Source organism: Spea bombifrons, chromosome 1 (assembly GCF_027358695.1).
Source record: "Spea bombifrons isolate aSpeBom1 chromosome 1, aSpeBom1.2.pri, whole genome shotgun sequence".
Classification (NCBI taxonomy): domain Eukaryota; kingdom Metazoa; phylum Chordata; class Amphibia; order Anura; family Pelobatidae; genus Spea; species Spea bombifrons.
The window spans coordinates 39,127,963-39,272,141 of NC_071087.1; the positions used below are offsets into that span (position 1 = coordinate 39,127,963).

A 144,179-nucleotide genomic window follows, 5' to 3' on the forward strand; every position below is an offset into this window, starting at 1 on the left:
TTTACCCCTTGCCCCCCTTACAACTTAAACCACATGTAAACACACAAATTACACACACTTACTCATACTCCCTAACACACACCACATCTCACCGCACTTACACATCCATGCTCACACAAATACACAATTACACATCCATGCTTACACACACAAAAGTACACAGACATGACACACATACAAATAATTACACATCCAAGCTCACAAATACACACAATTACACATCCATACTCACACACACAATTACACATCCATGCTCACACATGCACACAATTACACATCCATGCTCACACACACAAAAGTACACATTCATGCTCTCACACACACACACAAGTACACATCCATGCTCACACATATAAAAGTACACATCCATGTTCACACACACGTACAAAACTAATAAAGGGAATGGAAAGTTTTAGTTATGAAGAAAGAATCGTTAAATTTGTACACATTAGAGAAACTGCATCTTAGAGGGGATAGGATAATGTTTCATAAATATGTACAGGGCCTGTACAAAATGCTATCTAAAGACCTGTTCATTAATTGAACATTACAAAGGACAAGTATGGAATTCACTGCCTGAAGAGATGCTGCTAGCAAATACATTAGATGAATTTAAAAGGGGCCTGGGTAGTTTTTTAATCAAGCAGAACATAGAGCGCTATGTATGATAGTATAGGAATTAATATTTTTTTAGTGGTTGTTGATGCAAGGAGAGATCTGATTTGGAGTCAAGAAGGATTTTTTTCCTTATTGAAAGCACAATTTGAAATTGCTGAAATACGTTTTTTTGCCTTCTTTTGGATAGACAGCAGTAAACAAGAAATCTAAACGACTATAACACTTAGACATCCATGCTCACACACACAAGTACACATCCATTCATATATATATATATATATATATATATATATATATATATATATATATATATATATATATATATATATATATCTATATAAAGCACTTTCAAAAGATGGTCAGCACTCCAGGTCTTTAAATTAACAATTTCTCTTTATTCAAACAAAGTCAACGTTTCAGTCATTGCTGACTTTCCTCAGGACATGTGTATATATATATATATATATATATATATATATATATACACACACATAAATATATACACACACACATATATATATATACACACACACAAACACATATAAATAGACCTGCTCCCCTTACCTCATCGCTCCTGCAACCTGACCCCCGACACGCTCCTGTCTCCCCATGCCGGTTCAAAATAGTTTAGAACGGTTCCTTCTGACCTGGATGTCACCGATCCAGGTCGGAAGGGCCCTTTCTAAACAGTCTTGAAGCGGCACAGGGAGACAGGAAGAAGGGGTCGCACGGGGCTCCCTAGAGGCCCATACGACCCCTGTAACCCCTGTGGTTACACCAGCGGTTCCAGTATGTAGAAACATCGATTTATTTGATTGAAATACTGAGGTACTAATTGGAAACAAATAGAGTGACTAAGGTATTAGCTAGTAGACTTGTGGATTCAGATTTGTGCTAATTGCAAACTTAATAAAATTTGCTGATTTTGTCAATTTGTACAAATCTCTGAAGACAAGACCATCTTCCCCTATGATAACTCTGTGTAAATTTCTGGCAAAAAGGACGACATTCTCGTGATGTACTCTCCCTGACTGGAGAATAAGGGAGAGGACATTACCGGAAGCACCGCTATATTGCACTACAATAACCTTGTGTAAACTTCTGTCAAAATGGCACAGCTTCTAGTGACCTCCTCTTCTCCGATTGGAGGGTCGGAGGGAGAGGATGTCTCCAGAAGCTCCGTCATTTGGAGGGGGTTTTTTTTTTAGATTATGTCCGTGAAAATACAGACAAAGAGAGAGAAGAAAGAGAAAAGAAAAGAGAAGATGCAGATCAAGATGATGCGAGACACGGAAGTGGAGTTGTGAAACATGGAAGAGATTATCAGAGAAGGTAGAGAGACATGAGAGTAAGTGAAAATTAGAGTGTGAGTGAGAGTCTGAGCGAGTGTGAGAAAGTAATTGAGAGTAAATGTGGGCACTGGACAACAAATTTTGCTCGCAATTTATTTTTCGGAATTGTTTTTGGCCTACTTGCACGTGTCTATTAGCTAGATTTTAAAGTTAGTAAATAGATGTAAAATCAATGTTTGTTGCACATTTTTAGACAACAGAGCCCAAAAAGCTAAATATGTAATGCTGAAATACAGTAGTAGTTGGGGGATGCTCTAGGCCTAACCCTGGTTGGTGCCCCAGCCATTACAAGGGCTCGCCACTACATATCACAGTGCCCTTCCCCTTAAGAATTCATGGTGCTGGATACAGTATGCTAATGAGGTTATGTCTCTTAACCCAGGAAATGTAAGAAATATAAGACCAAGAGGCCATAATCTAAAGTAGAGACTAAGGACTGATTATGATATGATTCTTTACATCAGGAAAATGGGCAGACTATATGGGCCAAATGACACTTATCTGCTGTTAAATTCTGTGTGTATGTTAAATGGAAAAATTGAAACAATTGGAAGCAATGTAATGGAGAAGATAACGGAGACCAGGTATTCTGATTTACCAGACAATTATGCTTAGAACAGATTGTTTAATTCAGTTAGCTAATTTATATTGAAGGAAAAATACATTTTAATGAATGTTATTCATAGGCAGATACTAGCAAGAAACAAGAAAAAAAATCATGTTAGGAAAACAATAGGTTCTCAGTGTTTGATGATAAAAAGTTAAAGTAAGTCATGAGACACTAATGACACCAAATTAATGTATCTGTTCAGTGATTAAAGTCAAAAAAGCTTGCTTGTAAGACCTCTTGGGAGGTTAGCAGTATGAAACTTTTTCTTGAGGTTGTGGCTTCCTTTTCTTTAACTTTTCTTGCTCTTATTTGTCAGAAACCTACCTCCGTTCCCCATCCCCTGGACTCCACCGGACACCGGCATACGGTTGCGGACCGCACCAATGAAGATCAGGCCGCATCCCCAGCCTCTGTTGCGGGAAAGCAGTGACGGCGGGAGGGCGTGTCCTGCGGTCCAATGACACAGGAGGGCAGACTCGGGGGTGATGTCATGTCCTCTTACCAATCAGGGAAGAGAGCACCAACTGAGGCCCTGTACTCTCCCCAATACTCCAGTTGGGGGAGAGGATGTCACTGTAAGTGAACTGAAAAATAACATAGAAGACAGTTTTATAACACTAGTACAATGTACAACACCAAGTGGGAAAAAAATCATTACATTATCCTAACCTAAGAACATGTCTCATATCAAGTTTCCTACCTACCAAGGAAGGTGATAGGGATATGTTTCAATTGTAAATGAGATTCTATAAATATAAAATGTGCGCTGCAAGTCAAAATAATATCTTAGACAGAAGAACACCTTGCTTTGTTTCCAGTAGGACCAATAAGGAATATAAGTGCCCCGGAAGTCATAATAATTTGCAGTGTACTCAAAAACTGGAGGGTTGGTGATCAGAAAAAGGAAATCGCAAAAAATAAATAAATGTGGTGGATTTATGAGTTAAAACCTAGAGGTTTAAGTGTCAAATTTGAATTCTGTGATTTGTAAAGAGACATATGCAAAGAGATTTGTACTTGGTCCAAAGAGAGAAAAAGGAAAAAAAATAACGACAAACACACCTTTGTATGCTTGTAGATACATGAGGCAGATGCACTAAACCCAACCACTTACCTGGAAAGTGTTTTTCCTTCTCTAAGAAGAGGAGAACTTAACATTTCTAAAAAAGGTAACAGAAAAAAAGATTATTCTGTACAATAAATCACAATATAATAACATATTAAATAATAAATGTCTAAATGCACATGAGACTAAAAAAAATATCTCCCTACAGTCACTGGGATTTTATTTTAGCAACTCTGCACAGATATATCCTCACTTGTATCCCCTTATCCACCCAAAAGAGGGACAGCATATAATTAGGTAACACATATATATCACTAATATTACATAATTCAATTTAAGGCTCCAAATAAAATAAGTTTTAACATTGTATTTTGCATAACATTTTTGAGTTAGGCTCTCTTAGACATCAAAATACGGGATTTAAGAGTACCCTTGTATAGATAACACATAAGTATAATTCATTTTCCCACTTTCATTTTTGTAGAAAAGATAGAGAAGATTACTCCATTAACTTATCCTTAGCCTGTGAAATCAGGACACAAGTAATATCTTATAGCATGTTCTCTATTGTGTTTATGATGTGTTTATGATGTGTTTGTAGTGTGTACTAATTTACAAATAGCTGTAAAACAGCTGGAAGAGACAGTACTGCTATTTAAAGGTAAAGTTTAAAACAATCTGAAGTATTTATATGCAATTTCTTAATATTTCTTCTGCAGGACCAAATTAACAGGCGAAATGTGTCAGGCATTTTCTACCACCTTAACCAAGATTTGTAAGCTAAAAGCCCATAGGGTATAAAAAATGGACTTCTTTTACAGTATTTAATTGGTTTAACACATTATTCCTGTATTGATTTTATGAATACAGAATTTTTTTGTTTTAAATGTTATTTATTACATTTTGATATATGTGTGGTTATGCAATTCCTGGTACCTCTTTTTGAGTAAGGACCTTACAAGCAATTCCACCATTAATTCTCAGCTTAATCATCAGCATCTTTTTGACATTTATGGTCAAAATTCACAAACTCGCTTAGTAAACCTTTTTCTAAATTTAAGTGTCGAGAACATGTGACCCCTGTTTTTCATATTATGTGCCCTCTGTAAATTAAAGTGGTTTACTTCGTCCCAACTTACAATAAATACAATGTTATAAGATGTGTTTTATTTTATCCTGAACATGAGTATCCAGCTATTGCGCAACGTTTTAAACTGACACATTACCATAACATAATCACAAGAGTTTGTTAAGGAGCCAGAAGCCGGCATTATTCTATTATTCCTTCTCCTATGTCAGAATCCAGCCATGGTTATGTCTGTTTTCAAGAACAAGTGTGGATATGCGATTATCCTCCACAATTGAGACACATAGCCTAGTTGATGCAAGTGCTTCCAGTCAATGTCACATTAGAGAGTGTCTCTAGAATGTAATCGTCAAATTGTCATCTGACAACCTAGCGTAAAAAGACATCTGTAATACCTTTTGCTGGGCCAGCATAGAGAGTCACATAAACTTGAAAGCTTATGTGCTTCTACAATTCTTCCACAATTGTATTCCAAGAATGTCTGTGTCACTAGCAAACATAGAATTCAGTAACAATAACCCAGTGCCCAGTGATAAAGGACACACCATTTGAGCCCTATCACTTGAAAAAAAAATTACTTAATGAATAAAATGTATTACATGATAAAAACAATTGTAATATCTATGGTATATGCTATTATTTTTTATCTTCTTTACAAGCTACAGTATAACAGCAAGTCATTAGCATTGAAACAAATGTTGTTTTTTACAGTTCTTCACTTTCATTAATAACTTCACTTTAGCTTTCATACTGTAGATGAAAATATGAAAAGCAAAATTAATGTTTAGTATTAAACTGAGATTGGATCGCTTTTATTAGCTCCACTAATACATTTAAAATAAATTAAAAAGCCTTCTTTATGGGTCTTGTTCAATGGAAAGCTGAATCAAATGAAGATGCAGGTTACATTTCTAAGAATTTGAATGTGAGCCAACTAGAAAGATTTACTTTGCTTACTAAGCTTGACATTTCAACATAATGAACAAATCCTTCAAAAGAAGAAAATTAGCTAGTGGTTCAATAAAGTGCATTATTTTCACCTCCTTGGAGAAATCATGCCTTTTTGTGTGATGTTACCTTTAAAATAAAATTGTGTTTGATCTTCTTTTACCATATAATTTGTATTGATTTTTTAGATTTTATATTAAGAAGTACAATACTTGGGGAAACTATATATATATATTAATATTTGAAATTTGAAGGTTGATTGTAATATTTTTCATTTTATATAACAGTGATGCATGCTTTGTGAAACAAATAAAACAAGGCAGAATTTTAGCAGGGTTTTATTTGTTTATACCCTGTGCTAATTTCCTTGCTGGTGAGAAGGAGGGATCACACCTATGGGATAGATTACCTTGTCCATAGGCTATTGTGAAACATAGTGGAGCTTACATGCAGGATTCAGATAGTGTGGGGTTATAGGTGCTCTCACACTTGTTGACACCCCAATAAAGAAAAAATAAACCTACATACACATATATACAGACACACTATATAGACAAAAGTATTGTCTGACCATTATACCAACAGGGACTTTGATGACATCATAAACATTAATATGTAGTTGGCCCCTTCTTTGCAGCTAGAACAGCTTCCACTCTTCTGGGAAAGCTTTCCACAAGATTTTGGAGAGTTTCTGTGGGAATTTTTGCTCATTCATCCAGTAGAGCATTTGTGAGATAAGGTACTAATGTTGGATGAGAAGACCTGGCTTGCAATCTCCATTCCAGTTCTTCCCAAAAGTGTTCAATAGGGTTGAGGGCTCTGTGCCGGCCAGGCAAGTTCTTCTACACCAAACTGAGCCAACCACTTTATGGACCTTGCTTTGTGCACCACTACAAGTATTGAAACACATCTCTTAATTATTGAAATCAGGGTTTTGGCTAGGGAAGGGAAAATTTCAGCATGCCAAGACATTTTCGACAATGCTATGCTTCCAACTTTGCGAGAACAGTTTGAGGCCAGTTTCTATTCCAGCATGACTGTGCCCCAGTGCACAAAGCAAGGTCCATAAAGACATGGTTGGCAACAAAAAGGTTAAGGGGGTTGCAACGCAATCTGCTTTTGTTGATTCTACTATTTTTTCTTGTAACATAGTAAGAGAACTTAAATTGCAAATAGCATGCGTGAATCCCAGACATACAGCCATATTTAATTTCACTGCTGGAGTTATGATTCCCTGTCCAGGATTTTAGTGTCTTAGTCATTTTAATTGTATAACTGACTACTTTTTACTGCTCACCATGTTTAGTGCTATTTAAATAAACAGTACAATATAATTAGACAAAGAATAATGGTAAAAAGAAAAAAAGAATGCAAGGTTAGAGTGGCACAGACAAAATCTAGACTAATGCCAGAACATTGCAGGTGCTTAATGAAGGCTGAAAAATTGAAGAAGTATGATAGAGATTAGAAATACGTTTTGGTTGGGAAAATATTCACCTTATCTGCCTCTTATCAAGCAACAGCGTAAATTCATCCACCTGGGAAATTTATACAGACGTAACTAATTAGCAAAACAAATGTCCTGGAGTCAAAATGTTCTATATATTTATTAATTTGGCTGTCTAATAAGAATATGGAAACAACTTCTAAAGAAAGGAAAAAAAATAGCTTGCGTTCCTCGCTATGCACCTTGAAAGGAACCCCTAATTGATTAGTCACTATTGATCAGATTGTTTAAAACAAGCTAAACTGTTACTTCATGTCATTCAACGCTTCTTAGACAGGAAAACTTTGAGACATAATGAAGTGTTCTGTCTGCAGAAATATTTTCCCAAACTTCCTCAGTTATTTTAAGCCATCAAGATTTTAAGGGCATTATACGAGAAAAATCCTACATGAACGTAGTGTATTTCTGATTTGTGGGATAAAAAAGAACACACAGTCTCCCTTCTGAAAAATCTAAAAGGGGAAGACTCCGGGTAAAGGAGAGAGTGACAGAGTAACCAGGGCTTACAAAGAGGTGTCACAGAAAAAAGGTTACAATGAAAACTGTCTGCAGACCCCAGTCAGGGCTGCAGTTGCCAGGAGGGTGAGTGAGCCAGGGACTTCAGTGTGCTTGCCCTAAACGTGGATGATCGCACACACAGAGCGCATATGACCCATACTCGTTTCACTTCAGTATGCTGCTAGGGAAACCATGAATGAATCAACACCCACTGATAACCACCAAGGAGCTGCTTGTTAACAGATCACTGTGATTGAAATAAGGGAGACCTTCACTATTCGAAAAGGACTGAGAGACTTACATGTTACTTTTGTAATGCAATTCATACCAAATGATGAATTTTATCTCCTCTATGTTATACAGAGTCTGTTATCACAGAGCTCCTTGCTGGGGTGGGGGTGATTGTCTTCTACCAGAGTATTAATATATTCTATATTCACTTCTGCTTATAGCTACAGTGGAATTAAAGGGACAGTCTGGGCCAGTGTTGAAGATGCCTGGAGGGGAGGTTATCACATGCAGGCAGAAAAGGGGAACATGTATGTGGAGGGATTTTGCAGAATCCATGCATTTTCAAAAAGGACACTAAACTACCTTAACAAAGCCACTCCGCTTAATGTGTCTTATATGATTCACAGTACAAGAAGCCTTGGCAATATTCACTATAACTGGTGCTTAATATTACTTGGTAGTACACATTTATTTATGTATGGGTAGTCTGTGTTTTGGGGCGCTGGTTTACTGGGTTGTTTTTTGGGACTATAGCCTTGTGCCAGCCTCCTCATATCCCCTGAGATATACTCAAAGGTAGTGAGTGAGTGAGTAAACAATTAAAATGTATGATGCTTGGAATGTGTAGAGGCATTAACATGAGGCCAGGTGAACCAATCATTTATGATGCCAAGTGGATCAATTTTTGTCTGGTTGTTAAATGCTACAACCATTTAGGGATATCACCGACTCCAAGTGGTCCGCCTCCTTGTGGACACAACTTGTACAGAAAACTAATCATTATTTGTATTCAGGGCCGGCCAAAGACTTAACGCCGCCTGGGGCGAAGTTTAAAATGACGCCCGCCCCCCCGCCGTCGCCGGGGGGGGCGGATGTAGGCATTTTAAACTTCGCCGACGCCATAATCTACCCCCCTTGTAATGCTGAGCGCCGGAAATTGACGTCACTTCCGGCGCTCTGCATTACAAGCCGGCACCGAGACCGAACAGGGAGACTCGCCGCAGAGGAGAGAGAGAGAGGGGCGCTGAGCGGGTAAGCGAAAACCACTCGGCGCCCCTCTCTCTCTCTCCTCCGCTTCAAAAAAAAAAAAAAAAGTGCCGCCCCTGCCCCAGTCGGCTCCATTGTAGGGCCGGCCCTGTTTGTATTCTAAAATTCCTGTTTTCAAACATTCAAAATACAATATATTTTGCTTTTTTGATGCTTTAAGAACATAATAATCTGTTCGTGTCTTCATTTTGCCCTCAAAATTGTACATGCAAAGTACTCTCTCTAGGCCAAAGGAAATATGTCATTACTTTTTAGTAATTCTGTACATTCACCATTATATTACCAATGTTTTTTTTTTTAAATTACATATAGTACAACTTAGTTAAGCCTTTTATACCCTCCATTCCATCTGATCTGTGAATTCTAAAATGCTTCATGTATTTCAGCAACTCAGATCAAATCAACCATATCCTACGTGCCACTAACCATTTATGAAGTAAGACTATAGGATGGTCCATTGAGATCCCTTTGAACTACATAAAAAAGAAACAAAGCATTACATACAAGCTGAAAACATGATGGAGTTCACTTTGATAATGGCAAACCACTTAGCTGGAATACTCAATTGGTTGTTATGATGGATTTTATCATGTACTCCAGAAACAAATATGTGTTTTCATGAACCCCTAAGATTATTTTTTATATTTATATATAGTTTAACTGAAGGAGACAAACATTATAGAGATAGAAGTAAAGTGCCAAAATATCTTAATTTTTTTTCTTAACCGACATACTACAATACAACATATAAAGTCAAAGAACAATCAAGAGTTATGCTGTTTTGTTTTGATATATACAACATTTAAAGTATTTTGAATATTTTAAATTATCTGTTGGCAAAGTGTCTGCTCACGAATAGCAGGGAAATCATGTTACAGGATTTTGCATTAAAATGCATTAACCAAAACTCTTAAGTCAAACTCGCAAATCCCACAAGCATACAAATATTACATTTCTATGCAACATTCATACATGTAACAAAGTTCCAATTTCTTCATTGCCCTTGAGAAAGTAAGGATTATTGCAGTTGATGATTGTTATAGAATAATATTTCTTTCTGTATGACTTGTAATAGCTTTTTTTTTTTTAAACAAAAGCTTGATAGAAATGAACATATATATTTTTTTTTGAAGCTATATACCTAATTCATGGTTAATTATTGTGGAGACATTATTACAATTGTCATCCAACTCCAGTTGGTTGTGACAATGTAGCATTCAAATGGATAATTATGCTTTATGTGGAAAGCAATGCATTGTGTGTGTGTGAATATAGGTTCAACTAGCACACGGAAATACACAATATATATCCCTGACACCGTAACAGAGGCTCTTTTATTAACCCCTTAAGGACAATGGGCGGTCCCTAAACCCATTGAAAACAATGCATTTTGACCCCGTACATGTACGGGCTTTGTCATTAAGGGGTTAAATAAGGTGTTTAAAAACACATTACATTTTTCTAAATGGTGGAATATTTAGAAAATCTTTAATAATATTTCTAGGTATATACAGCACTTTTTCCTCAAGATCTATGTAGCCTGGAATTTGGTATCTTGTTACTTTATGGCATAGGTTGCAATGTGTAACTTTATGTATGGTCATCTGTGGGCACTAGCCCTAGAAGTAAGTACACTGCGGCTTGGCCACCATCTCTACCTTTAATATGTTAATCTGTTTAGAAAAAGAGAGGAATACAAGGCATTACTTTTAAATGTTAAGCTTAACTTACTAGGTTTCAGGTACAGAAATCAGAAGGCCATCGTAAATGTGAAGAGGAGAGAAGTTAACCTGTTTTGTGATGTGTAAATCTTGGCCACTTCCAGAAAGATGGGAGTAGGATCTTATGTTTGTAGGAGGCATACACTTTTACTTTGACAACATATTCTATTGTACAACTTTAACGTGCATGTCCCTCATAAATGTCCATTGTTAGTAAGTGCTACACACAGACGTATTAATTTATGTGATGTGATCTCATAAGGTTAGCTGTCAAATCTCCTAAAATCTTATGCGAGCTGACGGTTTGCCAATTAAGTTATATGAGCTATTTTTATGACTCTGCATTTTATTGTTGATAGAGTTTTTAAACCTCCACTCAAGAAACAGGCGTAGCATATATTTTATTGTGTTCATCAATGCCTACAAGGTGCCCAAGAGGATTGCACTTTATAATCGAGAGAGGCACTCCAGATGTGGCTATCATTGCACCTGAGCTTGGACTCTTGGGATAATGGGTTGTTAAAACAGCCGGTTAATTGCAGACACTTTATTAAAGAACCATGGTTTTGTCTTACCCCAACTTTAGTGTCCAATGTGAAAATTAAGGGGCTGAACACTTGTAACAAGTGTCACACATAATGGTTAATGAAAAACTAAAATCAACACTGTAAGACAATAAAACAGGCATGTGTTAGAAATGGTTATTTGAGAATGCACCCTTTAGAAGCCATAGCTAACATTTCAGGCAAGCAGCAAGTGAGTGTTGGGTAAATTAAGGGTTTGTGTGAGTGACAAAAATTTGCAAAGAGTTCAGTTGCATCTATTGTGCATAATCAAGGAATGATAGTTAGATGCACGCATGCCTGTGAAGACACAACAAATACTATATTAATTCCTTCAAGACCTGGACGTACCTGGTCCTTCCTGGTCACGTGTCATCAGCAGACCAGGACGTACCAGGTACGTCATTGATGATACACTATCCAACGTCGTCTGAACGCTGGGATCGCGAGGGGATGGCTGCTACTGACCGCTGGGTGGCCCCAGCGATCCATGGCAGCCAATTCCCCTCAGTTCCGTGCACGTGATCGCTTCTGAAGCGAATCACGTGTACGGAACTAGGAAATTTAAATAGGTACGGGGTCTTCCAGCGAAGACGCAGTACCCAAATGCCGGTCTCAAAGGGGTTAATATCACTATCATATGCATTTTAATACAAGAGAGAAGACTTCAATTGTCAGGTGTAACTAACTAGCATAGAAGGCAGGAGGAAACACTGCTACTCAGGAACCTCAGTGGCACTGTAGTATACCTTAGCATATCAATACAGTGCTTTACTGATATTGACAAGGACAGCACCAAGACTTACACCAATAACAAGACAGAACTCGTATTGAGGTAAAACATGAACTGACTTTATTGGGAACAACACAGATATTTATACACACAAGATAATTGGACCAAGTGTATAATCCCATCAGGAGTGTTATGTTCCAAAAAGTGACTTGATCTGACGTTGGGACCCTGAGCGACGGCGCAGGGAACGTCCCCAGGAATAGTCTGCACGATAGCCCTGCCAAAGTTCCATATCCATGGCTAGGCAAAGCCTGGTTCCAAAATGGGCCCTCTCTCCGTAACCACTTCTGAGTATCGCCCACCTTGAGCATACGGTAACCTGAAAAGATGTAGTGGCATAACGGATGCCGGCGGGCATTGCTTCAGTTCCTAGCCGCTGCACAGTTCCATGGATCTGTGGCTAGGTCCCAGTCAGACACATGGAGCGCTTCCAGCTATGAGTTTTCCGGTCACCCTGTGCCAACTGAGGACCACAGGGTGATTTAGTCATAAGAGGAGACTGGACAGACTGACTGGAGTAAGCTAGCAAGACATGTAAGAAACAGAACTGTTAGACACAACTGAATAGGGCACAGGAACAAAGGCAGATGTTCACACCACGATAGGGCACTGGAACCATGAAAGGGCACACGGCAAGGAGCCCTCATGCAGGGCACACATGGTCAGGCAAGCCGGGCTAAAAACAGAAGATCACAGGAACAAGCAGGTTCAGGAGACTAGGAACTGGGTCAGAGCAAGCCAGGTCAATATCAGGAGATCAAGAACAAGAGCTAAATCAGGAGTCGAGAGCAAGGTCAGGATGAGCTGGGTCAAAACGGGAAGAAACCATCAGAACACTACTAGCAATGCAAAGACCCTGAATCAACAGGTATTCAAGGGGGGAGGGTAGCACCCAGGTAAGAAGATGCAGCTGCTGAGGTCACTAGAATACAAGCACCTTTTTGACAGGTGGCCTCTAGAGGCTGCAACAGACATAATACCCCCAAAAATACAGTCAGAGCTGGTAGGGTGGAATCATGACCCTCTTGTTTGTATAGGTATTGCTTCCAACCCATAAAATGTAGTCATGATACTGAACTATCTCTTCCTCATGGAAGTGAGCGGCAATGGTGTTCATTTTTTCTTATTAGTACCTAGGGTTTTTCTGATGTTTCTTATGACTCACTTATCCTCTCTCCTAGAAGTCTGATTGTACAGCTTAAACAAAACTTAGAAGATGGGCAAATTAACATATATACTGGATGGTTCGTGGCACAAGTAATCGCTTGATGTACATCTTTTTACCACTGCAGGGGTGATTTATAAATACCATTTTTTGGTATGTTGGCATTGCATCAATGTCCTCATTTAAATTTACTTATTTTTTCAACCTCAGAAGGATGATGAGCTCATCATGCATGACCTGCATGTTGGGATTGCTATTCACTTGTGTCAAATTAACTTCTCATTTAATCCAAAATGCTTGTTTCCATCCAGGTAAACTTTTCTTATCGTAAAATATTTACTTTATTTTTTATTTAACCTAAATTGTTCTTGGTTTCTGTGTAAAATTGAAAGTAAAAGGTATCTTCTTTCTCATGCATTTGCATTTGCACAGCTATTCAAAATGTTTCTCTCTTTGCTTCTACTAATAATCTAAGTGCCTTTTATCCTGTGATCTATTTTGTTCCACTTTTCTTCATCTGACTCCACAGAGAAAATAAAGTTCAAGATGAGATTAACGCGCATGTAAGAAATCTCAAGAAGAAAAAAAAAATTGCTTCAGAAATGTACTTTACATATCTGTATGTACCGACGAGTTTTCTGCAGGCTCTTGTGAAAAATGGAACTGAGACTCTTGATGGATCATATAATGCATGAGAGGTTTTAAAGCTCTTGCATTTGTCACCTGAATTAATATTTTGCATTTATCTGTGTCTTCACTTTGAAGGTTGCACTCAGAAATAAAGCGCCTAAAAGATTCTCTGAAATCAAAGAAAGAGTTTTGCTTTTCAAACTTTAGTTAATATATTTAGTATAATCTGATGAGGCAGTAGCTTTTTTATTGTGTGTGTATATGTATATATATTAACAGTGTCCTTTTGCTGTTTGTAGTTTTTAAGTAATACTTTTTTTCATTATTTCTATTATTATTAATATTTTCTATTAATACTGTTCAGTTAATATTTTGCTATGTATGAATATAATTGTCTAAATAGTATTTTAAAGCCAGGGATGCTGTATATATTATAGTGTGGGTGGGTGGGTTGGTGTGTACCGTATATATCGTTATGTATTATTCATGACATACAAAGATGCCAACAAAGCCTGCAAAAAGTCCATTTAAATGGCTAAATTGGAAGCTAATTACCAAGGGGAGTAAAACTAATCCCAAGAAATATTTTAAGTATGTTAATGGGAAAAAGTTAAAGGTAGAGAATGTTGGTCCATTACTATCTGAAACCAGAAACTTGGTTAGTGAGGACAGAGAGAAAGCCGACATCTTAAATACTTTTTTCTTCTGTCTGGCTAATTTTAAGGAACCATTACAGCAAACATGGGATTGGCTAATGCAAGAAAAACTGCTCAAGCAATTAAATACTGTTAAGGTAGACAAGGCCCCTGGACCGGATGGTATACACCCAAGGGTACTGAAGGAGCTAAGCCTAATTCTGGCCCAACCATTATTACATATCTTTAGGGATTCTTTCAGCTCGGGCATAGTTAACATAGTAACATAGTTCATAAGGTTGAAAAAAGACCAAAGTCCATCAAGTTCAACCTATATACATATTGTGTCCCTACTGTGTTGATCCAGAGGAAGGCAAAAAACCCTTATGAAGCAGATGCCAATTGCCCCATACCAGGGGGAAAATTCCTTCCCGACTCCAAATATGGCAATCAGAATAAATCGCTGGGTCAACGTTCTGTCCCTATTAATCAAATATCCATAACTTGCAATATTATTGCTTTCAAGAAACACGTCCAGGCTCCTTTTAAACTCTTTTATTGAGTTTACCATTACCACTTCCTCTGGCAGAGAGTTCCATAGTCTCACCGCTCTTACTGTAAAGAACCCCCGTCTGTGCTGGTGTAGAAACCTTCTTTCCTCCAGCCGTAGAGGATGTCCCCTTGTTATAGATACAGTCCTGGGTATAAATAGGTCCTGGGAGTGATCTCTGTACTGCCCCCTTATATATTTATACATAGTTATTAAGTCCCCCCAAGACGTCTTTTTTCCAAACTAAATAACCCTAATTCTGATAATCTTTCTGGGTACTCTAGTCCTTCCATTCCCCTTATTACTCTGGTTGCCCGTCTTTGAACCCTCTCCAGCTCCACTATATCTTTCTTGTACACTGGTGCCCAGTACTGTACACAGTATTCCTTGTGTGGTCTGACTAGTGACTTGTACAATGGTAGAATGGTAGTTCCATTACTTTGACGCAAAGGCAGATGTTGTGCCCATATTTAAAAAGGGATCAAAATCTCAACTGGGCAATTACAGGCTAGTAAGCTAAACATCAGAAGTGGGGAAATTATTTGTACGGTTGCTAACGGTATACATTCAAGAGCATATCTTGATCCAGAATCCAATTAGTAGTCAACATGGATTTGTGAAAGACAGGTCTTGTTAAACCAACCTACTAGCATTCTATGAAGAAGGTGTGGCCGTAGATGTGATTTATCTGGACTTTGCTAAGGCATTTGATACAGTTCCACATAAAAGGGTACTCTACAAATTAACAGAAATAAGCTTAGGGGCAAATGTTTGTATGTGGATCAGAAATTGGCTAAACGATAGAATGCAGAGGGTTGTTGTGAATGGATGTTTCTCAGACTGTACACAGGTATTAAGTGGAGTGCCTCAGGGGTCTGTCGTCGGTCCTCTTCTTTTTAATTTGTTTATAAATGATCTCCCAAGCTGCATTGAGAGCCATGTCACAGTTTTTGCTGATGACACAAAATTAGGCTGGGTAATTCAGACTAATCTTGATGTTTCTTCTTTGCAGGAGGATTGGGCATGCAAGTGGCAGATGAGGTTTAACATAGATAAATGCATTATGCATTATAGTAAAAATAATAAAAATGAAACCTATACTATGAATGGAATATCCTTGGGGACAACTACCAATGAGAAGGATTTAGGAATAATGGTAGACAACAGACTTGACAACAGTGCACAATACCAGTAAGCAGCTGCAAGGGCCAATAAGGTTTTGGCATGCATAAAACAAGATATTGATTCACGGGAGGAGGATATGGGCAAACTGTTGTCTCTGGTCCATGAAACCACTTAAGCCTTCCATAATGTTTGGGGTCCCTGATTGAACTGATATAAACATATTGCCTTTTGTAGAGAAGAATGCGCAAATGGTTGTCCTGTACTTCTCATATGTAAGTGTAATGATGTGAAATTGGTCTTTTGCTTAACGACATCTGTATTAACATGTTTGCTTACATCAATTACTGCATTTTATAATGTTATATTGTAATCAATAGCAGATTATTATTATCTTTTATTTATATAGCTCCAACAATCTACACAGCGCTTAATACAATCAATATATTCTAGGGGTATGACAAGACGAGAAATGACAGATTAAGACAAACCGATACAGCAGGTGGAGAGAGTCCTGCTCGCAAGCTTACAATCTTGAGGGAATGGGGTGACAAACATAAGGCACAGAGAAAGGGTGAGAGGTAGTGTGGTGGTTGTATCAGTGACAGGGAAGTTCTAGCACCTAAGATGGTGCGGCTTCTCTGAAGAAGTGAGTTTTGAGATGTTTCTTGAATGTTTGGAGGGATGGTGAATGCTGAAGGTTCGATGGAAGTAGATTCCAGAGATATGGGGCAGCCTGAGTGAAATCTTGTAGATGGGAAAAGGAAGAGGTGATAAGTGAGGAGGAGAGCCTTAGCCCATGGGAAGAACGTAGGGATCGAGTAGGAGAGTATTTGCTTATGAGAGCAGAAATGTATGGAGGAGCAGTGTTATGGAGGGTTTTATAATAATGAATAATGCCGATAGATTTGTGTTGAAAATGCGGGATAATCATTTTAATTTGCCCATATGCCCTCGATTGGAGGAATGGGCACACCCTCTCTCCCTGATTGGAGGAACAGGGGATATGGTGTTTCCGGAGGCTCTGCCCTTTTGCGTTGTCTGTTATATTCATTGGTCATATTGTTTATGTTTCTGATAAATTCCAGTGGGACTTTGCATTTACCAAAATAACATAAGTACGTTGCACTGTATATGGGCAGATTAATTAGGACTGGTGATATTCTAGAATGTAGGTAACAAAGGGTCACCGGAGCTGCTTCTAACGTAGGCTCCACTCTGTAAGCAGCAACAGTAATATGCAAAAAAAAAACAGGATACAAATGTATCACCATCAGTCATGATTAAGAAAAAGTAGAAACATCAGTCAGGATAATCTGTCAGCAGTTTTTTCTTTCTTTCTGAAAACAGAGACCGGTTTCGGCGTTAACAAACGACCTTATCAAGGTGAGATATACAAATGGTTTTCACAGGTAACCTTAAACACCCTCCCTATAAGGTCATGTGACCTGAATAGGGCGTTAGCTCAGACAAACACTTAATTGGTTACCGGCAACCTGAACAATGTGAAAATATAAAAAACATCTCAGTGCTTAATATAATGTTATTATTTTTATTATTTATACACCATCAAATGTGTACATATTAATGAAAAAATATATGAAAAATAAAAAAGTTAACTGATACTTATCAAGACTGCTGTTTAATCTCCCTGTTTTTGTTAGAGTCCTTCCCCATTATAGGTGTATGTATGATACAGGTGCAACAAAACCTTTCTTCTCTCAATTTACTGTGTACCAGGAACTACAGGAAACTTCAAGATACCATATTTGCTTGACTATAAGACAAGGCGTTTTTCAGAGCAAATGCTCTGAAAAATATCCATTGTCTTAAATTCGAGGTCGTCTTCTAATAAGATCTCAAATAGAAGTCTGATTACAAAAGGAAGATCCATATCCTCTGCAGCGCTGCAGGGGACCCGGATCCTCCTTTCTGGCAGCCACTGCTGCCGGCACTTCCTCTGGGGGCTTCTATGACGGAGGTTGTCAGTGCGCATCTAGCAGCCGGTGAACGTTTGCGGGATGCGCACAGACAACCTCTGCTGCTGCCGGCACTTCTATGGTGGAGCACCGGAAGGTCATGTGATGCCGGCGGAAGTGCTGGCCACCAGCAACGGAGGTCTGCGTCGCACCGACCTCCACCAACTGCCCCACTAGACACCAGGGATTCTGAACACGGGTCACAAGTAAAGGGATGTACTGGTAAGTCGGGGGGGTTAGAGTGCAAGGGGGGTTTAGAGTGGCATGGGGGTAGGGTTCAATGGTTTTCTGGAGGCGGAGTGGCATATAGGGGTTAAAATGCATGTCAGGGAGGCAGAATGGCATATCTGGGAGGCAGAGTGGCAAATAGGGGATTAAAATGTTTTTAAGGAGGCAGAGTGGCATATAGGGGGTATAGGGCATTTCTGGGGGCAGAGTGGCATATAAGGGCATATAAGGCATATCTGGTGGGCAGATGTGCATAACAAGGGCAGAGTGGCAAATAATAGGAAATAAAAACAAAAAAATGTTTTTTTCAATCATAGTTTTTAATAAAATAGTTTACATGTGAATTAGGTTTTTACTTATAATCAGGGTCGTCTTATAATTGAGCGAATATGGTATATATATATATATATATATATATATATATATATATATATATATAAAAGCAAAATGGACATCTTAGGTATAAACTAATCACTTATATACAATGCAAGGCTTGACCCCTAAAACACATTTGTGCTTTTGGCAAATCTCTAAATGCAGTGAAGTTGAGAACATCATAACCTCCTGCAGAGATAAATGAAATGTTTGTATGCAAGGAGAATGCTGAATTCTTTTTTAAGAGTTCCAAATTTTAGCAAGCAGAAAAAGTGCTAGTTATTCTTGGAGCTCTTTATGCAAATATGAACCACACATTTTATTAATGGAGGCATACCTACTTTTAAGTTCTTTTAAGTTGAGTAAATATTTTCCACTTTGCTGTAAAAATACAAAAAAAATTATATTCTATTAATTCCAGGAGAAAATGTGATGCGGTTTTATAACAAGATTTGACCACATTATTTAACCTTATATAAGTAAGCTGCTATGCATATAATATGCAATATATACAATTTTTCTTAAGTAACTGTATCACTGATATATTAGGTAACGGGGAGTTTTAACATAATGGAATGTTTGATATATATATCAGAATGACATTGACTATGGTAGTTCTGATTTATTACTACTAAAATGTAATAAAAAATACTAGGCTTATCTGTGGAATATAATTTAGGTTTAGGAATAAGATGTGGTTAAGGGACATTTACAGAGAGAAGTGATAGCCAGGGACCTAAGTCTCAATCACCTAAATCTCAATCATCTCCCGGCCAATTGGTTGATGCCAGAGGAGGCTTCTGCAGGCGACCAATAGGCTCACTTGCTCAGCCTTTTTAACTCCTGACTTGACCTGGGGAGACCATGGTCTCCCTGCTCCAACAGTTAAAGGTCCGTACAAGTGTCTTTATCGGTCGTTCATACCAGTGGTCTCTCCCGGCCAAGTTACTGCACCAGGATTTTAAAAGTCTGTACGAGCGACTCTATTGGTCTCCAGCAGGGGGCTCGTCTACCTTCAACCAATGATGTACAGGTGTACTTCATTGGTTGATGGCAGAAGAGGCCCCTGCAGGGAACCAATTAAGTTCCTCGTACGGACATTTAAAATCCTGAAGCCATTCCTCGTACGGACATTTAAAATCCTGAAGCCAAAGCTGCTTAGTACGTACCGTGTTAACCCTGTATTAACCCCTTCTACAAAAAACGGCAAAAAACCTAAGGAAGAACACGAAGAATGTACACGAATATTCGCTCGAACTGAACCTTCCCCGACGAAGACGAACACGAAGACAAACACAAAGAGTTGGCCGGCGCCCAAGTCTACTGTATATACAGCATATATATATATATATATATATGTGTAACTAGAAATATTTACATACATTTACATCTTAATGTGGAAAAAAACATGCACTAAATGTGTATATTTCAAACAACAAGGTCAACAAGGATTAAACAACTATTTATTTCCTTTTGTGAAAAAACAGGTTTATGAAGGATGTTACTATGGAAACCATGAAGCCCAACAACTTAAAGAAAAAAACAACATTAGGTATTGCTAAGTCTATATATGCTAGCCAGTTAAGAGAAACACAAAATGCCATAATATAGAAAAAATGCATATCATAGCTAATAAGCCCCTTTTATTTTTTGGGGTGTCCTTGCTTGGAACAGCATCGGGGGGATCTGCATACTGCATTATTCATCATGTTTCAGGGACACTCTAGTATGCCAGGGAAGGCCGTGAAAAGTACTTAAAACATTTCTTCATGTACATTCATCGTTCAAGGGCCCAGACCGGGACTGGCCATCTGGCATACCTGGCAAATGCTGCTGGCCGTCGGCGCCTCATATCGGGTGCTGTAGTGAGCGTCTGCCACCTGGATATGCCAAGTTGCATACTATGTGAGCATTAAAACAAGCTGGCCTTAAAGGCTAGGGTTTCCCTGGCCTCGCCAGTCCAGCCATGCAGGGCCCTCTCTGGGTCACTAAAGTGTCACTTTAAGATGATAAATAATTGTAACAGTCGCAAAACTTTAAAGACACTTACATTTGCCAAGAACCCTTTATGTAATTTCCTTACTATCAATCCAATAAACTTAAAGCTGTTTACGGATTTACAAATATTGAATTTTATGGAATGTAAATGTGTAAAATGTGATCACAAATATATTTAATTCTTGGATACTCTTTATGGGCTTGTATAGTTTCTTTGTTTTGTACAACAATACCACTATATCTGTAATATTTTGGTGTTATGCTAATGAGACGTATGTACCAATAAAGCTCAGGTGCCAGTTGTGGGTAAACTGTTGTAGGTTTATTACAGGTTGAAAACAGCAGAGATGTGGAAATAACTATTGCTCACATACTGTAGAGACTACCAAATCCCCACTGCCACAACTGAAACTACTGTATTTGCTCGATTATAAGATGACCCCCCAAAATGTAAATAGTAATTTAGAAAAAAAAAAGCAAGAATAACCCTATAGGAAAAAAGTTTTATTAGTAAATATTAATGATCGGATAGCAGCAGAGGTTGTCTATGTGCATCATGCAGACGTTCACGTTCTAGGTCTCCTTCAGTGCTGCGGGAGATCCTCTCTGGCAGCCGGTGAACGTCTGCACTATGCGCATAGACAACCTCTGCCGCTGCTGGCCGGTACTTCCGCCGGGGCTTCTATGGTGGGGCACCGGAAGGTCATGTCATGCTGGCACTCTGTCATAGAAGCCCCGGCTGAAGTGCGCATCGTGCAGACGTCCACTGGCTGCCAGAGAGGAGGATCCAGGTCCACTGCAGCTCTGCAGGAGATCTAAATCTTAGTCTTGCAGTCAGACCTCTATATATGACGAAGGGGTATTTTTCAGAACATTTGAGGAGCAATTACGGTACATATGTTATATACAAATCACATGAATACTGCTATGTGATTGGTTGGAACATACATATGCAATATTACAATATGCAAGTAATTGTTGCTTGTGATTTAAGGTTGAAATAAAAAAAGCTAGTTATAATTCTCATTGTATAATATTTGTTGTTTGTTTAAATTGATAATTATAGGTACGTGGGAAGCAAACTATCCAGTTTCTCATAACTTTGTCCTGTATAGATTTGCCATTTTTCCTCTACCAAATAAAGCATCAACGTCAGCTTCATTTCAAATCGTTGAATGGATCTTGACTATCTGGATTAAAATAGAGTCACAAACTCCAGCAATGTAGCAATGTAATCAGATCATCATAACCAATGAACTATCCAATATCAGGTTAAGAATATAATCATTTCGCTGTTCTGTGTGCTTTAATTCAGTGAAGATTAAAAAATGTGTAAGAATTGTATTATTGGAGCTTTATCAAATAGTAATGGAAAATGGAATATTAAACAGATATCCACGTGAAACTGTTTTATTTGACTTTGATGTCTGGTTTCTTATTGTTAGCGTGTGTGAGATCCATTATGGTTTTTTTTTTTGTTTTTTTTTTTACAATACACCAAATAGTTGCTTTTTTTAAATGTCAGCAGTGCTATGATCGTGGAATGGCAAAGGCTATTTATTGAAAAGGATTGTTTTGTCTTTTTTAAGCTTTTGGAGTAGAGCAATCTTTTATTACAACCAATATTGATTTTCAGTTGAACAACAGCTGCTGAGCACTTTTTGCATTGCCACATTCACAACATGGGGCTATATAGACTTGTATTTTCTGTATTACTTGTATTCTTATTATTTTAGATCTGCCACATTCTGACAGAGCACTGTAATATGTTATTGATTTTTCTTCTGATATGTCATGTACAAGAGCTGTTACAAAGCTTGACCACGATGTACTGTAACATTACTAAAACAGATTATCAAAAAATATATTTTTTTTAAAGATTGATCACACTTTTTCCTCCAGATTGATGCTAATGCTTACGTGGAATTTAGAGAGAGAGAATATGTTGTTGTATATTGTCAGTCAACTGGTAAAATTGGTTTGGACAAGGGAGTTGGTAAAACCTTTTACTGTGTAGAGATCGTGAATGAAAACTAGAATTGACGGACTAATACAAACCTATACGTTAAGTAAAGTAGGCCCTGCTTGCTAGCTATATATTTAGGATAGTTAAGCATTAGAGCTCATAAGTACAAATACTGCGCATTTATACAGGAACTAATCCTTGCAGATCTGTCATTTTCTTGCCACTGAAGGTTACATTTTCCAGAGGCTTTCTTTTAGGTTTATACATCCTATCAGTGTGTGTCCTGTGTCACATAATAATTATATGATCTCAGCAAAAACATTGAACGAGACAAAATATTACTTGATTAAACATGTGCAGATGGGCCAAATACGATTATGAGCAATTTTTCAGTTTGTTTTCCACCCTTTTGTTTTCGAGCGATAGATTTTGTTCCGTGCCCATTCACTTTGGCAGAAAAGGCGGGGGCATTTTGTGCTTGTGAACCAAATTGGGTGCCCAAACTTACTCTCATTCAACTTTCTCATATTTTAACTCTCTTGCACACTCATTCTTGTCCACTCTTTCTCTTCTGCTCTCTAATTGATTCCCAACAATCTTTACCGATCACTTCAGCTTCTACCGATCACTTCCACTTCTGCCGACCACTTCCACCTCTATATCTTCTTCCACATCTTTTTTGCTTTGTTTTTGTGGGGGTCTGGTAGAGGGGATTGAGAGTAAATTCTCATAAATGGTTTTGCTCATCATATGTTATTTATCAAGTCAGTGAGTATATCAATTTATATCGGAGGCAAAAAATATGCATCCATTAGACTTTTATGTTTTCAAATTACCCCTCTTCCCTGACACATTCTAACAACTTTACCAGGGTTTTTTCCCCCCACAATAGGTTTTTTTTTTTATTAGAGGATTTTTCTTCAGTGTGACCCCTCTAAGTTTGTAGCGGTACCACTGCTTTAAAGATCCACTTCAATTACCATTAATGCACTAACATATTCGCTCCACCAGGTGTCGCCACATAATTTATGCTCTTACATTTATTCTACACAAATGTTTTACTAAATATGTTTACACTGAATATATTTTATAAATGTGTAATTTATGTTAACCATGCAATTATCATTTTGTTTAGTTTTTTATATTATATTATCTCATCAATCCAGGCCAAACTGTAATTATTTATTTATCAATACCGTTCTTGTTTTTATGTCTTTGTTTTGCAGTTTATTTTTGCTATTGAGTTAAAATAACATGAAGCCTCTATTCCTTTAATACATTCTTCATTTTGTTATTTTGACCTAACAATGATACTCATATTGTCCATCAGCTGGTGGTCAGAACTTCAAGCTGACCTCAAAGGAAATGTCCTGGGATTTAAAGAGTAGCAAAAAGCAACTTTTGCATCAATGCCGCCAATACTTTTGGAAACTCTCTGCATTCATGTATCCATGGTCTGCTGTCACCCCTGCTCCCTGCTACACAAAGGTTAAAATGTTTCCTTTTCTTGAAGAAATCAAATACTTGTTTACAAACTCTTGAAATAACTTTACTTTGCTGTACTGCTAAAGGCATGGCTAGCTTTCTTGTTATCGATTGTTCTATAATTTGTCTGTAATGGTTTCATAATCTTACCTGTAGCTTTGTTGTCCAAATGTATTATTAATACTATATCTTATGGACCATCCAAGCTCTACATAAAGAGGTTGTGCTGCACAAGAAGAGAATTACCTCTGCGGATTGGGGTGGCAGTTGGGGGACAATGTCCTGGGCAGCACCACTAGTAAATACACCACTGTCTTTGGGACAACTAAGGTTGGGGGAGTAAGTCTTGTAAATGTAAAGTAAAGGTGTGATAAGGGAAGAGAAAACCAGCAGACTAAGATTACAGAACAAAGGCCATATAGGAGAATATTTTATCATGAGTGCTTTGTTGGTTAGAACTGTGATATAAAATGTGATAAGTCAGCGGGGGGCTTTACAAAGTGGACCAACAAATGTGCTAACCCAGCAGCTGCATTTTGCATAGATTGAGATAGTTGAAAAAGGGAAATATCAACCTAGGGTGTCATAGAAGTCAAGAAAACACATCATAAGTAATAAAGGGGTAGATGTAGTCAACCATTTTTAGATGTAACGAGCATGTCATTCTGAATTAATGAATGTGGTTGATGAATGAGATGATAGCATGAAAAATGCCCCTGTGACACACGGCTTGGTATGGGGGATAGTGGTGCTGCTAATGGTTATGAACAATTAATGTAGATACTGTGGCAGATCTGAATAATTTAGCTCATCTAATCTTCCCATTTTTACCTGCTGTAAAAACCTTTCTGCATACAGGGGTGTGTATGAGAAAAAAACATTTGGTCATGGAGGAGAGAAGAGATGGGGAGAGATTATGAGATGGCAATTAGGTATCTTCATATAGATGGTATAAAGAGTGAAAAACAGAGAGCCAAGGACTGAATAGAAACTGTAATATGTAGCGACGTCCCTCCAGAGAAAGCTACAGAGAATTCCTGTTGATATGATGTGATCCAAACGATAATGTACCGATACGTGATATCCCAAAAAGGACAGTGAATCATGATGAACGTGTCAAAGGCAACAGAAGGGTTCAGGAGAATGAGCACCTAGACATGACCTTTGAATCTGGAAGAGAGCAACATCAGACATGTTTGTTGTGTTTCCAGTATGTGCACTTTTACAAAATGATTATGTTGTGTGAAGTATATAAAGCTGAATGTGGTAAAATAGATCATAGAATAAAAAGGCTGTAAATCTGTGTTACACTTATGAAATGTGTATTACCAAATATGACCTGAGGATGTGATCTGAAAATTTTTGCTTGAATATTTGTGTATATTTGGGATGAGGGAATGCATAACCAAAATCTCATTCTTGAGCTTGGTGTTTGGTGGTAACAGAATTGTCTTTATGACTTACACTGACATTCTCATTTGTATACCACAAAACTTATACAGTGCAGAGTCCTTGTTCTTGCTCTTCATGAAAACAATTTTAAACAAATCTATTGAGGTGTGTCTTAAAAATGGAAAGCTTTATTCACCTGAAAAATGTAAGTTACATTGTAAATTATGGCATAATTTACAGTTGCTTGGGAAGGATCGCCTCATAAAATCCAACGAACGTATATTTGTAAGTTGGTTTCATAAAAGCACTGACCCGATCGATTTTTTTAATGAGAATGCTATTTGTAACCCTTTTATATTTTCAGCCTCCCCATATTCATTTATTTTTTGGACAAGAATATTTATATCCAACATTAATAGCTATCAACAATGTACTTCAACCAACACTTTGTATAACTTTCAGTGTGTCTGAAGGACCTTCCTAGGATTTATCAGAGAAAAGAACATCATTCTCCCTTTCCCTTTGTAAGGCTACTCTGTAGTTGTAACAAAAAGGGTTGGCATATGACGTCCTATTCTTGGGTATTACTATTGGTTTCAGGGCCGGCCGAAGACTTAACGCCGCCTGGGGCGAAGTTTAAAATGCCGCCCCCCCCGCCGACGCCGGGGGGGGGGCGGCATTTCAAAACTTCACCGACGCCCCCCCCCGGTGCTTACCTTTAAAGAGTCCTGCGGCGAGTCTCCCCGCTCTGCCACGGTGCCGGCTTGTAATGCTGAGCGCCGGAAATTGACGTCACTTCCGGCGCTCTGCATTACAAGCCGGCACCGGGACCGAACAGGGACACTCGCCGCAGAAGAGAGAGAGAGGGGCGCCGAGCGGGTAAGCGAAAACCACTCGGTGCCCCTCTCTCTCCTCCGCTTCAAAAAAAAAAATAAAAAAGCGCTTGGGGCGGCAAAGTGCCGCCCCTTCTAAAGTGCCGCCTGGGGCAATTGCCCCAGTCTGCCCCATTATAGGGCCGGCCCTGATTGGTTTACACCTGAAGATAGAGTGATTGGGGCCCTGGACAAACCTCTGCTGTTGGGCCCCATATGTAGTCTATATTTTTTGTATTTGAATGGACAATACAAGCACACGTGGTAAAATAAACCCAATTGTTCTATATGACAACTCATCCCAGTTTGATCCTAAGCAGATACAATAGCCATATTGTCATTAAATTATGATATTACAGAGATGCAAGCAACACATACATATGTGTATAAATATATATAAATGTTTTTGTGTATCCATATACCAATTTTTTTGCTTTTTTGTGTTTTTTTCAAGTTCCCCCATGTATGTGATATTAATACTACTGATGCCTTATTTTGTTCAGTACTAAACCCCTTATGTTGCAAGTGAATCATTTGTAGGATAGTATTAGGAGTAATAGAACATATTGTTTCCAGGCTTTTCATTTCATTTGGCTTGAGAGGACTGTTTTTTTTTAAAAAAAAAATCATATTGCAAATGTATCTTAATAGGTGGTTGATATATTTTTGATTTGCTTACATTAAAGATGGCGTTCCACTTATTTGGCTGAAATTACCAGCTGAATATCAAAAACATTCCCAGAAATGAGTTAGTTTTCCAGGCATGGATAGGTTGTTGCCATAACCATTGACACAGCTTCTTAAGGATTTCTGTGTTGCTTTTTTATTTTAAATGACAGTTCTGCTAAGGTTTATTTGTGTAGCATACTAGAGAGTTCAATTGATGATTTGTCTAAATGGAACAGCACCTTTAAAGGGAAACTACAATACATATATTGAGCTGTCTGTTTCTAATGTGAATGTAATCTAATCCTGCATACAACATTACCATGGTGATAAAGATGACTATTGCTAATAAGGAGACAAAATACAACAAACTATAATAGGACATTATCCTTTTTTTTGTATTTGAAGAAGAAGGTAATGGCTTGTCTTAGCCCTCCAGGGCCACCAGTGGTCCACATCCATGGATATTGTCATTTCATCATAGTATGGTAACCATGAAATCCTTAAATGTTACTGATCCATGAGAACTTGTTTGAGTATCGCTGGGAGAAACCATTCACAACAGTGTTAAATGTTACAAAACAGCTCATGCTTGTTTATGCTTGAAAGTTTAATGGCAGCGGTTTATGTTAATAAATGTTTCTTTTCTCTCTTTACTCAAATAACTTTTTTTCAGATCTACTACAAAGTTTTATGACTTGTTAGTTTTTTTTTTATAAAGTAGCATATATGGGCCTGTAGAATAAATAATATTTTTTGCTATGGTTAAAGTCTAAGAAATTTCTAGAAAATAAGACTTTTTTTTTACATTTTATGATGATGGGAAATTAGTGAATCTGTTAAGCAATCAAATTATGACTTAGCTTATGACTGCTTGTCCTGTTTATTGCATTTTATTGGATAGTAAAGGCACAAAAGGGTCGTAAAGATATAAATTTGACAAACTAAAAAATGCATGCACATACTCTTTACAGTTTTGAATACTATATAACCATTCAGACTGATGCAATGTGAAACATTAAAGACAGAAATAAAGTATGAATGACTGTAGGGTTTGTTGTAGAAAATAAGGAGAGACATTTTTATGATGCTGACTTATGTACTTGTTATAACTTGTAGAAAACGGCAGAATTCTACGCAGATGGTAATAACTAGCAGGAACAAGTTTAGAATCATTTTTTTCTATGTCCAAGTTATTCTCAGGTTTTGTCATCTCAGCAAGAATTTTGTAACAAAGAACACCTTCAGTCACCACAAATAATAGGTTTACTGCGTACTTGATAATCACCAAGCTTAATCACAACTTGTGCTTTCTGTAAGGCAAATTACTATAATAAAAAACATGTTTTAATTATCATGCCTGGCTCTGTGTTATTTATTACACCGTCTATTTTTTCCTTAAAAAGTCATAGTGTGAAGCTTCTAAGCTTTGATCAATTAGTTACGGTGATTAACAATTAAAATTAAAGTTTACTGTTGGTAACGAAAAATAGAAAAACAATCTATCTATCTATCATCTATCTATCTATCTATCTATCTATCTATCTATCTATCTATCTATCATGTTTTATTTATAGATTACCAGCTGATTTTGTAGCACAATTACAATGTGGAATAAATACAAAATTAGCCAAAAAAAAATAATCAAGAATATACAAAATTAACAGTAACATGAACATATCAAGACTATTTCCAGCTATATTCAATAATAAAACAGCAAAATTGAAGATGTTTGGTTAGTTTCATTGAAGATATCTGCTTCAGACCGCCCTAAAACTGTGGGCTCTAATTGTTGCTGAGAGCATAAAGAAGAAGAAAGCAAAGGGAGAAAGGTAATAAATGGCGAGAAGGGGGCAGAGGTAGAAAGAAAGAGAGGCGGAGGCAATGGGAGAAAGGTAAGATATATATATATATATATATATATATATATGTGTGTGTGTGTGTGTGTGTGTGTGTGTGTGTGTGTGTGTGTGTGTAAGGGCAGTGTATTTGTGTGTATTTTAATAGTCTATCCATACTATTACTGTTTTGGGAAATGTATGTGTGCACATGGGTAGAGTATATGTGTGTGTATGGGTAGGCATGTGTCTATTCATACTATTATTGTTTTGGGCCTAAAATGAATCAAATGATTCCTTGTAACAAACATTTAACCTGGAGCACTGTTTCATGTGTAAGGACAGTATATATGTGTGTATACGTGCTGTGAATATGTGTGTGTATGGGCAGGCATAAGTGTGTGTGTATGGGTAGTGTATGAGCAGTGTATATGCGCATGTATGGGTAGTGTATATATGTGTGCGTGGGCAGACAAGTGTATATTGTGCAAGGGTAGTGTATATGTGTGTATGTCTATTCATACTATTACAGGTTTGGGCCTAAAAGAATAGAACGATTCCCTGTAACACACATTTAACCTGGAGGCACTGTTTCATGTGTAAGGGCGATATATATGTATGTACCTGGGCATTGTATATGTGTGTTTATGGGCAGGCGTGTGTGTGTATGGGCAGTGTATATGTGTGTATATAGACAATGCATGAGCGGTGTATGTGTGTGTGTGTATAGGTAGTCTACATGCCTGTTTGAGATTGTTTGTTTGTTGGGGTCTTAAAGTTAATGTTGGGTGCAAACAGTAGTGAGACATGCTCAGTTCCCTTAGTCTACAAGCTACAGAATAGTACAGTTCAGTCTAGTATATTTGCTCTGTGCTCATGGTTACTAAACCACTGCTGTACTATCGCAGGAGGTAAAAGCTTAAATAATACATGAAAAGCAAACAGTCCATGTTTACTTATCCACTTGTTGCAGATAGTATTGAGTTTCATTCTTCCTACGTACAATTTGCGTTCTAACTTTCATATCAAGCTGGAAGCAATTAAATTATTTTAGCCATTTTTTCGTGTTATGATATGTATCTTTATTCTCTGAAGTAAACACATTTATTGTAAATACATATATGTTTATGAAATGTTATTCCCAAGTGTGCGTGTTATATATATAGGGAAAAAAAGATGTGTCTGTAGATGAGTGTTTAATAATGCTTCTACTAACATATATATATATATATATATATATATATATATATATATATATACAGTGAAGGAAAAAATCATTTGATCCCCTGCTGATTTTGTATCTTTGTCCACTGACAAAGACATGATATATATAATTTTATATAAATCAATTTATTTTTGATTTTTTTTGTTTTTATTCTGTCTGTCACTGTTCAAATAAACCTACCATTAAAATTATAGACTGATCATGTCTTTGTCAGTGGGCAAACACACAAAATCAGCAAGAGATCAAATAATTTTTTCCTTCACTGTATAATTTACAGAAGAAATAAAAAGCTGAGTTCAGCTGATTTCTTGACAAACCTGTCTATGATTTACGTCTATGATGATATAAGTGCCATCACTTTATACTGAGCCAGACATTGACTATAGTACAGCACAACTGCAATCACTATATTCTAAGACAGACATTATCGTTGGTACAGCAAAACTGCTATCCCTGTATACTGAGCCAGACATTGACAGTAATATATCATAACTGCCATCACTACATACTGTGCCAGACATTGACTGTGGTATAGCATAACTGCCATCACTTAATACTGAGCCATTAAACAGCCTACCTATGCCACTTCTGCCCCGTAAAGTGCCTGCCTGTGCCACTTCTGCTCCTTAAGCAGGCTGCCTGTGCCACCTCTGCTCCTCAAATAGCCTACCTGTGCCACCTCTGTAATCTGAGGTTAGTTAGGATTTTCAGTATAAATCAAGTATTGCAATGGTTAACTATAGCCTTTTTGTCTTTTTGCTGTCGGTAATCTTTTGCACCCTGCCCTTGATTGTTTCCTGTGGAGTTTACATTGGCTAATACTTAATAAGCAGCACCTGAATGCTTAACACATGTACCCACTTTGAACCCTATCCACACTTTCTGGGAATTCTGCCCAAAATGCTAATCATAGCTTGTTTAAGGTTGTATGACCCCAGACAAAGCAACATCTTGTAATTACTGGCAACCGTTCCTCAAAATGTGTTAGAGGGATGAATTATCCATAGCAGGCAAACAAATTAATTAAACAAAATCTTCGAAGTTTTGCAGTTCGTTATCATTAGTTTAGACAGAGATTACCCTCATTTTCAGGGATTCTTACAAATGTACAAAACAGTCAATTTTCTTAAAAAAAACAAATTTGTACAAATCCAATGCACAAGTCTAATAACTTATACATTTTGTGTATCCGACTTTCTTGTAATAGCTGTCATGCAACTGTCTAAACCGGTTAATTTTACTAGATTGCTTGTACTTGCTTTAATAAAGATCTTTTAATTTAATATTTTTTGTTGTGTAAATGATTACATTGTTGTGAGAATTATCATATTGCATACAAAAGGCTTGTAATCCTTAATCTATAAATCTTTAATCCAATTCTGAATGAAAACATTGTTTTCAGTCAAGGGATTTCTTTAGCATTTAGTGTCATTTGATTCAAATCCAGTCAAGTATTTACAATAGTTAAAGGGTATTTTTATTTTGTTAGTGAATGTAAAGATGCTTTATACAAAATAGAGGTCATCCTAAAATTTAAAGATCATGGAGGTGTCAGCATGAACCACAGTTGCTCTGCGCAGTTTTGCAATGAGGCACACAGACAATGGAGCTGCACAATGTGCAAGAATGGAGCCAGATAAAACCATTGTATGAACATAAATGAACCATTTGGCCCATCAAGTACCCAGTGATCTTGTGTTCCATTTCAGATGTGTGCCATTCTTATCCTCTTCATGTTTAAATTTCCTCACTATATTAACCTCTACCAATTCTTTTGAGAGGCTTTTCAAACTTTTAGAAAAGTAAAGCTTCCTTGCCTAATGTATTGTAAGCTTGCAGGAGCAGAGCCCTCTCTTAGTTCCGAGCCAGAATGTATTAGCGTGCAGTAGATTTATTATCAAATTGAATATTCTGAATTGTGAATTTTCACTGTCCACTATTGTAATAGCACTCTGGAATCTGCTGCCCATCTGTCATGTAAAGTCTGACCCTTCAATTGTAGGCTATAACCTATATGTACAGTATGTGGTATACAATTGTAATTGTCATATAACCTTCTTTTCTCCCCCGAGCAAACATTGATATTCTTTAGGCTTTCCTAATAATATTTATCTTGAAAACACTTCTGGAGAATGAGTATCCACGACTAACACTGGGCATATTAAAGAAAAAAGAACGGAAACACATCAACCCACCTCTACAGGATCAAAAGGCTGGCAGCACCCGGTACTTCCAGTACAAATACACCATACCCACATATGTCCGTTTATTTACTGTTATATTGTTTATGATAGGACTGGGGCATCTAATGTCGCCTATAATATTTATGTGGGTCCCAGTGGATCCATATCCTAATATATTGGAGTTTCGCTACTACTAAAATAATTACTTAATGGATAAAAATATAGCTACCTTATGCCAGGGGCAGGCTGGCAGTTTTCAGGCCGGGGGACAAGAATAGCCAAATGAACCTACCAAGAGGCCAAATGAGAACATTTGCTGCACAGCAGTATTATTTTTACTTACAGCATTAACAATGCTGTACAATTCCAGTGAACACTATCTTGTCTTTATGTTTTAAAAGTATCTAAAAATATCTGTAGCCTGGAGCTCTAGATACCAAACAGTTAATTTGAGAACTGGCATTTTTGTAGCCTTTTGCAGTTTGTACAATATATATATAGTGTAGTTTATTTGGCGAAATAAGAATTTAGTTGCTCACATGTAAAAACAAATAATTTTTTATTTATTTATTTTTACTCAATTTATTGCAATATGGTGGAAAAATGTATCATGTGTATGAAATAAGTAAACATGCACCTAGAAGTGTGCTTTAATGTAGGTCTGTTACCCTTGTCCTGGTTACTGGAAAATTGACTATGGTGACAATCTCATGGGGCTTGTGTACAAAACTGGACATTGCTGACGTGTAGTTAAACTGACTGGCAAAATAATTTGGATGTATTTTTCGAAAAGAAAGATGAAGTCAAAAAAGTTCATACCGAACAAATGGAATCAAAATTGCAGCTTTTATAAAAAACTAGTTGTGTATCTTATTTTGAAAAAATGTTTTCCTCTGTGAAAGTTTACAATCATATCTACAGCGACACTGATGAATTTAATTATATGCTGGCTTCTACGTTGAATGAAAGAAAAGTGTTTTCATATAATTATCAGTCCTTGCAACTTTCAGAACACAGCATACCTAGCAAATGATCATTCTCTTTATACAATCAGTGCAGCAGTATTTTAATTTCTACCTGCAGTAATAATCAACATGGCAATTATGACATGGCTCCACCAAATTTACAGAACCAACGAGATATGAGGTATATCGAGTATAAATATATATATATATTTGAATTGCCTTTTTATTTCATCTTTTTGGTCTCCAAAATAGTGGTGATACAATTTGACTGCATTGTATGTAACGATATTAATGGCTTCCAAAAATACAGAATCATTTCTCCAATGTAATAAAGCAAATTTGCCAAGTTTGTCCCACTATCATGAGATGGCTTAAATCAAATTTAAAGTTGTGTTTTCAACTCCCTCAATTCACTATTCATTATGAAGTTTCTCAAGCAAGAAGGACTAAGCTGGTCCTGTTTAATTCATGTTTGGCAAACCTAATTTGGCAAAATATTAATTGCTAATAATAATACGTGTTTTTTTTTTCCTTTAAAAGTGTATTATTGAGCACTGTAATTTTTTAAAGATTTCCCACTAATACCCCTTAAAAGCACAGTAGTTCTCTCTAAGAACTTTAAACAACTTGGCTTAAAGTCCCCCACAACTTTAAAGATCAATTATTATCATTAAGATCAGGATACAATCCGACTAAGTATGTAACAAAGGGAAATACCAGTATAATTATTTTTAATACTTGCAATTTTAATTGATGAACCTGCACTCAAGATACTCATAAGGGCAAGTTGAAGAATGATGTCGGAATCATTAAATGACTTAAAATAACATTGTGAATTGATGTAACAGCCCAAGGACATCAAGAACTTATACAATTGCTTTTATTTAACATATTCAGTTTTCACATCCCACAAGCAACATTTTAAATATAATATAGTGTATATGTTGGAAAAATAATTATGTTTATGACAGTGAATGAAGGATCTATATATATATATATATATATATATATATATATATATATATTGATATTCCATTGTATTCATTTTCAGCATTTGGATGTGCTTTTAGTAGAAACTGGCAGCTTGTTTCCGCAAGCTATGCTGAGCTGAAGGAGATGATTAACCTAAGTTTAAATCAATATTATTTATTGGTACTGCGGCTTTTACTTCCCCTCGCTAGGAGCTTGTACAGTGCTATTGCACTTCAGGGTACAAGGGGTTGATATTTTGAAATAAATCTCAGCTCTATGAATGTTTTCAAGGTAAATGACTCTTCAAAGATCAGGGGCTATTGAGTGACATCATTAAATCTTGTTCACACAGAAAAGTTTGTAGAGTTGGACTGACTCAACCTGTTCCCTGTATTTGAAAGCATCTGGCAACCCTTTATGATCTTAAGGGATTAAACTGGAAAGCACAGCACAGAGTAACATAAAACTACAGTTAAAGAAGTTACGTGTGTGCAGAGAAATAAAAGGTACACATGTAAGGTTTTTTGTGGCTGGCTCACAACTACTGCAAAAATCTAGAAACTAAACAGAATGATGGTGGAGCAATAAATCAAAACCTGATGACCAGGGAGACAATCTAAAGGAGGCCTCAGGTCATTTTGTATATGGTTGAGTTTTTGATGGGGGTGTTACATGTTTTGTGGACACCTAAAAGGTAAGGTTTACCAATAAATTGAGCTTGCATTGCTATGATGAAATTTAATAATGTAGGCAGAGACATATTGTGCTGTACAATTATAATTCCAGCGTTAACTCCATTCCACCAATATACCTAGCAATTAGCCAGGCATCTGTCTGCCTCCACCTACTCCAAAGTCTCGTACTAAAGACGATAGGGAGACCTTTAGGGTAGCGTTGCAGGGAAGTTCCCAGCCTGCTTAATAATATGACTCCTACACATCTCAACATTTCAAAGAAGAGCACTTTTGTATTAAGAGCTATGGTTACAGAGCTGTTTACACAATTTAACTTCTAAATGCTTCTCTAATGTTTAGATATATATAGCGGTAAATTATATGGCATGTTGTAGAGAGGGTAAAAAAAATACAGCAGAAGAGTTTTCAAAAAAAGAAGAAAACTAATAGCGATAGTTTCTTTCTAACTTTGAAATCCTTTCTGCTGCCTATATGTGTTTTTAACTTAACTTAAGTCTGTTAAGGGAAAAGGTTGCTTCTCATGACCATCTACTATCTAGTGCATTCTGTGACATTTTCATATAAATACAGAAATCGGTGATTATAAGCATAAAATAAACAAATAAAAATTTGTATCAAATTTTCAATTTTTAAAAATTTGTAATTCAGTACAGGGGAAATTGGAAACTTAAAACACAGATGAATTTTAGTTTTTCTTTAACAATTTTAGTATGAATACATATTTTTAATTTATAGAAAACAAAAGCGACAATAAGCGAAGCATGCCTGATCACTGATACAGTGGCTGCGTGAAACGAAGGCCTACAGTTTACCAGTGGCAAACTATTAGTCCTATTAGTAGTATATCCTATGATGCTGCCACATGGTGGCCAACCAAGTTAGCTCTCAAATATTTCTCAACTACAGTTCCCATGATTCTTAGGGTGAATGAGACTCATGCCAAGAAACATTAACAGTTGCAGAACCTAGATAGTTTTGTATGAATAGTGGGATGGGACGTGGCCTAAAGCAACCTTAACTTTACATAGTGATTGAAACACCTGTGAAAACACAGAGACACAGTTCAAACATAAAGAAAACTGTTTTGAAATGTAGTCTGAAAACATTGACCAACTCAAATGGAAAGATGTCATCACTTTTAAGCACACGTCAACGTGGTTTTATCAGCAAAAACATTCACTAGGTTTTGATCTAGGTGAATATATGTTTTTCCAAAGGTACATTGTCATTTAAAATGTGTTGAAACATACATAAATGTCATGTGTATCCAAAACAAACTGAAATCTAATACTGCAAATGGCAAAGCAACCATTCACCATTTGCACGCCAGCCACATGACATTGAGGCAAGCAGCCAACTATGTATTTTGTTTTCTTGGTGCGGGATGGTAACTGGAAACCTACAATTATTTCTGCAAGATTCATTTTCAGATTTATCTTGCGCTTTAGAAAAATATGAGGCCTTGCTGGTAGTGTAACTGTACTACTGTAAGGATTTGTAGGCCCAATTCAGGAATTACGCCCCAAGGCTAACGGGAGGTGGTCAATCATAATACAACAAAACGCCGCACGGTAAACAAACCGGTTTAAGCCCTATCCCTGTCACCTGGAACTGGACATTACATTAAAGGACAGGTCTGAGTATTTAAGGGATGGGTGTAGGAAAACATTATTTAAGAAGCCTTTTGAGATTTATCTCTTTCTCTCCTGACTTTGCTTCTTGAGTGTGCTGACATCACATAACATCAAGGGTGGTAACTATACCCTGATATATGGCAACTTTACACTGATAGATGGTCATACCTGGGAACATGTGTGCTCCGGCTACCGGGAGCCTAACCATGCGGGATGTGGCCAGGACTGCCGGCCGACATCAGTAGGTGTTCCTACTAACGTCAGGGGAAATACCCCCATTTAAAGGGGAAATGGGCAGGGAGTGGGACTTGTCAGGACTCTGCTCACGCGACCCATAAGATTTTAGTGTTGACCTGGAGAAGTGGCGCTTCTCCCAGAGTCTCCAGGCAAAACCTGGAGAGTTCCCAGTGTTAAGTTTTCTTTTGAGGGAACCAGGGAATTGTGTTATTAAAATATCAATCAGATGGATTAATGCTTTATCTACAGCATACCATCTAAAAGACTTATGAATGTGTTATGTGTTTAAGATTACAAATGATCCAACAACAGATATATCCAAACACATATCAATGAAATCACAATATGTATTCGGATATATCTCCTGAAGGCTAATGTGTCTTCTAGCTACAATAACTACACTTATCCAGGTGAATGGGTATATGGATACACTTATGAAATATGCACCGATAAACCCACCCACTGGCTTATTAAGTTAAACAATCCCTGTTCTATCTCTTCTAACTTTTAAGGTTTGAACTGAAAACTTTCGCTTCTTCCAGAATGCAACAGAATATTTTGGAAACAACAACAGGATATCAAAGAATCCACAATGCGGCTATGATATAACAATACAAATAACAGTACAATAACAATAATCCCCACATTAATTGACAGACTTACAACAAATACATATATATAAGTTCCTATTTACAATATTCAAACATGCATGTTCATAGTTACGTTCCCTGAGAGCTCCAGGTTAGTGATGTTCCTTTGTCTCTTTACTTTCTCTCCTCCTTCTCTCCTCTCTACTTTCACTACCTGTCCCTTGATATACTAGTGGGTCCCAACTGATTCTAATGGGAGATCCCTGATTGGACCCTGTGGTTGCCGTAGTTACCCTTTGAAGTTATTCCCTTTGGCCAACACCACACTCTGGGGTCTTTACAATCATGGGGCAGTAAAACCCAAAGATATCCTGACCTGATTATTGACATGACAATCTATTTCATGCGAAAACCTGTCTTTCTTCCACACACCCTTCATCACGCATATCAGTGTTATCTAAACTAAGACAAAAGGTTTCCCAAATATTTATCATTCCCGGCCACCTCCCATGCATCTTGATTTAACTAGTATTAACAGAAACCATGATATAGATATATATATACACACATACACATACATACCTACATATGCATATCTACACACATGTACACCCATACACCCGCATACACGTGTCCATATTCATATATATTCACACAACTGCTTATAGTGTAACACCAGGTATGCATTTGGTAGTATTCATTTCTGCTAACTTAATAGAACAATTTCCTGGAGTCTAGAATATAACAGTATTACTGAATAAACTCTGCGTGCTTAATGTTTTAATGAATAAATAAACGGTGTATTTGTTAATGTTTAAAGCATCTCTCCAGAGATTTGTAATTTAATTTTACACTTTGTATAAAATAGGATTTTTGGGGGGTAACTCATATTTCAAACAGCAGCAATTTCTAACAAATACCTTTAGAGTTAATGAAGTAATGCAAAGCAGACGTTAACTCAAAATTAGTGAATAGCCTTTGTTCTCTACATATTTTGCAAGTCACAATGATCTTCTTAAAACAACAGGAGTTCCTGTTACTCCCCCTGATTGTGTATAAGAAGATCATGTTTTGCTTGTGCAACAGGCTGCCTCATCAAAGAGTTTTGCTGAGTAATAGGAATGATTCTTGTGTGGCTGATGCAAACCTGGGGAATTTGCATCATCATTCGGCAGCAGTAACCTGGTGTGACAAAATCTTAAATGCTCTACTAAAGATCAGACCCTTGCGGAAGTTGAGCTGGTCTCTAACGATAGGGCAGCACAGCAACGTGAAAGAACAGGTGTTCAAGAAGAAGCAGGGAACAGCAGGCAGGAGAAATTCATGTGAAAGTTTTAAACGGGAAGAGTTTATCGCTCAGTACACTCCTAAGGACTTTACAGAAAGAAGTCTAGGAACATTTGCACGGCACTTCTTTTTTTTTTACGGAGAAGACCATTTCTATTGCTTTGCTTCTTATCATGTATAAAAAACCCTCTGCTGATGTGTCTTTGGTATCCAAAGGCAGTTACCTTCCAAGGGAATCACAGGGCATGCTGAACTCAAATGACTATAAACCGCCTGACAGAAGAGAAAAAGTGGTTCTAAAAAAAAAAGTAACTTTGTTACGAGGCATTTCAATAATAATTGGGACCATTATCGGAGCTGGAATCTTCATCGCCCCCAAAGGAATTCTGCAGAATACAGGGAGCGTAGGAATGTCTCTAACTGTCTGGACAGCTTGCGGCATCCTTTCACTATTCGGTGAGTATATATGATAAAATAATATGGGAGTATCTGCTTGGATTAAGGGTATTTTTATTTCAGGGAAGGAAAATGTGCATGTTTAAATCGTTTTTGTGTTTTTTGGGCAATAAAGTACACCAGGCTGCTAAAAAGTGAATATGTTTCTGACATATGGTTAATCTGGATAGCTGCACTTAGTGTACCCCCTTTTATTATACTGTAAACTTTAAAGCACTAAGTAAATCTGTTAGCACTTAAATAAATAAAAATATACATCCATCCATACGTATATGCATACATGAATTAATATGCTCTATGTCATATGCTGATCTTACACCCAATGTAAGGTCCTTTACCGCGTACTGTAAGTGTTGTCCGATTCCAATCTTGAGGACCACCGAGTTGCCAGAATATTTGAATTTTTCTAGTTAATATAACGCTGGAAACCACTAAACAATCTGCTAAGATGGAAAATGCAAGCAGGAGTATAGCTTTGAATCTGATACAGTAAAATATCTTATTCTACAATAAAGAAACATGAAACTATAAAGTCAGTAACCATAGTCACATATCGCTTATTGATCCTTTTACCGAGGCGAGGACTTTTCTTATACGCAAACTTGTATGTTGACAGCGCGTCTCTAGGATTGCTCCTTAGTATACATTGTGAGTTGTGAGTGCTGTGACGTAGTGAGGGGTGTGTGCCAATGTAGGAAACTACCTGGGTTTCTTTAACCGTTTCAGAGCCAATCATTCTGTTCACAGTATTAGACACTATATACATTACTGACGATCACATGCTGTACTTCTGATTTTGCAATCGGTTTTTTTCTGTTTAATTTAGGAGGTTAAGATTGTATTGTTAGCTCCTACAGGGGATACTTGCCGAAACTTAGAAAGATACACTGGTATAGCGAAAGTAAAACTTTAAAAAACTAAACCTATGTTTTAAAATACTGTTTACTTTTACATAGCAACTAATATTTATCAAGTAAATATTCAACCAACACCCACAGGGTTAGATGATTCAACATCTATTTGGCACACATGCCCCATACTTACCCCATCTGCGACTACTATAAACATGTGACGTGTGGCTTTGTGTATCCAGCTGTGGGCCCTATCTATTGCATATGGCGACTGCTGGCATTAAAGTGCCAGGGCCACAAAGTCATCCCCAGTCTGGACCTGTGCGACAGCATTTATAAATTAGCACTCTAACTGAATTGTGTTTTTTATTTTGATAGTGTCAAATATTGTTAGTATTACATTGTACAGTGTTCTAAAACAAGTTTGGGCTCAAAGTGAGACTCTGCAGGATAAAGAATATTTAATTACATTTTCATAATTTAGAAATCTCCCCTGAAAAATTTAAAAACTACATTTAAAGTTAACTGCGTAGTTTATTGCAGTGGCTTGTCTTGTGTACTTTCTGCCACATAAAAACAAAGCAGACATCTCCTACTCTTTTTGGCTAATTTACACTACAATTTTACCACGTAATGTTTTCCCATGTCATTCTTCAACTCCCTTTATCTCTGTACGAACTTGACTGACCCGCGCAGAACCCTGATCTCAACCCCATCAAACAACTTTGGGATGAACTGGAATGGAGATTGCGCCAGGCCTTCTCATCCAACATCAGTGCCTGACCTCACAAATGCTCTACTGGATGAATGGGCAAAAATTCCCACAGAAACTCTCCAAAATCTTGTGGAAAGCCTTAGAGTGGAAGCTATTATAGCTGGAAAAGGCAGAACAATTATATATTAATGTCTATGTATATAGAATGCAATGTTATAAAAGTCCCAGTACTTTTGTCCATATAGTGTATTATCCTACTATGGTGATAGAAGATATTGATTACTTATTGTGAGTCAGCATAACTTCATGTTGTATTAATGAAACATGTTTTAATGAAACATACATGGTTGTACACAGATGTTTGACACAATTAAATTATTTCAAATTGCGACAACTTACATGACTCTCATGTAAAGTTAGAAATATGGAAATAGTACATAATCATTGACTTATATGAATGTTTAGATTGGATTAGATTATTTCCAGAAAGCATGTAGTATTAAATTGCTCTATTCTGTACTTAAAAAGATTGAGAGCTGTAGGCAATTTATGTATTTTAGCTTTACAAAAGGCTTTAATTACTCGAGTCTTATTAATAATCTCTAGAGAGAAGGATTTTAATGTGACAAATAATCCACTGCTCTCTATTATTTGTTTTTTATTGCTTTTTACGGCTAAATAATTGTCTTGTATTTGTAACTAAATGAAATAGCTACAATGCAGTTCCCCGTGGAATACATACTCAAATATAACCATGGGAGAGGGAAAAAATAAAGTATAATACATATTTGTTACTTTCTGTTTATGCCTGGAGGAGATGATATGTGGGGCACCAGAGAGTAAATAATCATCTGTCTCAACTTTTGATCCATGGAAAAGTGTTATTTGTTTTTCTTATTACTCATAAAAGGGTAGTTAATCAAAACGCCTAGTGCCCCCATAAAATGTATTTAGGGAAGTAGAAACTGGTTTTGTCCTCTGATGCCATGAATATTCCTCCAATGGCGCCCATAACCTAATAACAAAGCTTGTCCTACATTTTTCTGTAACTCACGCCTTACCCAGGCAAAAATCTTAAATAAAATAGCTACACAAGATCTATAATTGGCTTTTTAAAGGACCGAGGTTTCCATAGAGCATCAACAGCTTTATGTTACTACCTACTGATTATAGAAATACAGGAAAGTCCAGCTGAGTCTGTTCCTCCTACTCTGCTGAAGACAACATCCTTATAACTTAATCAGCATCATTCCTCGTGTGGTTTAATTACTAAATTTGTTTAATCTTATAAAACCGTGCCTCGGTCATAAATACTAAAAGTGCTTCTTAAACATTTCTGTGTTGTTTTTATGTGCTTAAATCTTTAGCTTAAAATTAATATTTTGTCCGTGAGATACCTAGAGCGATCTTTTATACAGTGTTTAAATCCCGAGCTCCTATAACGTTTATTTGAATATTCTGAGATATTGATGACTTAAATGTTAGCATACAGGACTTGAATATGTGTCCATTATAGTAAATGAACACGTTTTCACTGCCATATATCTGTTTGACAATCTAGAAAATGTAAACAAGACAAAAAACAATATCTTGGGGTTTTATTTTATTTTCTTACCTAAAAGACATCCCAAAATCTTTGTTCTTACAAGTTATTTGCAGAAAAGATATTTTCCCTGAGATAAGCCCCATTAAGAGCTTTCTGGTTGAACTGAGGTCAACTAATGAAAGGTCTGAGATGTTCTGTAAAAACAGGGCACACATAATTTTTTTGACTTAGTATTTTTTGTACATAACCTAAGATTTGGTGTTTAGACCATACCACTACCACTGTCTGGACCCATTATCATCATATATAATGCATATAGAATCACTGGTGTCTGCATTCAGTTGTAAACTTAATTTGATACTAACAACTTACTGGATTTAGAATTAGCTTAGTGCTGAATTGATATTAAATGACAGCTTCCTGGCCTGACAGATTATTTTAAGGTTACACTATTTCTCAGAACAAAGGAGAGCTTATTTCTTGAAAAGTGAAATGTCAGAACAAATAGTCATGGTCTAGTGCCAGAGGGTGGAAGATATATGGGGGATATGATGGGGTGCTAATTTATGAATTAGCGTTGACTGCATGAACTGGTCCTCTATCACACATGCCAGAGGCTGCACAGGTAGTGTATATTATATCTGACATGCTTGAATCTACAAGAAGGGGAAGAAGAATGAGAAGGTTAAATACATTGTATACATATGGTTGCTTTATCTATCACTGCTCAAGAGCTGTCCTGTATGGGAGGACTATACATCATAAGAGGACGCCATGCTACATTATTTAGTTAGTCATATGAATATCCTTAATGGTGGGTTCTTGGGCAATTTACCATTGGGAAGTTGCTTGGTGTTCCACTCCAGGCCGGTTGATAAAAGAATATCACACTGACCACATAACCTGGGATAAGATCATACAACTTAGTGTTACATTACTAAGAAGAAATATGTGCATGTGTCTCAACTGCCAGTCAAGCAGTATTACGGTCCTGACTCTTTAGCTGAATGTCCGTTCTAATGAAGGCCGTGTGGTTAGTCAACAAAAAAATCCCTCCACTTACAACCAGAATGGTTCCTGTTCCTCTGTGGAATTTACCCCAATGTAGGTTGCCATGTAAAGTATATGACATGGTGCTGCAGTAGCAAATACTAAAGGCTGAACACTTAAACCAATGTATTTCTCAAATTACTGACAAAATGAGTGTTTGAGTTAAAAAAATTGTAAAGGGCACTCAGTACATATTAAAAATGTATATATATATATATATATATATGTTTTTTTTTTTGTTTTTTTTTTTACTGTGCAGTTCATATTGTTATTTATCATTGAAGGCAACAGCAAAAAAAAGCTGAAAAAAAGAGATGGGGAGTATATTGTGTAACAATATTGCCATTGTCTAAAAGAACATCAGAAAGAATCCAACCTTTCAGTGAATTTTTTTTTTTTTTTTGTAACCCACTCACATCTCTGGCTTATGGTAATAAATAAAAATAGTTTGACTTTATCCATACATGAATGCCAATAAAAGTAGATTTTTGGTTTTGGCAACTAATAAAACCAACAGCAGAAACATATAATAGATAATTTCTGCTAATGGGAAACAAATATCAGGAAAACAAGGGTGATAAGTTGCCCCAACATAATATTTGTTATATCATATGTATGAAATGTATTTACATAAATATTCCCTTTCAAACAGCTAGGGTTAGTAATACAGTTTTGCTGTTTGTTATATTATAAGCTATTATTGCCTATATAGTATTATTAAACATGACATAATAATGTAAGACCTCTCTCTTCCATGCACATGTAACAAACATTTACCGAATTTTCTTATGTGACATTAAATGTAATTTGTTCATGTTGTTCCATTTATAACTCTCATGAGTTGTCTTTTTAGATAAAGAAGTTTGGTTGTTCTAAATACCAGTCTGAATGGGCTATAGAAACAAAAGCAATGTCATTTTAATACTATACACATGACCTCTTTTAACTTCCACTGTGATGTTCAGCTTTCTTAATAAAATAAGTAAACTTAACATGACACGGGGTTTACTGTTTTACGTAGGGCTGCGAATAGTACAAAAATACACCGATTTCAATTTGTGTACAAGTGTTCCCTATGAAGAGTCTAAAGAAGAAAGAGTTACAGACATTCTCCATATAATGGCATATTTAACCTTCTTTATGATGTTATGATATCTGGATCATTTACGCTTCTACTTGTAGCAATGTTTTCACAAATATGGGTTTTGATTACTAAAATACACATGTAGCCTTTCTTAGTATTTCAGATCCTTTGTTTTCAAGCATACCAGTGAAATTTAGCTTTACTATTTACTGATCCACGTAAAGCCTTAATAGGAAAGTGCTACTTATTTATTAAAAAAGGAACTTGTCATGGTGCTGAGATGATCCTGGTACACAGCTTGTAAGGTCGTCTTATAACCATAACAACGAATCAAATATTCCTTCTGACTGGGTCATTCCAACAGGTACTATGGCAGTAAGACCAATTCTTAAACTTGGCATTGCTTTCCAGATGCGCTATCCTATGATTACTTTAACTAAATAGCACTAAGAATTTTCAGTCTCTGTAATTATGCTTTCTAGTAGTTTTTACCCTAGGTCTGCAGTAGATTTAATGGAAAAATAATTTGTATTGTTGGGTTGTTGGTTCCTATTTTTGTTTTAGAAGAAGTACGTCGCAATCCATGTTACTTCTACACAACCTCTGATTTGGTAATAGTGACTGTAATACATCACCCACTCACCCCTCCCACATGTCAGCCGGGCATTATTTGTAGTTTTGTGGTAAACAAGTTGAGAGCAACTGGTACTATTTATAATAATAATAAATTAGATCCTTACATAGTCATTATTTAGGCTTTACCTAATCAATGTAACAAGTCCAATAACCAATCACATTAGATAACCAATGTTATTTTTTTATAAAAAAAATAATGGATTTTATTATACATCTACTTTACTCTAGATTTGAAGTTACCAGACTTTTGAGTAAAATGTCATGATATTAATGTCTACAATGACAGCTTCCACTCATTGTTAGGTACCAGAGATATAATTGCCCTCCGTTTATCATAACCTATATATTACATATTGTTTCAATTCCTCAGTCGTTCCCTTTAGATTGCTATGGAACTTGTTTGTGAAAAAAACCCTGAAATTTGGTGAATGGCACATCTTGTATTGCTTTTTGTTATCTGTCATAATAATGTTTTTGATAATTTTTCATATTTTAAGATAATGTTTGTGTGTTTTTTTTCTTAAGTATCTTAATATCTGAGTTGACATCTTCTATTGAGGCTTTTTTTCACCCCCCCCAAATATTTTGGTTTGACATCAATACAGCAAAGAAGCAAAACTGAACCATATTGTATAAGCTTAATTGTGGACACTAGTGGAATGTCTTCTTTGATTGTTATTAAGTGTTATTTATTAAGGATGTTTTTACTGATATAGGGGACAAAAACACTTTTTAAGTCACAATATAACTACACAACCATATAATGTAGTGTTAGAATAGTTGCACTTTGCATTGTTTTGGGGATTATACATGCGTGGAGCCAAGTGTCTGGGACAAAGGGTCAGACAGAAGTTACAATATGAGTTTGTAATCTATTTGTGAAGCACCTACCAGCCCAAAGGATTTTAATTCAAGATTGGTTTGGTGACCGGCCTATGATTGCAAATTGTACAACAAGAATTCATACTGTGCAAAAAGAAGTAGTTGATCTGGTAGGCGAAATCACAGAACAGACTGTGGTCAAAACCAAGATGACCCAGGTAAATGACTTACTGGTAAGATAAGTTAAAATATATGTTAATAAATAAAACCAGACCAACATATAACAAAATAAAATACAAAGATATTTGGGTTATATTGTAAAACATAACCTAGAATAATATTAATAATTGGGGCCAGCATGTGATGGAAACATACCAGATGACACAAAGGACAACAAGCAAGAGTTAAATGCATGGCAAAGAACCAGATTTCAGTATTTACACTATGGTTGGTTTGCAATAAGCATAAGGGAAGATGGCTTTTATAGTTATAAGAAAGCACTGCAGTCTGACGTCTTGTATGACTAACTAGAATGTCCCAACGTATTTGGCCATACTTTTATTCAGCTGAAACAAACGAAGACCTTGCTGATGGCTTCCTCTTTATTCTCAGGAGAGGAAAACTGAGTAGTTTTTTATTTCAACATTTCATTTTTTAATCACTCACTTTAGTAGAAGCAGAAGCAGAAGCAGTTAGATGTTTCTAGTAACTTCCCAAAACTAATGTGAATTTTACATACCTGCTTTAAAAAATATATACCATATTTGCTCGATTATAAGACGAGGTTTTTTTCAGAGCAAATGCTCTGAAAAATACCCCTCGTCTTATAATCGGGGTCGTCTTCTAATCAGACCTCAAACAGAGGTCTGATTAGGAGACTAAGATCCAGATCCCCCGCACCGCTGCAGGGGACCTGGATCCTCCTGTCGTCGCCCCCCCCCCCCACACACACACTTACCGGTGCTTCCGGAGGTGAAGTTGGCAGCGGGGGTTTGTATGCGTCCGTCGCAAATACCTTCCCCGACTGTCAGAGATCAGAGTTCCAGCGTTCCTGATCTCTGACAGCCGGGGAAGGTATTTGCGACGGACGCATACAAACCCCCGCTGCCAACTCCACCTCCTTCCGGCTGCCGCGGAATGAGACGTCAACCCGCTGCCCCGGCAATACAGCAGGAAATTGGAAGCACCGGTAAGTAAGTAAGTAAGTAAGTAAGTAAGTGTGTGTGTGTGTGTGTGTGTGTGTAGGGCATTTCTGGAATGCCTTACACCCCTATATGCCACTCTGGCACTTAGGGGGTTAAAAGGCATATTATGGGGCAGAGTGGCATATAGGGAGGTATAAGGCATTTCAGGAGGCAGAGTGGCGTTAAGGGGGCATTTAATAGTGCACTCTGCCTCCTGAAATGCCTTATACCTCCCTATATGCCACCCTGCCCCATAATATGCCTTTTAACCCCCTAAATGCCAGAGTGGCATATAGGGGTATAAGGCATTTCTGGAGGCAGAGTGCTCTATATAATGCCTTTTAACTCCCTTAATGCCACTCTGCCTCCTGGAATGCCTTATACCTCCCTATATGCCACTCTGCCCCATAATATGCATTTTAACCCCCTAAATGCCAGAATGGGATATAGGGGTATAAGGCATTTCTGGAGGCAGAGTGGCACATAGGGGGTCAAAAGGCATACCATGGGGCACAGTGGCATATAGAGGGTTAAAAGGCATATCATGGGCCACAGTGCCATATTGGTGTGGCAAGCCTGGGGGCAGATGTGCGTAACTGGGGGACAGGTTGGAAAATACAAGAAATAAAAACAAAAAAAAAATATTTTTCTCAATCATAGCTTTTATTAAAAAAAATAGTTTACATGAATTAACATTTACTGGTAAAACTTTTTTCCTTTAGGGTCGTCTTATATTCAGGCTTTTTCTTTTTTTCCTAAGTTAATATTCAGATTTTGGGGGGTCGTCTTATAATCGAGCAAATACGGTAATTGGTTTACCGTATCTGGTGACTGAAACAATATCATTCATCCAATACTTGGAGTATATCACTTACATTAAAGTACATTACAGATTTTTTGCGTAAAAGAATAATGTAACTTTAAAACAACCTACCATCTGGAAGGCTCTGGTCCTACATGGAAATGTTCTTATAGTTTTGATCTGTGCACTTCAAAACCTAAAATTTCACAAACACAAACAATTATAGGATTTGGGGTACACCAGGAATAAGGATTGATCCCATATAAAATCCCAGAACAACTACATGATAATATAAAAAAAAACATGTGCAGTCCTGAAAATCTGAAAAAAATATTTATTCATGCCGGTGTTACAAGAGGGATCCCTGGGGTCTACAAAAATGTTAAAAACTTGTTCTAGAAATTAACTTAGTGTTTTTTTTAGTAAAAATATATGATTAAAATAACCCCTTTGTTAAGAAAAAAATTAAGAAAAACAGAAACAGATGTATTAGTCCAAGAAAAAATGTATTTTGCTTTGGTTGATACCCTTTTTTGGCATATGAGAGAAAGAGATGTAAAATTGTGTTTGTAGCCTCTGTGGTCTCTTTTTTGGAGAGATACCCAAATGTATTACTCAAATTATTTAAAAACTATCCTATGGACCAAGAAAAAGCTTTGTTTTGGCCTTAGGTTTATGTTGTTTTCCTCATAAATATTGCATTATATGTTCAAAAGATGCAGAATTAAATTTAATTATGAAATGGTCTAAAATTAATTTTATGTAATCATAATTGTGTTACAAACAAGGGTCCATAACAGGATTTCCTAAACATGCACAGTGGCTACTATATACAATCTAAAGAGAACCACAATAAAATATTAAGAACAGCATAAGATATAGTTATACGTGATATGAATGCTAATTTTAGAAATTAAGTTTCGTAACTTTAAATACAGGTATTATTTTGTTTTATGTGTTTAATACAGTATGTACTCAGTCTCATAGTCTCCTATAATACAAGAAAAGGTTTTATATTTTTGCCATAATTTGTTAAATTGTCAATTTGTTAAATCATACTGATCAGGTGAAAGAAGGTGAATATGGATCTGAAATTGCATTAAGGACACATTCAGATACAGTATTTAATCGTCTTTCAGCGTTGTTTACTGTCAATCACCGAGACATAGCATAGGAATCACCCGTAACTACATTGCTTCAGATGCTAACTCATTTACACACGGTTTAGACATATTGATTTTAAATATGGCTACCAGCTGGCACTTCATCACGGATGGAATTATACAGATAGGGTGTGTCATAACATTTCCCAATTGTAACACCTCTGCAATAGTGGTTTGGAAATAACCATGATCACATTATTGGCGTTATTACTCGCTATGCTAATTAACACAATTTCCCTGCTGCTCGCCCCAGAGTAATGCAGCCAAGTCAACTTCTTGCTGTTGGTATAGAAACCAAGTTTGTTGGAACAAACGTCTTTCTTATATTGTGTTACCCTTCTGTACTCTGTGTTCTCAATGCTGTTCTATTTGAAATCATTATAGACTTACCAAATGTTACCATTACAAACACAAATTATTTCTAAGATGTAGGCTGTGGAAGTGAATGGCCACCATTCAACAAATGAATGAACATTCAACAAGTTCAACTAAAGAAAATATATATTTACTGTCCTGATCTAAATAGTAGTAAAAGTGTTATATGTTTGGACAGAGAGAGAATGTTGCACATCCAGATTAATCAACTTTATTATATATTTATGAACCTAGTGTTACTTTAATTCACAGAACAAGGACAGTCACCATCTGTCTCTGTTAAAAACACACCTCATATGTCAAAGTAAGAGATAAGCAAAAACAAATACTTAGATATCAAAAATGACACAAGTTTTTCCTTGACAGGAATTTACTTTAATGACTAATTTGAGTTGAATGACATTATATCTTGAGTGGTACTTAATTTAGTTCTTTCACTTTCATAAATCCAACATTTGACACCTGATTATAAAGGTCAGGTAAGGGAATACCTGGTATCAGAACGGGAAGTTACATTCTCTTGCTTTTAAACCAAATATCCACAAAATAATTAAAAAAAAATAAAAAAAAATCTAAGTTTAAAAGAATGGCAGAATCTAACCAGTATTTCTATTGATGTAGAGCACCTTGGTAGTAATAATATAAAATTAGAAATGTAGTCGATGAAGCGTTAATTTAAGTATAGTTGAGGGATAAAAGTCACCTTCAAGAAGAACAGTGTGTTCTTCTAATGGTTCTGCTAGAGCACCTGGCCTTATAATAGGAGTTAAGTATTGTCATGTTCCACACCAGACCTTCTTTTCTGCTCATTACCATTATTTCTGTAGGTGTAGTGAGTCCACTAACCCACTTCTTTGTGGGTAAGTTAAAACATCTGATCTCTCCACTTCCTCTTCACTATGCATGAGGACCACTAAATTAAAAATGTGAGGAATTCCAGATTCAGCTATGGCTCTTCTTTCAGGAGAAGTCCATTATGATTAACCGATCATAATATAAGGTCAAGAGTTGGCTCTTCACAACCCACCAATAAACATTGGGCTTAGTGAGTTAACCTCTCTCTATAATTGTTCAGTAAGTTTAACTCCGCAACCTATGAGGTTCATGATGCAATGTAATTGGTATGATACTAATGATGTCCCATTTTAACAGGTGCCCTGTGCTACGCAGAACTTGGAACATGTATCAAAAAATCCGGAGGTCACTATACCTATATTTTGGAGGCTTTTGGTCCCTTGCCTGCATTTGTAAGGGTTTGGGTAGAACTATTAGTCATACGGTAAGTAAAGCAATTTCTTTTTGAACTTTTTTATCCTTTTTTTAAAATAAATGTATATTAGGTTAATATTGTAAACATAAAAGTACATTTAGGTTGCTGGTGTTTCAATAGCTCTCTTGAAATTTGAGCATGCATAGTCAAAGAGCTTAGAAATTCAATAATCTTTACAAGCTATAAAAAAATTTTTAAAGTGCGGTGGGATGTTATTTTCCCCAAGTGGGTACCATTTAATTCGGTTGCAATAATGACTCCAATTTCAGCCCCTGAATTCAACATTTTGGATCTCTAGCAGTTTAGTTTGAATCATTTTGAAATCGTTTTAGTTTATTATTGCAGCAATCGATGGGAAAGCATTGAGACCACATGCAAATGCCGCCTGGTAATTCCTCCTGGAAAATAAACAAGCAGCAATTCTAAGTGGGGCTTGAGGAGGTGACATCTATTCACTATGCTAGGAAATGTGTGCAAGTTGCTCAATTTTAGATTGAAACAGTCTGAGATGATAATACACTCACAAGAATTAAACGTAGAAGACCATCTACACTACATTCATTTTCTGCAGAACAATGCACAAAAATTACGGGAATAGTTTTTACTAAAAGATTTAAGATTACAGACGGAAATTACTCTTCGAAGTTCTTTTAAACTTTCAATAGTTTCTTTTTCTATTTTATTTTTTTTGTTCCATAGCCTGTAAAGATCCTAATTGCTACATTTCTTTGACAATTTCATACACAGCATCATAATCTCTTTCTATATTTTCCTAGCAGCAATTTTCACATCAGCTTTGGATGGTCTTGTCTCCTTGTCCTAAAGTTGTTTCAGGGAGCAAGGAACCCTTTCTTTCCGATCTTTAGAATTATTAAAGAGGAGGACAAAAGATGACCTGAAGGAATTGCACCATCATGTTTGTTTAACCTTCTTTTTTTTTACAGTTGTCAAATCTAAAACTGTATCATTTCCAAAACATTTTGTCCAGGTTCCTTTACAATCAGTATACTCGAGGCAACAATTCTTCCCACAGTAGATTTAAGTCATAGCCAATTGTTTTCTATCTCCCAGAAACCATAGAAGAGTGTTGATAAATGTCACTGACCACTATCTGATGGTTACTTTTCAGATTCAATGATACTCTAACTTTGGAAGGTGAAAATTTAAATTAGCAATACCTTCCCTGCAAAAATCAGTGAAACCTCTAAAAAGATATATCCCATTTTCCTCTAAAATCCGTTCTGACTCTCTGACACTTTGATTAATTTGCAAGAGTTTATGTAATTAATGGTAACAATTCTTAAATTCTTATTTCTTTTGAAAGGGTATTATGTGTTGTGTAACTTTTAATGTGGTGGTTCTGGTTAGTTTGAGCTAATGACAGTGTGGTTTGATTTTACATAGAGACTAGAAGCCCATATTATGCTTATCTCTCATTACTACATCCAAAAATAAATTTCAGTGTGTTTATTAGAACAAAAAAATATAACAACACTTATTGAATCAGATTTCAGACCAATTCAAAAAATACTAGAATATACCAATTATAATCTTTTTTTATATACAGTGAAGGAAATATATTATTTGACCCCCTGCTGATTTTGTACATTTGTCCACTGACAAAGACATGATCAGTCTATAATTTTAATGGTAGATTTATTTGAACAGCGAGAGACAGAATAACAACAATAAAAAAGCAGAATCCAAAATCCAGAATCCGCCTTTCAAATATAAATTGAATAGGTCACATCTCTGGCCTAGAACTCTCCAATGGAGTAATTAGGCTGTGGCTGGCAGAGGGCGTGGCCTACTTACCTAGACGTTCCTCATTGGCTGAAATTCAATAAAGGACATACCTGGCCAATCCTGCTCTGAGGATATCAGTTACCTGAAGCTAATGGGAGAGGCCGGCCACCTGTAGCCCTATATAAATGCTGCTAGCCCTTCATTCCTTGCCTGAGTGTTCCCAAACTATCTTGTCTCTCTTTGTATAATTACCACTCCCCTTGTAACCCTCACTTGAACCTACTTGACCTTGTTTGACCTCCCGGCACTGCACCACCAGGGATAAGTAGGTATGAGTGAACCTGGGCACCGCTTGTAGAGGCTTGCCCCAGCCCTTTATGATTAAAAACAGCACTGTACATAGGACACTATAATGCGCATTGTGTGCCCGTGACAGCTAATATGCAATCATTACAAAAAAAAGGAAAATGTTACATATTATTAAATTACAGCATGAAAAATAGGCAGACTAGAGGGAGTGAATGGTTTATATAAAATATCTATCTATCAATCTATCTATCTATCTATCTATCTATCTATCTATCTATCTATTTATCTAGTACGTTTTATACTGAATGTCAAAACAATCAAAGTGCTTCAACTGCTGACCTCAGAAGGACTTAAACCATTTTTTTGGTAAGAGGCACCCCAGAAGACTGAGCCGGCTTACTGAATGAATGCAGACTGTCTACTGAGCTCCCTGCATGGCTGAGCCTGTCCTCACTAATTGCCCTAATACACATCAGTAATTCATACATTTTCCTTTCTCTCTCTCTTTTTTTTTGTGACGGAGGTGAGGATTTTGTCAGTTTTGCCTGTTGTTGAAGCCAAGAGGCAAATTGTCGGCAATGTTTTAGTTCCAGTCCATGTTAAATGCCGTTAAAAACATAGAACTAAAACTCGCATGAAATGGCTTGTCATCTCCGAGTGTTTTTTTTTTCTCCTTTCTGCTGCGACAAAAGCATGTTTTAGTGAATAGTCCTGTAATCTTTACCTAGACAGTCAGAGCTGCATTTCCATGAGAAAGAACAGCCTTTATTATGATATTTGTATGCATCATCCGGCAAAGCTCTGCAGCCATACATATATTTTAGTTTGAGCATCTGCATAATGAGTGAGATGTACTATATAACAAAGCAGACACAAGAAATGTTTAGCGTGACACAGAATGCAATGAATTTGTAATTGTCTCCTTGCATTTCCACCCAAAAAAAATCACCTACCTTATACAGATTTCTTTTGCTTTTGTTTTAGCCCAGCTGCGACAGCAGTGATATCCCTCGCATTTGGACGCTATATCCTGGAGCCCTTTTTCATACAATGTGAAATACCAGAACTTGCTATCAAACTGGTGACAGCTTTGGGCATAAGTAAGTGTTAACTGTATGCGCATTTGTAAATACTTCTATTTAGATGTTGTTTTAATATGTAAACAAAGACATCTTAACAATAATGATCATTAAGTTAATTAAGATTGATGTTTATTAGTCTTGCTAAACTTTAGGTAACGCTCGGTTTTAAAGAACAATTTCAATTTGCAACGCATAGTATACTAAATAAAAAAATGCTATTTAAGTTTATATGATAACAAAGATCAAGTTTCTTGAAATCAGCTTTTGAGTTTTTTTTTTTTTAGATGTCTCTTTTTATATCCCTTGACGACTATTGAAAAGTCTCTTAATGGTATCCCTTACTATAATTACCGGTATATAGTCCACATAATGCTGTGATATAAAATAGCATATGTTATGACAGGACATTTTCATTTCGTTTGTTGAGCCTGCCATTTCTCTTTCCATTTGGTAGGGTAAGACGATTAAACTCCCCAGTGCTTTGCTACTCACTAGGCTGGTTACAAGGGGGGTCTCTGATCTCCCCAACCAGCCCAATTATACTGTGGGAGAAACGTTGTGATATCCTGGCACTCCATGGCATAAAGGCGTCTATGGAGGCTGTGCTGGCTTGTTAAAGTCCTCCATAGTGTAAATGGGACAATTGGGGAAATCACAGATCTCCCTTGTAACCAGCCAATTGAGCAGCAGCACACTGGGTGGATCTGCCTAGCTGCCCCAGCCTCCATAGAAGTGTACCTGGCACTGTGCAACCTTACAAGAGCATTAGGAGGAAGCTGCCACGGGTCCGGCATAGAGCAGTACCCAGCATGAATATGTTGCTGGTTATAAGTAGGTAAATTACAGTAAGGAAACAATATGACTTTAACATATGTGCTTTTGCTGAACTCCTACATCTCATCAGGTGTACTGTACTACATGACATCACAATAATGAGCAAGTGGGGCAGCTACCCAAAATAGGGGTTAGGACTATCCTGTAGAAACCTAGGGTGCTGGGAGATATGCAACGGGCCTGTTCTGAGGACATTCAATGGTATTTTATGCTGCTCGTGCCAGTAAAGTGAGAAAGTAGTATATTATACAGTCTGAATCTTCTGGCTTACCATACTACCCCATTGTGTAATCCATACATTATTATTTCAGAATTATGCCATACAATATCAGAATGTGCCTTTCATACTGATGCCCGTTTGTGCTGGACATACTTTTTATAAACCAACATCAGCTAAATCTTAAAAACATACAACAGCTGAATATTTTTTTGAAGAACACGCTCAAATATATATATTCAACATGCCAGATATACACAGACATATATGTAAATATATATATATATATACCGTATTGGCTCGAATATAGGCCGCACTTTTTTCCCCCACTTTAAGACTTTAAAGTGGGGGTGCGGCCTATATTCGGGTCTAGCGCCCGACGCCTGGGACATGCAGTCCCGGGCGCCGGGCAGGCAGCGGGGTTAGGATACAGATCCCCCGCAGCGGTGCAGGGGACCTGCATCCTACTCCACGATACGCTCAGACAGCCTCCTCTGCCAGCACTTCCCACGGGGGGAGTGCCGGCACGGGAGGTTGTCTAAGCGCATCGTGCGGATGCGTTTTACCTCTGCACCCCCTCCCCGGACTTACCGGAGCAGACTCCCGGGTGTCTTGCGGGGTCGGCGGGGGACATCTACGCAATACAACTTCCGGTGCCGGCACTGGATGTGCCGGCACCGGAAGTTGTATTGCGTAGATGTCCCCCGCCGGCGCCGCAAGACACCCGGGAGTCTGCTCCGGTAAGTTGGGGAGGGGGGGCAGAGGAGGACAGTGGCAGCGTATCTCGGGGAGGGAGGACAGTGGCAGCGTATTTCCGGGAGGGAGGACAGTGGCAGCGTATCTCGGGGAGGGAGGACAGTGGCAGCGTATCTTGGGGAGGGAGGACAGTGGCAGCGTATCTCGGGGAGGGAGGACAGTGGCAGCGTATCTCGGGGAGGGAGGACAGTGGCAGCGTATCTCGGAGAGGGAGGACAGTGGTAGCGTATCTCGGGGGGGACAGCGTGGCAGCATATCTTGGGGGGGGAGGACAGAGTGGCAGCATATCTCGGGGGGGGGACAGAGAGGCAGCATGTTTTTTTTGGTGCTTTTTTAAAGAAAAAAACTTTTTCTTTAAAAAAGCACCAAACTTTTAGGGTGCGGCCTATATACGGGGGCGGCCTATATCCGAGCCAATACAGTATATATATATATATATATATATATATATATATCCATCTCAAACTAATTTTATGTTATTTGATTTTGATATGTTGCGAAATCCTGTTTTGTCATTGCAGAATCACCTGAAATGAATAATGTTATATACTTTAGAACTAGAAACATATGTGTAATCATACACATTATATATATGTAATTCGTTTATAAAAGGTCATTGTCATGGCAGCAACAATAAAGAAGCCTTATACTTAACATACTTAGCAAATACATATTTGCTCATGAAATAAATATTTTGTAAAATACGTCACACAATATTCCACATTGTGTTTATGTTAGAATTAAAGCAAACTGCTAATTAAAACAAGGGATATTATTTTCAAGTGTAAACTTCACTTTATTTCTGCTTTTTTGTGCAGTTCAAGTAAATTGGCAGGGAGACCACCTGTTGCAAGAAAAGACTTATTTGAACACATGGGCATTCGTAATTAAATGGTGGCTAAAATGCCAGATTGAGTTTTAGAGGTTAATTAATTTATTCATACATCTTCGTAAAAAAAAGGAAGACTGGAGCAGAGCAGATGTTCAAAAACATCAAGGTCATCGAGATCACAGGAGCATGAGAAAAAAAAGGCCCCGTTGGTTTAGTTGCACTGCATGAAAATTCAGGATGAACGGGGACCCACTTAAAAAATAATTTAGCTCCAATAATACAGGTTCAGTGATAGTAATGTATTACCCTTTCAGAAGGGTGGAGCTGATAATATATATATATATATATATATATATACACACACACAGACTGTGACCTTCATGCTTTAGCAAGAATACACAGTTTAGACACATTTTACACATGAGATGAGTCATTACTTTCATGAAATTGTGTGAGAGGACATTAAGCAAGATGCTTTCATTTTAAGGTGGCGAAACAGTCACATGTGCAATATGTTAAATTAAAGACAGACGTTGCGACAGGAACAACGATATTTTATGTAGACGCACGTTCAGGTGCCAAGGGTGTGAATGGTAACATTGCTATGATAGCAAACCATTGACCCATATAGTTTGGAATAGATAACCTTTGGCATTATATATGTTGTGAGTTAAATTTCCCATGATGGTAATCCCCGAACTCAAAAGAAGTACCAGAGGTTGACCATCCATCACCAAATGTAGTGACCTCATTCACCTATACTATCCTGTGCTCTTCAGGGAGACTTTATAAACCTCAGGTGATTGCCCTACCATTTCTATTGGGCAGGGTATTCCAGGGTATTTTGAAACTAACAGTAATAATAAAAGACATAAAAACTGAAAAATACTCCTATATTGAACACTATAATAAACCACTGTAATCCTTATATATTACTAAAATGCATCAACCATTTTTATTGATTTATATTTATTCAAAATGTGTCTGGCTGATAAGACTGATTAGAATTGTGGAATCTTTATTTTATTGACATTTGAAACCTAGCATGCAGTCATTGCGTTTTTTATTTTTAATATATTTTCAAAGAGCGGAGGATATTAAATCTTGTATCAAAATGTCCAGGAAAAAAAAAAATATCAGTAGGTCCTTGACCTTATAATATTCTTGATATCCTTTACACTGGAGAAAGTCAGAATTTGATCTAATCTTGCTGAGCTGGCAGCAGAACATAAGTAAACGGAAAGGAAAAATGAAACTTCATATAAGAGGGCAGGAGTAGTAATACGGCCTAGACAAGATACTGTTAATCCATATTTAAAAGGTCACTAGTATAGCCTTGGAGTACATAGAAGTGAGCAGAAAACCACATCTATCACCACATATATCTATCTATCTATCTATCTATCTATCTATCTATCTATCTATCTATCTATCTATCTATCTATCTATCTATCTATCTATCTATCTATTCATCTACCCAACCAACTTTCTGTCTACCTATCCAAGATCTACTGTATCTAGTGTGCACCGCACTGCTACTTTAGTGTACTATGCATATAAATGGATTAAACTAGTACTAGAGATTTAAGAAACAAAGAAACAGAATTTGACCGTAAGTAGGGGCCATCTATAAGCTACCAAGTAAAGAGGTAGGGTTAAACTGAGTGATCTAAATACAAACAATTGAAACGGCTTTATACATGGAATAGGAGGTTGAGCACTATGTGAACTAATTTCAGAGACCCCTCTTTATGAACTGAATGCTATCACTGATCAGGGGAAGGGTTGCCAGTATCTTTAGCAGGGTTGATACAGGACACGCATGAATTCTGCAGCTGTCTTACCAAAGACCTGCTCAGTAATAATGTTGAAATTACTGGTGTATGGAATTAACAGAAGTCATTCATAAAATTCCGAAGATCCTACAGGGACCACAATGGTATTTAATGAACTTCCCTTTTCCAATATGTTTTTAAATGACATAGCTGGCAACCCTTTCAGTTGCTTCTGATCTAAACAGTGCATACCTTCGCCTAATTTTTGGTTCATTCATTAAAATATTTCAACTGTGTAATGCAGCCATGGCCATTGCATACACTTTCAGTTGTATTAAAATTATGAAATTGATCTGCGCACATACAGTTTATTTTATACTATGCACAATATTAATAACGTTGCTATTAAAATGTCTACTACGTGTTGTTTTTTTAAACTGCTCATTATATAGACAGGCGCTCATTAGATCTTTTTCAACCTTAATGAATCACACATCATTCTCTGTCCATACTACAAATGTGCTAATTAACGATAGTGTCAAATAAATATCTTGTTTTATTCACTTAGATATGTTTTAATACGTCTTTGTAAATACTTACTAATTGAGCTTTCTATAACTTTTGACCTTTCCACTGCATTAAACGTATGTACGTTCATTGAAATGTTCTGTTCGCTCTGTTACAATTAAATGCTTAACCAAGAAACATATGGCTCATTACCTGTCTTAAAGCAGATTTAGACTTAGAGCATAGACTGTCATATCCCTCGGTTGTGTAAGGTTATGTAGTAAATTCAACATCTTGTGGTAAGTGAGGTTAAAATAGACTGTTGTTATAGAAATAATATGTTCAAGTAAATCCTTTTTTTTTCCTTTTCTTTTTTAGCTATAGTTATGGTCTTGAACAGCCTAAGTGTCAGCTGGAGTGCACGGCTACAGATTCTTTTGACCTTTTGCAAGCTTATAGCCATTCTAATAATTATAGTTCCTGGAATTATGCAGTTAATTAAAGGTACACACTTACATTTTTTTAACAGTTATTATATGTATTATTTTATCTTCTATGTTGTTTTTTTTCTCTCTCCTTCATTTCAGATTTGTTTGAAATAAACTTTTCTCCCAAGGTAGACTAAATGAAAAGAAACTAAGATATGATATTTTATAATGTATTGAACTTCATTGAGTATTCCATTTGTTTCCATTCAGAAGAACCTAATGTTTTTTCAACACAGTTACTTACAGAATCCATCAGTTGGAAGTGGTGCCTGGAGGTTCAGTATGGATATGCTTACAAAGTAAAGATGGCATCTAAAAAAAAAAAAAAAGAAAAATAAATGTGTATAGACTAAACAGAGTGTGTGTAAAGGATAGTCTACAATCATTAGAATTTTATGGAAAGCAGAGAAGGTAAATTGAAAACAAATGACAAAATAATAGCATACAATAGGCTATATATCACCATTCTGTAATATAAACGCTAATCACTCCAGGGAACCTCTCAGCATCGCTCCTACCTTGCTCCATATTGGATTGACCAGGTAAATGGGGCTAGCTGCATAGGGATTTGCATAGGGAATGCCTCAAAAGACAAGGAAATCAATAGGAGGAAGGTAGGTTTGGCATTAAGCAGAACTATATGCCAATCCCCAATGTCCATTTGGGGATCAAAGATTCCCTAGAGGCCTGGTAATCAGTAATAATACCTGGATCACTTGAGGGAAAATGTGCTAATTCCCAGGTATGTATCTGATGTTGCCACTTCATTGACTTGTGTTTGTGACGTTAGGCATCCTGTTACATCAGATGTGTTTCATGGGACAGTCTACTGTACCTGACAGCCTCGTCAAAGAAAAGGGCATATTAAACTACTTTCAAACTTAAAAAAACCAATTACTTACCTTAAGGAGCTTCCTGCCTCTTCCATGCTTTGACAATTCTCACCATTGATTGGCTGCTTAAAGTAGCCAATTGGTGGCACATAAGCACTACCATTAAATTCAAGGGAAATACATCTGAGCAAATGCATATGAAGAAACTCTGCACAATCCCCCATGCATTTGCAAGGGGTTACCACATACATTTAAAGGAATCTCTCAAATATCATATGCATTAAAGTGCATATGTCCCTATTATTACAAATCCCTTTTTATCTTTCATTGTGTATTATACTGCCAGCATTTGTTTGTTTATTTGCATAAAACATCAATTACATCGATAAAATTAATCTAAATACATAATTAAATGGTCTAAGACCTTTGCTAGAAAATTCAAAGCTTCTTGCTATATCTCTGAAAGAGATCTTTCATACGTTTCAGACAGTTGGAAGAGACTAACTTCTTTTGGATATAACTTTTAGCTACCTGCCAAATAGACAACCAACCAGTTAGGGCGTTTTACCCACTTGTTGTAAGTTAGCAGAGTTAGCCCCAAACGGATTTCCCTTCTGTCTGTCAGATGTTTCTTTTATGTACCTTCCCAATTACAGCAGCCAAATTCTAATACCCAACGCAAAAATCTCAGAACATGTTTTTCTTTTAAGGTGTCTAGTTCAATACTATTTTTAAAAAATAGACATTAAAACCATAAGCAAAAGAATATTCACATATACAGTATTTCTGTGAAAAAGTGGAATCAGAAACACAGCAGATTTGACATTCTTTTTACCGGTATTGAAATAAAATGATATCCTGGCAGATGTGTCTTAAAAACATCATGTCTTTAACGGCTGTGATCAATGGATGTGCAGCACGCACATGTCATTAAATACCACACACCACTGTCTAAACCGATGTGACTGTTGGCATTATTCTGTAATTTTATACGAGTAACAGCCTTATAATTACATTTCACAAGCAATGTGTGACATTTGTGTGCCCAGTCACTTGAATTGTGAATCTAGTCATGCAACATTATTACTGAACCTTTTTGATGAGATGCTTTCAAGCATGTAGTGTGAAAACAGTGTACCTACAGAATCTTCCCCCATACGTTTGCAAGAAAGCTATCATAAGCATTAAAGTGTATATGATGGCTGGAGTATGCCTTTAATAAACAGGTGGGACTTAAAGCTGGAAGGATTTCCGTATCTATGCTACTATTTTATTTAGTAAAATTTTATTTCTGTAGGAAAATAAGTTATAAATATAAAAAAAACTCTGCCATATAACATAAATGAATGACCAGGTATTTTTTTGGTTAGATATGTAACAATATATATATATATATATATATATATATATATATATATATTCATATTTATATTTGATTTGATTATTAACAACTACCTGATCAAAGAAAGCTAACCACATAATGATTCCAACATTCAAATGCAAATAGATCTCAACTTTGAAATTTAACTTTTGACAGGCTCCTGAAATGTATGTAGCATCATGTGTCCTTCTTGGGTTTAAACGCTTAATTAAACTATTAACCTCGTGTGTGACTATAAAAATATGTGTTCTGATCTTTTGTCCTTAGAATTTTCTCTTAAGAACATGAATAGGGCGTTTAGGAATAATATAGAACAGATTTTATGAAACAGAATTTAAATTGAATCATTAAACACAGAAATGCAAATCTCAAATCTAGTTCATTGATAACACTTAAAAACTTAAACACTAAACTCCAAAAATGGAAAGAAAAACTATAACTAAAGTAAACATAAAAAAAGAGAATTTGAAAGGAGATATGAACCATTCGGCCCATCTAGTCTGCCTATTTTTCCTGATGTAAAGACTCAGACCTTTAAAAAGTACGAAGTTTTTTTTTCTATTGGAGACAGCAGTCCATGTGAAAACGTTGCATTATGAAGTAACCAATAAACACTATAGTATATATGTAGACCAAGGATTGTGAGGAGGAACTGTAGAGCAAGATGTTGTTTTAAGGATATTTTCCAAAAGTGACGTAACAAAACATTGCTTAACAGGAAACTTTCTGTCGTGAGAAGTAACAATGTGGAAACAATCAATGAATCACACAAGCAGATTTCCTAATGTGTCGCGTCAGGTGATTTGTCTCGCAACTAACCAAGGCTAGAAGTTAGTTATGATGCTGCCTCATATGCTGATTAATGTGTGCAAAACAAATAGGAAAAATCCCATGTATAACTCAAACCAAATATGCATCAATTAAAAATCCCTTAAACTACTTGCTTTTAGGCAAGGATACACAGAATTCCTGGCTTGGAGACCGGACTTTTACAGCCATGTAGTAGGAGAAATTAAAATTAGAATTAAAATAGAAACTATTTTGAAATACCAAAATTAAGGAATGGCTCAAAGTCTACAGCAGGAGGTTGGTACCGGTTAATAAGAATTGCAATCTGGTAATGATATGAACCCACTGACATGACCAAAGAGAAGTATCAAATATTTATGTTACTACATGCATCTACACATTAAGAGCTTTGTGTACATTTACATGAAACAAATTCATTACTGTATATTTATGTTCATTGTGGTGCCGCTATTACATTAGTTACTTCTCTTTTTCTATTAGAATACTAATTTATTTATATTAATGCTCTGGCACATGACCGCTTGCAGTTGTGTTACTTTACTTTTACATATAGAATGATTCTCCCTGTACATGTTTGTATGCATGTTTTCAGCAATTTACCCATAAAACTCTTAGTGCTTTATGGTTTACAGTATAAAAAAGGGATACACAATAAATGCAGTTGTAAGAGTACAGTAGTTACACAAACAATATGATGAGGTTACAATAAGTATGACTATGAAGGAAAAGACTTCCCTGCCCAGAAAGGCTTAAAGACAAATTTTATATGGAAAGACATGGAAAGTTATAGACATGCCACTTTGTAATAAAAGCATATTAGCTATTTCTTCTTTTCTATATTGTTTTAATAGAATTAGATATCATTTGCAGAGGTTCTATCTTTAAGCTATCATCTCTGAAAAGAGAACTATAGGGAAGTTAAATTTACCAAATCTATATGAAGATAGTTTACTATGTCCAAAATTCTTACTGATGCACATTGGAAATAATATGCATAGTACATAATGTAGATTTCTAAACTTATTAAAAACTTATTGGAATGGGATCAACTATGTTTCTAGTGCTTTTTCATCCGGGTGTGTCCAACGACAGATAAAGCATCCTTTTCATATTATTTCACAGCTACAGCTTACATGTTGACCTATGCCACATTCTATAAAAATAAACGTTTCTATGTAAACAGCAAAGATTGACAAAAAGTATTATTTCATGTCTGCACAAACTAAAGTCAAAATGTCTGTTTCAGGAGAGACACAGAACTTCAAAGATGCCTTTATTGGGAAAGATGTCAGTGTAATGGGGTTACCCCTGGCATTTTATTCTGGAATGTATGCATATGCTGGCTGGTAAGTCTCAAATATTATATTAGTAAGTAAATTTAATTTTCTGCTTTTTGTGGCAAAAGCAACATTTCTCCGCTTGACTGTCTATACATTTCCCCAAGGAGCGACGGGGAGGGCAGGCAAAGCCAAGTTGCCCTATCGGCCTATTGTCTCCCTCCCCAGTAACTTACATACACACTGGCACACATTTACATACACAAAATTACATACTCATACACACTTATCCTAACACACACACTACCTCTTACAATTAGACCATTGTCAATGTATCCTCCAGATTCCCGGGCATGATGCTGCAACTTTCCAATCCAATGTTTGTGAATAAAAGTACCAGAAGTTTAGAAAGGAAGTACAGTAATCAAACTAAGCAGCCAATGCACTATATATATATATATATATATATATATATATATATATATATATTGTGAGGAAGTGACAAATGCTTGGCTCATTTCAGTGTTTGCATGTTTCCCGCAGCTCTATTGACCAGAACAACCACTATTATAAAAAAAAAGCAGTATTAATACATTGTTTGGTACATTGAGATTCATTTTTTAATTAGACAATATTTTAATATTGTATTATGTATTATTATGTATTCTACATATTCAATTTATCTTACCACCTTAAGCAGGTCATTTATAAATCGTTAATTTAGAAGAATGCAAACCTATACACAGCTTAACTGTCGTACTTGTTCTAGACTACTTAGGATGCAAATCTCGGTAAATTCTGTTCTTTATTCCTGTTGCATACACTTTAAATCGAGTGCACTGCTGACTGGTAGAACTAGTTATCAAGCTGTCACCATTCGTATCATGTAATCTGTCAGATGTTTAATACACCGTTTCTTAATAACAGAGCAAAATGTAACAAAGTTGTTTTCCAATTTGATTCATTTGCGGCACCGCTCACAGACAACACAAGGTTAACAAAGTTTAGAGAAAATATTACAATGATTACTAAAAATACATTTATTAAAATATTTAAATGTAATAGATATTCTTCCAACCTTTTTAATGATTTACAATATCATCTTACAGATAATTTTCACCTTTCACATATAAACTTAAATGTGTGCACCTTAATGAAATGTATTCTTCTTTTTTTTTGACTTGTTGAAAACTGGAAAAACAGAAATCATAGAAAAATAAGCAATATATTTAAATAAAACAGGAGGCTCTTGATTATTGTTGCTCATAATTCATCGGCATGGGCAACTGACTCTGCAGGTAATACATATTGTAGGCAGAGAGATAACGTGGCAATGTATTAATAAATATGCAGTATATATCATGAAAAACTCCATATCAAGCACTACTGTATACATATTATTACACAATAAAAACATTTATGTACGTATTCATAATGGTTAGCCAAAATCTAGTCCTCTAGGTTTGCTGGATATTCTCGATTAGGTTGGCATGTTGACTATTGACATTAGAAATGGGTCATATTGACGGCACAATAAAATCCAGAAAGGAGTGTTGGAAAGCTTTCCTAGAATTGTGTGAAATTAATATGACTAATTAACCTACTATAGATTCAAAATGAGAATATATAGGCATTACTTTAAGTGTAAGTAGTCTCCACAGACCTTGTGATCAGATCTGAAATACAAAGCAGAATGATGGTTCCAGATTTATAGATTGCGGTGATGTCCTCTCCCCAATCCTTTAATCGGGGAATGAGGACATTACCGGAAGTTCCACCATATTGTCCTAAGTTCATCTTAGGGTAAAATGATAACATTTTCTGTGATGTCCTCTCCACCGATTAGAGGACCAGGGAGAGGACATCACTGGAAGCCACTTTGACCAAACTGACCACCTTTTCTCTGAGGTATAAAGCCCATCTGGTCAGGATGTATAACTGAGCCAATTACTTTACTCAATCTCAGGGCTGATATCTTGGAATAAAGCTTCATATCCATATTAATTAATAAAATGGATCTATAACCCCTTTATGTAGCAATATAATATTTGCTTGTGACATTTCACTATGGGGTATCCTCATCATAAAGCAGTTTTAGATCTCTCCACCTAATGGATTGTTTTGCCTTAGTCTGTCAGTTCTAGTCTTGTCATATCCCTTGAATATATGTATAGATAATAATAATAATAATAATGATGGGACATAATCACTTTTTTAATTGTGGCATAAACATTTTATAATAAACTGCCAAGAGTCCATCTGGACCATGACATTTCACTGTGTCCTCTTCTGATAAGGTTCATTTAAAAAAGATATATCTTTATTTTTCCAGTCTAGGAAGATAGAGGGGATCCAAAAAGTTATTAGGTTATTATCAAATGTAACAGCCGGAACTTTGTTGCCATTGTATAGTTTCTGGTAACACAGGGAAAATTGTTCTGCAATGTCAATGGGTGAAATGCACACTCCCGCCAATTTATCTATAATCTTAGCTATTTTCTGCCTATTGTGTTGCTGCTGTCTTAATTTATGAACCAGCATAGAATCAGGCTTATTAGCCTTTTCAAAAAAACAATTGTTTTGTTCTGTTCACTGGATATAGAACATCTTTATAGAGGAAGGCATTACATTCCCAGTGTACTTTAATTTCTTGCAATGTAGGCTCAGCTTGGGAAATCTTATGCTGCAATTTACCAAGGTTGTTCTACAGGGCCTGTTGCTTCCCTTTCTCTCCTAGCTGTGATATTATTATATACCCCTTATATATTGCTTATGTGTTTGTAAAATCACTCTTGGGTCCACCTCTAGTGTAATATTATACTCAAACTGAGATAGGTGATCCAAGAGGGTTCAAAGAAGTAATTTACTTGGCATTTATTTTATTTTTGTTTTTACTTTTTACACATTTTCAAACTGATTTTTTTGCTTTGCTCTTTCAATGAGTAGTATAAAATGACTAGATAGCTGCTGGGGACTCTGTAGGCCCCAGAGATCTTTATTTGTGTCGAAAGGGTAGCCCTAATTTTGTCATGATATGCCTCATAGGGAGCTTTTAAATATCTACTGAAAATGGGTTTGAAAATTATTTTTATTATTTCATTTTTAAACCTCCTTCATATTTTGAAGAGTGAGAACTTTCTTACTCTGGTCTCCCTGCTTGTTGTAAGCATGATCAAAGGTGGAGTGTCATCTGAGACTCTAGACGGATGTGCACAGACCCTGCAGATTCTCTCTCATGTGAGAGACCCCTCCTGTACTGACAACATAGCAGTAGATTTCCCGAATTGCTGTTCACTCATTTAAATTGATTTCAAAGTAATGAGTGCTTAGAGTGTTGTCACATTGTTTTCATCAGCTCAAAGTATTGCCTGCTGCTGCTGAAACCAGGGAGACCAGGTTGTCATTAGACAGCTGATCTTTCTGTTCATTGACAGGGATATCTCCCTGCTGATGCAAAATAGCTGCGGACATAATGTGACACCCTTAGTAGATAAGGGCCCACTGGCACATAATAAAGCGTTGCTTAAATTGTTGGCGCTATATAAATAAAAAGCAATAATAATAATCCTTTCCTATATATATATATATATATATATATATATATATATATAATCTCAATTTTTACCTGTCTCTCTCTCGCTCTAAAGTTTTTGGTTATTTCACAATGTTGCCAGGGCTGGCCTTAGGGGTGTCCCATGGCAGCAGAGGCGTCTGCCCGTGACTTAAATTAAAACATCGTTTTTTTTGTTTTATATAATTTATTTAACATCCTTCATGTTAAATAAAGTGAACCCCCCAAAAAAAAGGATGCTTTAATTTGAGTCCCTGGCAGGGGTGCCGAGCGGTTGCTTGTGAAGTTTTCAACAACCGCTCTGCACCCCTCACTCTCCTTGATTCCGTAGTGGTGCCGGCATTTCATGTATATGATGTGATATTCCAGCTCTCAACATGAAATGCCAGCACAGTGGCAGAGCGGGAAGACGGATGCCTCCCGCTCCTACCACAAGACTCCGGCAACAAGGTAAGTGAGGATAATGAGAAGTATGGTGAGGGAGTAGATAGAAGGGGCAGAGGGGGGTAGTGAGAAGGGGCAGAGGGGGGGTAATGAGAAGGGGCAGAGGGGGGATCATGAGGAGGGGCAGAGGGGGGATCATGAGAAGGGGCAGAAGGGGGGATAGTGAGAAGGGGCAGGGGGGGTAGTGAGAAGGGACACCAGAGGAGTAGTCCGCACAGGTCGCCAGAACACATAAGGCCGGCTCTGAATGTTGCCATTTGCTTTAGACATCCATTATTTGAAATTAACAAGTCTCTGTGCAAAGTATGGAACAGAAAGTTTAGCTTATAATGTAATGCATGGCCATATATACAAAATGATATCACAGAGGCCAAGGGGAAAATGAAATTAAAACCATACATACATAACAAATATAATAGAAAGGAAAAGCAAATAAAGAACCAAATATCATGAAGGTTATAAAATGATTGAATGTGTGTAGCTTACAAAAATGTATCTTTGCAATACTGTGAGATCGCTCAGATTAATGTCTGTAAAAAGTAAGTTTTGCTAAATCAACAGCATGCTTTTTAACTTTCTAAAAAGGGTGTATGACCTATTGTTTTTTTACACCATTTCAGAATAATAATTTGATTCCCAGGTTTCATTTCAATTTAAACAAATAATGTGTTACATTGGAAGGGAATAATATGTCAAAGTAAAGGCAACTCGTAAAACTTACAAAACAAATGATCTAATTTAAATTAAGATACTGTATATGAGTAATGAAAAGATGAAAGCTAGAATTTTGAATGGTTTTAATCATGAATTTGACCTTTCTATTTATATAATTGATATAAATGAAACAACAGTTTCAATTTGAAAATAATAATATTTAATATTATTTATATTATTACTATTATTATTATGAAAAGATAAATTAAAAACGTTTATAATGTTATATAAGGCTTAACTTTATTACACATAAGTAAGTGTTAAATGATTAAATATGAATACTAATGGTTTCTTAATGTTATAACCAAGTTTAGGATTTATATTGTTTGTTGGGGATATGCAGAATTAGTAAATCGACTCCTTTTTAATATCCCATAGCTTTAACGGTGTTTGTTTGACTTGTTATTTTCTTGTTTTTGAGAATTTCAACTATATTAATAAAGCTTGTATTGACTTTAAAGCTTTTTTTGTCACCTTTTGTGAATGTTTGTGTATCACGTTCCATTATAGCTTGGAAAATATGCAATAACACTAAACACTGTATACTTCACTTTCAGGTTTTATCTGAATTTTGTTACTGAAGAAGTAGAAAATCCAGAAAAGTAAGTGTTTATGAAATGCTAGTATTATTTTGCATTTACTATTTTTTTTCTTTAAACAATATTTAACAGTAAGAAAGCAGTAAGAAATAAATCCCAACATTTTACCGCACTTTAAGCCCAGTAGGCATTTGCCCTGAATGCACTGTGGCCAGTCCAGGTTTGCTTCTAGCTATACCATTTTCTAGGACTAAAAAGGTTACCTATAGTATCTATTATGGGGCGATGAGTATTCCATTGTTCTAGCATATATTTGTATATATTTATATATATTGTTTTCTTACATATGATGATCTGTATCAGTATATGCTGTACTTGACCCAATATGTTTTGTTAGGGGAGATTTATATCTATGATGGGAACATAGAAGAGGAATATCATAAATCATAAGTCTTTTTTAATGAGCGAATACTCACCAATAGAAGAGCTAAAAAAATATTATGCCCTTCTATACATAATTTTAGTTAGGCTTTATTTAGTTAGGTGTTTAATTTTGGTTACTTGTTCATGAGAAAAATATGACTAGGAAGAACTAAACAATTGGTAAATGGAATGGTGGGGTTTAGCTATGAAGAACATTTTGCTAAATTGGATTTTTTTCTACTCAAGAAATGATACATCTAAGGAGGGACCTCATAATGATGTAGAAACACATTCAAGGTACAAATGAGGCCCTTAGAGGAACAATCTTCACCCCACAGACAGAAGAGATAACACAAGGTCACTTGTGGAGCCATGGTTTAATCTTTAAGAATAGCATTGTTCGCAATAAATATTTTAAAGCTCTTGAATGTGCTGCCTATTGACGTAGTGAAGAAGAATACTTTGGAGGCTTTACGAAATAAATTGGATTGTTTTTTGGAAAGAAGGTGTATTGAGAGGTACATGTGGTAATTAACAAAAATCCTGATCCGGGTTTCATTTGGACCGCCTGTGAGTCATAAAGGAATTTTGTCCATTCTGAGTAAAATTGGTGCGTGCTTTAATGGATTTTTCACGGAATCAGTAAAATTGAAGCTTGAATCTTGGAACGGTTGCGCTTGATTGACGTATCGTTACTTTTTAACTAATACTATTTTTTGTAAAATATTTTGTTTAATGTCCTCGGTCAACACACATCATTTGAAAGTCATTCTGCTATTCTAGTAATTTGTGTACAACCAACATTAAGTGATGAGTATTTTGTCAAGTAGAATACGCAATCTAGATACACAGACTATACTACATCACGTTTTATAATATGAAATCTTTGTAACAATGCAAATTTATTTTAATATTATTGGCATTCTCATTCGATTGTTACGAGACTCGAAGCACTTGCTGAAAATAATGGAAATTAGAACAAATAGTTGTAATGAAGCTTGATAAAAAAAAATATAGCATATAATTTTTTGCACATGCAAATGGTGTGTCACGCCTCTTCATAACAAAACCTATTTATCTAATCTCACTGTAGAGTGTTGATGGTTCACTAATCACCGGATTGTTTGAAGGAGTTTTTACTATGTAGCTAGTATATGTTTTAAATTAATTGTTTAATCAGGCAGATGCTTTTACTATGTTTCTTCCAGCTGCTGACACTATGAATAATCTGCCTACATTATTGTCAAGTGCATTCACTGAAGCCTTTTTCTTAAACAAAACAATTTAAAAAAAAATGTCAATGCTGGAAAAGTCAGAAATATACATCACAATATGCTTGTATTCCCAATAGTAACCTTGCTTTGTTTGCACTTACTTGGTAGCAGTACTGTCTGGTTCCATATTGTTTGTCTTTCTAGTTTGACCAATTGTTAAACTGACTTCCTGTTGCTGACTTTTGCCATCTACTACCCTTCTCTTTGCTTGTACAGACCTTTACCCTGATCACCTCTTTCGGACCTCGTCGGATGTGGTCCTACTCTGGTTATACACTGGGTTTTCCTGAAATCTAATTCATCCATTTCACGGTTCAGGAATAATAGGAGTGCCATAAGATGCGGTTTGGTCTTCTCCAAAGGGGTTTTTGGAGACACACACCAATTTGTTCCACCAGGCATGGGATGGAGGGTGAAGCATTTATTCATATAAAGCCAGTCTAGTCTAATAGGGCACACTGGTATACAGTAAAAAGGAGGGAAACTAACCTTTTTCATGATAAACATTATATAGAAGGAAGGCAACCACATGCCCCCAGATATTAGGCCCAGATATTGGTTGCCAAATTTCAGCAACCATATTCCAGACACCTGTGACTGTTTACCAGTTAGTGGAAAATAACAAAAAGGCAGTCATACCAGCAGGCACCAAAGGCAGACAGGACTAAAGATTACATGTGCTGTAGGCAGATACATGTGGCTATGCCGACATGGCAGGACAAAGACAAGGGCCAGTTGCAGCACAGGCAACACACGACAGAGAACATAAGCACAGACACATAAAACTAGTAAGGAGACCTAGCATAGCTGGTAGTGGTTTCTAGTCGATATATATATAGCAAGAGTGCACTCACAAGTGCAAATCTGCCAAGCACTATACATATTATACACAGAACAACATATATATATATATATATATATATATACCATGAGAATGGATAACTGATAATACAATAGCAGTGGGGACAAGTACAACAAAGGCAGACACCTTGTAAGATCCCCCAACGTTTCAACATTCCTAATCTTTTACTATATAATACTTAATGAAGCACACTGGGTGCTGGTGTATGCTGTATGTCAAAACTGTCTTGTATTTTTTATTCTTAAAATATACATGGGCAGCAAGAAAATTGGGAAGATAGGAACAGCAATAAGATCCTGTAATGCATTGCAGACATCAGCCGGTAAAACCAAAGTAAATCAGTAAGCTTTTTTGGAAAGACACAATGTGTTTGGGAAGCAGATTTCTATTTGTCCATAAAAAGGTTTTCTTTCGTAAATTGCTCTTCTGTTCTAGGCTTTCATTTGCCGTTTGCTTTCATTCACTTGGTAGTAGATATACCTAATGATATGCCACTGTCCATTTAAATGACATAGTGGTATTAAAAATACAACATTACTGTAAAACTTAATGTATCGACAATATAGACCATATACAATAATCTAATATCATTTTTTTAGCAGAGTTTATATGTTAACTAAAAAAAGAAGTGATTTATTCATGTAATATATATATATAAAGAAAATAATGAAAACATCATAAATATTATTTGCTACAAACTAAGTGGAAAAAATTAGAAAAATAGAATTTTCATAATAGTTAATAGTTTAAATAGGTTATATTGGTACATTAAGATTGAAAGATCTGTCTCATCCAGGTTTTTCTTTAGGGAGTGTAATTTAGTCTCTGTTCTAGAGCTGTCTGTAAACTAAAGTTTTGAAAGAGTGGATTCCAGTGTTTATTCTGCATCATTTAAAAATGACCTAATTTCTATATATCTCTGCACAGAATAAGCCTGCGATACCTGATCCCAGCACACCTAATGATATCTGTAATAGTAAGTGGGAAAGGGAAGACACATGGCACATCTATGGGACCACAGAGTATACTTTATAAGAAATGTGTTTACAAAGTCACTAGTGAAATATCAATAGTATGTGCCTAGTATATGATCAGACAAGCCGATTAGCTGTGAGAAATATTATGCAGCAAAAAAATATGGAAATTGAGTATTATTTAATGCCTAGTTTATTCTTCGCATATCGCAAATCTAAAGCAGCCTTCTTAAAGGTGAACATTAAGGAACATATGCTATATTTTTTAGCAATGCTTCCAGCCAGTTTTCATGCTGAGTAATGGCTGACTTCAACAGGAGCTAATATCTTATATGAATAAAGGTACTCCCAATGCATCTCTATTAAAATACGAAACTATTAAACCTTAGGTTCCCCAATTATTTATAGTTGCCTTATTGAAGCATTTATTTATTTTTTCTTCCTTCCTGCCCACTGCTTGCTGCTAAATTGGTGTCTCTCTCTCTCTGCTAACAGCAGAGGTCTAAAGCTAGTGGATAGCGTTGAGGGTTGAGGTACAGGTCATAATCCAAGGCTACCTCAGAAATCCAATTACAGACCTGGTTATAGTTTTTAATTTTATCATATTGCTGACATTTACACCTTATAAGCGACTCTATTTGGTTAAAGCAGTTATGTGTGATTGTGATACCTTACATGTCTATGGTATTTCATCAGATTTTATCTTTAGTGACTTTAAATGTGTTTCACAAGAGCCTAGATTTAAATGACTATTTTAATTTAGAAGAATACAATACAAAAATATGTTGTAAACCAATTTATTATTTTGGCATTAAGAAAAGGGTGATAAATAATGCTTTTATGTCACAACTACAAGACAAAGGTTCTATTATGATAAAAGCTTTGTTCTTTTATTAACCACTTATTTTTCTAATTCAAAAGTTTATGATTTTTTTTAAAACTTATGAATATAACATAATAAAATGTCAGCACAGTATGCAATATATGATAAGATGCATACGTGCACATTACGAGATCTGGCATTACAAGTGTTTCTTGAACACTTGGAGTATTGTGTACAGTACTGGAGACCATATCTCCAGAAGGATATAGATATGTTGGAGAAAGTGCAGAGAAGGGCTACTAAAATGGTTTATGGATTACAAAATAAACCTTACCAGGACAGGTTAAAGGATCTTAACCTATATAGCCTGGAAAAAAGACGGGACAGGGGGGATATGATAGAAACATTTAAATACTTAAAGGGAATCAACAAAGTAAAGGAAGAAAGTTTATTTAAAAGAAGAAATAAAACCGCAACAAGAGGACACAAGCATAAACTAGAGGGGCAAAGGTTTAATGGTAACATCAGAAAATATTACTTTACGGAAAGGGTAGTGGACGCATGGAATAGCCTCCCAGTGGAAGTGGTAGATGTTAATACAGTAAAGTCATTTAAGCAAGCATGGGATAGGCATAATGCCAAGCTAGATATAGGATAAGGGCAAGTACTAAAGGAGAGTACTCAGAGGTTGGGCAGACTGGATGGGCCTTCTGGCTCTTATCTGCCGTCACTTTCTATGTTTCTATGTTTCTATGTTTCTATGATACGTCTGTTAATAAGACACGTCTGTTAATAGGACACATCTGGTGTATCCACTGCCATTAAGCTGCATAACTTCACATGAAAGGGACATTTTTTTTACTTTTACCTCTACACTGAAAGGTGTCTTGTCTAGAGTCCTCCACAATGTCTGCTGTACCTATTTCCATACATATAACAGATAGATTACAGCAGATGACATAGAAAAAAAGGTTTTAGGAACAGATGCCCAGACGCCAGCCCAAGAGACTCTCCAGCTATCACCGTGTAGCATCTTCAGTTCATTTTTATGTAAAACAGCACTTAGCAAATGCTAATAGCCATGCAGTCGTTATGTAACGTGCCTTCTGGAGCGTGCTTGCAGCAAGTACTTTGAATCCATCCTGAAAAATTGATTTTATATCCTTACACTGATATATGTTCAGTATGGTAGGCTAGGTAGGGTACACTCAGATGACACCTTATTTGCCTGATAACATAATGAGAACTAGGTTATGGAACTTGACAGAGCACTGTTCAGGCACTTTGTACAGTCAAACAAGTTTTGGTTACACGTGTTCATATTATATTGTGCTTGTCTCTTTGATTTTGTCTCTCGTATTTATATAGGATAAGTATGAATAAATATATTAATAAAAAGGCCTAGTGTTATTTCAAAATGTACTATGGTGAGATCAGACAATACATTTGTTCAGATTCAAGTGGAAAATGACTTGTTTCTGATTTATGAGAACAGCAAATGTTGATCCTGTCTAAAATAATGCTTTTTGAGGTGTAGAAATCAGAATTATGTGACGACTAAAAAAAGGTTCAGGATAAGTATGTATAATGCAACTGCGACTCACACTTGGCATTCATTGTTATCTCTGAATTATATAGTCATACTGAACAAATGAATTTATGTACAAATATCAAAATAATAATTGTCGAGATTGTGCTGTATCCACTGAGACTGATCTCAGAGTCTTGAAAACCCCCCGGGAATACCATGTCTATCTAAGCAACAATAACGTAAAGAAAACAAAATTATATAATAAAAAATAACTTTAATCAGATTAAATTAAAAACCTAAATAGATACTTAAGATGTTAAGTATCTAGAACACTACTGTAATAGGCTATTTGGGATATATGTTATATATCTAGATACTATTTTTTTCTCATACAGTGTTTGTTTCATTGGTCACTTTATCTACTGTATGTCTTCTTCTAGTGAAATGAGCAGTCTTTCACATAAACATAAGTGGATACTTATTTATCCACTAAGAACACTTGATACCCCATCCATACCTTCAGCACAGTACTTTCCCTAAGCCAAACCCCTAGTGCTTTAGACACTATTATGATGCCTTTTCATAGGAGATGCTTCAATTTTCTAATCTAAAAATTGAGACCCTAAAAAGGTGCCCCACTGGTCTGCTTTTGCGTGTAATGGCGATCATGGGCTATTTGGGAAAATCAAAAGATGATCATATAATATGACATCATATCACAGCTATCAACTTATATAGGTTGTGAGGTATAAGGAAATGTATTACTGTCCCCTAGCCATAGCATGCATCCAGCTTTGGCTTGCGTAAATCTTGGAAGATATGGGTTATCCCTTCTTCTTGTAAAATTAAGTTGATCAGATAAAACCAAATGTTTTCTGCAAACTATCTTACCTAGAGTGATGAGTCTATGAATATGCAGAATAAGAGAAATAAATAAATAAATAAAAAGTTAACTATCAATCATCATTACAACCTTGTCCTTATTATTATATATTAGAAGCCCCAATGGAGTCTAAATTCTGTGCTCACTCACACACACACAAAATAGTTTTACTGTGAAATATGATAGCTGTTTATGCAATCATGAACATTTTTTATATTTGTTTCTGATTTCAGGCTGAATTAATAACATGAACATTATGTCATTGCTCAAAAACTGAAAGTACGTAGTACATAAAATATATTAATGGGCTGCATAGTGTTTTTAGCTCCAGGACTGATAAATCATATGTGATGGTGCTATGAAGCTAAAATGACCTTGATGGTGTGAGCTTAGTCTATTACCTTCTTTTCACTTAAATTCATTTTTGGAATGGTGATATCTGATCTGATTTTTATATCTTATTGGAAGTTATGAAAAATGTTGCAGTTGATAAGTACTGAACATACAGTATAACATGTACTAACTATGTTACTATGTGTAACTATGAGGTCTAACTAAGTCTCTTCCCAGTGTTTAAGTGGATGGATAGAGTGAGCTTTTGAGCTTGAATGTTTTAACCCCTTAAGGACAATGGGCAGCCCCTAAACCCATTGAAAACAATGCATTTTGAGCCCGTACATGTACAGGCTTTGTCATTAAGGGGTTAAATCATTATTTCTAGTGAAACAAGATGTAGCCCCAATACGGTATCTCAAGAACTAAATATAACTAAATATAAAGTCATGTACTATTGACAATATACGTTGGAAATATATCACTACTTACAACTGAATGCAATGCTACATTTTCCCTAAACTCTGTTTAATGTAAAATATAACATTTTGTCGACAAGAAAAACCTATTTAAAGTGACCTTAATTTACATGCTGTCATGATGTTGGAAAGGAAGATTGTGTTTTGGCCACCCACGCTCTGTTTAATTTCCTATGAAGCATGAAAAAAAGGATACTATACCCTATAATCTATAATTAAACTATATTTAGCAATTTTATACAAAGAAAAATAGCAGAATGTACTCATTGTTTCATTCATCATTGATTGTAAATCTTCTGCATGGTGCTGTCTGGAAATCTTCAACAGATAATTCTGCCCCTTCCACCATAAACGTGATCTCATAAGACACATTGTCAGTCACCTCAACACATTTATCTACAAACTAATGGGTTTTGTGCCTGGAAACGTTCGCCGCGCCTTTCATTTTTAAGGCTTTCCAAATATAGAGTGCTTTAAAAGTGACGCACAGGTATGAACGACTTATTCCTTTGCTAAACTGCATTATTTTATGTAGAGGTCATGTCTTGGGCCATTGTCATTTACGAACACCCTCACCTCACATCTTGGAAACAGTTAAGTTAATAACATTGAAAAACCATTCATTTATCAATCTGCCACAGCTTAAGGATGTTTTTAGCTATTAGCTAGCAAATAATTAATTGACATACTATTTCATTGCCAATACATTACTCATGATATACATTCTTAATTTCCCCTACAATCTATTTTTAAATAATGTGGCCATTTTATTCACATACATTTAGAACAGAATTTGTGTGCAAAACACTTGATCTATCAGATCAGATCCATACAGTACATCTAGTTTAGTTTTGAGCTAGTGATAATGAATACAAACATGAAAATAATTGTCAATTTCATCCTGTACTATAATGCAAAGGATTAAAAACAAGGGATTAAAATGTCAGGGAAGGGCAGGCAACATACCACCTGGGAGGAAATTACATCAAAGTGATCTAGTGATCCTGCCCTAAACACATTTATTGACAAAGGATACACAGAAAAAAACCATAAATGGTTCAGAAATCATCTAAATGCTGCCTAATGTGCTTGGTACCCTAGTGGCTGTGTGTGGCATTGCAAGTAAAACACAGGAAAAAAATTAGACAGTTTAAGATCTTTTCAGGCCCAATTGCCTATTTGCCAGCTGTACCTTTTAAATATAAATTTTATGGATTGCAAAATGTCTGTGGTAATCAGTAACACAACATAGATGGGCCTATAATAATTTTGGCTAACTATATAAATGTTACATTTAAGGTACTCAAAGAGCAGGAGAAGAAGAGTTTACTAATTTCACTTGCGTTAAAATATTAACCTAAACTCAGCTTTTGTGGTTACTAAATTAAGAGACTCCCCCAATCCAAAAGCTAACATAAAATTAACCAGTCATAAATGTTCAAAGCAAGCAAAACAAATTGATTGTGAAGTCTCTATACTTTACTGAAACTTTTTTCTAAATACTAAACCGTTTTAAACAGCACTTTAAGAGATAAACCTTCACCAAGTAAAGAAATAAAAAGCAGCCCTGCTAATTATCTTAACATTATAGCTTTTACACAGCAACATTGCTTCCTTTTTTTCATTTGGAATGGCATAATAATTATGCCATCAACCTCATATGTAAATTACCCTCAAATCTACCAAGAGAATCTGAATAAAACCAGAGCAATCAGCTCAAACAAGTCCTTCAAGTCATCCTTCACAATGGGGAACTAACTGACAAGTAATTTAGGGCATTTTAGACATAAATGAGTCATCTTTAAACAGTTCCAATGTATAGGATAGCAAAATAAATGCCACTGAAACCATACATTTGCTGTTTTCATGTAGATTAAAAAATGAACAGATACGTTAAATGGTTTTTCTTTCTTACCAATACAAACTTGAAATCATTTTACTAATTCAAAGGCAATGGAAGAAAGGACCTAGATGTCACAGAGTGTATTTTTCTTTATAAATCTCGGCATTGCATAGCCAGATCTTTCATAACAGGAACAGCATGGGTGGCCTATTGTAATCCCATTTTTTGCTCAATTCACAAGTTATTTTGTGTCATACAGGAAGCTCAAGTTTTAGAAGAGGTTCATTTTGTGTCATCCCACAGCAAAGCACAAAAAATTACATGCAGTTTAGACCTTAGTAATTTCTTCCACTGGAGGCTTCTTTTTGACAATGTATATGACCTAGAATTAGTTTTCTTTGAAGTGCCAGCTGTCTGTTCTTTAGATGTAGACAGCTTTTTCTCTCATGCTGGTGGCTGCTTCTAAAGCATTGTCTCTATTTTAATGTGAAAATGACAGAAGTGCGAAGCTCTGCAGTTGTGTTTGGCAAATTGGATACCATGAGAAGCGGGCTATTTTAATAACAGGCTACTCTTCCTCTGAAATGTACTTAGAATATTATGGCCTGATGGGAAGAAATAACAGAATTCCGTAGGAATAAAGTGAACCAATACCAAGAACAACAGTCTGAGTTTCAAAGTAAATTAAATAATCACAGTAGGAAGCTCTGGTATCTCAGTATAGTTTACATAATGGAAATATGATCAAGAACTGTATTTATATAGTTATTACATTTTTATAATTAAAACATTAAAGTAGTTCTAACCTTTTTGTTAAGTCACAAGAACACATTTTCATAAAATACCAAATGCCTGAAGAAAAGGTCAAGGTTAGAATCTAGCTCTGAGTAGGTAGCTCATCTCAACTCGCCCTAACTGCCGTCAGTTATAAAGAATATGTTTTTTTTAAATATAATTACTTAATTATACACAACAAGCATCAATAATGAAAACTTTTTATTGTAAATAAATGAAAATATATGAAATTACTCAAAGTAGACATTTTCTAGTCTTGTATAAGACATATATTTCTTCTACTAAGCCTAAGAGACTCGACAGTAAAAAGGGTTCTTTACACTGAGAACAATAAAAATTTGGAATTTACAACCATTAGATGTTGTGGTATAAGGACTGGTTATAAGAACGTGATTAGTTCTCACTGAGGAGTTGCATCATGGCTGGTGTCCCAATACATAAAGCTCAACATCTCCAAGACTGAGCTTATGGTAATTCCATCATCTACTTTGTCCACAATTTCTGACAAGCCCTTAACAACTCTACACCCCCTATATTTCTACCCTCCTATCCAAATACTCCCCTAACCACCCTTTCCATTTCTCTCATGGCTTGTATTTCTCTTGTACCATCATTACCTCTTCTCACTCCAGTATTCAGGATTTCACCCGTGCTGTACTGCTTCTGTGGAGTTCCCTTTCCCGGTTCCATCAGACTTTCTCCCTCATACGCCACTTTTAAAAGCACTCTGAAAACCTTTTTCGAGACATGTACAACCTTACCTCCTAACACTCTCAACAGATCATCCCTACCCTATCAACTCATCCCCATCCAAGCAGTGCTTGTCTATTTTTTCACTTCCCCCGGAACAACCAACTAGATTGTAAACTCGCAAGAGCAGGGCCCTCTTCCCCTTCTGTACCAGTTTATTTTTGTGTGTGACTTTAAATTATTCCACTGATTGCAACAGCGATACACAATCTGCTGGCGACATATAAATACATGTAATGTATAATAAATGTAATGTAAATTATTTTTTAAGTGAAACCCCAAATTGCCAGCATCAACAAAGTAACTTACCACATATGTACAAGGAGGCTAATGGGGTTTATTTTTACATTAAATAATGTTTTTTTTTTAAAAATTACATTAATGTCCATTTAGGACTGTAAACCAAGCAGCCAGAACTATCAATTATATTTCTGCTAGTGGGGTGCATAAATAATAATAATTTATTGTTGCATTACAGCATATTATTCCAGTTGATATCATCTTTCAGTTGTTACTTTCTTAAGTACATTTTGTAACATATATCATAAAATGAAAATTAATTTGCATATAATGGGTGAGAGAACATTGATGCTTTTAGTTTCCATTAAATACTTTTTGGCAATTTGAAATGTGTGCTGTTCCATTGTGTGTGAAACGCTACACTGCAAACTCACAGAAAGATCCTATTGAGTAAATTGCGACCTGTGTTTGGTCCTCAGAACATGCTCTGCTCTCATAGTATGATACAGTCTCAAGCTTGCTCTGTAGAAACAAGGCTGGAGCTTTATTTAGTTATACAAAGAACAAGGCGACCTTTCCATGATGTATGTCAGTTATCCTAGGCTTGTGGCATTGTCACCATGTTTGATCTTTGTAGCTTCTACTGAGCAGGAGCAGTAGATGTTTTATTGACAATCAGTATATCACAGTGTCTGAACTTTCCAAAGGCATTTATAACACACTAAAAAAACTGTGTGATAACCAACACAAATCTGAAGGGGATTTGTCATGGTTTTTCCATTGCCCATGCCTTTTTTGTAATGGAGCAAAAAAAGTTGATACACCGACACAAAATGCACCTTTTTAGTATGTTTCAATGGTATTTTCTTACACACCATCTTTGTTATATTTGATTCTCAAATATGGTTTAAGATTCTGTTGGTATTTAAAAAACAAATACTCAGTCTCCATGTGCTCATAACAATCCCAAGAATTACATTGCATATTTTGAGGTTAATTCCAACACTGAACCAACCTCTAAACTGAAGTTGAGCTGGAACGTCATCTTCCTCTTAAAGGGGAACTCCCACCACTCTGTATAAAGCTTTTTAAGTTTACTTCCCCGAACGTTTAAGACAAATACTTAACTACCCATGATACTCTGGCACTTTCCGGTCTCCTCCCTCACAACATGGAATTCTACTGGTGTGTCTTATTTTCAGCAATACACAGCTTCCTGCGGTGGGTGTCTGATACCATTAGCTGCAAGTGGCTTCCGATGCCCTGTAAGAAGCTATTTATTGCTAAAAAAAGGCCTTATTTCCAGCAATACATGGCTTCAAGCAAGGGATGTCTGATGTTTAGTCTTTGGTCCATCTGGGAGCCCTGTGAAGACTGAAGAAATGACATCATAAGGATTCCTGAAGAAGAAATGACATCATATGGATTCCATAACAATGGAGAGAACCATGAAGTAGGGATATCCATGGAAAACTTTAGGTAAATTCCCCCTTAAAGCACTCTAATGTTAGCTAATAGCTGAGCACACTTCCTCTGTGCTTTCTGTCTTACTATGAGCAGTCTAGGTGCTTAAAAAGGCATAGCAGTCAGATTATTGTCTTAATCCAAATCCTCCATCTATTATACAATGGTAATCAATAACGACCTCTCATTGATTAGGAAACATTATTTGGTAATGGGGAAACTGGAGGAATTTGGAGGAATTTGAGGAAATATGAAACGTATGATTGGGCGATCCTAAAACTGGTTCTTTTACCACCATGACTTTACTTACTATAAATAAGTTCATTTGATTGATGATCATTTTTTGTAGGGTCTCTGCAACTGGGGTGAGGTGGGGTGAATGGATTCGCTCAAGGACGATGAATTCTAATCATTAAGCTTCTATGAGAATGAAATCTGAGAGCAAAAAAAAAGTATCTGTATTCACTCAGAAGTCATGTCTTACTATGCGCTTTGTTGGTTAATGATATTCTGGTTTCCATGGTGCTGCATTGGATCCAAGTGGCTCTATTCATGAGTGAATGGTGCAATTTCTATTATTACTGTAATATCATTGGTAGCATACATCAGCAAATTGTTCCTTTATGATCCTTGACGTTGTTAAAATTCTCCCTTTAGAAATTAAATGTCAAAGCTTCTCGATATTAAAATCTAAGCTGAGTTTTGTACCCTTATGAACTTTATAAATCAGCTTTTCTTATTAAAGTGCTTATAGAACCTTACCAGCTGACGTCCTTAAAACATGCAATTTTTCTGTTCCTTTTCATTATTCTGAAAGTTATTTTTTTCCATCATACCGGGTCAACATTTGTATTTCAACAGATCTCATTCTCAATTTTGTTGCAAATCTGTTTAATGTTCTCCTTGCGCAATTCATGCTGAGTTCAAAATACACAAATATCATGTGGCAAACGTGAGACCTAATGGTCAAAAGCGCCATATAAAAAGATAGTGTGCAGCCATGTATATCCAGACATCAGTCTCAGTCATCAGGCAGCAGCTGGCCTTAAAGTGCAAGGGCCGCCTTGTCATCGCCAGCCTGGCTCTGTGTACAGATAGTGTAAAGTAAAATTGTTGAAATGTAAATACATACTATGATTGTGATACCATTGAGACTATAACAAATATTCACATATATAGTTTTACATGGCTACATCATTAATTGATAATTTAGTTATACATGAAATAACAATGTCAAAATTAACCTCTGATAAATGTTTATGTGCACACTAATTAATACTTGGGGGAAATAATTTGTATTGCTCTGTGTGCCACATTGACCAACTTCCAATCCAGCATTGTGTATACTACAAAAAATAAACAAAACAGATAACTTATTTTACAAAAGAAGAAGAATTCTCAATCCAAAGTCCTTAGAGGGATCCCAAGGCACCTATAGAATAGGTTAAGACAAAAAAGCTTAAGACAAAAAATTGCATAGTTCTTGTTACAATGTGATGGGTTATATTCAATTTTGGCTTGGTTGGCACTTAAAATCCCTTGACAACTACATGGAAATCAAATTAAAAGTGCAAAGAGGAAAATAGGTAATATATGAAAGAGAGGATAGATGGTTGCACAGGGAAGGGAGAAAATGAATGTAGAGGAGGGAAATAAAGAAGACAATCTGAGATTGCTGCTTTGTCACTCAATTGATTGACAAGCCCCCTGCTCCCCAGGCCAAGTTCTGCCGTCAGGAGTTAAATGGCCATGCAAGTAAGTCTATTGGACTGCAGGTGACCAATGGAGTCACTTGCACGGCCCTTTAACTCCTGATGGGGAACTCCTCTGCCATTGGTTGATGGCAGAGTCGCTTGTACAGACTTTTAAAGTCCTGGTGCCGCAACTTGGCCCGCTGCAAGAGTTAAAGGCTCGTACAAACGACCAATAGAGTTAAAGACCTTTAACTCTTGGATCGGGGAGACAGGCCAAGGTCCGCCGTCAGGAGTTAGTCTATTGGGTGAGTTAGCCGTGCAAGTGAGTCTATTGGTCGCCTGCAGGGGCCTCCTCTGGCATCAAAGATTCTTTGTGTTGTGTGTCTTGGTCTTTGTATACGTTTTGCCGTCGTCATGTTCGTATGTTCTGAATTCGGGCTGAACAACGAAAACGCGCCCTTTGTGTTCGTTTTCATGTTCGCCTGAATACAAATGCACAAGTCTATTAATTACCCTAATTAACTTCATCAGGGGTTATAAGTGTCCCCTAATTTTTGTGTGTAGCCTCCCGTGTGCCCTCCATTCACTCTGATACCACATGGTATTTTGATGGATGGTTTTCTGCAAGAGGTCCCTGCTGAACGGTGCATACAGTAGATACAGGCTTTTTTGAATGTTATATTATGTTGGAAATGAACTTTAGGAAGTCTGTCTTGTTTTATTAGAAATGATTTGGGCTTAAGGCAGTGTTATCCAGCTCATAAATCAGGTATTCAGAAAAATTCAATAATTCATTCATATGAGAACCTTCTGGGATAAAATACATATTTTCTAATGTTGTTAAAAATACATTCCACTCTTTTTATTTATTTTAGTATATATTTAAAACTTGCATACTGTGTATGTCAACTTAAAAAAATCCCTATGTGGAATCAATGAAGCGCAGCTGGGATTTACTGATTAAAATAAATTATTTCTAAGTTTAGCTTGGTGAAAACAGCCTATTCTGTGTTATTCTGAATGTTTTAACCTTACCAGTCCTTCACAGAGATGTATTATGACTATATATATATATATATATATATATATATATATATATACATACATACATAGTATTCATATATACTAGACTTGGGCGCCGGCTAACTCTTCATGTTCGTCTTCATGTCTTTGTGGGAAAAATCCCTGTTCCTGTGTTCGGTTCGGGCGAATATTCGTGTAGATTCTTTGTGTTCGCTTTTTTCTTAGTTTTTTTGTAGAAGGGGTTTATACATGGTTAACACGGTACACACTACGCAGCAACTTGTAATATAATGACAACATGGGTAAACACAAAATGTAGCTTTTAAATGATCATTTCATTGATCCGGACATACTCTTTCAGGATTTTCTAGTAGAGAGCAGAATTCTTATTCAATTTATTCACAATTTCAATTCTGCATTTTGTGTTTACTCGGTTTATCTTTGTCTAATATGCTTACAAGCATCTCAAGCAAAGCTCTTGCAAGATAGAAAAGGTATTCAAACTCATTTGGACCAATATGTCAAATATGAAAGCATGTTTCTTAATTCATATTTTCCTGTGTATGTACCAAATATGTATTTGTATTTATTTTAGTCAAATAGGGGAAGGCTTTGAGGTTTACTATTAATCATTAAATGCATCTTAAAACGTAAATAGAAAAAACATATTTTAGTTTATTTTGGCACACTGTTATCTGTTTTATATTGTTTTTCAAATGTACAGTAAGGGTATTATAAAAAGGATTTTTTGATTCCGTATAGTTTTCTCATAATTTTTCAGGTAAATTACTGTACTTTATAAGGATGAGTCCTTGTTTAGTTTAGGTAACCTTGGGATTGTTAATGGTTAATGTGTGCTAGACCCTATTTTATTGCTTGAAACATAAAAATAAGATTAACATGATTTGCTTGCAATACTGTATTTTTTTTAATGAACATTCTGTTTGGTCTCTGCAGAACTGACACCAAGGCCACACATACAAGATAAATATGATAGCTCGATTGAAAACTGATTTAGTGTAGAATATTGCATAAATAACCTTGATTGTTGCCTGTTGTCTGAGAACAATACGGTGCAGCGGATGCATAATTGCACAGCAAAGACTTTAGGCATGAATAGTATGTTTACACACACTACCATTTTATTTTAAGTTTCGAAGTGTGAGAGAATGCAATCATGAAACAATTTTGAAGATGTCCCTTTGATATCCATCCCTAAGGCACACCAATTTAAACACAAATGAATGCTGCTTTTCATCGCGTTAAAATGATTACCGATCTGCCGTATAGGCCCCAGGGAGGTCCGAAGCATGAATTTACCATTGATTAAGAAATTCAATATGTTTAACTAGTTCGGCCTTGTGAAATCTTATACATATTGTCATAGCAATGTAAAGCACTATTGTCAAATGGATTTAATGGGAGAATACATGTATCGTGTACTCATCCATTCTTTTAAAGTATTGTGATAGAAACGGAGAACAAGCCATGAAGGTTATGTTTAATGGTAGCCATAATGTGCCGTACTGATACAAATGATGCATTGTGCCGGCATGCTAAAGATCATGGATCCTGTAATATAGTCAGAGCTTCTCCAACATGCTGAAAATAAAATGAATTCATGGAAAAAAAATATTAGTTAGTTACCTGATTTTGATTAATAATGCATACCATTTATAAGAATGAACATATGTGGTCTGGTCATCTAGCTCACTGGTCAAATGCGAGCCAACAGCTCCATACACGCACCTGACCTGCCGCTGCAGCATAAAACCATAGCGTCCAGCCGTGCATATCCAGCTGTTGGCCGCATTGGCGTCATGAGGTGGCTACTGGCTATAAAGTGCCTGGACTTCCCCATTATCACCAGTCTGGCCCTCAGAACTAATACATTGTGCATACCACAACTAGTTCGAAAAAGATTCTGAAGAAATCAGGACAGGAGTAAAAATAGGTCTTCAGAAAATAATTTAGCCTAAAATATCATCTTGGAAATCCTGGACTAAATAGCATAGATTTTGATTTTAAATACCACTTTCGGTACAGCCTACTATAGGCATGCTATTAAAAGTCATGCGAGAGTTAATTTTAAACCCGGTGGACCAATAAACAACTGTTTCTCGGCCTCGAGTAACTTTAGCAATTTTGAGTCATTTCAGTAAAAAATGGATAATAATATTTTCAGATGGAATTGAGTCAAGAAATTCATCATATAGTGCATTATATGAAATATTTGCATGTGACCAATTTATCATAATTAGAATCCCAATAATAATGTTTGTTTCTTCTTTGACACCCTCAATATAAAAAGTACATCTTAACTTTAAACCTAGCCCAAGTGTGGTACTAGTTGTACAAGTGTAATTCTTTTAAACGGCGACTTTCAAGCCGCAGGGTCCTTGTATAGTTCAATTGGAAACTACACATCTGATGTATTATCAAGCCTTCTTCAAGGCGAGCTGAACCTTTCATCTGCACTTGTGGGTTAGCCCTACTCAGCATAATACATGAACGCACAGCTTGATAATTCAATAGAAAATGCTATTTCCATTTTTCTCCGTTTTAATTTTTTTTATTGGAAGTTGTAGTCACGGAGGTGGTCGTACGTTCTTAGGAAGAGTGCAGTCTGAAGCCAGAAGTGGCAGCCCAAGTTTTCTTGTGAAAACAAAACTGTCTGTCCGAGATAGCACACTGAATAATAGTACCACACTTACCTGCATTATTCCTTGTATTTCTAGCATTTCTAGCTCTGTTTTAGACATGAAAGCCATTATTACTAAAAAAGTGTTATTTAACACAAAAGCGTTATTAAATTCTTCTCATCCACCAGCTGCAATTTTATTCAGAATAGGTTTGATAAAGGGTAAGAACATTGCATCAGGCTTTTAAATGTCATCTGAGTGGCCTGAAGAAGTTCTTTCATTGAGTTCTTCTTGATGGGGCTCATTTTTTAAAGGTTATATTCCATCTTGTTCCCCTTTCAAAACTGTAAAGACACAGAGGTTAATATAATGTTCATTGGTATAATTTTAGCTTATTTTTAATACTTTTTTTTCATCTGTAAAGAACAGAGTAGATGGATTGACAGAGAACGAGATGAAACCTTACATCTGCTATATCCTATAGATATCTCAACAGGAGATCCTTCCTCCTTTAATTTTGATACTTATACTACTAATCTTACAGTTTGGAATTTGACAATGCTGTTTTTCTTTGCCAGTGAGAGATATAAAAGACTAAATACATTTCCGTAACTGTAGTGAATATCCATGATGGGGAAAGAGGTGTTTACCAAACCTACTACACAGAAAAATCTATTAAATAGTATTTTATTTATGTGCGGAAGAAATTAGTATGCAATTTTTTTATATTTTTTTTTATCTTTCAGAAATATACCACTTGCAATATGCATATCAATGGCAATTGTTACAGTTGGCTATGTACTAACAAACGTGGCTTACTACACTACTATTACTGCAGAGGAGCTGCTTCTTTCCAACGCCGTTGCTGTGGTAAGTTAGAAAAGCAGATTACGCACTAAGTACTACTACTTCAATGATTTGATTTAGGATGATGATATGGTATTGTATGCTTGTATTGTAGATATAAAGTTCACAAGTGCTGTTAGAATGTTATTATAAATGAAATAATCACTCAATCAATCTAAAAGCCTACCAACCTACTTGGTTCATGGCCTTGGAAATCAGATTACTTTCTCTATGATCAAATTGTTCACTTGTGTTTCTGCGAATGAGAAATGTACAGTAGACATTCATAAACAAAGGATATCAATGAAAATCTCGAAGAGGAAAAAAATCAGCAAACCTTTTAACAGTCTGGCATTCTACAACAGAATTAAATATGGAAAGCCCAAAGTATGCTTTCAACTGCATTCATTCACAAAAGTTCGAATAAATGAAAGTTGGTAGTTTAGTTTGCAGGTGGCCCAAATCTTCGTCTGAGCTCCACAGTCTTTAGAGTCTCTGGTAATTGGGGAAATGTGCCACCCTGTACCAGGGGGAAGAAGTAGTCCCAACGGACCCATTGTACCCACCTCCCCAGAACCACCTTCCATGGCCAGGGCTCATGGTCTGTAAGGAGGACGCTGGCCCCCATGCCCCAACAGGAGCCCAGGCCACAGAGGCTTCCGTGACATGGTGCGCCTCCTAAATAACATGTCTAACATGTCCTGTAAAACAATATATATTTGTGTAGATGTAGAAATAAAAAAAAATTGGTGGAATAACCACCTAGTAAAAAAGTAAAATAACCCCAGGTCATTAAGGTTCACAACTGCAGAATACCCTGAAATATCTTGTGTAGTTGTTGTGGACAAGATATTTTGGAATTCTGCACATATTTTGAACACACATATTTATAAACATTAGGATGAAAAAAATTTAAGGCTATATGTATGATAGTGAATGCTCAAAGAATGCCTTTGGTTAAATATTGATAAATATAACTATCAAGAACATATCTGTGAAGGTTAAAAAGGAGAAATGCTTGGGCAAAATGCTACATTTCAATTTCAATTTGAGAAATCACCACAGAAACTAATCTAATGTTTTCGCTAGACGATGGAAATTTAGCCAATTACCTGTTCTTATATTCTGTTGATAAGCAAGGTCCATCGTGTATTTGCACAGAAAGTATATAAAAGGCTTTTTTTAATCATCTTTTTACAGACATATGCAGAGCGTCTCTTGGGTAACTTTTCCCTTGCAGTTCCCATCTTTGTTGCGTTGTCTTGCTTTGGTTCCATGAATGGTGGTGTTTTTGCTGTCTCCAGGTAAGTCATATGGTTTTATCTTTTTTCAGAAGAAAAAACAGAGTTAAAACTAAACTCGCTGGACAAATACCTACATATGTCTTACAGAATACATAAAATACTAGGCTTTAGCCATTATATATATATATATATATATATATATATATATATATATATATATATATTACACACACTCACAGATTTACATACATAGAAACATAATGCCGTGAATGCAGATAAGAAGCATTTGACCCATCTAGTTTTTTTTCCTGATTTAAAGACACAGACATTAGTCAGTCTCTGGTCTTGTCTTAAAATCAAGATAATTATATGTATATCCCATATATGTTTAAATTCCCTCAACGTATTAGACTCTTAGACACGTCTGCTGAGAGGTAGGCCGCTTATCTACCACCCACTCAGTAACGTAAAAAGTGGGTATACGTATTCATGTCGGGGCTGTGAGTATATACAATAAACAGGGCCTTCCTTTATGTAGAGTAAAACAGGATGGATGTCCTAGGCCTCCTGCTCTGGAGGACCCCGAGCTCACACCTATCCTAGACGTGTAAAATGTTTCTGTTCATATCTGTCATGGTGATTACATGGCGTTGCAGATGGGGTCCCCTACCCATTACTCTACACCCCACTAGGGATTGCCCTGACAATATATATATATATATATATATAGATATATATATATCTACATATATATATATCTATATATATATATAGATATATATATATGTAGATATATATATATCTATATATAGATATATATATACAGTACATATTTGTTTCTTTCCTTGTAAGAAATCCATGTGACTAAATAATATGTTAAACATATACGTGTAAATTAGTTTGACAGAAGTGTGAACCTTTAAATATGTTTATTTTTTTCTATTTTTGTTTGTCAGGATGTTCTACGTTGCCTCTCGTGAGGGTCACCTTCCAGAAATTCTCTCTATGATTCATGTTCACAAACATACTCCATTGCCAGCTGTCATTGTTTTGGTAAGCTAAACATTAGCTGTCCCCGTAACTGTAGGAAGAATTATTTTTTGATTGCTATGGAATGTAGTTTTACTTCCATGGTTCATTATTTTTATGTCGTATACTTTTTTAATGTCGTACATCATTTTCACAATTATCAAAATGATTACACAGATGCTCAATGTAGAGAACAGACCGTTCCGTAATAATGCATTTATAAGATAATTGACAGTAAATACCCATGTCAGAAAAAGCAATAAGACCAATTGCTAAAGTCAGAAAATTGAAATTAACACTATTTAGTTTGATAATTTGATGTAGAATCCAACCATAATTCATCCGTGTTGGCATTTTCTTTTAATGCAAGATTGCGCTTGTTTATATTGAATATATATATATATATATATATATATATATATATATATAATGAATACTAGAAGATACTTGTATATAAAATGGGGAAAATAATGAAGGCTGAAATATCTTGCCAAATATTTAATTGAAATAATTTTGGAAATGTTAAATATGTGAAGGTTTTTACCTATCCCCATAATATTATTCAGTACATTTCAAATCCATCAGTTTTCTAAAAACTTAAATAGGGAAATCAAGAATAAGTAAAAGTCACCTCCTCGGAACAAATTTTATGTTTTGTGTAATATAAGTAGTAAAGGACACTGAGTATTCCTGAGGAAGCAGTTCAATTTAGGTGATTATTTATTTGATGTTATAAAAACACCTACTATGAAATGAAATGGACCATAACCAATACAATTGAGAGACAATTCTCATCAACTTTAAGAGCAGTTAATGAGAAATCGAGAGCACTGCTATGAAATACACACTAATAGTGAGCAACCTTCTAAGCGTGACCATTGTTTAGCCTGCAGATAGATATATTCACACGGAGAAAAACACAATAGTTTTATTTATTTGGGTCTTCTGGAAAAAAAAAAGTTTCTAAAGACTTTGTACCTTGGCGCTTGTTCTGTGGGGAGATAACAACTAATTGGTGATAAGAGCGACTGTGTGACCTAGAAAGAATGCTTGCTTCCCAGGGACTGTATCCGAAAACAAGCGGTAAGCACTATTTGCAAAGCAGTCCCCTATACAGAAAACCCAACAGGTTCACTGCTGCTTGCCCTTGACATTTTTTAAGCCATGACAGTGGCGTATAAGGCCCATAGTTTTAATGACAGCATGGAACGTCCTGAAAGCATGAAGGGGTTCATTGTTTTCTTTCCTGGAGGAGGAAGCAATGTGATTTAAATATATTAAATAAATTGCATTTTGGATACAAAATAAGAGACTTCTTTTACCTGCTACAGACAGATCCACTCCATTCTTTTTCAAGTCCCCATCCCCCAAAGATACACGCCAATATATTTATTTAGAAGATCACACTCTTCACAGAGGACATCTAAATCTTATACAAATATTAGAGAGTGTATTGACACAAGTGGTTATTAAGGAAGAAGAAAAGAAATCATTTGGCAAACTTGCACATAGAGCAGGAGCTCAAAATTAAAAATATCCAAATAAGGAATATTTCATGCGGTTTTTCATTTTACTGTAGCAATAAGTATGCAAACGAGGAGGTTACCGATCCTGACATATTAAGCCAACAAGAAAAGGTGAGCATTTAGCTTAAATTTCTCTTTCCTAGCTAATGATAGCATACAGCGGTTATTAATATGGTTTTGTTTAACTGATTAATGGTGAAGTAGGTCAGCGCACTGTGCCAGAGGAATATAAAATGATAATTAAAATAAGATTGCAGAGAGTTTTAGCGCTAATATGGACGGTTATAGAGCCTGGAGGCAGTCACTTCTTTAACAATCACAGGAGTTAATTTGTCGGCGATGCCTGATGTCAGTCATCTGCAGTTTGGAGATGCACGACGGTGCAAGCATACTTGTGATGTCATTTTTCTGTTTAGGCTGGATGAAGTAAACATGCTGGCAGACAAACTTTTGGTGTGAGGCCACCAGCTAACACTGTATGGACAGATTTAGGTTTAGATAATAAAGATATTCATGCAGTAGTATGATTGGTTAAATTGGCCATTGCATGTCTTTGGTGTTACAGCGGCAAGGGAGAGTTTAACACCCAATTTGGCACAGTGTGCTTGTTTAGAACAGTTTGGGGGGGGTTAATATTATTTGAAGAAGGAATAGTTCCAAGGTTTTGATTAGTCAAGGTTATTCAAAGTCCCAACCACGTTCCAACCACCTTCCAAGAAGTCTTGGGTATTTTATATCATATGTTTTGGAGCATGGTCTCCTCTTTTGTTTGTCAGGCCATGTCCAGTATTAAAATAAAATATCACTTTTTGACCATATGGATGAATAACACCAACTGTCAAAAGTTTGACTACGCATAAAAAAAAACAGATTGTGAAATTTTCAACAAACGTTACATAGCATGTTTATCGTTTAGAAAAAAGCAATTACATCCAAAGAAAAAAGAGAGAAAAAGTAGTTTGTAAAGGTTCCCAGCGCAGCTTTTCTTCCCTTTCTTAAGTTCTAGAATCTTATTATAAGTCCTTGTCATTACTGCCGTCTGGTAACCAACAGAAGGACTTCATCACCTAAATGGCCCCCCTGACTAATGAAAACCTATGGGGAATGTTTTTTTATTAACAATATAAATAATCAGCTCATCTTGGTATTTTAATTTGGAATGGAACCAGATCACATGACTGCTCAAAATCCACATTTAAAATGTAAAGAAGCACATTCATTTTCTTTCATGAGACTTTCCTTTTCAAACTAAAATAGTATTGTTTTGAAAGGCTTAAAAATTCTGATTATGTTTGTTTCTTTATTCCATTGGAAAGCTTTCCAGCATCAGCCAGTGATCAGTCTCACTGGCAGTTTTGTGCATCTGCTTCTGGCATTTAACTCTCTGAGGCTTGAGTGTAAATCACTTCCTATTAGTCTCTGTTCCCTGGGATTGTATGGATGGAAGGGGACTGATTATTTCAGGCTCTTTCGCAGACATGAAGTCTTTTGAAACAGAAGTATGACTAATAAAACCTAAATTTGCTTAATTGGAAGTGAAGTAAAACTCCATCGTCTGAGAATTCACCATGGGCTCATCAAAGACACCACGGTAATGAAGGACACAAACAAGTGTACACATTTATAATGGAAAAAGACTAGTCAGTAAATTGATTCTGTGGTTAAAAACATGTTTCACAGAAAAAAAAAGGTAATAAAACATTCACATTTTGCAATGATAATCAAATTTAGCTAGCAGGGGTACAGTAAAAGCATTATATTGGAGAGAAGGCTAGTCATATCAAACATATGAAACACGCTAAAGAAATAATGAACAGTTATTGATCACGTGTGTTGGGGATAATGATTCACTGCTGGAATCTTGGGTACCATAGCGGAAATATGATCCAGTGGATCTATGGATAATCTCCCATTTTTAGTGAATAGCATTAGGGGTGACTACATAAACCATATTTATAGGGTCTGTCCAATAAACTTTCCTGCTTTCCAGGCAACCTAATTTTAGGAACATGTCCTGGAATAAAAGTACATACTCATGAAAGATGGCCTAAAGTGTATACATACATTTGTATGTGTGATGAAGAGTGACAGAATGCATGTACATATGTGAATGAATGTGGGAGGGAGCAGATTATTTAAAAGCATGCGAATAGAGGGTTAGAAGATATAAGGGGGAGATCTTCCAGATGCGTTTGTAGAGGCTCCTACAACTTAAAGCAGAGTCTTTAAAGTTGATACATTTAATTGACCTCGCATAGAAAAAGATGTATAGTTACATAAACTTTGAGACTTCTGAAATCTGAAATCATCTCTTCTTTCCAAAAGAGAGATGGATAGGTATAACTGAACATATTTCCATCCAAAAATCTGTTTCGATTTATTTTACTTAAATGCTATCCCCTTAAATCTTCCACCTATGTTTATTAAAAACATGTCTGATCTTACCATCTTAGCAACAAATAGAATTAGCAGGCACACCCCACCAAAAAAAAACTTTGCACCATCATGACTTATTATAAATATCCACCAATGTTTTTAAAATGATCTTGGCGTCCATCCCAATGACACCTCCATAAGAGTTTCTTGTCGGCCTAGATTTATCGAACTCAACTTGCAATAAGGGGATAATTTCCACTTCAGTCATTTTTCGTATCAATATCATAGCTAACCATTGCCATTACGTATTGACTTGTCAGTAACCCTGCTGCATTTGTCTGCATTATATAAAGCTAAACAGCATGCCAGATATTGTGAGCACAGCATACGTGTCTAACCCTTCTGGTATGTTTTACTAATTAACTTTCAATAATACGAGAGTCCTCTGAATATTAACTGTCTCCCGTTATCCTTCATAGATTAAATATAAACTGCCTGACAACATGGGCACTAATCACTATTACACCTTACATGCAGACATTAGGCATTTCATTAGGGATGGAGAGTTATTTTTTATTTTAAAGGTTGTTAATAATGCTCGGTGTCAGCTTTACAGATATATTAAGGATTAGTCAGCAGGACAATTATGTAACCGCTTAATAGCCTATCTATAAAAAAAAATATAATTCATGCACTGCTTGAGGATTAGAAAACATCTGAAGTATATGCTGTCAGGAGACATGCTAAGCCTACTGAATGTGTAACATATGCTTGGAATACAAAAACTTCTCCTTGTATAATGAGAAAGGTGGTCGTGGAGCAAAATGTAACCCTTGAAGTTCTGCACATCATCATTCTATCCTCTTCTGCTCACTACGTAATCTTTAACAATATAGTTTGGCCAATTGTTTTCCAGGCTTTAGAAACGAATCGGAAATATAGAAAGCCAAAACAGGTAAAAATAAAATACCGCTCATAATTATGTGCTTAAAACAGAAACTTGTAGATAGAACAACGATAATATAAAAGTGTATTCCATTTCTGTATTTTCTAAAATATCCCAAAATGTGGAATAGGAGTTACCATCTCAACAATTTTTAACAGAGGTGTTGCTAGGAGGTAGCTAAGGGAGCTGAAGGGAAATCAGGAATAAAACTGTGTGAATAAAAGGCATGTATAGAATTCATAATGTGTGTGTAGTTTGAGTGTTATATTGTGTCTGTTTGAGGGTGTATAGAGATCATGGGTATATGGGAAGATTCTGTTAAAGCTAGTAAAGGTCAAGACCTTCGTCATAGACAAGGCCATTTATTATATCACACAGCTTCCAAGTGTCCCTCATCCACAACGTTCTCCCACTGTTGCTCTTGTCTCATTTGATCTGCTGTTTTGTATAGAATAAGCAAGAATTTTGTAATTAGTCAAACGTCTTCTGAATACTGAATCTTACATATATAGCTATTAATAGATCATAAAGTCAGATAAAACAATTCCGCTATTCTAACCTCACCATCTAAAGCAAGTGTCCCTCTTTGGCTTTTTCAAATGTAAGCAGGTATGCTGTCAGCATCCATGCAGACCCAACCCTTATGAGAAATCATTTGATCTATACATAACCAATGATTAAGCACAATAATATGACACTTTCATGCTTAGGATGGGGCTGATCATGGCGACATTTTATGTTATTCCTCATAGCTCTAACAGAGGTCAACATTGGAAGAAGGGAAAGTAGATTTGGACAGTGACATCTTAGTTAAAATTTTCATGCATAAGTAAAGTATTAAATGCACTCCGCACATTATGGTCTGGGCCTGAAATCCTCCAACACTACTATAATAGTCTATATTCAGCCACTGTGTGCATGTAAATCTCTTCATAGAGGAGCTTTGGTGATACCTACGGAGACACGTTCAATTAAGCTACAAAGCTTTTATTTTCTTTGATGTTCAAAAACGTCACTTTGACAATTCAACATCATTTATAGAAGTCCCATGTTGTGAAAAATAGTACTTTACAGGAGGCGATTCAGTTGTTTTCATTGTTATGTCCTAGAGAGACTTTATATATGTTTGCTTTGCGTTTTAAGACACTCTCCAGAGCCGTATTGTTGAACGCCAATGAAGTTTCATGCACGCCTTTTGTACAATTTATGCGTTTTAAAAAAAAGGTCTGTGCCATTCTGACTACCGATGTGTTTTTTTGTTGTAAATGTTAAGCATCTGCCAAAATTACCATGGAATTTAATTATTAACGCTGCGTTTACTGGCTTTTTTGTCAGTTACAGAAAACAGCTTAACTTGTAACTTTTTGATAATTTTCTGTACAACATTGTTTCAGACCCCCACTACCGGGCACTCAAGGGTTTTTCTTAACCTATGTTATGCATTAGCCAGGCAATTGTGAGAACGTATTTCAAACTAACGTCTCCTCTCCTCTTATATTAAAGCTGTAACTAAAACTACGCCTGTAACATGATGGAACAAAACATTTTCCGCTTTCCTTTCGAAATGATCTAATGCCCAATTAATGCACTGTTACTTACAGTATATTCTAAAGTAGATAACAGCTGTATATCTCACATAAAAATGGATATGGACACCATCGAATGTATTTCCATGCAACATTTTGTGCATCACACTGTACAGTGTTTGCCATAAATACATCACATATGTTGAAGCAATGTAGACTCTTGGCATATCCATTCCCACGTGTTCCTTCTATATATGTGTATAGATATGTATAGATATATGTAAATAGTACGAATACCTCTCTTTTGCAGTATCCACTAACAATGGTGATGCTTTTCACTGGGGATATCTACAGCCTTCTGAATTTCCTGAGTTTCGCTAGATGGCTTTTCATTGGATTGGCTGTTGGAGGACTCATTTATCTGAGATACAAACGGCCTGAGATGCATCGCCCTTTCAAGGTATACTCACCTTTGTGTGCTTCTAACATTTATCATGATGTGCAGAGCCTGGCCTCTTACTGTCGAAGGATATTGTGGATGATGGTCTTGTACAGACTATGAAATATTTTGAGCTATCAAATCAAAATCTGTGTAGATGCTTAAGCTGTCCCTGTTTTTTGTGGTCTAGTACTCTGAATTCATGTGGAAACACGTATGTTGTATGTTCAAATTTCTATATTTCTTTTTTCTTGGTTGACCCAATCAAGGTGTGAATGAAGAAATAAGTTCTATTTATGCAGTTTTTATGTGTTCTTGATTTATTGCTTTTGCTGGGTCATAAAATATTCGTTCCATAATGTCTGAGACTCCCACATTAGCATTTCCGCATCATTTTATGCAGTCTTTAGATGCACTTAGTCAGTAGTTCAAGACCTTCTCATGAATGATGGCACTGTGTACTAATATTTCACAAACATGACAAGCCTTGTGTCTTTAAACCATGTTTACTTATGCAAGAATAAACTTTAAACTTAAAAGGTGACTTTCTTTCAGGCTTATTTATTTTTTCTTACTTTACTTTTAAATAACTAACTTGTGGAATCAATAGAAGTCCTTTGAAAATTAAGATATCCAATTTTTTCATATCCCAAATGACATTCATCAGCAGCTGAGCATAAGATACAAAATTCATTTTATTCCACTGTGATAATTTATTAAGCTTATTATGTATGTAATATATATATATATATATATATATATATATATATATATATATATATATATATATATATATATATATATATATATATATATATAATATACACTAACCTTCTCATAATGCTTTGGTAAAATGGTGCTATCTCCATAGCAACAATGAAGTTCTCTAATTAACAGGATCTATGGGTTGCTATTGTACTATAGCCACTTTTCCATCTTTGCCGCAGATTTACTTTTTTTTTTTTTTTTACATCATCCTCTTTTTGAATCATTCATAAGTTCTGGTAAATGTATTTTGACGACATCATAACAGCTGTGAGAAGCTACTTTTGTGAATACACTCCAATGAGAGGTTCAGATATATAGGTAGAAAAAAGGGTGCAACGCAGAGCATTTTCGAACCCCCGCTTTAGTAAATTAGCTGCAGGCTTTCAATAAATGTTGTTAGATTTTGAAACAAAGATGTTTTCCTTTCCTTTTCCAGGTACCAATATTTATACCAGCACTATTTTCCTTTACCTGTCTCTTCATGGTTGCCTTGTCACTCTACTCGGACCCCGTCAACACAGGGATCGGCTTTGCAATTACACTGACTGGAGTACCGGCTTACTACCTCTTTGTCATATGGGATAAGAAACCAAAATGGTTCAAGACATTCTCAGGTATTGTATAGTGCAATTGGCATTACCGATTACAGATGGCGTATTTAATGTTCTTTTATTATTATTCTATACAGTATATAGGTGGTCTTACCATGCTGGCTAAATCCTTGATACAAAGCAAGTTTCAAATAGTTTTTTGTGGTTCCTGAAAACCATTAATGATATTTATCTTTACAAAAGCCCCCTAGTAACACATATGGCAGATAGCTTTGCTAAATAATATGTGTGCTATGATATGATTGCAGTAAACAACATCGCACAGTATCATCAGATGTGATTTTAACAACCACTGCAGACCAAATAAATGCTTGGCACTAAGGATTAACTATAATTAAAACTTGCCTAATTAAAATATGTTTTGCTAGCAAGCTGTTCGCTTTATACAGGTCAGAATGTTACTGAACCTTGTCAGCAAGGGAGGATGGAGCTCTTTTAAAAGAACAGATTTCATTTTTTTTTTTTAAAAAAAAGCCCTCCTAGCATTGTCTTACTTTTGGCTTGATCTTGCCAAGGTGAACCCCAACAGTTTTGTTCTTCTTAAAATGTATGGAATCTGGATTATATTTAGGTATGCTTAAATAAAGTAAGCATTTATTTCTATATAATCTCGCAAATATATGTTTTTTTAACTATAAAACGGAGGACTTGGGTTCACCATAATAGAGTTATTGGTCAAAAAACCCATTGGTCAAAAAACAAACAAAACATAAAACTTTTTTATAAAACAAATACTATTTATAATACTTTTTTTTTTTAAAGTTCATACTAACAAATAACTTCTTCATACATCCCAACCGTTGGAGGGACAGTCACTCTTTTTGACCCAAATCCCTCTACCTCTATTTCCTCTGATGTCCTTCTTTTCTAGGATCTCCAAACGTTTGCTTAGTGACCTACAGCCTTACATTTCATAATAATGTGTATAGAAAAGGCATCAATTATGTTTACAAACTACTGTAAACTATATAAATAATATATATATATAATCCTTCTTCTCAATGCCTTACTTGGTTACCTACAAACCAGTCAATTGGTGACAAAATCACATACAAAAGTCTCGGGAAAGCAATGCCCCTAGTCACACATTTAACCCATTTAACGTGTTGGGAAGTATTGACTTATTCAGCTCTGACCATGCAGCTCATCAAGCATTGGCTGTACTTTAATCCATTTTGTATACAAAAAAACCCCTCTTATCCACCAGCTGTCAGATAATGGTACAAGCTTCCGCTTGATAAATAATGCATATATGAGGCGGGGGCCATAAAACGAGTAAATCTAAATCTGAAAGCAATTCTCTGCATTGTCAGACTTATTGACTGACAAGCAGAATCAGTTCTTTCAGGATCTGTTGGAAGTTTGATTCAAAATCTCAAAATATGGCGACGCAGGACATTTAGTAGCTGCTGTATGATTGAAACGTGACAAAAAAATCCTTTCTAAATCTCAAGCCTGCATGTTGTCAGATATTTTACATATATGTTTTTGGAGCGACTGATGCTACAATTGCATTCTGAGTCTATCTCTTGTGTAGGGAATAATAATAAAAAGCCGTTGGGTTTTCTTAATCTGTTTATCAATAATTCCAATAATTGATTCTTTTGAGCAGTCTAGCAGACTTGATTCAGATAATAACCAAGGTGGCTGAGAAGAGGTTAAAAATGTGTATTGGAACCTGTAAAACAAATACACATTTGGACATTAACCCTTTATATATGTATAGATATAGTTTTTGGTTTTGCTAATAGTTCATATACATTTTTTCTGGCTATGGTATATTCTGTATTAACCGTTCAGCCTTAACTTCACCATATAACATAAATATACATATAAACTATATAAAGATGGATATATGCATGTACTTAATATTCCCTGGATTGTTCCCGCAGTTTAAGTGCGGAGCACAAAAAGCACCATTAAATAAGTATAGGCATTGTTTAATCTTTTTAATTATATATAATAAAACTGGCAAAACATTAAGTAGATTTCTACACATTTCTGTTTGCGATAAAAATGTTAAAAAGATGATAATGCTTGCAGCCAAATCCTATTATAGATATTTTTTATACCACTAGATGGCAATGTTAATCCAATTTTGTTCTATGGCTTCTCTGGTTAAAAATGAACATTTGTTTTTAAAGGAGAATAAGAAATTAAGCTTCTTGGCCATACCTTTCAAGCAAGTGACCCCAGATTTGCTTTATTTATTTATTACACGTGTGCGGGATTTGCGCAACATGGGTAACATGGGTAACGTTCCCAGAAACTGAAAAGTCATGAATGTAACGGACACATTTCAAGGGTATATGTTAATGATTATCAAGGTCCAAATATGTGCAGGACACTAACAAGCTTTGCTCCTGGGGTGGGCCAACAAGACAACCCCAGAGATAATAGTTTCTTCATGTCAATAAATCAATCAGCCTTAGTACCCTTACTGAGAGTTGTTTAACCATAATAACATCTTATTATTCCTTTGGGTTGTATAACAATGAATAATATATCACATGCAGTATAACCCAAGGTGAAACTACCATTTTTAAAATTTTGAGGCTTAGGGATTCTTTCAAACCCCCATAATACGAGGAAGTAAACAATATCTAGTCTGTAAAATATCATTAAAGTGAATCCATTATATTTGCATTGAGAGATATTTACTTAATAACCTTTAGGGTTCTGCAGTCAAGCACGTTTCTACTGAATTTATTGTAGTATATGCATGCTTTACACAAAATAAAGTATGGCATATGTAAATGAATCATGGTGATTAGAACACATTTGTTTGACATTGTAAACCTTTATTCATTTGTAGCAATATATCAAGATACAGTAGCATAGCTAACATACTCTATACCTTGGTAGAGTTTTACACGCCACCCAACACACGCCTAATCCCTCTAACCCAGACTTTGCTTCTTTGCTGCACTCTTGCTAATCCATAGTTAGGCCTCTGCCTAGATATACTTTCCAGAGGCATTAGAGCTGGTATTTAACCCACATCAATGTGTAGTATATATATATACTATACATACATATATATATATATATATATATATATATATATATATTCAGTATATATTTACTATAATGGCCCCAGTGGAAAGCAAAGTGGGGATGACTATTGCTATCATAGTAAACGAACATATCCATTTATTTTTATAGCTTCAGATAAAACACTGTAGGTATGTTTTTTTATAAAATACCAGTTTCTCTTTCTGTTAATCCTTTAATTTGATGTCTAAGGTGTTAAGTCTAATACATTTTAGAAATCCCTCTTAGCATCAAGCTTTGATTTTGCATTTAATTTTCTAGACATTTAAGACATTGATTTGACCTTCCTTGTTGGTAGAGGGCAGTAGGCTGGGACTTATTTTATCAATGCAAAGCAAATAAAAACTGTATTATGTATGACAGGTACAAGGTATACAACATTATGAATACTGATTTTTAAGCAGTCCTCCCTTCTTCTTACTTGAAGATTACTATATATATATATATAATTTAATAATTGTTTGCAATTTTTTTTTTTTATAGACAAAGTGACCAGGATCTTGCAGATAATTTTGGAAGTTGTACCGACCGAAGAAAACGTTTCCTGAGAAGCTAGTTTGCTGGAAGATATGCAGTCCTGTTAGTTCTTCAGTAAAGCCTTTCCAATATATATATATATATATATATATATATATATATATATATATATATATATATATATACGTTCCTCAGATATTTAAGGAAGTGCCAGTGGTTGCTCTCAGAACTGTGCAGATATTAATGGAGTAAATTGCAATATTTCATTCTAAGCATTTTAGATGTGCTGTTTCTTTTTAATGTATTTTTATTTGACCACACTTACATTAATTTAATGCAAACCACAGAGCACACCTCAGTTAAAACCCTCTAGTATGAGAGGTAGCAATAACTAATAACTTGTGCATTGGTATAATTCCACACTTTATTCCTTCCAAGCCTTGAGCTTTGTAAACTGTTTTAATAATTCTTTACAGTTGGGAATCTGTCACAGTTCCAGATTGTGAAATGAGCATCTGAATGTTTTATTTCTCCTGCAAACAACAAGGCAGATATGTTTTGCTAAACACATATCGAAATACTGCACATTAAAAATTCTGTATAGAAATGTATTCTAGATTCTAGTTGGAGTAACCATAAGGCTGTATGTAATATACATATATATATATATATATATATATATATATATATATATATATATATATATATATATATATATGTTGTTGTTAAATGTTCCACTGTATTAAGTGCACTAAACTACCAACATATGTAGGTAAAAATATATATGCATTAGTTTATTGCATATATAGGTTTAATATACCCACCAAAATGGAAAATATAATTTTTCACTGTAGTTTCTCACATTGAGAATCACCATTTTTTTTAGTGATTGTCTAAATGGTCTTCTGATGCAACACCTATAAATTTCGGAGCAAAGTGTTTGCCATTTATGACTAAACATGTAGAAGGAATTTAGTTTTACATATAGTATACTTCCTTTGTTATTGTGTTTGTGAAGATTTTTTTATTGTAAAATACAATCACGGATCAGTCAATCAAAATTATTTATGACCTGACAGATAGAACACATTTTAAGGTCATATCATATTATATATAAAATGGCACCATTTTTAAGCCAAGGTGTTCAGACTACAAGTCTAAGGTGTATAGGTTTTATGTTGTAAAAGCAGAATCCTTTGAAATTGGGTTCAAAGGGCTCCCACGTTTTGCTGAACGAGGTGTGTTTTCCTTGCTTCAGGCATACAACCTCCATTTTTTTCACAGGAAGCTTTGACCGAGGTTTTAGAAAGTGATAAATGTCAAAAGGATTTAGGAAATGTTCCAGCTGAGTACAAGACATTTCAGTTTCAATGAAGTATTGTTGGGCCAGTTCTGTGGTGCTAAAACTGTATAAATGTATCACATAATTACCTTGTATTTATTGTTTGTATGTGAGTAATGTATAATATATATATATATATATATATATATATATATATATATATATATATATAATCAACAAGTATTTTAGATGTCTATGTACTTGAATGTTTAGTTAAACTACAGTAGATGACCTGGTTGTTTTTCAAGATCGCCACAAATAAAACATGGCCTAACATTTAGACACTACTCATAGCCCAAGAGAAAACCGTTCTCTATAGAAGTTATGGCAATGAACATCACAGATTTGAAGAGATAAAGGTATCCCCTACAGCAAGTAAATGCATTTAAGTCAGCCAATAAAGCTTAACTAAATTTACAACTTTTGTTCTTCTACATCCAACTTACAAATCCATGGTCCTATAAACAAACACAAAAACCAACAGATGAGCTTTATAATTTTGTGGTACATCACATGCATATCACTTGTGGGCAGATTATACTCAAATTAATTTTACGGTGTCAGAGTCATAGTAGCTGCTAAGTATATGCAATTATACAATTATGTAAAGTCACATCAATTGTCTGTGTTAAACTGTATAGAAGTGATAATGAGGTGTTGCTATTGATGAACCATTAAAATGTTTTTAGTAAGAATATACAAATATCCTAACTTCTGAATTGTTTCCTGTTTTCGTTATTTACAATGCACAGACACTGAATTTTACATTATCGTGAAACAGAAGCACATAAATCATACTTATGATCACAAGTTTGATGAAAAAAAGTGATACAACTTTGAGGAATCTCTGCCATCCTTCCCATATACCCTATAGGGGGTCATCAATCTGCTTACATTCTAGGACCACCTCTAGTAATTACCAATGGTTGACCTATTCTCCTATACTGAGCATATACCACTAGGGGGTTGTGTTTAAATAATCATAATCAGGACCAGGTTGGTAAAGATTTGACGACCCTGGAACTTTAAGGCCAGAATGCGGCTGGGCATATTCCGCTTGTGGCTGCATGCTGCATCACCTGATCTGGTAGATGTGTGTGTTCTGTGTAACACAATTTTAAGACCAAATATAAAAGAAAAGGTGTGGATGTATCACCCCTTCTACTTCAAAGCATCCTCATCATATACATTGTAAGCTAACAATAGCAGGGACTTCTTCTCCTTTTGTGGCAGTATGTCTTCATGTGTGTTAATGTTCAGAAATCTGTGCTCTAAATAAATACAATCATAAGTGCAATCATATTAACTATTGTTTACAGTCCGTAAACTTACAGGAACCGTTGCTAGGTGGTCCTCCAAATTTTCAACCAAAAGCAAACGTTCCCCTATAGGTAGGACGGCAGTGTGGGGGGATATATCGACATCCAAAATAAAAGTGTAATGTTTAATATTTTCATTATATTTGAATGAGATAATTCTGCAGTGGACATATAAAGATATGGTGAGTGGACATAACTCACCAACAACCTTTCTGTATAGGGAGTTTAATAACATTATTATGTGCAGTAATTAAACTTTCTGTCTGCATTCCACTGTGGTTAACACTGTTAATGAAGTCTGTGGGTATTAAAAGGATGCAATAAAAGTTCATTATTTAGAAGAACCATTACTAAAATAAGTCCAACACACTCCAGCACACCTCATTACACATTTTGCCTGGCTGCTCTAGGGGAGATGCGGGTTCTGTCAAACAGTTTTAAATGTTATGCTTAATGAGCTATACATGTTCTATTTTAACACTAGTAGTTTGCAGTCTCATGTAAATTTCAGCTATTAATAGAAGCTTTATTGCATTCACTAGAGTATTTTTGGTGTCATATGTTGTGAAATCCTGAAATGTTAGGAAACACTGCTACATTCTACAACGTAACAGAATATTTTGTGCTACTCAAAAATAGAACTTTGCTGTATTAGTAACTATTTAGGTTTTTATGTCCTTAAAAGCTCTATAAGAGAGAGAGAGAGATTATCCAACGTAATTTATATGGCTAGGAAATATAAATACATATTTAGTTACTGGACTTATATTTGGCTTTTAATGTGTTAGTGTTCCCTTTCAGAAATAACACATTTTAGGTAAAAATAACTATTGGCAATGGAAATATTTTTAAAAGTAATGACGAGTATGAATTTTGGAATAATGTCACATTTTGAGAAACCCTATTGTTTTAAAATAATTTTGTCTTGAACAGTAAGTAAAGTAGTTATTGCCTAAAGCTATGTTAGGGTGGGTTACATTGGCATTACTACTTTAATAAAGCGATGGAAGCGATGTGAGATGGGAAAGTGGAGTCAGTGGTAAGGAGGGAAGCTTAATACATGGTGAGAGCTGTGTTACTGAACAAGAGTAAACCTAAATAAGGGAAAATCAGGTTTGCATGTTAGGAGATGAACGTAGGGGTATAGAAAAAATACTGCTATGATTGTGCCAATAGCGTGTCTTGGCTGAGCATTACCCTAGGTCGGATGATGGACAATCCACCTACTTACTTCCACTGCTGTCGTCCTCTATGCTGGGCAAAAGGATATGAATTCAACTCGCCGTGCACTGCATTTAAAGAATTTATGGCACCAAGTAAGTTTGGTATGGAAGCTATGCCACAAGGCACAATGCTCCATTGTATATGTGGGCAGGTTGCAAGAGAAATCTCTGATTTCCCCAAACAGTACATCAGAAGAATGGTTGCCTCCAGGGCCGGCCCTACAAGCGTTTTTTTTTTGTTTTTTTTGAAGCGGAGGAGAGAGAGAGGGGCACCGAGTGGTTTTCGCTTACCCGCTCGGCGCCCCTCTCTCTCTCCTCTGCGGCGAGTCTCCCTGTTCGGTCTCGGTGCCGGCTTGTAATGCAGAGCGCCGGAAGTGACGTGAATTTCCGGCGCTCAGCATTACAAGCCGGCACCGTGGCAGCACAGGGAGACTCGCCGCAGGACTGTTTAAAGGTAAGTACCGGGGGGGGGTAGATAATGGGGCGTCGGCGAAGTTTAAAATGCCGCCCCCCGGCCGCGACGGCGGGGGGGGCTGCCATTTTAAACTTCGCCCCAGGCGGCGTTAAGTCTTCGGCCGGCCCTGGTTGCCTCCCACCTGAAACTACTGCCCTAGTTGGCAGTAGTTGGTAAAACTACTGCCCTAGTTGGTCTAAGTCAGATTACACCACTGTGCTTTGACCACTATTATAATAATATGTAGAGGAACCCATGCCTGTGTGATGTTGGGAAGAAGGGATTGCTACATGCTGACTTGCGATTGATTATAAGAAATAACAAATGTCCTGTAAATCATAGGTAAAAGATTGCAGCAATTAAAGGGTTAGTATTGGCTTTACCATTAAGGTGGCTTCGGGAGTTTCTGTATAATACGTAATTGTTTTATATAATTCTTCAGAAATCGAAAACGTGCCTTTGTTAGGTAGGAACCTGTCTGAAATCGATTTTAAATTAATTAATGGGCAGTTGACACCAATATCAGGAAGAAGATATGGCATGAGTGCAAGTCAGTGCTAAGCACTGGTAATACCGCTCCCATAACAGATCTGACACACTTGTTGGCAGGCATCATGCAGCTGTGGTTACTTTTGATTTTACAAAAGCACTTCTCAGACGTCCTCGAACGTGTTTGAATACACAGCTACTCAGTTTATCAAACCATACCAAAAATTTTGTTTTTCAAAATTCCTGTAACATCAAAGATACAATTCTTTTTCCATAAATAAAACATATGGTATACACTTAGAAGTTATTTTTATTGCTGTTTTAAGTGGGAAAATATTTGAAGGCAAGTATAACATAAACACAAAGTATATAGATACCAGATTTTTGGTAGGGTGCATTTACAAGTCCCTGCATTTTCTATTCTAAATGTGATTACGTTGTTAACCAGTTTATAAGCCCTAAAACTCCCATTAACACGGCAGAAGTATGTGTGTCGAAATGCCACAGATGGTGTGAAGAATGCATTGCTTTTCATATCAAATATTACAGGGGAAGTAATGTCCGCTTCTTTTTTCATTTATTTTGTACCCTAGTAACGTCCTATCCTTGTTGGTTTTGCCAAGGGCTCCCTAACAAACGAACGTGCCTTCATGCTGGCAAGTGGCTCTGCAAAGTGTTTTACATAAACACTCCGCAGAGCCGAACCTTAAGGTTCCGTCCATTAGTCCGAAGAACGTACGCAACAATAGACAAAAATAACGAAAAACTAATGTGCGCAATACCAACATCTTTGTTCATTTGTTTGTTATTGCGAGGAGGAGAATCTCGCCATTTTAATTCAACTTCTTTTAAATGTTTATTTCTTGTTTCCATGGCAACCAGACGGACGAATGGGATTTTCAAAAATGAAAAAGTTGGACGAACTTCGTCTGAACTGAAGACAGAGACAGATTAATTTAGTCTAATATGAAGATTTTTTTTCCCGCCAAAAAGGAACTCGTAAAGACACACAAATTTTTCGCTGGCGCCCAAGTCTAGCATAAAGTGGCTGAGAGGATTTAATAAAGTACAGTTATGTCAATAAATTAATCAACATAGGCTCACTTCTAAAGTGAACAGCTTCAGGAAGAAAATATTTAGGGATTAATTATGTACAGATTTGTGATTTATGGAATTAAACGTCTCACCACACTTTAGAAGATAGGAAAAACTTTAATTTCATCAATGTAACCATGCAATGTAGAAAACCAACTCTATCCTTCTCACACAAGAAGCTCACAAGGGTTGCCCTTTCCTAGTGCCTACTGACGTCAATCAGAGAGATGTTTCCACTCGGCTGGAATACAAGATTTAGTGAATAAACTACATAAAATAAAATATAATATTTTTACTTATTGTTATATATAGCGCCAGCATATTCCGTAGTGCTATACAATGGGTATATTAATATGACAACAGGTATGTCAGTTGTATCAGTTGGACTACTATTATGTAAGAGGCACCTAAATGATAATTTTTGCATTATTAGTTATGATGAAGACTTTTATCGCTATATTTTAAGAAAATGTTCTGTCAGGGACTTTCAATGAAAAAACATAATTCATGTACATATCAGTAGTACCAAAGTAATGGGATCCACTATCTGTTCCTTTAGTTTTTTAGTCATTGTATTTACAACAAAGCAAGGAATAATTCCTTTGCTATTTAAAAAGGACTTATCTGAGGCATAAATCCTTCTGTTTCTGTTTGCTGGATTTGCGCTAGATCTTTCTTATATCCACATATTGGTCATTTCAGCAGCACCTCAAAATCTGAGTTTATATGAATTTTAGAGTGTGCTTCTCTTTTTGTATTTTTTTTTTGTGTATTTTAATTGCCATTTTAATTAACCATTTTAATTGACCATTTTCCTGGTCAGTACAGCTAGGTGAGATATCTTTGGCTTGAGCCAAGTTAGAGCCTAATGCCTGGCTCGTGAAGAGATGAGGAAGGCAAGCTAAAGACAATCTTAGGGGGCGTGGCTAGCTGTTGGAAGAAATGGACGCCTGTGGTAAGAGCTCCTCCGGCAACTTAGCTTATTTAGCTATTATTCGCTTTCATTTCCCAATATGGGATGCACAAAAAGGCAATCCTCGACCCAGTCGATGTCAGGGGACAGTGCCACTAGCTCAGCACCATCTCTTCGGGAGTAGTTCTGCACCCCAGTGGTGCTAGCCTCGCAAGTCTCCGAGGACCAGAAGGCTTCCTCTCGAGATCTGCGACGTCAGCGTGTGTCTGTCACCTTTCTTCAAGAAACTCAATTTAGGGGCACCTCTCACCCGGGTTTGGTTAATCGGGACTTTCATTTCCCATATAACAGTAATAACCCTCTGTCTAACTCAAAGGGGGTTGCTGTGTTGATTTTGAAGCGTTTTCCTCTGTCCGAGGTTACCCATGTGACTGATACTGAAGGTAGATTTATTTTTGTGAAGGGGAAGGTGACTGGTGGCATGTACACGTTTGCTAATGTGTATGTTCCCAATGTCAAACAACATGTGTGGCTCTCCAGAACACTCTGGAAGGTGCGTGAATTTCAGGAGGGTGTCCTGATTTTTGGGGATACCTTAATGTTGTTCTCAAAACGAAATTGGGAGTATCCCAAACCCCATCTCAGGTGTCACGGAACATACAAACCTTGTTAACAAGGTGCAATTGGTGGATTGTTGAAGAGCTCTTCACCCCACGGATAGAGATTTTTGTTTTTTTCTGTTCCTCACAGGCAGTATTCTCGTATAAATTGTTTGTTTCTCACACATTACAACTTGTCGTCCTTGACGAGTGCCACTTATGGTTCCATTACGTGGTCTGACCATGCTCCCCTGAAGTTGTCCCTTCAGTCCCCGCTTAATAGGCCTACAGAGATTACGTGGCGTTTAAATGAATCTTTGCGGTCTGGAGTCCACGGGGGCATCCCTCTGAGACTTTTCAACTAAGTTGTCACTGGGGATGCCCCTCCCTACAGTTTGGGAGGCACATAAAAATTTTTTTCTATTTATTTTGGGTTTTTTTGTATTAAACTGTTAGACGAAAGGATCATGGGAATAAATGCAAATGAGCACACGGCCCCATATGGCTTATATATCTTTGGACAGAATGCTGCCCTCTGTTGGTTTTACATTAAGTAGCATATGTTTGAAATCCAAAGTTATTCTGCTACTCGACGTAAAACCAACAGAGGGCAGCATTCTGTCCAAAGATATATTAGCCATTGTCTAACAGTTTAATACAAAAAAACCCCAAAATAAATAGAAAAAAAGAGTTTGGAAGTTCGACAAAATTAATGTCCGCGAGTGCGGACATTTAACTGTTGCAGCGGGGAGACCAGCGGATCATGGAAATATATTTTATTTAAATAATTAATAAATGAAAATGAACACATTGCCACATTTGGCTAATATATCTTCGGACAGAATGCTGCCCTCTGTTGGTTTTACGTTGAGTAGCAGAATAACTTTGGATTTCAAACATATGCTACTTAATGTAAAACCAACAGAGGGCAGCATTCTGTCCGAAGTTATAGTAAGCTATTTATACTAAGTTAAATGTCCGTACCGGCGACTTTGTTGGTCGCTGGCACTGACATTTAACTGACACAGTGGGGAGACCACTGGTGTCCCTGCTGTGTCAGTTAAATGTCCGTACCAGTGACTTTGTTGGTCACTGGCACGGACTTTTAAGTTAACTGGTGCAGCAGGGTCCCAGGTTGCTTTTTTTTTTTCTGCCTAGCAACTAGTGGTAAGGGGCCGTGCGAGTGAGCCTATTGGTCGCTTGCACAGCCCTTTACCCTACAGATTTCTGCTCCCGTTATCCAACGCAGCATTGCAGGGGTTAACGGGAGCGGAAATCAGGAATTAAAAAGGCTGTGCAAGTGAGCCTATTGGTCACCTGCAGGGTCTTCCTCTGGCATCAACCAATTGTTTGATGCCAGAGGAAGACCCTGCAGGTGACCAATAGGCTCACTCACACTGCCCTGTAACCCCTGACGACGAACCTTCTGATTTCCACTTCAGTCAACTCCCGCGATGCTGTGAAGATAAGGTAAGTTAGATGGGGGAGGGACCGGGTAGATTAGTAGACGAAGGCGAAGATTCTTCGTGTGTGAGTCTTCGTCTTCGCCTACGTTTTACCTGCACTGTCTTCTCTTCTTCATGTCTTCGGAACGAACACGAAAACGCACTCTTCGTGTTCGTTTTCATGTTCGCCCGAAGACGAATGCACAAGTCTATTATATACACAGATAGAAAGTTTGGAGAGGATTCATAAAGATACGCTGCAAGATGATGACTTTTCCCAACTGCACTACTGTTGCTACTTTTCTTAACCATCAGGCCCAGAGGCACTATACTAGACTTAAAGCCATATACCATGAACATCGTAATAAGCCAGGGAAGTTTTTAGCTAGAGAATTGCGCAGATTCGCTGCTCTGGTGGGGTTACACGCCATCTTCCGTCGGATATAGCTAAGGGATTTGTTGCTTTCTATTCCAACCTTTATAATCACTCCCCTACGCAGGACCGTCCTGCTGGTGCTGAGGACCGCAGGTTGGCTATTGCTCACTACTTATCGAAACACCTCCCCTGGAAATTGGCATTAGATCCGACCCTTTTCTACCCTTTTTAGAGATATAGCCCCAACCGCTTTGCAAACCATTCAGTATTTACTGTTGAGGAATTACATTGTCTCTATTCCACAAAAGCATTATCTTCTATGGGAGCTTACTGCTTTTGAATTGCTACATATGAGAGATACCTTTCCATCACATCTCCTTTCTATTGTTTATATAAGGTTCTTATTCAGGTGGAGGATGACCGTCTGCCCACTTTTGTGGGGAAGTGGGAAGAAGCGCTTGATGTATCGATGTCTAGGTCAGAGTGGGAAAAGATCTTTCGATTGACGCATCGGTGCCAGATCATCCCGATGTATGTTGGAGGTGTGGGTTGCCGGGGGGCTCTGTTTTGCATATTTGGTGGGAATGTCCCCTTATTGTTCCATTCTGGAGAGAGTTATACATGGTATCCTACAGCATTATACTGATTCCCCTCTTCCTTTCCACCCTATCAATTGCTTGTTACATCATTTCTCCTTATCGGTGGCTGTTTATAAACAATCGGTGGTCAGGCACTTATTAAATGAGGCCAAGGCCCTAATCCCCCTGCATTGGGGTAAGACCTCGCTGCCTTCCTTTAGCGAATGAGTTATGAGGGTGGAGAACGTGCGGGTTATTGAGGAGTTGGTGGCCAGAGCTACGGGTCACAAGGAAAGACATGGGAGAACATGGTTTTATTGGTCGTGTTACTTGGCTGATCCCTCGGCACAGGGGGTGGTTTTTGGTACTTAGGGAGCTCCATGTCTTCATATTTATGTTTTACCATGCTGTCCTGCTGTGCCAGGGCTTTGATGTATGCTGTCTTTTTCTTTTATGTTTACTGGAACTGGTCCCTCTCCGCTTCTGCCCCCCTTTGTGTTCCCTCTTTTGTCTCCCTCTCATTTATTTCGTTTACAAAAACAATAAAAAAATTTGATTCACAAAAAAATAAATAAAGACAATCTTAGACTACTAAAATACTACTTTTTTGGTCCAGTCTAACTGTGCTTGGCTTGTGTCTTGCATGTCAAACCTGGATGTGGGCTTGTTCTGCACATTGGCCAGCTAACCCACATCTACTGTTCTTCAAAATGACTGTCTCAACTAAAACACAAACAATTATCAATTTGTATGTTTTTATTGGCCACCCTGCGTAAATATTCACAGTGCAGGGTGATTCCAAAGGGTTCACAATCTTTCTCCTGCAACAGTATCATCAATAGATATAAAGTCAATTTCATAATTTATAGATTTTATCCCATATGTTATGTTTGCTGTTTAAAATTGTAGACATTGGATTATATTTATGAAGAATAATTCAGATTCAAAATCCTAAATAAATTGACAGGAACACTCCATGGGGTGTCATGACAACCATACCACATTTATATTTTTGTCCTGAAATAGCTTGCTAAAATATGGTCACTGACTACATTAATATGACATTAATTCTGGAATATATACAAAATAAATGTGAGAATAACACTCATGCCAAGTTCGAAGTAGTTTGAGACTACTATACGGGCTTATTTATTTTCCATTTTACCAGTGATAAAAGTCACATGCCGCATAGAAGAGGTCAGACTATTATATTCTTTCTCACCATACCTGAGTTAATTAATATCATTATTTCTGTCCACTTGCAAAAGCTGTACTTAATTAAACTTCAAAAATAAATAGGAATAATGATTTGAACAAAATTTAATTCTTTTATTTCCATTATGATTTTTTACTTTATTAATATTGTTTGGAGCAAAGGTTTTTGGCCCAAGCTTCATTATGAATTTTGAATAAGTATGACAATTTGGACTGGTCTTACTTACAAAAAACATTATCCTCATTATAACTATACCCTGGATTTGACTTATGTATCAGCTTATTACAGAACAAAATAATCAGTGTTATCATTACATAACTTGCCTTTTTAATTGGGTTGAGTGTGTATGATTGAGATATTTTCTAAATATTGTTCCTGTGAGATTTGTGTTGATATTAAAAAAAACAACATTATTACCTTATCATATATATATATATATATATATAAAATATATATATATATGTACTGTGACAGTGAAAACCCCAGGGAGATGCTTAGTGTGGCATTTGGGTACAGGTGCTATCCAGATCGTAAATATAGGTTCCTGGGGTGGAGCAATTGGAGAGCAGGGTGGGCCAATGCTCCATTCCCCCATTCTGTGGAAAATCCATGCCGACTTTTCCAGGAGGCTAGAAGTCTGCAGGAACCGCTCCGGGATTCCTATGAGGCTGGCATCAGGCACAGGTGCTGGGCATGAAAAACCCCTGGAGCCTGATACTCAGAGAGACTGTTGGGGGAAGAGGAAGTTTCCTTGAGCTCCCAGGGCAAGGAGAAGCCCTGAACGAGAAGACCATCCCTAAGCCAAGTGAGGCAATACCTGCCTGGACCTGTGTGTGCTGTCTGGGGGAGGTTTTCCAGAGCCTGGCGTAGCTGGGTCTGGTTGGGAGGTTGAGGTAGTGGGTGACTAGGTTGGTCAGTCTGGACCAGCATAGTTCAGTTAGAGAGGGCTCCAATTGGGAGCTAGGTTTTCTTTTTATGATTTGGTTTTTTGGGGTTTAAGTGATTAAAATAAAGCGCTGTTTTGTTCAAAGCTGGTGTTCCCGACTCTGATTGCCCTGGAGGACTGTGCTTAGGACTCCTAAATGTGACATGTATGGCCCTCATGCAACAGGGTTTGTCACAATATATATATATATATATATATATATATATATATATATATATATATATATCCATCACTAAGAGGTGTATAAAAGCTCAGAGACTTTAAAAGCAGCACAGCGACAATCAAATTCAATTTATTTATTTATTGCCATCAAATTCCATTGCGCTGTATAATGAGTGGACAGGACACAACAAGTAGTATGTCGCTTAGCAATTTGACCTTACAATCTAGAGGGATTTAGGGTGTATTACACAATTATTATTATACTTTATTTATAAAGCACTGATAGATTCCACAGCGCTGTACAAGAAGAACATTTTAAAGATAACGACAAGTACAATACAGCAATTGACATACAGATACAAGAGGAATGGAGGGCCCTGTTCCCGTAGGAATTTACCATCTAGGTAAAAGTGCCGTCGTTAGGGATAGACCAGCCACACAAGTAAAAGTATTGCAGGAGAGGGAATAGGAAAGGTAAGCTAAAGGAATATAGGAGGGCGTTAATGTGCAATGTTGTAAACATCCCTAAAGAAGTGGGTCTTGAGGGATTTTTTGAAGGAATAAAGGCACCTATTTTGAAAGTAAGGATTTTGAAATGAATCCTGAAGTGCACAGGACTGACAGCGCAGAGGACTGGGAGAGGGATTAGTGAATAGATGGGAGAGGAAGATAAGTCTGGCAGCAGCATTCATGGTATTCATAATATGCCACCTTTCCCACAAGTCAGCTTGTGAACTTCCTGCATTGCTAGATATTCCGCGGTCCAAAGTAAGGACTATTATTGTAAATTGGAGTAACAACAACTCCACACACACTTACAGAGTGGGGCCACTGAGTGTTAAAGCACAAATAATCTGTCCTTTGTAGCATCACTACAGAGTTCCTGCCTCTGGAAGCCACATTAGCACAAGCATTGGGGTTCTGTGGATGAGCAGTAAGATCACTATCCACGGTCCCAAACATTGGCTGGTGTGGTGTAAAGAACTCTGGAGCAGCAGAAACATGTTCTCTGAATTCGCTATCTCGAAGTCTGATATATGAATTTGGATTTGGCTGATGCCTTGAAAACACTGGCTACTGGAATGCATAGTGCCTACTGTTTTGGCAGAGAAGGGATAATGGTCTGGGGCTAGTTTTCAGAGTTTGGGCTAGGCTTCTTAGTTCTAGTGAAGAGTATTGCTAATGCTACAGCATACAAAGACATTTTAGACAATTGTATGCGACAAACTTGAAGGCCCTTAATGTTCCATAATGACCGTGACCCTAAGCACAAAACATCCATAAAGACATGGTTTGCCAAGTTTGGTGTAGAGGAATTCAAGTGGCTTACACATAACTTTCTCCCTAACCCCATTGAACACCTGCCATTTTGGCTGAATGGGCACAAAGTCCCACAGACACACTCCAAAATCTTGTGGAAAACCGTCTCTGAAGCGTTATAGTCCCAAAGGAGGCCAACTCCATATTAATACCCATAGTTTTTGAGTGTTTTCACAAGTTTTTGTTGGTCTTATAGGCAGTAAATGATTGAGCCTGTTTTGATATTTTCCAAAATTGGCATCATTAACCCCTTAATGACAAAGCACGTACATGTACGGGCTCAAAATGCATTGTTTTCAATGGGTTTAGGGACCGCCCATTGTCCTTAAGGGGTTAAGATTGCTGCACTGTGATCAGTAACTTTGACCAAGAAGCACTTGCGGGTCTCCTGAGAAATTCCTCTGAATACCCACTGCTGAGGAAACACTCGGCCGGCATTGTTCTTACACTTAGTGAACAAGCTCTCAACGATTTCGGCAATTAATACTTCACCTCCAATGTTCTTTTTTTGTAGTTCGATGAGGTAGTTAGCAGAAACTTCTCACATGTAGTCGTTCCAGTCTACCGTTGTATTCTTATTATGCCCGATTCATCCTCACACCACTTGATCAACATAAATTCCTTGTCCCAGCAATAGAAGAAACAAACGGCTGCCACAAAGGGTAGAAGGCTATTGGTGAACCAATTTCCAGTGCGAATGTTGACCTTCTTCTGACTTGCAGACTTTCTCAATCCCTGAAAATACTCAAACCGAAGTAGAGCTTTATTTTGTGACCATTTTGAGACAGTAGCCCAGCTGTCAGTACACCTTTCTCTTGTAAGAACGTCATTGCTTCTTCTTCGGTACATGTTCATCATCATTATGTTAAAAAAACATATTTACACATTTAAAAAAACTGCCACAACACATATTCAAAAAACATATTATAAAAACTATTATTATAAAATATTTTGACATATTCAAAAAAACGGATTTACATATTCAAAAAACCTATTTGCTCAAACACATTGGCTATGGATAACAGGAAAGTACAGTTTATTTTGTCCAGGTTCTAATAGGGTTATTATTATTATTTATTTGCAAATTTGACTTTTGTCTAACTTGTGCAAATTTGATGCTGCAAACTCATTTTTGCCAAACAATCAGCATTAATCACTGATTTAATGTGTTTTAAACATTTGTTTAAAATTATATATCTATATATAATTATTAGAGGAAATAGCAACAAACTTATGCTCAGAACTGGCTCCTACTATAGAATTAAATTGGGCAGTTAGGAGATACATTAGGTATCTGCTTAACTCTTCACATTTATTAAATGTAAATTTATGCCTCTCAAAATATGATTAAGTTCTGTCCCTGCTTAGCCTAATGCATAACAAGAATCTTAATTCATTCACAGATTATGTTCCATATGACCTACTGGAACCCGTCTTCTAAATTTGTCTTGCCATGTCATAGTTCAATCTTGTCCAATCGACAATTAATATTTATTTATACCTTTCCAATCATCAAATGCAGATATGCATAAATGTTGCAAAACCTCCTTGTCAAGAGTTTAAAATATGTCAGTGCATTTATTAACAACAATAAAAAAGCAGTTCAAATTTTTATTCAAGTTTGTAAAAAATCATAAGAATTTTTAACCTATAAGGGTGTTTTAAAATGAAAATGCTTTTCATGGATTTTTTTGAACGCATAGACACTTCAGTTATCATTAATAAGGGGAAATATTACTATAACGGACCTGATCTGGCACACTGGGCATATGCAGGTTAAGCCACCGAAAGCTCAACACACTCTAGCGGCTGATCGGGTAGCGTGGCACACGGCCTTCGGCTGGATATCCCCGACCACACACTATGTGAGCATAAAAACATAGCGTGCAGCTGTGCACATCAAGCAGTCATCCTTACAAAATGACGTCATAAGTGGGTCGCTGACCATAAAATGCCAGGGCTGCCTTGTCATGACTAGTCTGGCCCTGATAACATATATAATAATATAATTATAATTCAGATTTTCAGGAAGTCTCTGCCTTAACCATTGCATCTGCATTTTACAATTTGTGGGTTTATGCACAACAAATAAATGTGTTTTGCTGGAACCTGTACTTTAAGCGGTTTTTATTGGACCCTTTAAGGTTGCTCAAAGTTCCAAAGATATTTCATTAAAAGGACATAACTATCAACTACCAGTATTTCAATGACTTCTATCACTTTAGCCTTTAAGATATTGTTTCATTTTATCTCTTTTGAGAAATCTAGAGATCTTGTTTGGTAATATATAGCATTATTTTCATCAGCCCTGTTAAGAAAGCAATATAGACACTGACATTATTTGCTCTGGAACCCTAGTTTGAATTAATCTTTTTTTAGACTTTCGATGAAGTACAAAATCAATATGTAGTTTGCTTCATTTTCTTTGTAGATTCAAAGTGCGTAGACAGACACTGTAGACCTTTATTTCTTTGGAGAATTGAAGGTAGAATTCTTTGTCATGGATGTTAATCTGTGATACTATATTAAAAGAAATTGATTGGACCAATCACTCAAACTCATTTTCATTTAGACAAAGATTGAATGGAAGATTGACAAGCAATTTGTTTATTCAGCAGACCCTGGTTGAGTGGATGTCCTGTCTCTCTTACTTTGCTCTGGTATTTGAAGATTTGAAAGTTACTCTTAAACTTCTTCAATGGGTTTGTAAGATTCTGTGTCAATATTTATAATGCTAAAGTTTAAAAAATATATAAAAAAGAATATATAAAAAATATGTTTTTTTTTGTGTACTTTGAAATATATGGTATAATTGCACTGCAATTGCACATACTGAACATTTATCAACTTGGGATCTTTCTGGAGTTTATTTACTGGGAATGGGAGGTTTTGTTTCAATATATTATGGGTGCTGTTCCACGTATTCAAGGTTTTCTGAAATATTTATTTTATGGAAAATTTTCTTCCCTACATTTTGGTGAGAGTTAGGCTAGGTTTCCACTTGGGTTTTTGTCCGGCGTTTTTTTCTTGATGAAAAACGCCAGGAAAACTGCCAAGAAAACTGCCACTGCATTTACCTGCGTTTTGGCGTTTTTTCTGCAGTTTTTTCTGGCGTTTTAGCCTTTCTGTGGAAATTGCTTTTTTTGACCTTAGGCAGTTTTTCCAGCCTTTACAAGTTAGAAGTTTCACCCAGCTAAAAGGGATTAGGATAAATGGCAAGTATCTGCCCTCTCCTGATGTCATTTACTTGGTAGACCCTTTTGTCTCTTTTCTGTGGTTTGTAAGGCATGCTTTATTTCGAATGTCTGCTCCTCTGGGAAGATTGGCCCCAAATGATGGTGCAAATTGTTTGCTGTTGTTTTTGGCGCGCAGGATCCGGTCGCGTATGTTTGTTTGTAATGGCATGTTTGTTCCAAATGGTGTAAAATTCAATATGAACCAGTCCAGGACTTTGTTTTGTGTGAAACTGTTTGTTTTCAGCCTATTTCTCGTAGGACACACAGATACTGGGTCCATCCTCTGCATTGTAACTGTGGAAAAAACGCCATAAAAAACGCCAAGGCAATAAACCCACATGGCTTTTTCATGGCGTTTTTTCTCTCCCATAGACTTCTATTGGAGAAAAAAAGCCAAGATTTCTTGCAAAAAACGCCAGAGTGTCAACATGCTGCAATTTTGAAAAACTGCCACAGAGCCCAAAAAAGCAGAAAAACGCCAAAGAGGACTGAAAAAACGCCAAACAGAAAAACGCCAAGTGGAAATGGCATTTTGCGATTTCCTATTGAATTACAGCTAACATCTGGCTGCAGCCGTTTTTCACAAAAAAACGCCAGGTGGCGCTATTGGCGTTTTTATAGGCGTTTTTAGCAAAAAAAAACCAAATGGAAACCTAGCTTTAATGAAATGCTTGACTGCTTAGGCTTAGAGGCCCTGTACCCCAACCCCTTTAGTCACCCACCTTAAATAAATACAAGAGCTGTTGTCGGTAAGGTCATTGGCCAACCATTCAACGCTAGCCACAGGGGGGGGGACAGCCAGCAAATATAAACTTGCAACATCACAAAATAGGGAGGGAAAAAGGTAGTAGTGACCCCTTACTTACGTAATAAACACTTTGCAACATTGTCGTGCCCCCACCCAACCAACAAACTGCTGGCATGCCCACACTATGGCCTAGGCCAGCAGTCATTTTCCCCTTTTCCTAATGTTCCAGGTAGGTCCCCTTACAGCTTCCAGTGTCTGCATAATGGCTAGACTGCTAGAAATTAGTAAAACAAGCTGTTTTGAGTAATTACACAGAACATATCTATAGATTATCAAAAAAAAAACCCAAAGATTACTTGCAGGTTCAAGCACTTCAATATTTTGTATCATGAATAACAGATGTGTAATGTAAATAACATGTAAATAAAGTATGTGGTATGAAATATGTCAAGCTGGTATTGACTGCCAGTACCCTTTATGGGTTGTGGAAGTCACTGATGTCATGAGTGTTAATTTCAAGCTTTGATCACACAAATCTTACTCTGCTACAGTTTGTTTATGAAGGTATCCTTTTTCTTTGTTTTAGAAACATACTGCATGTCTTATACTACTAGTGTTTTCAGATTTTGAAAATGCATATACAATAGACCGAATCCTTAAATTGCAGCAATTATTTAATTGAGCAAAAATTATATTTGTTAAAATGCACATAAAAATCAAGCAAATAAAAAGTATTAGTATTATAGTCAACATAGCTATGGCAGAAAAAAAAATATTTAATCCTGAGTCCAGTTCATTTTTTGCCTACTTTTATACTTGAGGTTTTGTAATGTGTCCCCTTTCTTCAATACTTTCACCCGTAAAATGCCTGTAAGTTCTTTTTTCTCTTTTCAGTCTTGAAAAGCTTTGTTTCAACAAACACAGTCACTTTGTTTGAATAAAAAGCTAACAAGTAATTTTATATTAACTAATAACTATATTTCCAAAACTGACTTTTTCCTACAAACATCAAAATACCACAAGCAATAATTTATTTGGATATTGATTCTTTAGAGGTGAGAATAGACTCAGCTCTGTGATTATCAGTGTGTGATAAAGTTAGATCAGTTAGGAAAGATGCCCTCGGGTAAGCTCCTAATGCCTGTAATCAGGAAAATCTTTGATTTTTTTTTTACCTCTGGTGTCCTTAATAACAGACACATCAACCTGTAGGGAAGATCAACTCTAATTGAATTAACAAGTTGGTAACACCCTTATATGTTTTGGAGTTTGCTGACTTTATTGTATGTTTTTTTGCATTAGTTTTTAAGCAGTATCTTTAAAACAGATATTAACTATTCTGTTAGATTCCTTGTCATCTGACGAGTTCACACAGCCAAATTTCCTAAGACACATTTAATGGGGTTGGGCTTCATAATGGATAGTGCTGTTGGTAAGCAAACATTTTCACGTTACCTTACTCAATTACCAACACATGATTTAATGAATAAATGAGTATTGTGTTAGTGTGTTCCTATGCAAGGTACTCTCACAGCAGTAAAGGACACAGAAGGTTCAAAATAAAGTCAGTTTTATTGGAAATGTCCCAACGGTCCGATATAGGTGCACGTATCATGTCATAGTCCATGGCGTCTATCATTTAATGTATGTTATGCTGATTGAGCTTCTCCAGGCAGCTTAGGGGCCAGGCGAATAGCCCATTGTTATTTGCGTCACTGCCACTTGCTCAATGGTTGTCATGAAAGTCTTGGGTTAATCGTGACCCATCTTTGACAGCTTTATGCCACAGCCATGAGTGGTTGCATTTAAGGGAGCAGTAGTAGTAGATGCAGGAAGAGTCATTCTAGACTGCTGCATAATCTGCTGCTGTGCATTTAATTATTCCATCAAATGCTATGGCTAGGCCTGGCTCCCAGCCATCCACTTAAACAGTTTTTCCACCTCCATGGCATCACCTCCACCGAATAATAACCGAAGATAGACTCACAGCTTGTTAATAAACAGCAAATAAAAGAAAAATGATTATCTTCACATAAGAACTTAAACATAGACATGTCCATTAGAGGGCAGCTAGAGGGGGTAGGAAAAGGTGGGTCAGATTAGAGGGGAATTGATTACATGTCAGAGCAGAGGGATGATGGAGTGAGCAGATAAGAGCAGTGAGGACAGGATGGCACTAGTGGGAAGGAGAGGGGAGATGGATGAGCTAGGGACAGGTTGTAGGGAGTGATGGATAACAGAGAACACTTGTCCTGTGGAAATTAAAGTGCTGGGGCAGAACATGGACCAATCAGAATACAGAACGTGCACTTTGTATGGGCCTTACTTTACCTGTTTATGGATACGCTACTTACTAACATTGCCTAGTGCTTTAAATATGAAAAGAGTTGTAAAAAAAACAATTAAAATGCAACATCTAACCTTATTACTGTCAAAACATATCTCTGTTTATTTTATAGTACTCACTAACTTACACTTAAAGATAGAGGTAAAATAATCCTCCCTCATGTATTGTGAGGTGACAATATGCAAGACATGCATCACAATATAAAAAGAGAATTTGAAAATACATTTTCAGCTTTTTTTATAGGGAATACATTTTTTTGTGTAATTTTACTTATTTCCTATGCCCGGCTACACAGAGCGTTATATTTGTCAACTGTATCTATAGGCTGCAAGTCCTCCGGGAGACTGTCAACACTGCAGCCTACTTTACTCTCTTGGTGAAGCTTGGCTAATCATGCATCCTCCTATATACTTCTTATATGACAACCTGTTATTTTGTCAAATTAATATGCTCGGCTTTGTTGTGTAAAAAAAAATCTATTTTGCTCTCTTATTTACCATATTGTACAATGACTGCTGTACAATTTTATATTCTTCAGTCTACACACTAGAGTTATATCTGAGACCATCTACATTAAATTGTCATCTTCACAATTGCATAACCTTGAATACTGTCTGTGGATAAAAAAACACATATCTTTTAGTGGGTGAACATCACAAACTTGGTGTCGTTTACATAGGCATTTTTTTCATTTCAGTTGAAATATTTTTTTTTTCTCATTCCACAAGGTAGGAACAAAGTTATTATCACCAAAATCACCAAAATAATGACAAAAAAGAGGAAAAGCTGTACCACAGTCTTTACCATCCCAATTGTGCATCCAGTTGTAATATACAAATCTGCAAGAAAGTAAAAAGATATGCCATTTTTCTCATGAACGGAGGATATGCTCAAATCATGAATGCATAATAGTCAGCACGTATCACATTCATTAACAGGGTCAAATGCACTTTGTACCAAACATAATGACAATAACAAAATTAAAAAAAGAATTATAAAAGAGGTTAGAGCAAATCCAATCCATTTGTTGTGCCAGTGGTAGAGATGTCAGTATCAATGCACCAGGAGAGTAACAAAGAGGTAATTTCTTGATGTGGTTAAACAATGTGAGCTGCACCTTCTCTTGAGGCAAGGCATTTCACTAGGCATCCCACCTGTGGATTAATCACACCTTTTGAGAGCTGTAGTTACTTCTGTGAAGATTTTATGGACTGATCAACCAGAAGCAATATTTCCTTACCAGCAGACATGGTTGTGTCTTTAATATCATAAAAATGCACTCTGGTATGGTTGGTTTTCTTGTTCTGAAGCACCATACATACCTCATACATGTTTGTTAAATTTTTGTTGCCTTTGAGGATTGGCACTGAAGTACCCTCAACATTATAGCAAGATGTTCTCTGTCACCAATCTCATAGTTGCACTTCACTGGGTTAAATTTCTTTGAGAAAGACCTGCACGGATGCATGGAGCTCTCGGGGTAGGAGGTTGAAACAAGAGGGCGCCTACTCCTGTTTCTGAGGCATCGACTTCGAGGATGGATGGTAAGGCAGGGTTAGGGTGTGCCAGTACCGGAGCTGCAGTAAAGGAGGCTTTTAGGGTTTCAAAGGCCTTAATGGCATTTTGAGATCAATCTTGTGGATTGCCATCTCTCCTGGTCATATCCGTGAGAGGTTTGACCAGGCAAGAAAAGTTATGCATGAACCAATGATTGGCAAAACCAAGAAAATGCTGGATGTGGTGAAGATCCATAGGTCAAGGCCCTGTAGGACACGAGAGACATCTGCATGGTGATTACGAGAGAGGTAGAATGGATGAGATTATCATCAACATAAACCACCACTCAGCTCTTTGCAGCATATCCAGCAGGACATCATCCATAAGCTCCTGGAAAACCTAGGGAGCATTGTAGAGACCAAAGGCCATTATGAGGTATTCGTAATGCCTGTTCCTGGTGTTTAACGCGCTTTTTGATTTATGGCCCTCTTTTATCCTGAAGAGATTATAAACCCTTAGATCAAGTTTATTGAAGACAGTAGCTTCATTGAAGGTAGTTGAATAACTCAGTGATGAATGGGATAGGGCTCTTACTAGTCAGGAGATTGAGACCCATTGTAGTCGATACAGGGTCTCAACTCGCCTCTCTTCTTCTTCATGAAGAAAAAGCTGACTGCAGTGGGAAAGGAGGATTCACGGAAGCACAACAGAGCAACTGCAACATACTCCATGGCTTAATCCATCGTGGTGAGGAAATCACCTGGAGACACCATGAGCCCCTACAGACATAGCTATAGGAATGGTCTCATGTGTAATGTGGGTAGGCTGTAGGGGTCTACCATTGATGGCTTCAATAGCTATAGGAGAGGCTCGAGGCTGTAAGGGTACAGGTATGACTTGGTATAACTGGATGACTCAGTCCAGGATAGGACAATCTAAATCAATGATTTGTCTTTGTGGATTTTCGGGGGGCGTGGAAAAGCCACATAAGGTCTGTCCCTGACAGGGCCTTAGGTGCAGGAAACAGGAGGCATGGGAGGTGAGGGAGGCACGGTTGGGGAAGAAAAGCTTGGTGCCAAACATATTGGAGGCCTCTGCAGGCGCTCACTGAAAGAATGTCTCTCTCAGAGCCTGGTATCAATGAGGATACAAATCCTTCAAGATCATTATATATGTGGCTGCAATTTCATCCTTAATAGAGAGCCCATGTAAAAAGCAGCTGTGAGAGCCTCGTTGTTCCAGCCAACCTCTGCTGCCAGAGTACAGAATTATATAACATACTGGGCAACCGTTCTTGTACTCTGATAGACATATGCTGCTTGGCAGCAGAGGTGGAGCAAGCTGTGATAGCAAATACTTTCTTGAAGGACACTAAACTCAGGGTAATTGTGGACAATGGGTTTTTTGTCTCCCGGAACAAAGAAATCATAAACCCAACTTTGCTTCTGGCCACCAACTGACGTACATGCGGCCACTGGCTGAGTATGCGTGGCCACTGGCTGAGTATGCGTGGCCACTGGCTGAGTACTTGTGACCATGCATTAACTTATCATAATCATGAAGCATGCAGCTGTGCATTTACCAGTTCAGTGGCTGCACACTGCAGGGCCTGATCTGAAACTGGAGTTGCAGGATCAGTTAGCATGTAATCCTACTGGGTAAGTCTAGTATATATCCAGATGTGATTTGGACAATACAAGAAAACAAAGTTTATTTAATAGAACTAGTGCTGGTAGTAGTCAGCAGTTTTTGGAATTGACACAACGTATGGTACTTGTCCTGATATAACTAAACTTCTGGTAATCTCATCTTAATATACAGAAGAATGTAGGACAACACTGGTAGGGTACCTTGAGATTAATGGAAGCAGTCTGTGAGTATTAGTGAAGGCAGCAATATACAGTATCTCACAAAAGTGAGTACACCCCTCACATTTTTGTAAATATTTTATTATATCTTTTAATGTGACAACACTGAAGAAATGACTCTGCTACAATGTAAAGTAGTGAGTGCACAGCCTGCATAACAGTGTAAATTTGCTGTCAAAATAACTCAACACACAGCCATTAATGTCTAAACCTTGGCAACAAAAGTGAGTACACCCCTAAGTGGAAATGTCCAAATTGGGCCCAATTAGCCATTTTCCCTCCCCGGTGTCATGTGACTCATTAGTGTTACAAGGTCTCAGGTGTGAATGGGGAGCAGGTGTGTTAAATCACACTCACTGATACTGGTCACTGGAAGTTCAACATGGCACCTCATGGCAAAGAACTCTCTGAGGATCTGAAAAAAAGAATTGTTGCGCTACATAAAGATGGTCTAAGCTAATATTTTACCAGGTGTCCTTTTTTGGGGTACCTACAAAAGCCACTGAAGCTTTGCAAATCCAGTTTCACTACTCTGGATCAAATATAAAATCTTGTTATGTTGCAACATAATAAATGTAATTGCACCTGTAAAATAAATAAAAACTGTCAACACTATATTCTGACATCTGAATGATTGATCTAATATGATTATAGCACAGTAAAATTTTAGTGTTCAAGCTAACAACATTAATGCTTGGATACTAAGGGTAAATAATACAAATACATAGAATAACAAATCTTCCTGCTAGCTGCAATCCAAGATCATTAAAAAAGGTGATTTAATATCTACAAAGTAGATAGATGTTCACAGTATCTTGTAAATGAGTGCAGCCTTGGCCTTTGATCTGCAGGCTGTTCTGGGGCACCACAAGTGTACAGATGAATTATGAGGCAATTGAAAAGCAGAATTTCAATGGATATTCTTAGATTTTCACACATTGCATTAAATTTGCTGTACCACATACGCTGCTGGATTTAACACTTTTATAACTAAATTCAGCATTAGGTCCATTATTGCTAGCTGATTGTCGAAACCCTTACCAAAATATTTATTTCATCAGTAATCAGTCATGTGCAAATGGGTCAGAAATGTCCTCTTCTTTGGTTGGAGGATGTCACCCAAAGACCGGTCATTTTGGCAGATGAAGAAAGAATATTCCAGATTAAGGATTGAAGATAGAATGGAGAAGAGAGGAGAGAAGGGAGAAGATAGAAGAAAAAAGATGAAGAAGAAAAAGATAATGCCAAAGAAGTTGCAGAAGAAGATACACAGGTGGTCGGCAGATGCAGAAGTGGTCGGCAGAGAAGGTAGTAGAACATTTAAAGAGCATGAGAGAATGAACGAGTGTGAGTCACAGTGTGAGTGAATGAGAGTGAATGTGGGCACCAGGCTACGAATTTAGTTCTTGAATGAAAAATGCCCCCAAATATTTGGCCGAACTGAACGGGCAGGAAGTGAAATTCATTGCCCAAAAATGAATGTGCCTGAATACTTTTTGACCCATTTGCACATATCTAACATGTGTATAAGTGGTTCATAAATTGTTGGCCCTAAATAAATATAAGATTCCAATAATAATTTCTGTAAATGTAAAACAATGAAGAAAAATAAAGGGACACTGTGACAGAACTACATTGCTGGGCCAGACACATCCCCTTCCTGAGAGTTGCAGTCTCGTGGACACTTGCCCAGATTCAGCCTGGGCATTTGGGCCATGGTTCCTCCTGTGGGGGAAGTGTAGGGGGTCACTTGTAAAAATCCAGGTTAAAACGTACAAAGACTATCTGCTCACACCACAGGAGGCCCATTCCATAGTACCTTAAGTTAGTTAATGTTATAATTTTTCTCTTAAGTCTTAATCTTGTGTAATTCAATTATATACTGATGTGATTGAGCCCTTTTGTTCAGTTGTTTAAAACCTGGCTGTTGTCTTGATGTTTCTGTGGATAAATATGCTATATTCTGTTCAATAAAATGTTCATTCCTGCTGTACTCAGTTCAAAGTAGTTGTGTCTACTTATTCGGTACACATAGCAGGGTTCCAAGGTGTGCATGTTGACTGGAGCTGGAAGTGATTTTGGGGAAAACAGGAGGCTACATCTGGGTGATCTCTGGGAGTTCCTACAGGTCTCTTGGTGAACCCGTTACAAACATAATTTCAAAACCTTTTAAAAAGAATGAAGGTTACGTTTACAAAAATTAGTTTTTATATTTATCAATTTGAGGTGAAGCAATTAATGTTTTATTTCAGATGTTTAAGCTGAAGACATAGCCATGTGTAGAACCGAAAAAAATCAAGCAGCGATAGAGATGTACAATAATGAAAGATTGGGCTAGAAGGACCTGATCACTAAAAATGATAATTTTAGAGTTAGTTGATTTAATGGTCAACACAATTGAACACATTGGACGGAGGTTTCAAGCTGTGCATGCCAACACTCAAAAAGCAACATGTATATTAACTATTACGTAACGAGCACCTGTGACTCCATTTTGCAGGAAGACAGAAAGTGTTAGATAGCTAGATGAATGACACAAAATATGGCATTGGAAAAGGAATTTTAAGTTTCAGAACTCAGTGCTAAGGATCGATTGCACAAAAGAGGGGATAACTGGACTGTTAATTTAAGGCAATTTACAGTATTAAGGACACCAACGATCTTTATTAAGGTAGTAAGGAGAAATTAATTCATGTGCATAATTCAGATGAAGTTCTTTAGCATCTCAATGAACGGTTTCAACAACTGGGAGAAGGTGGTCATACTATTCATCCACAATAAGCTCTTCACCACTTTTCTTTCTGTGCCCAGAAAGATTTCTCTGATCTCTAAATTCCATCTGAAATGCTCCACAGAGATAGTGACCCAAGACTGATTAAGGCCTTTGCATCAGTAAAAATGGGTAGACCTGATGGGCCAGATGGCTCATATGCCATCAAATTCTGTACTTTGCTTATTAACTTACCTTTTGGTCTCTGCACAATTATAAATAGCCCTGAAGGCTAGTGAGCTTAAATGCTTCGGTCAGCTTTTGGGGTCAGTCCAGCCTTGTCTGTGACATCTCTCAATACACCGCCAAAGTCTGTTCTCACACTTATTTTTTTTTTTAATTGCACATTTAGTGCCATGTTTTGTCCTTCTATGTCTAATGTATATAGCTACTATTTTTCCTGTTGCTCTCTCTTACTCTCATCTGTTTTGTTTTAAAAATTATTCAGTAGCACAATCCAAAAACTGTTCAATCATGTGATGCAATTAGCAAAATAACAATTTCCAAAATGCCTTCTGGTAGCTTCTAAATTATGAACAATCCTGTGTGGAGGAATCCTATTTGAAATAAGATTGATGTGACAGGTCTTGGAATTTTTCCCTATTCTAGTTCTTGGCCCAGTTTAAACTGCAGAATGGCTTGGCAGATTAAAAAGTGTATGGATGTGCATATGAGATATCGTTACTAAAAATTCTTTGGCTGTGTTCATAGAGAGAACATGGTAGACATCTACTCACTTGGGAATCCCTTTTGGAGCTCTGAAATATTATACAAGACACAAATACCAAATACTTCACATTGGAAACCCAAGGCTCTTTGTGCATAAACAAAAAAATAGATGTAAAAAAAATATTCCCCAAAGATCATGTAATACCTTCGAAAGGTACGACAGAGTACAATTGTTTATTACAGCATTGCAAATCTCTTTGAAAACTTTACCATACCCCTAAGGTGACACAAATAAGAACAAAAGATCAGACAAGAAAGAAGCTCAGTATAATTTGCTCATAAAAATGTGACTACATAGTGGTACAGTTTCTTGAGTCAAATTATGCAACGTGGAAAATCAAGAGAGATTCATGAATTTAATTTAGTGCAGGTAATTTCGGACTTCAGCATGGGCCAATATTGCCTCCTAACCAAATTAATTGGAGAATAGAGAGAAGCCTTTTGTTTCAGAGAGCCCATCATCAAGCTGTCCTTCCCATTTTATCAGTAAGCAGAACTGAAAACAAATAACAGATGGGGCTGTCCCTCAGCGGTAGTGCAGAATGTTTATGAAATATAGCGCAATCTTTCTTCAGTGTGTGATGACTCTAGTAGGTGAAGATCTGGAGAAAAGATGTGTATGAGAAGACGAATGACTAACACAGTAAATTCACTGCTGTAGATTGGGATCTGGTCATCTATGCCATGTTTTCTAAGCACTAAAGTTATCTGGCGTAGCGAGATGCTTAGTTGCTTATATTGTTTTTATTAATTAAAAAACTAAACTATATTGGGTGATTAATAAACAAAACATTTGAATTTTAATGAGATCCTTTAGGTTTAATTCTCAGAAATAGCATTTTAGATTTTGTGAGATTAGGTAGGTAAATTTAGCATAACTAAATTCATGCTAGACAGAAAATTACTACTGCGGAACCTACATATCTATGCAGAGGGTAACACATTCATTCATAGTATAAGGTCCTATGTCATAATTGCTCATGTATTAATGCGTAATAAATCCATTTAAGCTGCTTTTTTCATATAATGTTCATGACCCCAAATAATGTAGACAACGTCCAGAGAGTCTGGTAAGAATTTTTTAGAAGCCAAATAATTTATGTTATACCTTCATATAAGTGATTTGTGACATTTAAATTGCTCAATTAACTGGTATTAATGGTGGTTACAATTCAACTACATATGCATTTGCCCTTTTTTCCAATCCCCTAATATGATGCTTGTAGGTGGATGTGAAATACTTGCCATCAGTCAACTCCAGAAAGCTCTCCCATTGATGTTAATGGGATCTCTTCCATTATACTTATTGATTGTGAAATGTATCATGTGCTCTTAGCATCATTTAAGTCCCTTTCAAATCAACCATGTCCCAGCTTCCAGTCATGTTTCTTACAAATAACTTATGTGTCAGTTCTCAGCAATATATACCCAGACACCAGCCATATACCCCCTGTCTCCAATGATGTTCCTTATCCATGTTCCACAGCACATAATAATGGAAAAAATATTTACCCAGTTATGGAGAGAGGCAGGGTAATGGGGCTTGTTCTGGCACTATAATGTTTTGTGACCTCATGCATCTCGTGTTGGCATGATCAGAGCAGTGGCTGTCGTAAAGAACATGTGTCGATGTGGCAAGATTGTTGGATTCATGGGCAGCTCATTTTATATATTCAGGGATATGACTAGGGCTATGGTTTTGTAATTACAAATCTCCAGCAGAATTATTTTTTGGGCATCAGATAAAGACAATGCAACCACAAATGAAAAAGAAACTATGACAAAACTATTTTCAGATGCTGCAGATTGGGGACACTGTAAAGATCTGGACAGGTCAACATTGGGTAAATGCATAAAGTTTCAAACAGGTTAAAGTAAAGACAGGCAACCGTGTGGTTTTGAGACATAATCTTAAGCATTTATTGAAGATACCAAAATTGGATTTGTTGAGCGATAGTGAGGATTCAGACAAGGATTGCCCTGAAATGCAACGTTAAGGCATTTCTAGAGGCAGAGTGGCATAAAGGGGGTTAAAAGCCATATCACGGGGCACTCTGCCTCCAGAAAAGCCTTATGCCCTCCATTTAAACCCCCCCGACTTACCACTGCTTCTGACTCCCTCGTGTCGGGTGAGGGCAGCCGGTGGAAGCCAGCATTAATGAATGCCTCAGCTCTTCGTCCCACCCCTTTTAAGACATGGGATGAAGTGCTAAGGCACAGCCATTGGGTGGCGCGGTACGTGCACGCTGGCCCCTTTAACTTCAATCCCGCTCGCAGCCGCTCAGCGGCTGTTTTGAATGTTGATCTGCTGGCCGCCCGGCCCACGGACCAACCGGCCCACTGGGAATTGTAGCAGCCAGGCTATTACCAAATCAGCACCGCTTATGCCATGTCACACCTATTCTCCTCTCTCACCATTGGCTTCCTATAAATTGGAGAATGTATTTTAAGATGGGATTGTTGATGTTTAAAGCCCCCCAAAAACAGGGCAGCTGTGACCTGAAAGTTACTTTTAACCCCTTCACGACAAAGCGTGTATATATACGGGCTCACAATAATAAATAATAAATATATTTAATAGTATTTAATAAATAATACAAATATTATTATATATAAATTATTAAAATAATAAAAATATTATTTAATAAATAAATAATAAAAATATTAATGGGTTTAAGGACAACCTGTTGTACTTAAGGGGTTAAAAAAGACTTAAAACTCATCTTTTCTCCCAAGCATTTGGCTAATTCACTTTTATTGTTCCACATTATTGTCCAATTATGTAACTACATAAAATTAATATTTATGTTTACCCCTGTAAAGTGCTTTGAGTCCCACTGGGGCTATAAAAATGCCTGTTGTTGTTGATGGGTCATCATTTGAGGATACTGACAACAAAAGGACATTCCTGACCCACTACAGCATGGAGGAAGAACTCTACAACTGTCTTCACAAGAGCTGTTAGAAGGCCACAAAGACACATTGAAGAATGTTATCCACAGACTGGGCTATATTCAGTTCATGTGTTCTATGTTGATTGTCATGTCACAAAATGCAGACATCTTGTTTTTTGCAGCAAACATTCAATTGTTTTATATATGAATATGTTTTGTTGTTTGTTTTTGTTTAGAAAAGGAAAGATGTACTGAGCTGAGGCTGTAATTCATATTCATAAAGGTCGTGCAGAGATGCCCCAGGGAGAGCTCTGTCAGAGTGATCCAGAGAGCTAAGTGGCACAGTGAAGCAGCTAAAGTGTCTAAGCTTGCAACTATTATAAATATGTTGATTTAAATCATGTGCAACTCAGTACAACCAACAGGTGAATAACACAAAGATGAGTTATTTTTTATATTACGTCAAAGTACACTAATTTTGTCGAGTCCTATCTAATTTTACCTGCCTACATTGCTTACTAATGAGCTAAATCTGTGTGACGGAATCCTCAATGTGAATGCCTCAGATAGGTGCTTTCAAGTAGTATTTGCTGGGTGTGCAAATACTTAACATTGGCAGTAGAATGGATGGTAATGAAAAACTTTAAAGGACTCTCTCAAATTTGCCATTCATTACATTTCTTCCCTGCTAGATCTGCCCCAGCCCACTGTAAGTGATATTACTGTAAAGTGGAAGCATCTAGGAGTAACACCAGCTCAGCCACCAGGTGGTAGACCACGTATAGTTGCTGTGGGTTGCTGAGTGCTGAAGCATGTAGCACCTTTGTGGCACCAGTTTAGGGAAAGCCCTTTCCTGTTTCAGCATGACTGTGCCCTTGTGCGCAAAGCAAGGTTCAAAAGGACATGGTTTGAGGAGTTTGGTGTCATGGGTGTTGGTTGAGTTTCCTGCACAGAGCCCTTAACCTCATTATCAACTGATTTGATGGCTATCCTAATTTCTTATCTCAATTCTGCAAAAGCCTTTTCTTCCCCTTTTGTTAAATTGTTGTTAAATTATGTAATTATATAAATCTAGAATCCACTTAACCATTTATGTGTTATAGGTCACTGAAAGAAGAACTCTCCGTAAGTAACCCATACTTAAAGCTTTATCTTAAAGGCAAAACATGGCCCTATTTTCTGTAAAACATTACTTCATGTATGAGGAGCCTGCCATCAGCTCTAGATAGTACCTCCATGTTTAGCCTATAGTTTGGCTGGAAGAGGTGTCAGAGAACTGCAAAGAAAGCACCACATTTGCTCGATTATAAGACGACCCTCCAAAATTTGATTATAAATTTAATAAAAAGCCTGAATATAAGACTACCCTAAAAGAAGAAAGTTTTACTAGTCAATATTAATTCACGTGTAAACAATTTTTTCATATTTAATAAAAACTATGATTGAGAAAAATGCAATTTTTGATTTTATTTTCTTTGCCAACCTGCCCCCAGTTATGCACATCTGCCATCCAGATATGCCTTATATCCCCTTATATGCCACTCTGCCCCCCCAGAAATGCCTTATACCCCGTATATGCCACTCTGCCTCCCTAATAAGCCACTCTGCCCCAGATATGCCATTTAACCCCCTATTTGCCACTCTGCCTCCCAGATATGCCTTATACACCCCTATATGCCACTCTGCCTCCAGAAAACCATTGACCCCCCCCCCGACTTACCAGTTGCCCATGCTTCAGGCTTCCTGGTGTCTAGTGCAGCAGCCGGTGGAGGTCTGTGTGATGCAGACCTCCGCTGCTGCTGTCCACTACTTCCGCCGGGGCTTCTATGACGGAAGATGAGCTAGAGCATTTGCTCTGAAAAAAACCTTGTCTTATAACCGAGCAAATACAGTAGTTACAACAGCCTGTGCACACAGAAGAACCAGGAACTTACCTACTAAGCACACATTACTAGCTACCCTACTGGCTACATAACATAGCTACTGGCTACATAAGGTGTTCATCCCATAGTGGTACAAACAGATGCATTTATTTCAACATCATTTCACAGCCTCAACAAATTGTTAAGCTTACTATGCTTTCATTGATAAAGGTTACGATTTACCTATTATAATACTACCGTATAGGCTCGGATATAGGCTGCCCCCGTATATAGGCCGCACCCTAAAAGTTTGGTGCTGCCACTCTGTCTCACCCCCCTGAGATATGCTGCCACTGTCCTCCCCCCGAGATATACTGCCACTGTCCTCCTCCTCCTCCCCCCCGAGATATGCTGCCACTGTCCTCCCCCCCAGATATGCTGCCACTGTCCTCCTCCTCCCCCCCGAGATATGCTGCCACTGTCCTCCTCCTCCCCCCCCGCGATATGCTGCCACTCTGCCCCCCCCGACTTACCAGAGCAGACTTCTGGGTGTCTTGTGGGGCCGGCGGGGGACATCTACGCAATACGCGTATACAACTTCCGGTGCCGGCACTCAGCGGATGTGCCGGCACCGGAAGTTGTATACGCGTAGTTCTTGGGGGCAGAGGTAAAACGCATCGTGCGGACGGTCACCGGCTGCGGCGATGCGGGTAAACATCCGTCTGTTTACCCGCATCGCCGCAGCCGGTGACCATCCGCACGATGCGCTTAGACAACCTCCCGTGCCGCCCCCCCCCGTGAGAAGTGATGGCAGAGGAGGCTGTCTGAGCGTATCAGAGAGTAGGATGCAGGTCCCCTGCACCGCTGTGGGGGATCTGTATCCTAAACCTGGTGCCTGCCCGGCGCCAGACCCCGAATATAGGCCGCACCCCCACTTTAAAGACTTAAAGTGGGGGGGAAAAGTGCGGCCTATATTCGAGCCAATACGGTATATATAATATATTTATTTTGCAGATTTAATTAATGTTTTTGAAAAGCAACCTGCAACCTTGGTTCAAGGATATTTCATTCAAAGCATCCCACAAAACCTTACTTTTATTTTTTTTTGTTCAAAAGACTTAATCATTTGTGAGAAATTGTATAAACTTCTTTCATACGCCTTGTATAAACCACATTTTTTCTCTAATTAATTCACAGACCATGAATTAAACATTCTTTAGGTCCCAAACACGGCCTTATTATAGCAATTTAATAAATTAAAAGTGATTATCAAAGTGCATTTTCTTAAAAAATTTACTGTTTAACTTACTATTCTTGTATAATAAAGCAAAGTCTGTAAGCTTAACCACAATGAGACATTTGCTACAATACCGTGAATTCATTAAGGATTGCATAGATAAAAGCGAACTTTTGTAGAATATATTGCAAATGTTTTAAAACCTTAAAAAAAACATTAGCACAAGTAATAATTTGGAGGTCTGTAAAGAATAAAGCAATCATGTATTATTTCATAATTAGTAAAATTCCATTAAGGGCTACATAAATAAAATATCACAATTTGCATAATTAATATGAAAAATTATATTTTCTGCACGTAAGAAGTTAAACGATAGTGGTGTGTAGCATTTGGTACCATTGGTACTCTCTGATGTAAGAGGAAGACGATGTGGTGTGCTAGAGATGGGAACTAGTTGGGCTGTGTCTGAGACCTAGATGCTAACTACTGTATTACAGTAAAAACTACTGTATTTATTACTGTATTATACTACTGTAGTATACTGTATTATACTACTGTATAACACGCACCTTCATTATGCCTCCTCTGTGGTCCGGCACTCAGTGTGTCAGAGCAAAGTGCCGGCGTTTTGCTCGGACTCATTACTACATGCCGGAACGCTCGCGGTACTTCAGTGACGTCACCCGCGCAGTCTGGTGTGATACACTGAGTGCCGGACCGTGCATATCGGCGTATAGCACGCAGCTACAGTTGCAGCCCCAAAGTTTTGGGAAATAAGTGCGTGTTATACGCCGATAAATACGGTACCTTCGGGGTGTGAAATGGCTGTGGCAAGCAACGTTTGATCACAGAAAGGCCATGAGTAATGGTCAGAACAGAATGAATTCAGTCATAAATCATACTCAAAGTTCAAGGTAGACAGAGTTCCAAAGAGTTGCAGGGTCATAGTTAAAGAGAGAATAGAGAACTCTTGGTGCATGGAAGAAAAATATTGTCAGACACATATTTACAAATGACATCAGCATTTTATATTCTTGTTGTTAGTTTATAGATTAAGAGGTCATAATCTTAAACTAGAGGGTAAGGGGCATAGATTTAATGTAAGGGAGTTTTACTTTACTGAGAGGATAGTTGGGTAACGGAACAGCCTCCTAGAAGAAATGGTAGAAGCTAATTCAGTAAGGAAATTTCAACAGGCAGACTAGAAGGGCCAAATGGTTTATGCTGAAATGTTGAAAATTGTATTTAGACAATATGACTGTAGAATTAGTATTCAATAATAATAATAATAATAATAATTAGGAGACTTTGTGAAAGCAGCATAAATGGAAAAAAATATCTGTATCGATTAAAAAAACATTTCACTGCAGTGTGCTGAAAGTCTAGGAAAAGGCCAGAAGCTGACATGTATCTAGTATGCCACATCCAGCATGTCCTTCACAGCAGTGACTTACTTTAAATTATGCTGACAGTAATGTTGATCCTGTGCCCAAAACGATGATGTGATAGATATCCTCTGCTCATGTCTGCCAAAGTTTTAGTGCCATTATGTGGCTCCTCTTAGGTCCAAACTTTAATGACTGTTAATTTGTCCTCCAGGTTAATCCCATTGTGTGCTTTGGTAGTGTCAACAGCAGATACCATTCCTGTAGAGTGCAGTTAACATGTGAAAACCGAGGGACAACACACATGAGAAATAGAGAATCAGTGTTTTCTCATGTTGATGTTGAAGTACTTGTTAGTTGGACTTGTCACTTGGTTTTTATAGAAACATAGAAACATAGAAAGTGACGGCAGATAAGAGCCAGAAGGCCCATCCAGTCTGCCCAACCTCTGAGTACTCTCCTTTAGTACTTGGCCTTATCCTATATCTAGCTTGGCATTATGCCTATCCCATGCTTGCTTAAATGACTTTACTGTATTAACATCTACCACTTCCACTGGGAGGCTATTCCATGCGTCCACTACCCTTTCCGTAAAGTAATATTTTCTGATGTTACCATTAAACCTTTGCCCCTCTAGTTTATGCTTGTGTACTCTTGTTGCGGTTTTATTTCTTCTTTTAAATAAACTTTCTTCCTTTACTTTGTTGATTCCCTTTAAGTATTTAAAGGAATGGTTTTAACTGGAATGGTTTTTTGGTGTCTGCACTACAGTCAGATGTGTATATGGCGGGTGGCAGAAAGAAACCCTGGCCCATGACTGTGAAGGAACTGTATATTTCTAGTTCATCTCATAGGTCCAAGTTAAGCGTCTGGCTCAAGCCAGTACCATCCTTCCCTATCCTATCTATATAGACATTATGAGCAGCAATGTTCAATGAATCCATTGAAGGCCTGAACTGGCCATCTGGCACACCTGGGTGATTGTCTGATCGTCATACCCTGATCTAGGAATAAAACAGACAAGGCATTTTGTCTGTGGCTTATCTTATTTTCGCCAAGTACTGTAACAGATCTCTTTAATGGTATTGTGATGGTACGATGATTTTCACTTTTAATAGTGCATAGAGGTTGCGTATAAACCCTACAATGTACAATGTATGCTTTAGACTTAAATATTGAAGAGCAACAACTCCTTATTATATATTATCAAAACCAAAGAAATGGCATACTTAATAGAGAAAATCCAGTACCCATAGTACATATTACTTAAATGGGTGAGTTTTAGAAAATGAGGATATAATAATCAACTATGAAAGTTACTAGGTGTATTATTATTAGACTTGTGCATTCGTATTTGGGAGAACATGAAAACACAAATGGTGCGTTTTTGTTGTTCAAACCGAATATTTCCATTGGTTGATGCCAGAGGAGGTCCCTGCCGGCGACCAATAGAAGGTCTTTAAAATTCTGGCCCCAAAGCTGCTGTGTATTGTTATCGCGTTAACCCCGTATTAACCCCTGCTAAAAACATGGCAAAAAACAAACAAAATGAACATGAAGAACGTACAAGAATATTCGCCCCAAAAGAATACAAAGGTGTTTTTTTTCCTTGAAGATGAACACGTAGACTTGGCTGTCGCCCAAGTCTGACTATTATTATGATGCTGTTTACTGGTGGATGTCTTTCAGTGTTTCAAAAATAAAAAAGGTGATGGTGGTCTTGGCTTAAATGTTCTTGTCGCCGTAAGAAGTATTAAAATTACCTGTATATGACCACTTATTAGAATGGTTCAGCTGTTTTATAAGAATGCCTGATTTCCCCCATTTAGGGCCTATAAAGACGTTGTATATAATGTTATATGACTTTGATGCAAATAATGGTTGTGCATTTTAAGTGGGAATATATTATACTTGAGCTTATACAATAAATGCGAGTCTTGACAGAAGCTCTTTCACTATATGCATATCTTTTTCTATACACCATTTATATGCTATTATAGTATGTAGGTCTTATCAAATAATAATATGTGTTTCCTTTGCTACTAATATTCCATGTGCTACTGTTATGAATTGTAAAGCTAATCTTAGTTAATGGCATCACCAGGTGGGGTTTCAATTTACTGGAGAGGGTAAGTTAATGAAATGCTTTAGAAAATATTTTAGGCAGGAGGCATGTATTTAACACAGCTGTGTTGGTGGGTTAGGTAATAGTCTAGACAGGAAATGGATTTGCGCTGTCTAATATTCAACTAGCGGTGTCAGGTTATTTTAAATTATACAAGTGTAAGAGAATTCTGTAAATAAAGGACCCTTTGTCTCTGCGAATGGCTATGGATACTCCATGGGAATCGCCTGCCTTAACTCTTTAAATCTCAATACTCGTCATATTAAATAAGTCCAATAATAGATTTATAGAAATACAATGCAGGATTCATTACAGGAATATAGAACCGAGGAATCAGTGCGTTAGTTGAATTTAAAGCTTCCAAAAATAGCCAACCTTTCTGTACAATACAGATTTGTGCTTACTTCAATGGTGCCTAATGAATCACCAATCCTATACCAATGTGCATTTGCCAACACGGCAATGGTATTATTTGTGGATACTGTTTCCAGAAAATGCCAGTTTTGATAAGGGTTTTGTTGGTATGTGGTATTATGTCACTTCACTCCTCTACATATTTATGTGGTGACTGGAATCCCGTATTCATATATTGTGATTGCATGCTATTTTGTTTGTGCATGGCTTTTGCCCTGATGAAGATCTTGGATTTTTTTTTTTTACAGTTTATATATGTAGCTCTGTGTGTGTGGGCACTCTTAGATTAATATCTTATTATTAGCCGTTAACCCTTTTTCTGCTGATTATTTTATTGGATGCACAAATCCCATTTTTGACAGTTTGTATTTGTGCCTACTGGTGTACCTAGAATATAAATCTGGCACTGAGATGTGATCACATGCGTACACAGTTAACATTTGGGTGTATTGTAAGCGGTAATGGAATCTGGCTAAAGGATGCTGAAAGGGCTCTATACAATTTCCATTCACTTTAATAGGCTTTTTTTAAACAGCTTTTCCATTGTTATGGTTGTTTAACTCTGACCCTGTCAGATTAATAATGCATTACCTGTTCAGAGTCTTGAATTGTGATTTCCAACTGTTAGCAACTTGAATTGGGAATGTCTATTCCACTGTAAAGTCAGATAGTCAGGATCTTGTCACAATCATGCAAAAATACTGATACTGTAACATGTTAGAGAGCATTTGGAAATGGTCTAATGCACTGATCATGAATGAGTTTTGATAAACCATGAATAATATGTTTAGATGTTCAAAGATAAATCAGTGTACAATTCCTTGATATCAGATGCTATATGTTAGAAATTGCTACAGTTTCAAAAATCATAGTGTTTTGTCATAATTGTGAATGTTTTGGATACAGGTTAAAATTGTGGTTCTTATGTATGCTTATATATTTTCTAGGTTCTCATTGTTTAAACACTATGGAAATCAGCAAAATATTCAGTTCTGCTCATTCACCACTAGGGGTAGCACAGTCCAAAGACAAAATCATTTATGCATTCCAGTCCTTTTACTTATATTATGAGTCTGTGTAGTGTCTGTGTGAAAAAGATTTGCTGCAGACGGAATTATTAATTAAAACGTGTACATGATGCCCCTGTCTGTTGTCCTCCCTCCCTCTGTTTTGTGTCTTTGCTCTGTCCTCATGTCTTAATTTCATTCTGCATAAGTATATATGAGCTTTATTTTCATGTGCTATCCAACTGGTAGAATAAAGCAACTCATTTTTTTGGTAGGACACTGTCCATTTAATTAAACAGTTAATGTGACCACAGTGTTTCACCCCCTACTAACTTCACTGGCACACTAAATCAGGCACCAGTTTATTTCCATAAAAAATCAATTAACGCTCAACAGTTTATCCTTCTTATGTGAGCAATTAAAGTTACTACTCTTCACCCTAAAAGAACTTTTAGACTTGCTGCTTGGCAAAATTGTTTTGTGGTTATTTGTTGATTTTCTCCCTTGTGCTATATTTCTGTCAGTAACTAAAGATTGACTGCTTAAAATACTGTTAAATGGATATTATGTGTCACAGAGCAAGCCTGTTACACATACGCTCATAGAGGACTACAATCGCAAGCAGCAGATGGTGCTTTCTGTTCCATGCAAATGAAATAGAATGCAAATGTTGCTTTATACCTACAGGTAGAGAAAAATGCAGGCTTATTTATTTTAATGCAGGGGCAAAATTACATATTCAAGTGGTATTAATGAAACCAAAGTCGGTAATGGGGCTAAAACAAAGGGTAAAAGGTGCAAACTTGCCCTACTGTGGATCTAGCATGAAGATTTACACTATGGAAGCCTTGCAACTCTGAATATATAACCTTTTCATGCGTATCACTGGAGCCAAAGCAAATGCATTGTAACAATCAGGGCAAATGCACAGCAACATACATAGTTACATAGTAATTTAGGTTGAAAACAAGTCCATCAAATTTAAACCCACTGTTGGCCCAAAAGAAAGCATACTTCCCACACTGAAGCGATTTTAAAACATTTCTTGATTCGAAAATGTTTATTTGCTTTTTTGTCGTGGTAATTGAATAGGTACATTCAGACTGTGTATCAATTAGCCCTTCTGTATTTTCTGACTATGATTTAGTCAGGTCATAGAATGGAGCCCCATTGTTTTCACCAGAATGTTGGTGAAGCTGAACGGTTAGCCTGAGAACTGAAAATGTGGCATAACATTCTGACTGAAGCCAAAATACATATTGTTTAAAATCTCATATATGTCACTTGATTTATTAAGATGGGCTTCTAGTATTAAATGCTAAACTAGGTTTGTTGTAAATGAAGGACAAATGGTGCTCTTACATTGACTGAATATTATGTAGCTGAAGATATCAGAAGCACCTGCTGGGAAGTGCTGAACAAGGTGCACAGCTATCTATGCCTGCAATTACTGTAATTAGATGTTGAAATTGTGGCCTGACACTTCCATGGATTTGACCCTTCTATCAATTATAGATTTTACTTAATTATCACATTATAAAACATTACAGCAAAAGTGATTGGTGGAGCCTCAAAATACTAAGTGTTGGATTTTGAATAAAATTGTAAAGTGAAGCCCAGTGAGGATTTATCAGTTCTGATATAAAGGTAATTACATTTTATACGCATGTCTGTTATTATTAAGGTATTAATGTTCATTACACAATGACATTGCTGTTGATCATTAGTACTCATTTTGTTATTAATGTAATGCCTAGAATTCTAAATGACTAAATTACTAAGAATCCATTTACAATATAATTAAGTTGCAGAATGAATGCAAAAATATGAACACTAATGTACTTTTGTGATACACAAAAAGAGAAACTACCACAAGCAACTCAGTTCACCCACAGAAAGTGCTTTAGCTTTATCATGTATATTAACGTTTGTAGGTAAAACCTTAAGGTGAGTCTAATTAAAGAGCTTCATCGGGGAAATTAACTATTTAGCTAACCTTTTATGGATCTTGGCAGATAATGTACAAAGAAAGACATCTCACTAGATTCCTTAAAAAAAACACATTTAATAAATAAGGTTTAAGTAAGACACCATATTTTAGTCCAACTATTTGGACTTTTACCTGTGTGGCTAAATTTGGATTAACATAGGTTTGTACATGCAGACATCTTATTGTTTGGGCAAATCTGGGGTACCTCAAAAAATGTTGACCATTTTGTGACCGGTGATGTAGCAAGTACATCACAAAAAGCTGGTCCTAATATAAGATGGGTTAAAATCAATATTGCAGAACAGATTTCACCCAGAAAATGAGGGGGGGGGGTTGTTGAATGACATTCATGTCTCTCTTCTGTATGTAAAATAGAAATGTCATATATTATATGTTAGATTTATTATAGAAAATTACTTTCCCTGCTCACCAACCAAAATATATAAAAAATGTTTGTAAGGGACTCTTTTGGCTCATAAACCCCAAAAAGCATGTAGGGCATATGTATACTGGGAGTAACTACAGCTTCTCCGATCCACCCACAACAGTACATTTTCTGCACTAAAATAAACTATTAATTAAGTTTTCGTACGGTATGTGAGCAATGAGCATTAATCTTACGGTCACTGTCTCACACTCAACTTTCATCGGTCTATAACTGCTGCTACCGACAAGTCAAAATGGTGTCAGCACACTTATATAGCTAATGCTTGTCCCTCCCCCTTATACATGTTGATTGGTCAGTGTGAAAAAAGTAAAGAAAAGTCCCTCAGGTTGTTGGATCCATCAATCATAGTTATAACCATCAATGAGACCACGCCCCCTTTTGGCTACTTCTACCAATCAGTAATTTATATATACTCTCCTATACACAGCCTGTTGCACTTTACCTCAACAACGAGAGCCAAAATGGCTTGAAATAGTGCCAAAGCGGCTTGTAATGGTGGCGGCACACGTGACGCCAAATGGACAAATCATGAAAATTTTAGCAAATTATTTTTGTCAAGTTTCATCCAGAATCATCCTCGGTTTTGTTCATTCCTGTGAACCCAAAAAAACAGACAATTTTTGTTAAAAACAAAGTTCATAAAAAACAAATGCACATGTCAAATGTACTGTATGTAAATATATATATATATATATATATATATATATATATATATATATATATATAGCATTCATAAAAAAAAATCATTACATTTGCACCTACTGTACTTAAGAAGCCCATGATATGAGGTCATGAACTTGTGCATTCATACAAATTTTAACAAAGTTTAACAATTTAATTAGTTCATATGAATGTCCCCAATGAAACAAATGAAAACAAGACAGGATGCCCTGAATATTCACTTGCATTGCTTTGCTTTTGTGGCTCTGAGACTCTCACTTACCTTTTTTCACTCTCTCAAACTCTCTCACTCTCATATTCACTCTCTCTCTCACACTATCTTATGCTCTCTCATGCTCTCTTTCAACATCTTCCTACCTTCTCTGCCAACCGCTTCCTTGTCCGTGTCTCCTTTTCTGCAACACCACTTCTTCTCTTGACGCTTCTGTCTTTTTTCTTATGTCTTCTTTCATCGTCTGCTTCTCTGTGGTATCAGCTCCATTATCTAGGCCTCCAGGAGTGCTGGAAAGGGGGGGGGGGGGTACTCCAAGAAGCCAGAATAAACAGACACATAGACATGTGTCCGTGAAAAGGACATGTGGCCGTGAAAGTGGTTGTTGGAGAAAGTAGGGAGAGATTGAGAGAGAGCATGAGAGACAGTGAATGAGAGTCTGAAAGAGCATGAGGGAGTGTAAGAGAGTGTGATTGAGGGTGGTTGACAACTAATTTCAAAAGCCCTCCAAATAGCGCCTGAACTGAAAGGACAGGCTACGAAATTCATCGTCCAAAAACGAACGGACCAAAAATGAAAAGAAAAATGTATCCAAATAATTTTTTGGTCCATTTACAGAAGTTAAATATATAAGTATATTCTACCAGTTAAAACTTAAGGGTTGCTTAGAAATTTCCCTGTTTATGAAAGAAAATGAAATTCTGTCAAAATAACAAATGTAGATGTTGTTAATAATGTAAATGCCTATTATAGCTTGAAATGGCTGATTTTTAATGGAATATCTTCATAGAAATACAGAGGCCCTTTATCAGCAACCCTCACTTCTGTGTTCCAATGATATTGTATTCACTATATTAGTGAATATATATATATATATATATATATATATATATATTGTGCTATCGATATTGATGATAAATTATACAGCACCAATATTATTTCTTCACTTCTTTATTTTATCAAACATCAAAAATTGTTGTATAAAAGCTGTTATTCTCGCACTGCAGTTTACGATATCTGAAGAATATTTTTCTTTAACCTTGGAATAATTGTGTATTGTCCTCAAGTGTTATCAGCTAGAACATTAGCGCTTTTAATGCAGGAAAGCTACAGGACTTTTATCTCTCCAGTAAATTATATGGAAACATACTGCATATTGTATCAACTACAATTTTAGAACTATTATATAGTAAAGTTATCAAGGTTTATTAAATTCTTGCAGAAAATTGGATTTTGCTCCAGGTGATAATATGAGATGCTGAAGATGAATCTTCAACTGTAATGATTCATAGATCACAATTTCTTTTGTATAACAATTTGAATGGAGACTTATTTTTATTGCAGAAGATAGACTTTCCACAAGTGTGGATTTATGTTTAAAATAAAAAAGTCATCTGCAACTCATGTCAATAAAGTAATTATCAAAACGGCTCAAATATTTTTTTTTCTTTTGACAACAAATATCTTGACAGAAAGTATGCAATTTATTATGAGAAAAATTGTAGAGACAAGCATTCTGTATACATTTGTGTTTTTTATTGATAATGACACAAATCACATCAAAAGTTGTCTTTTGTTA

General features: G+C 36.6%; 1 protein-coding gene across 1 annotated transcript; it reads left to right on the plus strand.

Annotated features, from left to right (window-relative positions):
- Window positions 1–38,641: 38,641 nt before the first annotated feature.
- Window positions 38,642–101,796, plus strand: SLC7A11 (solute carrier family 7 member 11). The gene is made up of 12 exons (XM_053461240.1): window positions 38,642–39,186; window positions 50,567–50,693; window positions 53,724–53,839; window positions 59,121–59,246; window positions 63,501–63,600; window positions 68,818–68,862; window positions 87,579–87,702; window positions 88,879–88,982; window positions 89,879–89,975; window positions 96,636–96,785; window positions 97,969–98,146; window positions 101,681–101,796. The coding sequence occupies exons 1-12, from the start codon at window positions 38,904–38,906 to the stop codon at window positions 101,743–101,745; spliced, it is 1,515 nt and encodes a 504-aa protein (XP_053317215.1). The 5' UTR covers window positions 38,642–38,903; the 3' UTR covers window positions 101,746–101,796.
- Window positions 101,797–144,179: the final 42,383 nt, after the last annotated feature.

What these genes read in the sequence shown, in the direction of transcription:
- SLC7A11 (XM_053461240.1), top strand. Translation starts at nt 38,904, where the DNA reads ATGTATAAAAAACCCTCTGCTGATGTGTCTTTGGTATCCAAAGGCAGT. An exon ending in GGTGACAGCTTTGGGCATAA is followed by an intron (nt 53,840 to 59,120) that starts GTAAGTGTTAAC and finishes TTTCTTTTTTAG; the next exon opens with CTATAGTTATGGTCTTGAAC. An exon ending in AGATGCATCGCCCTTTCAAG is followed by an intron (nt 96,786 to 97,968) that starts GTATACTCACCT and finishes TTCCTTTTCCAG; the next exon opens with GTACCAATATTTATACCAGC.